This window comes from Falco biarmicus, chromosome 14, assembly GCF_023638135.1.
Source record: "Falco biarmicus isolate bFalBia1 chromosome 14, bFalBia1.pri, whole genome shotgun sequence".
Lineage (NCBI taxonomy): Eukaryota > Metazoa > Chordata > Aves > Falconiformes > Falconidae > Falco > Falco biarmicus.
In genome coordinates this window covers 11,541,794-11,667,004 of record NC_079301.1, presented here as the reverse complement: position 1 = coordinate 11,667,004, position 125,211 = coordinate 11,541,794, and the positions used below count along the sequence as shown (strand labels likewise).

Here is a 125,211-nt window from a genome sequence, read left to right as displayed (position 1 = left end):
CTACTCAAGTTGCATTCAGCCCATCACACTGGTTATTTGAATTTCCCAGGCTGTTTTCTGTGTTAATTTCCATATTCTCCAGTATTTCACTTATGGGTTCTCTCAATCATCTTCCTCTATGTGCCCATGTGTACGTGTGAGTGCCTTTCTGTATCTCTAACCTGCAGCGTCATACCTGTTTGAGAGATGTTACCCTATCAGCATTATCTTCAAAGCCCTGCCTTTTTCCAATTTAACAAGGAATTGGATTTCCATGCCTCGTATCTCGGCATCTCTCCCCTCTGTACCTGCTCTGTTTTCCTGCCTGCTCTCCAGGATGTCTCTACCATTCTGGCAGAGCCTCCTTATTTCATTTCTGGCAGATCAGGTCTGCGAAGTTCAATCTTGCAAAGCTGCTTTGGTGCCAGTGACATGCTTTGGTACCATGGCACTGACCGGGGCTTTTCACAAGCACCTACAGCAGCCTCCTGCCAAAGCTTGCTGGCTGTTCTTGTGGCAAAATGGAATGGACTTATAGGGAAAGCAATAGCCTGGCGCTGGGGATCCTTCATCCATCACCCTTCTCTGCTTCAGGCTCAGTGGAATACGCTAAGCCTTGAAAGCCCCACCTCCTGTTTGAAACAGGAGGGAGCTGGGAGGGCTGTGAGCATCACCAGGGACCTGGCATTAACAAGGGGCAGCACAGCAGCATGCTTAGCATGGGGCTGGAGTTTGTGGACGGCAGGTGTGAGATGCGGGCTCTCAGGGACCGAGTAGGAGCCACCTCCTGTTCCCTGCCAGCGCTGGCGCCCGTGTTGGGGCAGGTTTGCTATAAATCAATACCCGTTTACGTCACAGGCAGTCAGAGCCAAATCCTGAGGGTATTGGAAAGCAGCCTTCAGATGTGTAATTGTGTTCTTTTGACTCTAACGCCTCATTTAATCCTTCACAATCTTGGCAATGCATTACTGTGCCAGAGACGCCCACAAAGGCCAGCTGGAGGTTCAGCAACTGACATTTGCGTTATTAGGCTGGGGCTCCAGAGCTTGTGCTTGGTGAGGTGAATAGGGCTCTTCCTTCATTCCTAGCTGGAAACAGAGGGTTTGCAAAAGCTTTCAGCGCTGACTTTTAGTGCTGATCCAGCTGATGGTTATGGATGGCACAGAGAGATTTCAGGACGACACTGCTTTTGGAACCCTTGCCTGAGGTTTTCTTTAAATGGAAAGTCTGGAGTAGGGTGAAACCATCAAGAAACATGTTGGGCCCCCTATAAACAGGATTCTGAGTCAGAAGCTGTTCCCCAGTGCTATTGTTCTGAACCACTTCCAGATCCTCTAAAGACACTGATTTAAATAATTGCCCTTCGGTTCGGAAGTATTGGCTCTTCTCTTTTATCAAATAACATCTAATGTCACTGTTGCTGAAAGCGAGTAGGACAAAATTGCCTGCCTTTATTTTCCCATGTGTTGGCTTTATGCTTTTGGCAGCATTTGGAGTCAAAATCAATCTTACTTTATTCTCCTGGACAAGTACTTAGTTTTGCTGATGTCAGGGTACAGATTTCATGCAAGGAGGGGAGAGGTGGCAAACCATGTCTGAGAAGATGGGGGTTGCAAAGTCCACAGGCTGAGAGGGAAGCTTGAGGCTATTACATGCATCTGGGATTTGCTATATCTGCCTCCAGCTCCTGCCTTGGCTGCAAGCTTCATCTGGGCCAAGCTGCTCTGTTGTACGCCCTAAGACCCCAATCCCACTCACAAGCCAGTTTCAAATTTTCAAGGGAATCTAGATGCCTACGGAGGTATCTACCTCCTTTCCAGGCTTCATGGTATCTGCCCTGGCTTTTGAATTGTTTCAGCCTCTTTATGTACCTTGGGATAGGAGGGACAGAAGTGACACTTGTGCTTGAAAATCCCTGTGGGCCAGCGGTAGTAACCCAGCGCCCTGTGTGAGCAGCGCACCAAGGCAATGCCCCCTGCCCTGGAGAGCCCAGGGAGGGGAGCAGGGCTGGGGCGAGAGGATGCTGGTTGCTTCTTCCCTGTGGCAGGTGGGGTTGGAGCTAGGCATGCCACAGCAGCCCCAGCGCTGTTTCCACTGGCTCCTTCTCCCCAGGTTCTGCTCATCAGCAGGTTGCAGCGGCTGCTGGACGCATGACGCAGAACGAAGCTGTGAGACTCCGCTGCTGCCAGCACCGCTGACACGTCAAGCACGTGCGCAGTGCTGTGGGTGTCTAACTAGCGCTGCAGCTCGCTGCTTGTCAGAGCTTTGCTTTCCTCACCCGTTCAGGCTCTGTCTCTTCTCTCCATTGCTGTAGATGATTCCTTTCATTCTCTTCAAGAGGCCTCCTGCTGCCTCTTAAATCTTTTCCCTTCACCTCATTTAAATACAGCAGTCCACTCCAAAACTTGATAAGGTTGAGTGAGTGCAGTAAAGATTATGTCTTCAAGAAACACTTTCCCTCTGGGCCAGGAGGCTGCGGATTGCTCTCCTTGTGGGGGTGCCAGGACTGGTGAAGGGCAGGCAGATGGCAATGGGACAGTGCTGCTCCCCTTTGGCCAGAGCCCTGCCATGGACATTTGGGATGCCTGGGGAATGACCTCCCAGGGCACACAGATCCTTAGCGGGGCCTTGTGTTGTTCAGCTGGTGCTGATGTGAGCCTTTTTCACCCTTTCGGGCAAAAATGGCTTTCTTTGTGTGCCACTGGAGGGGGTGAAAAGCCTGTGGGCGAAGCTGCCAGCACTTGGATTTCTGGTCTCCTGCCAGCTGCAGCATCTGCATTTCTCCCTTCCTCCTGCACAGCTGCTCCTCAGGCTGGCTCACTGTCCTGTAAGCGATGATGGAGAGAAATCTTCCTCTGCAGTTAGCACTTTTGGTGCAGTTGCAGCCGGGTGCCTAGCCGCTGGAGAGTGCTGGTTTCACAATCGCAGCAGGGGCAGCTGTGTTGGGTCTGGCTGAGATGGAGTTAATTTCCCCCCTACCATCCCTCACAGTGCTGAGCTTGTGCTGGTGGCTGGAGCGGTGCTGATAACACAGGGTGCTTTGGCTGGTGCTGAGCAGCGCTCCCACAGCATCACGGCTGTCTCTCCAGCACTGCCCCCATCACCGCTAGGCTGGGGGTGGGCAAGGTCTTGGGAGGGGACACAGCCAGGACAGCTGACCCAAACTGACCAAAGGGATAGTCCATACCGTATGACTTCTGCTCAGCAACAAAAGCTAAGAGAAAGTGTGTGTGTGTGTGCATTAATTATTATGACGTTTGTCTTCCAGAGCAGCTACTACAGGTACTGAAGCCCTGCTTCCCAGGAGGTGGCTGGACATCACCTGCTGATGGGAGGTAGAGAATAAATCTTTTGTTTGTCTTTGATTCTGCACACAGCCTTTTGCTTTCTTGAACTGACTTTATCTTGACCCACGACTTTTTCCATCTTATTTTCTCCTCCCCTGTCCTGCTGAGGAGGGGAGTGATAGAGTGGCTTGGTGGGCACCTGGCATCCAGCCAAGGTCAACCCACCACAGGAGTGTAATCTCCATTCATTGCTTTATTAGTGCTGTAACTGCTTTGGGCTACAATTACCTTTAATTACTGGTTCTGCTGGGCTGGTTGTACTTCTTCCAGTGAACTTGGGTCCTTGCTCCCAAATAATGAAACCACTTACCATCACTTATCTTTGAAATCGGAGCTTTTATTTAGCTGGTACCTTCTGTTCAGCCTGCTTCTCAACACCTGCATGGAGAAAAGCCACACAATCATGCTGTTCACAGAAGGACTTGAAAGCTATCCTCTAGCCCTGCTGCTGCAGCTGAGCTGGGACACGGTGTCAAGAACATAATGTCCCATAGTATTTGCCTTGCTGTTGAGCTTGGTTGTGACAGTTCCTTTGCTCTGTGTGTAGTTATAGAGCGAAAAAAGCCTTCAAGCTCATACAAAGTCATTAAGGTGCACATAACCACCAAGCAGAGGAGGGAGCAGCAGAGAGTCCCCCTTAATACGTGAATGTGAGAAGAGCTCTTGACCTCTCTTTCATGGGGGGTGAAAGGCAGAGTACAGCGAGGGGAGAAAGCGTGTGGTCAGGGTCCCAAAGAGCTGGAGACTTCTTCTGGAAATGAGTGCTGTAAACCAGAAAATGGAGTTGTTTACCCTGAAATCATTATTGCTTGGATGTAACACCAGCTGAAGGGAACTGGGAGCAGCCCTGGCCTGTCCCAGCCTGTTGTTCCTCTGTACACACAGCCTCAGGAACAGAAACTGCTGCAGCAAGTTATTTTCAGTGAACAGCAGCTCCATCACCAAGAGCTGTGCTCTCCCCAGCACTGCAGAAATGGAGACAGCAGGCGGGGAAATTGTCTTTCCCACTCATCCCCTCCCAATGATTATGGCTGTGGGACAGCTGTCTAGAGCGACAGTGTCTGGAGGACACTGTGCCTTAAAATGAGACACGGCACCATCTCCCCCAGTTGCTCTTTTGACCCTGAGTGACACGCATCTAGCAGAGAGGATGCCTTCCCCCTTGGCAAGCCCAGCCATGCTGCATCATGTTGGAGCTGGTGAGTGACTGAAGCCATTTCACACCATTTCCCACGTGGGAGGAGTGTTTCGGGCTGCAGCAGGAGAGCATGTGTCCAGAAGATGCTCTACAGCTGGCTGGCTGGCTCTGCAGAGGACCACATACCATGCTGTCTGCCTAAGCATGCTGCATGCAGAATGAGATGCCAGTGAGAAGGCAAAGAGCCCTCTCATCTAATTATCACTGCTATATTTATACATGAGATAGAGGAGGCAAGCAAGAGACACGCGCTGGTGCTGGGAATTCAGTGGCCTTAGGTGGGCTAACTGAGAGACAGGGCACTCAGTTTGAGGTTGGTTTTATTTTTCCTTCTGCACGTAGCTACTATCCTTTCCCTTGTCTGCCTTCGGGGCTGGAGTACCTGCAGTGCTGGTAGGAAGCTATCAGGGAACCGGGGCGTGTGTCCCTGGGCAGGGGCCAGGAAGGACCTGGTGCGATACAGGAGGGATGCAGGGACCAGCAGGCAGGGCCAGACAGCAGAGGGGGACAGCCTGTCTTACCGTCAGGGTTTATAATAACACCCTTTTGGTGCTTGCCATGCATGGAGTTAAATGAAATGCACCATTCTCTTGACCAGTGTTTCAAAATGCCAATAAGGGATTAGAGTGTGCTCCAGCCCTGCGTACCTGGGTGCTGGCAGCAGGCAGGGGAATGAAATAATTGATTGCTTTCTTCCTGTGATCCAAAATGGTTTCGATGTCAGGCCATTCATTGCGGTAGCTGGAATACTAACACAATTCATTTGAGCTGCAGCCCCGCAGATCGGTGGCTTTACTAATGGCTAATCCGGGATGATGGATGAGCTGGGGGGGGATGCTACTGCTGAGTAAGGAGAAGGCAGTGAGAGGGAGGCAGCAACAGGATGGGACCCAGCAGGCAGTGTCCCAGCTGTGTCCCAGCCAGTATGGGAGCTTGAGGCAGAGGCAGTGGGCAGGCAGGTTGGGCGAGCATCCCAGTCCCCTCTGCTCAGGGCGGTTGTGAGACGGGTAACATCAGAATTTAACTGCCTGATATTTGCCAGGTCTGGACTAGAGATTAACAAAGAGATGTCAAGTCTTCTCTCCATCCTTCCTGCAGCTCTTCTTAAAAATTAGATTTGTTTATTTCTTTCTAATTAAAACCCCGGGGTTGCCACCATCCTCAGGTAAACAAAAGGCAAAGCTGAATGCAAAAGAGAGGGCAGCAAGAAACAATAAGATTAGTGATCCCAGGGGATAGAAGTCATGCTAATTAGCAGCAGACAGAGCCTGGAGTGCTTCCCAGCACAACAGCTCAAGTTTCCCATGGATCTGGTGACTTGTCCCACTTCCCCAAGCAGAAGCACGTCACTGTGTTTTGGGAGTGTTGGTCCTGATTTGCACCGGGCTGAGTGGGAGGAGAGGTGCTGACTGTGGTGCCCCTTCCCTGATGCAAGGCAGGGGGAAGAGGATGCCCACAGGGAAGGTTTGACTGCATCCCACCCCCAAACCATGGCTTGTGCTCAGGATTACAGTTCGTGGCAAGGCTGGTGGCTCAGGGAAAAGGACTCCTGGGAGGAGGACTGGGGCTTGTCAGACCCCTGGTTTGATCTGCATGGAGGGGACCTTGCTGAGCTCTCACAACAGCACTGTTCCACCCAAAAAGCAGCTTCCACATCTGCATACACGTGAACAGATCGACTTTAAATGGTTGCAGATCAAGAAGGAGCTTCTCTCAGTTATTGATCGCCTACTGATTACTCCAGCACTTGGTATTCAGCTTGTAAATAAGATTACAGGGTAAATGTAAAAAAGAAGCAGACATTATAAGATTCTGCTCATTTACAATAAGCTCAAAGAACTTTTTACCCCTCCCCCCCGCCTCCAGCTTTATTACGAAGTCCAATAAAATACCCTGGGGACAAGAAGGAAGAGAAAGGAGTGATTCAAAGGGAACATCAAAAGGCACCTCTATCTATTTTAGCGTGTCAAATAACAGGCACAGAGAGATGCTCCCAGCCAAATACAGCAGCTGAAGAGAGTGCAGCAGCCTGGTACCCTCCCTGCTGTCCCTGGGTTGGCTCTGCTCAGCCCAGGGCATCACCTCCTCCATGCTGGACAGACAGACCTAACCCTGTGCATTTTTGTGAGATCTCAGATAAGTTTCTATTTTGATGGCAAAGATATGAAGTGTTAGATGTGGATTTCAATGCAATAGGCTGCTCTCATGGTTTTCAGCCCATCTCTGCAAAAGAGGAAAAAACCAAATGCTTTGCAGCTAAAAATAATGTATTCCTCTTCTTTCTCCATGCTGCTGCAGTGCTCTACCTTGGGCTCCTAGCAGTGCCAACTGCCCTGGATCTACCAAGACAAGCTGAAGGAGACTGTGATTTAATGGCAGGACATTTAAGAGCTGTGCACATCTTTGCCAGCCCTGGAAGCATCAGTCTTGTGATATGAAGTGGCTGAAGTAAGCCCCAGCTCCTGGAGTCATGGGAATTATTAATGATTTTTAAATCTGAAAGAAATGTAGCCTTTTCCACTGGATGGCCACAGGAGGTTTCTCCCAGCTCCATCCTCTGAGGACAGGGAAAACATTTCCCTCCTCTGAGCAGCAGCCAGGACATTGCCACAGGGAGCTGTGCAGGCACTGTCCAAAAAGCAAGGATTCTCTGGACTTCCTTTATGGCTGCTGCTGCTTTAAGGAAGGGAACAATCTCCTTGTCTTGAGTTAATTTAGGACCTCCAGGTGCTCCAGCAGCATGGTTCAGGAGTGGACTTTCCCCTTTGCCAAAGGATGGGTTGCTCTGGCTTTCCTGTGTGGGGACTCAAGGAGACCTGAGAAAATTTGATCTAAATTTTGCTTTTCCTTGTGAACCTTTACAGAGATCTGTCCTTGGCAGGAATTATGCCAAGTTATTATCCTTCAGTGTCATGTCAGGGAAAGCTGTAACCCACAGCGTGTCCCTGTCCCCGGAAAGATTTGGACCCCTCCAGCACTTGGAGCAGCTCATGCCTTTGCTGCTGGCAGTGGGTCGTCTGCGCTGTGCCCCTGCCGCGGTTTCACACCATGTCTTAGCACCAACGCTGAGCACAGAGTGCTTTTGCAGTGAGCGGTGGTCCTTCAAGAATGTAGCTTTTAAATGTAGCAGGATTGACTTGAAAACCCCAATTCATTCATTTTTAAATATCAGCTCTTGGATTCTTATCCTCTGCTTCTAGGTGTGTATTCCTAAGCCTCCCTGGGTGTTTATGAGATCCTGAAATTTAATCCTTAAATAATACATTAAAAATTCAGTTCCTAGTGCAGGCCTGTGATTTTGGAAGCTGAGGTCTAAAGGAAAAAAAAACAAAACAAAACAAAACCAAAACCATCATGAGACGTGTGGTAAGACAATGAGAAGCAGCAGCATTTTGAGGCAGTGAGATTGGGACATCAGAAGCTCCATGATGATCCCAGTATGGCAGTGCCAGCCTGGAGCATTTATAATGTTGATTGAAAGAGCATGATGCTGAGTGATTTTGCTGCAGGAGGAGCCAGGGCTGCAGCACTGGGGTATGCACAGAGTCACTGCTGCGAAGGACTGGGCTGGGATGGCAGTGTTGACACCCGGCTGTCTGACCTGGCTGGGCAAAGCCAGCCTCAGCAGCCTCTGTGCTCCAGCAGCCTGTGCTCTAGTCTTGACCTCTATGCATTAGAGACTGCCACAAGCCCTGAAACACAAGGTGTGAGGTCTCCTTGACTTTTGGAACCCATTATCGGTGACATTAGTGCATATGTACGCCTCTGCTTGGGACCTGCAGTAGTGCCAGCCACGTGCTTCCTGCGGACTCCACACTTTCCACTGCATGGACTGATGTTCCCCTTTTAAACATCTTAAGGGGAGGCAAAATCCTCCACTTTCTTCAGGGGCAAGGACTTCTGTTTCTGATCCACAGACCCAGGGCATCCATGGATTTCTGCTTGGGGTAAGGGAAAAGGTAGTGTCTGAAGTCTGTACATGTGTGGGGTGAATTTCCAGAGGGGATTGTGCCTCCTGGGGAAAATTCAAAGGCATCTACAAGCTTCTCACATGCTTTCTGGCTGCCAAGGAATGGGGCAGTCCCTGAGTCATGGAACCATTGGCATGAAGCTTCCAGATATTTGCAAGCCCAGCCCTTCTGCCTTCATGTGTTTTCAAGCCCATGGTCTCATCCAGCTGCTGGGCAATCTGTGTGCTTTTCAGCAGACCACCCAAAAGCCCACCCACTACCCAAGGACTTCACGGTCCTGTTGCTGCTGGACTGGAATGGTTGGGGAGGAAAGCCTGCGGTCACATTTCCCCAGCGAGAGAAGTTCTCTCCAGCCTTCAAAAAGCATAAACCACCTGCAAGAATTCACATCCATCTGATGAAAAAAATGTCACCTCCTATCCAAAAAGGTAAAAAGACAATAAAAAGTTATAAGCAACTCTGAAAATGACTACTGAGAATAGAAATATGTGTGTAACCATGGCTTCCTCTCTGGAGTGCATGCCTGAAATACAGATGCCTACTGCTGCCCCTGCTGTGCAGGTGCCTGGGAAGTAGCCCAGGAAGATGCTCAGTGCCTGGGACTGGATATGATGCTGGGGGTGGTGGCACCCTCATCCCAGGGTGGGAGTCCCTGTGCCAAAAGTGGGGAGCGCTTGAGCAAGGCACAGAGGCATGAAAGCCCAGGAACGCTTGTGAACCCCTGTCCTAATGCTGCTTGCGTGAGCCCAAGCCTCTCCTGGGGTGTGCCAGAGCCAGCCCCCTTCCCGGTCCTCAGTGAAGGGGCCTTCCTGGTTGATATTGTTCCCACCAGTCCCCTGGGAATACAGCTGTAGTCCTCCTGGGACAGGCAAAGGTTACTTCTGACCCCAGATGCATCTTTCCTTTCAGCCCACTGCCTACCTGGTGCCCTTTGGTTCATGTTGGCAGAGAGAACCCGGGACCAGGGGCTCGTTGCACACAGCAGACCCACACATCCTGCTGCCCCTGAAGGGTCCCCACCGTGGAGGCAGGGAACTGGGGCACAAACACGTGGCAAGACTGAGAATGCCAATATCTGAGCGCCTTCAGTTCCTTCCTACAAATAAATCACTGCATGACTCTAATTATCGTGCTTGCCCTGGGTACACACCGGCTTAATATGGAAAATGAGTGTGGAGGATTTATTACTGCTGATCCTTGATCTTTCATTTTTGATATTAAAACATGTTTAATTCATTGCAACACAGATTAAAATAAGGCAGGCCACAGGCAGCCTCTGCTTTCTCTTTGGGAGAATTTGGTGGCCGGGGCTCCAGCAGCACTGCCTGTGTTGCGAGCTGGACCGTGCTGGCTCCTGCGCCCTTCCATGCTGACTGCAAGTCCGGGTCTGGCTGGATCATGTTTGATTTCACCACCACGCTTTCTCTGACTGTAGATCTGTGGTCGTTCAGACACCAACACTAGAGAGACGGTGTTGTAAATGTGTTATTTTCCCTGGACAGGCAGGTTATAGCAGAGCCTATAACCCCGTTAGATGCAACAGGAGTGAGAGGTTTCTGAGATTTTAAGTTTTCATAAAGAAATGTCCACCTCTGCCAGTATGAAGCAGCTCTCACTTTCAGAAAATGTCTTTTTTATGCTACAAGAGCCTTTGGCCTTCAGTGCCCAGTTTGCATTGAATCTTCAACTATCTTGAAAGCATTTCTTACACAGCCTGAGGGCATGCTGCAGAGCTGAAACCTTTTTTGCTTGTTTCGCTCTTAAAGACAGCAGCACGGTACAGCTTCTGCAGGGCAACAGCATCCCAGCCATGTACACAGGGCCTTGGCAGCTGCTCTTGGGCAAGCAGGATGCTCAGCAGCCACAGGAGCCAAGCTAACGGCCCCTGCTGCCCACAGCTGTCAGAGGCACACAGGAGCATCAGTATCCACCATCAGGGCAAAGTCATACCCAAAGAGGGGAGCACGTACACACACCCAAACACCTGGACTGGCAATGCATGTGCATTCTGGCAGAGCATCTCCTGGGACCACTCAGCTCTCAGCCACCAGGTCCTGAAGGGTTGTGTGAGGCAAGGGAGGGAACAGACATGGCCCAGGGGTGAGAAGACGTGGAGTAGGCATGTGTCCTCTGGGTCCCCGTAGCCAGGGTAGCACAGGCCAGATGGGGAAAAAGCCGAGGACAGGGGGAGGCAAAACCAAGGCCAGGAAGCCCTGGGCAGGAAGGCTCCCTGGCTGCACCGGTGCTGCACCGGTGCTGCCCCATGCAGCACTGCCCTGGGCCGGGCAGCCCAGCTTCTCGCACACACACCTTCCATGACCACACTGAGATCAGCACCAGGAGTGAACCAGGCATATGCTGGCAGCATCTGCTCCTCTGGTGTTACAGGAACGATCCACATCGGCTCCATTCATCCAACAAGGTGCTTTTCCCATTTCCCCTGATGTAAAGCTGCCGAGTACATATCTGGCTGCAGCTCAGGCGTATGTAAAGTGCAGCTCATACAAAGCAAAGCAACGGGGAAGCAGCAGCTACACTGAATAATTCATCACCCCCGGAGACCAGGTCCCCTCCCATGAGCAGGTAGTGCACCTTGTCACTACAGCCCAGGGTGGAGGAGGGGGATGTCACCTCCAGCTGGGTGCTGCCTCTGGCTGGGGGAGGAAGGAGGGCCTGCACTCCCCGCTTTGCCAGAGCATGTCCAGCTCTGTGGCATTGGGCCACCCCTCCCGGCGTAGCTGTGTACAGCTCCACAGGTTGGACAGCCTCTAAACCACCCATGAAATACAGAGTATGGGATCCATTCCTCTGATTGCATCCGGCCAGCACATGTCTGCATTTTGGGGTGCATGGGGAGGGGGGACTCCTGGAGGAAACCCTCCTTGTTAACCAGCCGGAAGAAGAAAGCATGGGCAGGCTGGCAGCAGCCCAGCTGCTTACTCTTCCAGTTGATGGCTCACCTCTTGCTTCCTCCCGTCTCAGCTCAAACAGAAATTGCTCTCTGGTGCATGAGAGCATTTTGTCTGCCCAGGCCTGTCCACAGCTCTGCAAAGCCCACTCTTCTCCTGGTGATGCTGATGCACATCTGATGGGAGTGGAGCTGGTCCAGCCACAGGGCTGGGAAGGCTAAGAAAGGGGAAGAGAAAAGCGCAGAAAGTAAAGAGAAACAGAGAGAAACAGCTTGGCTCACACCAGCACCTCCTTCCTGCACCTCTCTGGCTCCAGTGGCTCCCTGAACTGGGAGAGAGGCCAGCCAGCACTGCGCCCTTGCTTGCAGATGTGCTGGCGGGACAGAGGCCACAGGATGCACCCCAGAGGTGTGTGACAGGAGGCACACTGAGCCCCAGACCTGCCCCAAGGGAAACCTGCTGCCTGGGCACCGTGCTGTCCCACGGCAGGGACAGGGATGAGGAGGTGGCAGTGCTTTGCATCACCATGGCAACCCGCAGAGGATGGGTCCACCATGCATATCCTGCATCTCAAGGATGAGCCTTAGCAAATCAATAATGCCGGCAGGGACAGTGACGGGCTGAGACAGGGTTGGGCTGGAGGTCCCCTGCTGTGGGGCTGGGGACAGGAGTGTCTCTGCCCTCTGAGCGCCTATTTGCTAATCAACTCGGGAGCAATTTTGCCCCGTACCAAAACGGCTAAGCCAGAGGTGCTGTTTCTGTGGCTGCAGCAGCCCAGCCCTGATGGGGGCACTGGTGTTTCTCTGCACCCATATTTCTTCCCCGACTCCTGGGAAGTTTCTCTCCTGATGAGGCTCTCGGTGGAGCCTCGTTTAGCACACTAATTGAGAGACTGCGTCATACTGAACTGATGGGAAGCTGGCGTGCCCCACGCTGATGGAGCTGGCTGATTAGAAAAATGTTCTTGCATTTCTAACGCAGCAGAGGTTTGGGCCAAGAGCTCCTCAGAGGAAATCAGCAGCTTTGAGATGCTCCTGCAAAATGCAGCGTTTCTTCCCTGCCAGGCAGCTCCAATGGGATCCCCAGCTCCCATCCTCACGCTGTGGTGTGACACATGTGTGCCCCTATCACGGTGCCTGCCAGTGATTCATGGCCCCTTTGCACCTCCACTCTCCCATCCCATCATCATGGCTCTAACGGGACCAGAGGATGGGTGGGACAGTGGGGCTGCCCAGCTTTACCCCTGCCTTTTCTGAAGCCACAGGTCCATTTGCACCTGCTGGAAAAGGAGGCTTCAATGAGCCCCATTTTGGGAGAAAGCCATGGGGGCTGGGTACAGGCAGTGCTGCCTGTTGGGTTTCCCACCACACTCCTGGCATCTGCCTGGAGCTGAGGCCCTGCCTGGTCAGCCCTGCCTGGCCCCAGGGAGCCACTCTGCCCTGACATGTCCCTGGGATACAGTGCACATCCCAGGGCTTCCCAGATAGCTGGCATGGACACAGTGCTGTGCCTGAGGCTTCCCCAAAGCAAAGACCAGTGGTGAGCCCACATGTGATGAGTCTGTGCATACTCAGCATGAGGCAGTGCTCCCCACACCTGCTGGTGTCTGCCAGTGGTTGCCCTTCAGTCCCAGCTGAACCACGGGACCATTTAAAACATGGGCGAATGTGCCATCACTCCCTAGCAGCAGCTGGAGCCTGTGGACAGCCCGCTGTGCTCACTTGCCCTTGCTCAGGGACCTTTGACTGCAGATGCCAGCCAGACACCTGGCCATACCTCCCCTCGCCGGCTCTGCCCCGGCCACCACTCACAGCCTTCCCCAGTGCCCACATTTATTTGGGGTTGATATGTGCTGTGGCAGAAAAGCCATTAAGGTGCTCTTGTTAGTACAGAAGGAAAGAGGTCTGCTGTGCGCCCATGGCCACTTTAGGAAGCCAGGATAAGGGCAGTAAATAAGGTTTCACTCTATTACAATGATTGGAAAGTCTTGAACGAGAGCAGCAGGCTGGCAGGGCTGCAGAGAAGGTAGCCTCCAAGGGGCAATTGCTGAGCAGCAATCTGCCAGCACGGCGCTTTGCTCTGCATTTATCTTTCTGCTGAGCCAGAGATGGTTTCAAGCTCCTTGTGCTGCCCAGGGTGTCTGGGGTGGCCACGGGTGCCTCTGGGGTCCTCCTGTGGGACAGAGCAGGGTGGAGGTCTCCCCCAGCAGCAGAGGTCTGGCATTTGGCTGGGTTATGAGCAGAAAATCTCTTCTCAGGGATCATGAGGCAATGTAAAACACAAGAAGGGTCTATCCTGCCACAGGTGGTGTGGAGCCAGAGCAGCAGCTGTCCCCAGCCGGGATGCAGAGGATGGTAGAGGTCTTCTCTCCCACTGCCTCCCTTCCTGACCTCAGTACCTCCATGTGCCAGCTTCATCCTGTGCGCAAGAGCAGCGCAGCTTTCCTCTCCTGGCTGGGTGTTGGGAGACTTAAGTCATTACCATTAATGAAGCGTGCCTGGCTCTGCTGCAGAGGCACGGCTCAGCTGAAGGTGCCTGCAGCCCCAGGGAGCTGTTTGACAGAGGAGTCGTGCTGTCTGCACCAGACGGTTATAGCCCTCTGTTTCCCCTTTTGTTGAGCCACAGCCAGGCTCACTCACAAATCAGGCTGTAAGGTCTCTGGTTAGGGTTTTTGGGGTCCCCAGTCTCTTACAGCATGTCTGAGAGCTCCAGTACCCCTGCAACGGGCCAGGCTGGCAGCAAGTACTGATCTTAGAGGGTTGCTGCCCCAGAGACACGGGCTTTCTCCCACACCATCAGGAAAGGAGCAATGCACACCCAAGCCCTTGCAGTGGTTAATTCATCACTCTGAAGGGCAATGCCAGGTGTCTAATATTAGACTCCCACCTCCTTATTTAGGTATTTCAATAAATACACTAATTTGCCTCTTCCTTTCTCCTCCCCGGTACTGCTCAGCACCCAGAAGCTTCTAGGGAGGTGCTCTGTTCTTGGGCATGTTGGCGTGATCCAGCAGCACCAGGTGTAAGCAGCTCAGATCCTCCTGTATTCCTGATTTACCCTGAGTAGAAGTCAGGGTCTGGAAAAGGAGGAGCTGCAGCAGTTCCCCAACCCCTGCAGGGGAGAGCCTTCTTGGTGCTTGAAGGAGCCTGGTGGCTGGCAAGTGTCTGTTTCAGCAGCTATTAATTAGCATTATAAATAAGCAGCCTGGTACCCAGCCTCAGCATCACCAGGGTGGGCTTGAGGATGCGCCTCTGCCTGGTTATGTCCCAGTGGGGTTCTGATACACCAACGTGGAGCCCCTGTAGCACCTCCCTGCTGCACGTGGCCTCCCCAGCCCCCAGGAAGGACTGAAGTGTTTTGACCCCTCTCAGTTCGATGAGAGGTAACTGGTGCAGCAGGAACATGGACACAGCCAGCAGCATGGAGACCTAGCTGGGGCTATAGCCCGGTGTAAAGGGAGAAACAGAGGTGAAGTGATGCCATGCTGGTCCCTGCCCAGGGATGCTCGCTGTGGAGGGACCTGCTGCTCCCTCCCTGTGCCTGGGGAGATGGGTGACTGCCTGGCAGATCTTTGTGTGATGCTGTGGCTGGAGTGATCTGCCTGCGCACATTTCATTGTACACGTGTCCCATTAAGAAAAAGATCAGAGTTCCCGGGAGCTAAAAATAACAACAGGCAGCAGTGTTTGGCCAGGAGATGGTAAGGGAATGCGGGGGTGTGGAGCAGAGGGTGTAATTCCACTGCCGGCTACTCCAGTAACAGGGCATGGGGAGAAGGGTAATGAATCAAGCCTGCCATCGCAGAGGTAAATCGCTGCTGAATGAGCAGCACGCATGCCGCAGTAATTCAGCTCTGTGCTGCATTGCTCCTTCTCTGATCCGCGGGGGGTACAGGGTGCTGGGGGGGAGCGCAGCCGTGCCCCAGGGGTGCCCTGGGGCTGTGCCGGGGTGCAGGGGGAAGGGGCAGAGCTGCCTGGCTGCTGGAGGCTGCGTGCTGCCAGGATGCCTCCCAGCAGACAGCAGCGTTGAGATGCTGGGGCAGCAGCATCGCAGTGAGACAGGCTGTGAGCTGTAGGGCCCTGTAATCTAGTAGTGACAGGGCTGCTTTCAAGTATGGCAACCTCTGGTGCTAAATGAAAGAGTGCAAACACAGACTCTAATTACCACAGCTCCTCCAAAGCCAGCTCTGCCTGCTCTCCCCAGGCTAGCAAATGTCTCCATCTCCTTTCCATGGTCAAATCAAAGCTATTTATTGTCTCCTGAAGATCCAACCGCTTCTGTCTTACCACTAGTTGAATGGCAGGGAGAAAGAGCAGGAGGAGCAAGGAGAGGAGAAGCCCCTGTAGCTCCTTGTTGTGGGATCAGTAGCACCATGAGGTCCAAGCTCCATGTGGCACAGAGGGGACAGAGACTGCTGACCTTCCCTGCCGAGGGAGCACCTGGCCTGCAGCAAGCATTGCCGGGGGAGTGATCTTAATTCCCTGTCAGTGGCGTGGGGAAAGGGATGGTCAAAAGAATTTGCTCTTCAAGATAATTTAACACCTTGCCTTCCAGGTCCTGCATCCCAGCATGGGTGAGAGCACCTGGTGGGTCCCCGATAACCCCAGCAGGCTCCTACCACAGCCTGGAACAAAAACAACCGAAAAAAGGCATGGTAACAGGTCCAATTAGCAAAGGCATTTAGCTTCCCAGCACCGCTCCCCATAGCTGCTGGCTTTTGGAAGGGCCTGGGTGAGGTGACTGCCAGCCCCAACAGCTTTGTGCAGATGGACCAATCTAGTCAGGTGAGGAGCTGGAGAGCTGCCATCTCCCCGGCCGGCTCTGGTGTTTCTCTTCTCTTTAACTGCTGCTGCAGGTGGGAGCAGATGGCTAGTATCCATCACCTCTCCTGCACACAGCCTGATCCTGCTGGGGCCTCCCGGTGGGTCAGCACCCATGGCAGCACCACAGACGTGCAGTTCCCTGGGTGCTGCATCCCTGCAGAGGCTGGGCTGGGAGCCCCAGCTGAGCAGCTTGCTCTGCCCCAGGGCTTTGGGATCTGGGTGCTTCTGGCTTTAGTGGTTCATGGTCTCTCAGTCTGGCTTCCTTGGGGGGCTGTGCTGCCTGTGCGTGCTTGGCCCCCTGGCCTACCCTCAGCTTTGGGGTGAAACCAGTTGTCAGGTTAAATCTGAGATCCCAAAGATGGTATCTGACAGGTTTCTTGAAAATCAGCAGCTGAATGGAAGACAGAAACCCTTTTCCTGCCCTCCATGGTGGGGAAAAAACCTGCTGTGTAGGATTAATGATTCCTTAATAACACCAGATGGGAGACATTGAGTGTCCCCTTCCAAATAAGTTTCACTTCAGGCTGACATCTCCAATGGAGGCTGATTTCAGGTCTGAGAGACAAATCCACGGGGGAATGACCTTCCCTGGTACCTGTCAAACCTCTGTCTTTCTACTCTGTTCATTTGGCCCAGACACGAGCAACTGTATCATCCCTAGTACAGAGCATCTGTGTCCTGGAAGGAGTGTGAGATGTGAACCCGGGGCTGTCCCAGTCCATCTGGACCAGAAAGGCTCCCTAGCACACCCATAGCAATAGCACTGAGCTGACAGCTACTGTAAAGACCCAGCCAAAAACCTCCACCTTGCTGTGATAGCCAAAAGTGAGTGTCCATTGCCTTGCACCCAAAGCTGTGCCATGGTCACATGCAAAGGCAGCCTTGTGGCGCCGCTGTGGCAGTGCCTGGGCTGCTGTAGATGCTTCCTCACAAGGAAAGAAGTGAACCAGGTACAGCTCCTGGGGCAGGAGTCAGCCCCCAGCTGGACTGCAGTCCTGCCAAACAGGAAAACAACTCTTTACAGCCAAAATCACCCATCTTCTACTGAAAACATTGGGCTTTGCCTCCAGTAAGGTCCTGTGAGCACGCAAACTTGCATTCATTTAGCTAAATTACTGTGTGAAGAACACTCTTTTTTTCCAGTTTGAAGGGTTGTTTTACTGTAATTGGAATGCATTTCTAATTGCATGTTTAATTGAGGCCTTTGGGGACTGAAGAGGAAGAGGCTGGGCTGAGGACCGTGTTATGGAAGATGAGCTTTGGGCAGAGGGAAAAACAAATCTGGGAGAGGAAGGAAAGCGATGACGTGGAGGCTGCTGGTCCCTGTGCCATGGGCCGTGTTGTGCTTTCCCGCCACCCCCACCCCCCCCCAGGCCTGGACTGGGCACCTCACTCCTGTAAGAAGGGCAGATGCTGCTACCAAATATCCTCGTGACTCTTCAGTAGTCACCATGTCACCCCAGGGACTCCCAGTTCCCAGCCTGTGCAGAGTGCCTGTGTCTGCCTTGTGGGTCCCTCCAGCCAGACTCTGTGCATGCCCCAGATTCCCTGGCGGTGAAAGCTATGGAGTGAGAGGCTGGAAAGCTTCATGCCCTCACTGCCTGTCAGTGACCCTGGGAAGAGGGAAGGAGAAGGAAGAAACCTTATCATACCTGTAGCTTTGAAATTGCCAGTTCTAGACTGCCTGGAACTTGTTGCTTTCCTCAGCATCCCATGCAAAGGAGCATGTCCATAGTCCCCTGAAATAATTGCAGGTGCTAGTGTGTCCTGCCCGCTGGTGCCAAACCCTTTGAAACAGGCAAGGGTCTCCCCCTGCTCCTAGCTCTGTTCCCTTGTGCTGCTGCTCTCCTCTCAGTTGGTGAGCCTGTTGCTTATATAAACTGCTCGCTCTCAAGTGCTGATAGAGCTGTTTGCTTCCCACCCCACTGGGCTCTGCAAGCTCATTTTATTTTTTCTTGGCTTAATGGGATGTTTACTCCACAACAGCCTTCCCTCAACACCCAGCAGGAGGGACTCCAAACCATCACTCCAGCAACACTGACTTTCCCAGAGCAGACACAAGCTCCCTCCCTGCTGCAGCTCCTGGTGCTGCTGGGGTTGAATGCTGATCCCCAGATCCCACTGAGGGGGCTTGTTCCCAGCTGAGCTCATTTCTGCCTGGGGAAGAAGCTCCTTGTTTGGTTTAGAGTCTGAGGACTCTTCAGCCTTGAGCAGGTAGGGCTGAAGCTGGGACGTGCACCAGAGTCCTGCCATGTCATGATAGTGCAGCTATAACCAGGCGACAAGGATCTGGCTTGACAACTGTCAGGCTTGTTTCACAACAACTGTCAAACAGCCGTCAGGTAGTCGTGATTTCTCCTACTCGCTCTGGCTTGGAATGAGGGACAGAGTAGGAGGGGTCTGCTCTGCTTTTCTTGTAAAAGACAGAAAACCCAGGTATGCACAGATCCATTTTTCATCTGTCCCCCTGATACGAGTGTGACGCTGTGCTCCCCACCTTCCATCCTCATCTGATCCCCACTGTGTGCTGCTCCTGGAGCAGCAAGGGTTGTAACAAGACAGGTGTTCTTACAACAGCAATTGGTACCACCAGCATCACCAGTTTGATCAGTGGCCGTTCACATTGTCTCTGTAATACCTCTGCCACATCCCGGTGTCATCCTCCTCTACCCAAGCCTCCACCACTGGGGTAGCTGTGCCTGCCGGTATGCAGTTTCTCTGGAGAACAAGAGCTCCCCTGAAATTTGCTTCTTGCTTTCCACGAGCTCTGTGGTGCATGCTTGTCATCTTGGTCTCACCTCCATTCTGCTGTTCTTTTTGACCATCAAAAGCCCCAGCAGAGTCTCAACTGAGGTTCTTCCGGTATTGCACTTGGCGGTGAAACCCCCATCTTGTCACCACGGACAGTGAGAGTTCCTGTGGGGAGGGCAATAAAGCAGCTAATTAACGAGAAGCTAACCCAGCACCAAGCAGAAGTGTGGAAGAGTAGTAAGCGTTGCAGTGCAAACCCAGCAGTCTTTGTCTCATCCTGCAGCAAGGAGCTGGGGACATGTGGCACAGGGTGCTGTACCGGCACTGCTGGCAAGCCCACAGCATCCATGGAAAGCACAGGCTAAGAAATGGATAATGTGTGTGGTGGTCACATTGTGAGATTAGGAGATGCCAGAGGAAGGTCTCTGAATTAAATGTACCTGGCAATGAGCCTTAAAACATTTGAAAAGGGCAGAGAATACCCCCAGAGCAACTACCCAGGCACCCAAAGAAGAGAAATCACCCTGTGTGTCACTCCCAGGCAGTGCACAGGACAGGGAGCAAGTTGCACATGTTACAGTTTCCCACTGCTTCCCAACTCCCACCTAACACCAACTGCAGAACAGCCTTCTGGAAAATAAGCTGTGGAAAAAACAAAGAAACTTGGCCAAAGAAGCAGCTGACAGAATAAAATTCTCACAGATGATACTGCTGCTCTGAGGCACTTCGCTACTGCTTTTTAAGCAGGCTCTCTACCAGTATCCAAACTGAAAGAAGTTGTTACAGGTGTGTATAAGCAGGTGGGTGCAAAACCCCAAATCCTAATACTCTGCAATGAACAGCTTAATTTTTGTGAGGGATGTCTTCAGGTACAGACAGGCAGAGAGGGGCACTTTTTTATGGAACAAAATCTAGGAAAACATTTGAGCTTTGCTATATCTTCTTCTCAATCACCATTCTGGAAATATTGTTTTAAAGTTCCTTTCATAGATGCATCTGTAAAGGGCCAAAAAATTGCAAACAGCTATAAAATAGCCATGTAAAGGAGACAATTAAATGTCAACAGACAGCCTTCAGAAGGTGCATGTTGTGTTCAAACACATAAAAAAGGAGAGGACATAAACTGGACGAGGTAAATGCAAACATCTAGGATGAGACAAGTTTTAGGTAGGACACGCTGAAAGCATAAAAGCGTGTAATGAAGACTGTCCCAATGTCTTTAGAAGGAAGGCAGTGTGCTGCTGGCTTGTTGGGTTTCTGTGGCTGCAAAAAGCTCTCAGAGCATCACATAAACCCCAAATTAATTCATTTACCTCAGTATCTGCCATCGAGGATGTTGGAAAATTCAGATACTTTGCCCTTTCCTGTGCAGATAAATCTGAAGGACTCTCTCAAACTGAAATGTCAAATGAGGTTTTTGGAAAATACCAATGAAACAGAGAGCAAGGGACTGCCAGGATCCGGCAGGATTTCCCTAAGGGCTCTGGATGAAGAGCAGCATGGAGCTACTGAGCTACCAAGGGGCCGGGTACCCTGCCGCTGGGATGAGCACTGATACCATACAAATGGGAAGCAGCAAGTGTGACTGGAATTTTTTAAAAAGCTTAGAGCCAGGAAACTATAGACAAGTCTAACTTCTGTACAGAGCAAATGAGTTGCTTGAAGCAGTGATAAAGAATGGAGCAGGGAGATTTGGGAAATTATATAATGCAAGTCAGTCAAATTTTCAAAGGTGGAATTTGTGGCTTGCAGATCTAGCAATGTTCTTTCTAGAAGATGTTACCCAGCTAATAGTGTCCTTGAATTCCCTGAATTAATGGTAACCTCCCTCCCAGCCCTCGTTTCCCAAGATTTTCGTAAGAAATGCACACAAACCTCCTTTTATGCATGGATAACATAGTTTCCTTAAGAGCTTTTGTTGATTCCCCCCCCTCTTCCCCCAGATTGGGAGGGAGGTTACCATGGAGTTACCTATGGATGTGCGAGCCGACAACACGATGCATTTGGAAAAGAGGACGGAGAGTAAGGTGTGAATGTTTGCACATCATACATCATGTCTAAAGGTAATTGAAAAAAGCACGCAATGGAGTACTGCGGACGGGTCTCAGGACGCTGAGTGAGCGGGTGACAAAACGGCAAGTGGCCTTCGAGGGTAAGTGGCAGAGGGGCTTGCGGCGACGCCCCCGGAACGGGCTGGTGCGGGGGACAGCAGCCGCGGGGCGCGGGCGCGCGGACGGGCTGGCCCCGCACCGGGCAGCGCCGGGCAGGGGGTGCGGGCGGCTCGGCCGGCCAAGGGGACCCGGCGGCGGCCTGCGGTGCCTGTCCCGGCCGTCCCCAGCGGCGCGGCGCTGGAGCGGGGACCCCCAGCAGCGGGGACCCCCAGCAGCGGGGACCGGCGAGGCGCCTCGGCCGGGGCCGGGGCCGGCGGCGGGCAGCAGCGCACTGCGCGGAGGACGGGAGCAGGCGGCGAAGGGCTTCCCCGGTGCCCGCTGACGGCGGCGCGGCGCGCCGCTACCCACCGAAGGCGGGCGCCCGGGGGGCCAAAGGGAGGCGAGGCCCGCCGGGTCCCCGGGCGGGGCGGGCAGACCCCTCCGGGAGCCACGGGGCCCGCCCGCCCCCGCCCGCCCCGCGCCCCGCCCCGCGCCGCCGCCGCCCGCCCTCGCCCCGCAGAGCCGCGCTCAGCGCCCGCCGCCGCCGGCCGGCCGGGGGGGCACGGGGAGCGCCGGGCCGGGCCGGCATGGCGGGGGCGGGCGCTGCGGGGCGGAGGCAGCAGCGGCGGCAGCAGCGGCGGCGGGCCCCGGCTGAGCGCTGAGGGCGGCGGCGGCAGGCCATGGGGGCGGCGGCGGCGGGGGGCTGCGGGTGCCCTGCCCTGCCCGCCCGCCTCGCCGCGCCGCCCGCCGCGCCGCCCGCCTGAGCCTCGGGGGGGGCCGGAGGGAGCGGCGGCGGCGGAGCCCAGGTGAGCCCTTGTCCCGGGGGCGGGGGGTGCCCGCGGCGGCGCGGAGACCCGGCGCTCCGGCTCCGGCGGGGGTGCCGCCAGCCGGCGGGAGTTAGCCGGCCTCCCCCCGGGGGAGCGCCGGCGGGGCAGGGGGTTGCGGGAGGTGGGAGGCCAGCCGCCTGCTCCGCGGCACCTGCCAGCACCCGCTGCCGGCTGGCTCCCGGTGTCCCACAGCGCGGCGGGAGGGGCGCCCCGGAGCCGCCGGCAGCGCGGAGGTGCCGGAGCAGGGCTCTGCCTCGTCCTCCTGCGGGAGCCCGGGCCGCGGGGCCAGCTGGAGGCGTGTGCGTGGCCTCTGCAGGCGCCAGGGCGGTGATGGGGTGTCCCCTGCCCGGCCATCCCGCTCCCCCTGTCGCAGCCCCGGCGCCCCCCGGACGTGCATCCGCAGGGGGTGCGTGCCGTGCTGCCGGGGAGCAGGAGGCTGGTCGGAGGGGCTGGCGTGGTCTGAGTCGGATCGGTGCTGCTGAGCACCGCTCTCTGAGCTGGCTTTCCCCATGCTGGGGGCCCTGGGCAGGGCAGGGCTGCGCAGAGAAAGTGGGGTGCAGGGCAGTGAGCTCCGCCGCTGCCCCCCAGGTCACCTTGGCATCCTCCTGGGTGGCGACGTTCACAGCGTTAGTCCACTGTTGTGGCAGTTGCTGTCACATATCGTGGCAGATTGAGCTGAAAGAACAGAGATGAATGCACTTGGCACCTGTCTTCAGGCTTGTTTGGGGTTTTCTTTCCTCCTCTCCCTGCTCTAGAGCAGTTTGGATGGGATGAGTTTTCCTCCTTGTCGGCAGCAGGACTGGTAGAGACGTGACTTGCTTTTGGGGAAAAGCAATTTGAAAGCATTTGCATCTTTCTCTTCTCTCGTGACAACCAGTGAGCTGTGTGCCACCTTCTGCATTCCCATGCCTTAATTTCCCCATGACTACAAGGGAAGAGTGAAGGAGAGAAAAGCTGGTTTGCACCGGGGTGGGCTAGGATGTATGTTGTCTTGCAGGAGAACCTCACCTCGAGGCATGAGACTTAGGGCAAGGGCAGCTCCGGATCAGGCCCAAGGGAGGCTGAGCCTGTGGCCTGTCTCTGGGTGGAGGCAGGTGCTAAGGGCAGGCAGGGAAGGGCTGGTGCTGCCACCGTTCTGGGCAGAGACCCCAGCAGGGTGCTTCCCTTTGTTCAGCAGCCCTCTGTACTCACCCATGCTCCTGTGTGAGCTGCTGGCATCCATGTCGTCCTGCAGTGAGGAGTTCCTGCCGCACCTGAGCAGCAAAAAAAAAAAAACCCTTTTTTGAAAGGGCTGCTCCAACGTCCCCAGTTGGTCATTGCCGGCCCAGACCATGCCCTGTCCCTCTGCCTTTCAGCACTGGCGTGTGGCTAAGCCTGCAGCCTCCAGCTCTCCGGCTGCTTGCTGAGGACCTGCTGCCGTGCTCACCCCCCCCGCGGTGATGATGAACTTTCCCTTGCATGCCGTCTGCCTCCTTCCAGCACGGTATGGCCATGCAGCCGCTGGAGCGGCTGCCCGTGTCTGTAAACAGCTGCTGGCTGGAGCTGCGATGTGATGGTGCAGGGCTGCAGTGGGGCGGGGAGCGGGCTCGGGGGCTGCGTGAGGGCATCGGCGAGAGCAGCAAGCTCTCCTTGGGCTGTGTGATGCTGCTGCAGGAACCCAGAGGGAAAGCAGCCCCCGCCAGGGCACCCTGGCATGGGTAAGTCTCCAGTAGCATGACTGCTGTCCTGGTTTGGCAGTTCAGTGTGCCGGCTGCCTGCTTGATTGGCATAGCAACAGCCACTGTTGTGCTGCAGCACTGCCTGGAAGCCCCAACTTCAGCACTGTGGTGGGCAGTTACTGCAGGACCCACCTGTGAAGGGGGTACAGGGTGCTGCTGGCTGGGTGCTCCAGCATGGGTAGCACTAAGCCACTGGTGCCCCACGGTCAGAGCATGTCTTCTGCCTCTTCCCAGGGCCTCAGCACCACTGGCACCAAGGGCTGCCCCTGCAGCAGCCCCGGCTGTTGCAGCTTGTCCCAGTGTGCAGTCCTTGATCCCTTTCTGGGGGCCAATGCTGCTGATTGCCAGCAGCTGACTCAGCTTCCTGGGAGGCTTTCCCAGCACAGGGGAACTGGGATCACTTGTTAAGGAAGGGCCTGTGGAGCAGATGCAGAACCACATCCTCTTTCTACAATGGCAGGTGGGGGGAGCACACTGGGGATGCAGCTGAAATGGGCTCAAGCTTAGTTCCACTCTCTGTAAGCCAAGGAGCCGGGTGCTGGAGATATGGCTGGGGAAGGGAAGAGGTGCTACCCAATGACTTAGCGTGGAAAGGGACCCATTGGCCTCAAGCTTCCTGAGGCAGGAATGTGGCCTGATGCTTGCAGTCAACAATGGTGTGCTTGTAGCAAGCTCTGGAGCTCATTTCTGTCTTGAAGTAAGCCAGTTTGAGTTCTGAACTGAAGCCTAAAAGCATAAAGCACAGGAGAAGTCCCTGAGTAGGAAGCAGCCGGGAGATAAAGCGCTTGTTTGCACCAGCCGCCTTCGTGCTTTGCTTCACCACCTGAGCTGGTGGGAGCTGACCATGCTGAGGGTGAGCGGGACGCAGGGCTCTGGGAGTTGGCCATGGCTCTGCAGAGCTGGGATTTTGCCTCCAGTTGCAGTCCTGAGATACCAGGGAGATGCTTTTATGGTTTCTTGGTGGCTGCTCCCTGGCACTGAAGGAGCAAGTCCTCAGCTCTGCCTTAGCACCAGTCCTTCCCCCCTCCCACTGAAATCAAGCTGCTCTCATGATTTGTACCTGTGAGTTTGGTGTCATTTGCCAGGGCAGCTCCAGCCCACATGTACCATGTTTCTGTAGTGAAAAAAGTGTTTATATAATGATCAAGTTGGCTGCTGCCTTGAGGAGCCACCAGCCTGGCTGGAACAACGCTCGGATTGTCTGGGGGTCTGCTACTGAATGCGCCCACCGCCGTCATGGGGGCCCGTGGCAGCAGGGCTGCCCCCGTCTCGTGCCATGGGGCAGAAAGCAGCCCAAATCTCCCGGGGCTGAGATGGTTTTTGATGCCACCTTCCCCTCCCAGGGCTCAGCCGTGGCATCACTGGGTGATGTCTCGGAGCCTGCAACAGGAGGAGGGAGGTGAGCCTCCCCCACGGGTGGAGAGGGGTGGCTCCGTCGCAGTCTTACCCTGCGAGGCTGGGTGAGCTCTGCTCATCCCCTGCCCTGCCTGTTCTGGTGGGACTTGTCCTTTCCTGAAAATGGAGAGCTGCGTGTGGGCTGGGGGAGACACTACGTGCACCACAGCAGAGACTTCTCCTGCAGCCAGGACAGAGACATGGTGGCCAGGAGCTGCCTCTGAAGGCTTGGCAGCCAGCAAGCCCCTTCGGCCCACTCAACGTGATGATCAAAACACCAAGGCTGGGCGTGGGATGGTAGAGGAGCCTCAAATCTGGCACAGCCACAGCTGGACTCGGGGAACGCGATGTCCAGTTTTAATTTATGCATGGCACAGCAGGTGCTTGCACACATTCACAGATGGGCCTTTTCTTCCCCAAGCATGCACGGATCCTCAGCTGTGTAAAAATCAGTGTCTCTGCCTAGCCATACCTTGTGGTCCCTGCTGGGCTGGAAGAGATCCAGGGCTCTGGTCTCAGGTCATAGAGGGGTTTGGGGGTGGAGTTGCATTCTCAGTAGATGAGTCCCTGTGCAGCCCTGTCCTGTTGTAACCTGGAGACAGACAGCCCAATCCATCCCCAGCCCAACCCATCCCTGCCTGCACAGCCTGAGCACACAGGACTGATGCCCAGTGACGTTGGGAACACTTCTGAGCTCCCTCGCCATTCTCTCTCTCTCTTTTAAATTAATCAGGAGCTGGCCTCAGCAGCCAGTCAATAGTGAGATTTATCTCTTAAATAGCATTATTGATTGCCTAGGAAGCCTGGTTTTGTATTGATAGATACATACACACGCAGACAAGCCTCGTGCCAGGTCCCAGTGGTGAAAGGCACAGTGTAGCGTGCGGGGATGTGCGTGTATGTCCACGAGGGAGATGCAGCTCCCCATAGGAGAGCAAAGTGAGGCACCCCAGGGTCTTTGGGTAAAAACCCTTTCACATCTGTCCAGCATTACTGTGCTGCCTTGGCCACTCTTGAGCTTCTTCCCCTTTCTTCCTAATGTGTGACGCTGCGATGCAAACCCATCTGCCAGCTTGCATTGCCTCTTTGTTCACAGGTAGGATGCTTTACCCTTCTGTAGGAGAAGACATGCAGATGCCTGCCCATAAATTGTGTGGTGGTCTCAAAGGTCGCTGACCTTGCAGGGATTCCTCATGTGGGAGACTTGGGATAGACGTGCAGAACGACATCAGCTGTAGCATTGCCTGGAGGGGCTGGTTGGAGAGGAGGATGGGTGAGACAGGCTGGACCCATCCTGCCAGAGAGGGTTTCACTTTTTGCCGCTCCCCGGGCTGGTGGTGCGGGCTGTGAGCCGACGCATGCGGGAAGCGCGGTGGGACCTGGCTCGGCTCCGAGCAGGTGGAGCCGTGGGAGTGTGCAGGGGAGACGGCTCGCTGCCGTGTCTGCTCGGGGAAAGGCAAAGTGTGCCGCTGCTCTCGAGCCGTCTCCCTCCAGGTAACGGGGAGCGGGTGGAGGAGGGCTCCCGTGGGCTGTGGGGGCTTCGCCAGCATCATCTCCTCGGGGCTCAGAGTGGTTCTTGCCCCTCGGAGGTGGCAGGGTGCTTGCAGCAGCCGGAGTGGTGGCACTCTGCTCAAGGTCCCTGTTGCCTAGCTGCCTGCACTGCGCGCACCTTCGTAGCGCAGGCAGCACGGTGTGGTGGCAGCCCCTAATGCGGGGGGGGGGGCGGGTTTTGGCAGCACTGTAGGAGAGGGGCCGGGGACTGGAGCTGAGTGTAAATCAAACTGGCGTCCTTTCAGTTTTGGGCAGTGCCGCTAGACTCTTTCTGAAGCAGCACTGTGTGCTGGGAGCCTGGCTGCTCTGTCCTCCAGGGTCGTGGAGCACAGCCAAGGTGCAGTGATGCTCGTGAGAGGAATTGTAAAACCTCTTGCCAGGTTTGCTGTAGCAAAGTTCAGACTGTGGCCATTTTGCATTGGTGCTGCAGAGCCCTACTCCCCAGCCTTGCCCGGGGCTGGGAGCCCTGCAGCCGCCACAGCAGCAAGCGTCGCTCACCTTGCCATGTGTGCCAATTCACACTCACTCCATGCAGCACGATAGAGTGTGGCCCCGTGTCCCGTACCTTGCATCCAGCCTTGCTTGAGACCACGCTGCCTGATGCTTTGCTCTCTCCGGGGATTAGCTAAGGCTGAGGAAAGCGTCAGCTGCGTGGCACAGGCAGCTGAAACAGCACAGCTGATCCACAGGGTCAGATTGTCGAAGCACAGTGGATAGGGGCTTGGAAGACCTGAGCGTGTGTATCACTGTTTAGCTAATCAACAGGCATGGAAAGTTCTTGGATGCTGTCAAGCCTATGTGTATGTGCATATATGTGTGTGTGTGTATACATGTATGTAGCACTATACCATCTTGCTACTGTTTGGACCCCATAAATGTTTTTCTAGACAATGCCTGCTCGCAGCGAACGCCGGGTCGTCTGATTTTAGCAAGCCAATCTATGCAGGGATCTCGGGAAAGAACAGTTGGGGTTTTATGAAGCTGGCATAATTTACAGCTAAAATAGCACACCAGAAATATGTCCAATCCAATCTCCTTTGTAATCTTGTTTTCATTTAAGCCTCCAGGGTGGTGATGGGGGGAGTATGGAAAGCAAACTGCAAAGGGAGTTTATTACCCATGCCAGGGAGATTTACGTGATGCTCTGTACTGAATGACCTCAATTTGCAGAGGTTAAAGCTGACTGTGGTGCTCCCTGGCTTGAAGAGGGAGCACCTCACTGCCTGTGCTGGGGTCACTGGCTGCAAATCCTTTTGCAGATGGCTGCATGGTGTGCTCAGGACCATCCATGCCATGGAGCCATCCTAATGCCTGCTCCCGCAACCGGGCAGAAAGAGCAATGGCAATGCATCAGTGACCATCATGTTTGTGTCAGCCTGGCCTGCTCACCGGGAAAAGGAATGAAATTATCTCACTGCCGCTGCCTTTGCAGGCAGCGTTTCTCTTTAGTTTTCAAACCACATATTGTCCCAGATCTCCTGCCAATAGCAGGGAGTGAACTGATAATGTAGCTGCTATTAATAAAGCAGCGTTGTTACATATTCATATCAATCAGACTTCTAATTCCACAATATTTTCGGGAGAAGGAAAAAAAAAAAAGGCAGAGCTTCACTGGGGCAATGGAGGAAGGTGCCAGTGGGATCATGTTGGAGATACATTTCACCAGTGTTGGCAGAACCTGCTCCCCTCACGTTTCTGCAGCTGGGGATTCCCGTGCTGAGCTGGCCCTGGGGTCCTTGCCCACCTCGCCCTTGACCTTCCTTCTCCCTGGCAGTGCCGAGCTAAAACGTAGGATCCCAGAAGTGGTTGTGGGATCCCTGGAGCACTGTCACCACGGGGAAACGGGAGTGGTGTGAGACGGGGAGCGCTGAATTCAGCGGGCGGGTTGGCAGGAACGGCTCTGTGCTCTTCTCCATTTTATATAGAAATTTTCGCATATTATGTAAATTAAAAAGCAAAGTATGGAAAAATCTGGGTATAAATCTGGGATGTATGTGTGTTTATACAGCCATTAGAGAGGGAAGTATACCACAGAATCCTGGCCAATGGATAAATATACTTACACTGCCATTCCTGCAATAAAATATCCTTTTTGTCATTGCTACAGTATAAAAAAAAAAAGTACTGTCTCCAAAACTGTAGCAGCGTTTTATGGTAAGGCATAAATTGGAAGAGATACCTAATTATTCATAGAGTATTACGGAGCTGTTGGTAAACGACTTCACCATTAAGGTGGCACTGAGACTTGCCCATATAGCAAAACCCTCTCTCTCACTTCTTAGTGGTTGAATTCAGTGTCCAGATTTGGCCAAGTATATCTTGCGGGGCCAAGCATGTTTTCCATGAACACTGATCTGGGAGCTCGCCCTCACCCTCTGGCTGGGAGTGTTCTGAAACGCAGCAGTGAGATCTCGGAGTCCTCCAACAAGCCCCATGGTCCCCGAGCCTTTCCTGGCTCTCTCTTCCCTGGTGCATGTCAGAGGTGTTCCCATCTCACCTCCGCTTCCTGCGGCTCCCAGCAGATGCCAGGAAAGGGAGCACGGTTGTTCTGCTGGGTTTCTGGTGCTGGGGGGCCGGGAAGCAGGCTGGCGTCGAGCCCTCTCAACAGCGGCTTTCGGTCGCTGCAGCAAACAGTTTCCAAGCAACTCGGAGGCTGCTGGTCTAAAAGGACTCTTGACAGAGGCATGTAATATTAACTGGAGTTATTAAAAGGAGCGATGCTAAAAAGGATGTGGGAAGGGCAGCCAATGTGGTGTAGCCAGTATCCTTCTGCCATCACTCATATTGTAAGTGCTGTAACAAATCTGGAGGCTCAGCTCAGCTGAGATGCCTATGGAGGGCCAGCAGGACAGCAGGCAGCCCTGCTACCACGGGTGCTGCGGGTGGGCTGGGTACGGGGCAACCACTGTCCTGCCAGCTCTTCAGCTGGGGGCTGGAACAGGTGCAGAGGATGCAGAAGATGTGGTTCCTGCCCCCAGAAAGGTGTGTCTCAGGTGTCCATCCAGCTTAGAGACCTTTCTTGAACAGATCTGTTCCCTGGCATTGCCTGGCTGTGGCGTAGCCTACAGCGAGTGCTCTGCTTGTCTGAGAAAAGGGCACTGAGTGGATCAGGTAGGTCTGTCTCCCTGTGCAGATACCCAGCCTCAGTCCGTGCCCTGCTCTTTCTCCTCTCTGGAGGCTTAGCTGCTGCTTTCAGGTCCTATTTCCTTGCTCTGCTGCAATTTATTTCCACTGTTTCAATGCTCCCTTGCACCCTGTGCCTGCTTCTGTCGCTGTCTGCAACCACCTTTGAGCATCCATCCCCCTCTCTTCATCTTTTTGGTTGCTTGCTGCTGTTGATTTTGGGCTGCAATGGAGTGGCTTGCCCATGTGAGGACCATGGACTGGTCAGTACTGAGAATTACCACGCAGTGTTGCGTTGGGGTGGAGCAAGCAGCGGGAAGGCACTGTTCTGCAGGCATTTGAAGCAATCTGTCCACCCATGGGGAGCAGTTTGGAGGTTGCTCTCTCCATTGCTTTACAAGCACGAGCTGGAAATGTCCCTTCTGCTGCTGCCCGTGGCCCCAGGTGGCTATTGTGGTGCTGGTGGGAGGTGGGCCAGGAGGTCAGCAGGAGCATGCTGCCATCAGCGTGTACAACCAGCCTGCCTTGGCTGTCGCATCCCTCCTCCCCGCTACTGGCATTGGACCCAGGTCTCTCTGGGGAAAACCTGAGATGGTGTCTGGATGGTATCTACCAGGGCTGGCTGCTCTCCAGCCCCATGCAAGCCTCTCCCATCCCAGGGGCAAACAGAGACCCGGCACTGCGCTCTGGCCAGGGACCAGGTGTGATCTAGCAGCTCTTTGTCATATAAGCGATGGGTGTCTTTTAAGTGGGCTGGCAGTAAGAATCCCCAAACATCTCCAGAGGACCCTGATGCTGCCTGGGAAAGTTCAGATACAACCCAGGGGAATCTTACTGCCTGAATGCCTGAGCTGTTTTTCCTGAGGGCAGCGAAAATACAGGCTGTAGCTTGTTGGCCTGGGGAGATGGGTGGTGTGTGGGCAGCTGAGGGATTTGGGTGTCTGCAGAAAGCCCCTGTAGCATTGCTGTGTGTTCATGGGAGGAGGCATAGGAGAAAGATCTCTGCCTTCATCCTCATCAGCAAAAGCATGGGGAGGAGCGCTGGGATACTTCCATGTGGCTGGCTGGCATCAGTGGGAGAGGCCAGCAGCATCAGCAGGGCTCCTTCCAGGTCTTCTGAGCTCCCAGGAACCTGAGCCCGAGGGAGGAGGGACCCCATAGCAGGGCTCATCAGGATGTGAGCTCTGATCCCCAAAACTAAACCCTTTGAGCGTGGCTGGGAGGTGACAGGCAGTCAGGAACAAGTCCGCCTTGTCTGCGCCAGAGGCTGGAGCTCTGATCCCACCAGACAGACCCGCACACTCCTCCATAAGCCATCTCTGGTGTGAAGCCCTGCAGTGCCAGCGTGCTGGAGCAGTGTCCTGCTCTCACAGCACCAGCAGTACTACAGGCGGATCTGCCACCCTTGCTGCCTTCGGTTGCCCATAGCTGGTGTGTTGAGGCTCTATGTTAAGATAAAGGCTCGGCAGCAACTCCTCAAACCCATCCGGTGGTTTGGATGCAGGGATGCCACAGCAACAGGTCTGGGATGCTGGGGGAAAGGAAGGTGGTGGAACAGCCTGCAGGATGCTGAAGCAGGCAGGAGTGGGGTGCTGGCTGGGAGGGATGAGAGACCAGGTGCTGCCACCTGGTCACTTGGTCCCCAGCATTGTGTAGCAGTCGAGGCCAGACTTGTTCCACCTGAAGTGGGTAGAAACAGGTTAGTCCTGCTGGGTAGACAGGCACCTCCAGCAAGCCCCTTGCTCCCCCAGCAGAGCTTGATTTTGGGAAAGAGTAAGACAGAGCTGAGAGAAGTCAGGAGCTGTAACAGTAGCAGGTGTCACCGGGGATCTGCAAAGCACCTGTGACGTTTGCTGTGGTTATATGTAGCAGGAGGCATTTGGCTTTTTTCACCTTGTCCACAAATGTAATTTTCTCTCTGTACCAAGGTGGTGTGAGCTCAGGATGGTGTGGAGATAAGGAGGGGTTTTTTTGCTGATCAAAACCAAATCCAATGCATATGTTATTGTGAGGAAATGCTGGCATTGCAGGAGTGCTAAGAGGCCAAACAGGGCTTTCTGTGATGGGAGGAGACCTGCCCAAGGGCAAGGTGTGGTTGAGAAGGTTCTGGGCAGTAAGGTGGGGGGCTTGCAGAGCAGCTGGGAGTGAGATCCATCTCTCCCTGGGCATGGGAAGAGACTCCTGTATTCTGGAAATATTGTTGGGGCACTCAAAAATCTGGAGACGGATTTGAAAAGGAAGCTGCTGTCGTGGTCCTGATCCTCAGGCAGGTGTTTCACCCTGGAGATGGAAAAGGCTTAGCTGACTTTGCAGCTCTTCCTGATGCCGGTTGGGTTGGGCTCTGTCCTGCTGGCCCCCGGGGCAGCCACCCCCACCATGGCAGCAGCAGCAGGAGCCACATATCTCCTGGGCAAGCAGTGCCACTGGTCTACAGGTGGTACTACCTACACATCCAGTAGCTGCACCAGGCTGTTTGCAAACAGGCTGTGCTGGAAAGGCACCCAAAATAGGGCTGTGACAAGGGGAGGGAAGGCAGGATCTTCCCACAGGACTGGGAATGTGAAGGGCTGCCTTGCAGTGCAGGGTCACATGTGCTGAGACTGCCAGGCCATCAGGAGCGGCTGAACAGGGTCTGGCCGTCTGCTGGGGTCCAGCATCTCCTCCAGTACTCCAGAGTGGGTGGGGACCCAGATTTTGCAAAGTCCATGAAGTCCACAAAGTGGACTGTGCAAAATCTGGGTCCCCACCCGCCCTGGAGCACTGAAGGAGATGCTTCATTATCTCTGGCCAGACAGTGTGGCAGTGGGAGGGGGTCACTGGTGCTGTCCACAGAGACATTCGCACTGGGGACTTCTTCCTGCCTCTGGCTGCAGGAGGGGATGCTGGGCTGCTGGACCATGGCAGTGTCTGTGCTGCTACTGTAAATCTGCCTGGCGTCAGTGCGTGTGAGGACGATGCAGAGAGCATTTCCGCTGACTTATGGCTTCTCTGCTTCACGGGGATAGGAAATAGCATTGCATCGCCAGGATGGCTCTGCTGGCATTTACTGTGTCATGAGTTGTCCTTCCTCCCCGTGCAAAGTCAGTGGGACTTGGCAAGTGACTACTGCCAGGCAGGCGAGTGTATGCAGGGCAGGGAGCAGTGTGCCGGGAGCTCAGTCCCATGTGAGGTTCTGGTGGCTCTAGTGACATTGTGAGAAGCGGTTGTTCCCACTGAGGGATGCTTCGTGGTAATGGCATGGCAGCTGTCCCTGTTAGACCTACCTTGCACCTGGGGAAACATGGTGGCCAGGCATGAAACAGTGCCACCACTGCTGTACTGCCTTATGGCCTTTGTCATGTGTGCGTCCCCCTCCATCCTTCCAAATCAGCACCTGATCCTTCCAAAGCTGCTTTGCTTGCAAGGCTGAAACGACTGTCAGGGTCCTCTGTCACCAAGGATGGCATCACGCCTGTGGCCCAGTCTGCTTCTCAGCAGTGGCATAGCCATGCTCACCCTTGTGGCTCTGACACCGGCTACACAGCCCACTCGAGGGCTTGGGGTTGCAAAACTGACCCGCTGTGGCAGCAAATGAGGCTGGAAAAAACCCAGAGCAGAGGAGCACGGCCTGGCCAGGGCTGTGCAGCAGCGGGTGGCATGCTGAGCCCCGCTCCTCTTGAATCGGTAACGTCACGCCTGGAGAACACCATTGCCTGCGTGCCAGGGAGCGTGTGCTGAGGCAGCGCAGCCCCTGCCTGTTGAATCAAGACTCACAGGACACCCCCTTAGCCCTCCCCTAACCAGGCTCCTCCTTGCTATGGTGGCTGGTTCCATCCCAACCCATCCCAGATAGCCGCCCTCATGGTTTTTTTCTCCAGCCATGTGCTCTTTGTCTCTCTCAACACCTTCACTCCACACAAAGCTGACTCTAGCAAGTCCAACCCATCACACCACAGCAGCGAACACCAGCTGCCCAGGAGCACTGGTGGGGAATGGGAAGCAGCAGGGTGTCCCGCTCCTTGTACTGCTTGGGGCATCCTGGCAGCTGCACCTCAACCTCTTCCCTGTCTCCATATGCTGGGTCTCACTGGCCAGGTGCCGTCTCCTTCTGTGCCTCAGTTTTCTTGTTCTTCCAAGGGAGCGATAGTAACGGCTCTGAAGTGCTTTGGGAGGAAGGGGAAACGCTAAGGGGCATCTGTGCCCCTGGTATGACCACTGACCGTGGCTGCGGTGGTCTCTTAAAGCCCCTCTGCCCACAGAGGTCCCTCTCCGCCTCTTGGCACTTTGAAGAGATGTGATGCAGCTCTTGGCTAAACAAATTTTCGTTCTCTGCTGCTCTTTTCTTTCCTACTCAGCATTCAGGGAGCATCGTTTTGGTAACCAAGGTATTTGCATAATCTGTAGTTTGTGGTAATTGCTCCCTTTCAGCACAGGTGCTTGTCATCCCATCGGTTTTTGGGGAGCTTGTGAGGAGGTTGTCCCCAAGGAGGGGTGTCTGGCCAGCTGCCCTGCTGCTCAGGGGACATCTCATCTGGGGCAGGGAGGCTCAGGGGAGCCTTTTGCCCATGGGCTTCTGCACCATCAGTGACCTCCTGCTGCCAGTCCCCTCCTCACCCCGTGCCTCAGTTTCCCCTTAGCCCCGGAGCCTCTGAGCTGGGGGTGTGTGTGTGTGTGGATTTTCTCACACCACATGCCTCCACGCAGTGGGACACAGTGTCTGTCTCTGCAGGAGCTGCCTTCCCGTGGCTGCTCCCTCTCTCCCTGATGCCATGGCATGGAAAAGCAGCTGCTGGAAAATGCTTTTCAGTGCTTTAGCAGCTACAGGAGCAGCGGAGCAGGACGGGAGGTGTGGAGCTGTCACCCAGCGGGAGATGCTGCTCCATGGGGACACCCTGGCTTTCTGCCCCGTGCCATCATGGCGCAGCACTCAGGGGAGCTGGGGTCTTGGGGGGCAAGCGGTGGCCGGTGCCTGGCATGCCTGCGTGCCGCCCTCGCCCGCCTGGCAGCGTGACTCACTCCCCGAGTGGCGGCTCCCACGCGGCAGCGTTTCCAAGAGACTGAGGAGATGTCTCTGAACGGCAACAGTGGAACAGGGAACCCGGGGGTCCTGGTCCCAGGGCCAGGGCAGGGCATGCACGCTCGCCCTCCTGTCAAGGAGAGCCGGGAAGTGGCTGGCTGGGGGGCAAGACCCCTGTGCCTGGGGTGGCAAACCCAGCAGCCTGTGTTGGAGCAGAAAGCAGTAAAGCCTGGTCTTGCCCAGCATTAGCAAAGGTTGGAAAGGCCGTGAGGAGGTGACTGCTTGCTGGCTGGGATGTGGCGGTGAGCAAGGGAAATGCCCAGCTCCAAGGGCTCAGCCATCCACAGCCCCAGAGAAGAGAGGCTGGCAGCCAGCTCTCTGCAGGCTTGCAAGCTGGCTCTTAGGTTTGCTACCCATTAAGCGTGGGGAAACAGAGCCTGTTCTGGTCTTGAATTATTTCTGTGTCTTGCTGTTGCAAAGCCCATGTGTGCTGTCTGCAGGTCCTGGGATGCCTGTGGGTCTGGGACGAGCGGCCACACAGAAACCAGCCTGGCCTGCAGTGCAGAGGTTAAACCATCCCTGCGCTCTCTGACCGCAAGAGGAAAAACAGCACCTCCTCTTCCAGGCACCCAGGCAGTGTTGGTGCTGCCTGACCTGACTGCTAAGCAGGGGCTGAGGTTTCTCACAGCACCCATCTCAGTGCCTGCTGAGCTGTGCCACCCCCCCACCCCCCCGGGCAGGAGCAGGGTGCTGCGTCTGTCCCTGCTCCCCTGCACCAGCAGCGCTCCCAGTGTGGCTCTGCCGTGCAACCTCAGCTCCTCTTTATCTCCTGCTTTACCCTCCAGGCCTTGCTTCTGTGCTGCTATCAGACAGATAGCAGAGGCTGCTGCTGCCCCAGCACCTCTCCCTGGCTGTAATAACTCTCGGTTTATCTGTATAAAATCTCATGTCATTTATCCTCCTGAAGGCTGGCAGGTAATTCTGTAATTGCTGTCCCTCCTGCGGTGCTGGCCTCTCCTCCCTCCCTGCTAGTTTGATATCCTCTTCAGGTTTAATCCCCCAGGAGTTTACATTGTCTTTGCAGTCTCCAAGGAGCAGTGCTCCTAAATCCGGATGCCAGTGCTGGTCTCTCTGGGAAGCCTTTAATTCCCTTTCCCATTAGCAGGATGCCTGGTTAACAGCCCCTCATGGCCCCTCTCCTGGTCCTTCTCCCTGCAGAAGTGCTCTGGTGGCAGGGGCTGGCTGCGTGGGACACAGGGGCTTGGCTGCGGTGCAATCCATGGCCTCCTCCTGGCAGCTCCCACCTGGCCTCAGCATCCGGCTTTGGCAGAGGTCCCCCCATCCCCAGGCAGCCAAACACGGGGCCAGGTGAGCCTGGGGTGCTGGGACACTGCGGCAGCGTTCCCCCCACACCCTGTAAACCCCCCGCTTTGATTCCTTCCAGGGAGAGGCAGGTGATACCTCCCACGTGAGTTTTTTTTATTGTATTTGCACCCAACACCTTGCCTCAGAGATTCCATGGAGGTTTCTGCAAGCCCCCCTGGGAAGCAGATTGTTACCATCTCAGGAGCAGGGTGGGTGATGGGATGCGGAGTGGAGGGAGGCTGCAGTGGAAGCATCTCCCAGGCTGTGGGCTCTCGCTGGCAGAGCATCCTTTCTTCAGGTTAGACAGAGGATGCTTTGAAGTGGTTAGATGCTCAGTTGGTTTTTTGTGCTTTGCTGTTTTTTCTTTCCTCCCTTTAATGGGAATTGTATTCCGTGCGTGGAGCAGCTGCTAATTCTCCTCCTGGCTGCTGCCGTGTCACCTCCGTGCAGCTCTCGTGAGACTCCTCTTTTCACTGGTTGTACAGAGAACTCAAGCAGAAGAGCCCTGGGTCTGCTCCTGCTGTAACCCTGCTGATTAGAGAGACACTTCTGAGAAGGCATTAGATACCTGGTCCTACCTGGGGTGGGGACACAGAGAAGAGATCTTGCAAGCAGCATCCCCACCTTGCTAGCTGTTGTCATCAACCTGGGGGTCTGTACAATCGCAGCCAACACAGTACAGCATGTGCCTCACTAATGCTTAACAGCAATAAAATCCTGATTTATTTTTTTTTAAGTGCTTTCCTCAGTCAAGATCCTCTAATCCCAGAAGGAACCCAGGCCTGAGCTGGGGAAGGGAAAGGGAGTGTTCCCCAGAGTTGGCCATCCCAGAGCTGTGGGTTCCTCCAGGGAGGGAGAAAGAACTTGTGGCTGTGTGAGGGAAGCTGGATGCTCTGGTGTCAGCTCCCATCCCTTGGCTCTGTAACAGGAGGATGCCGGGGTTTGCTTTGTCTCAGCTCTTCAGAGGAGATCTCTTTATGGCAATGCCTTCCCTTGCTACATGTTCACTCAGGATGAGATCCAAGTTAGATAGTCTCTGCTAACACTGACGCTAATAACTCGCCTGTGTTTACCTGCCCCCAGCAATATTCTTGCAAATGAGGCATCAGCAGGGATGCTGGCATGTGTGAGCCACTGTGTGTGGGTATAAAGGACCAATAAATAAAGCGAGGCTGGGTTGTGTGGTCAGGAGGAATCATGCTGGCATCCAGCTGGAGAGCCCGTGGCACGTGGGGAAGGTCTGTCTCCCAGGCCTGTTTGAGATGACAGCACCTCAACAAATGCTCCTTCACCTGGCACTTCTGTTCAACAGAAGGTCCTTGTGGAAATGGCTTGAACTTCACGTGTGCTAACCAGAGCTCCTGCAGGCTCCTCTGCTGACAAGATGGCAGTTTGTTACCCAAGCTTCAGCACAGGCTGCTTCCCCAGGGATTGCTCTGCTTGATGTGAAGAGCAAAGGCCAAGTATATCACCTGTGAGTCTCCCCCAGCCCCTGTGTGATTTGGCTGCAGAGCCCTGCTCCTGTTTGTCCTTGAAGGAGCTGGTCTAGATAGGTCTCTGATCTCCTAGTCCTGCACAGGGTGTAAGTGATGCCCCCAGCCACAGCTCCGAGGAGACTGGGGAGCATCTCTCAGTCAGTAATGCTGAGTCTGTGCCTCGGGCGTTATTTGGAAACTGCCCCTAGACCCTGAGCCTCTTACTGCCTGTAGCCTCTGGTATACCTTGACCACTACATCTGCAGCAGCAGCACTGGTGGGCCTGTAAGAAGGTGGCCAAGGACTTGGGAGCATCTCTGTCCTGCAAATTTGTGATGCCACCTGTCATTACCAAAAGCACTGCTGCGTAGTCCATCCCCAGTGTGCAACAGGCTGGCAGGGAGCCATGCCTCCAGGAGATCTGCTTCTCCTTCCTCTGTCGTGGGCGCTGGCTCCAGGATTTGCAGATGCTTTCGATCAGAGGGCTTTTTCTCTCCTTGTTAACTGCAACAAGGAATAATGGGTTTTGTGGTTGAGCACAAGCAGGGGAAGCCCATGAGCTCTCCTTGCTCCCCGGCACCTGTGCGGCTCCCTGCACCTCCTGTGGTCAGGCGTGACCGGAGGCTCCCTGCTCCTGTGGCTCGGAGGAGCTGGCTGGCTGAATGCCAAGAGTCCCAGAGCATCCCAGCATGTTCAGCAAGGTGAGGTTTGTGCTAGCCACCTTCCCCTGGAGCCAGGCAAACTGCCTGCTCCCCTCTAACCTCATTGCAACCCCTTCCCATGCTTGCAGAGAGCCTGTTAACAGGCCGGTGGGAGGCTGTTTTGTGTGGATTTAGCACCAAGGTGGTGGGCCTGGAGCCCAGCTCCTCTTTCCTGAGGTCTTGCATGCGCCTCGCTCCCAGGCCACCTCTGCCTGGCAGGTGGCTTTCTGAGTTGGAAGAGTATGGGGAGCTGTGACTGACCTTCTCCCAGGGTGCCCTTTGGGTTGGTGGCCTTCCTTCCACCCATCCTGGTGGCCTTCCATCCTTCATGCTTCACTGAGTAGGGCTATTATGAAAAACATTGCCCTCTGGTGAGAGCTTGGCTACTGCTGCAGTCATTCCTGAACCCTGGGGCTGGAGCTGAACTCCCAACCTGTCTCTTCCCATTCCTTGCCCCGGGAGCCCCCCAGCTTTCCCAGATGGATGTCCATCCTAGCCCCAGTACAGAGCTTGTAGCTCCTGTCTCCCCATGACAATAAGCTGCTGGCAGCCAGGAGGTATTAAGAACCAACCGGCTCATCAGCTGAGAGCGTTTGTTGTTGTTTTTATTTTGATTACCTTTTTTATAGGCTAGCAGGAGGAATTTAATCTGGACAGTGAAGTAGGAAATGGGAGAAGCTGTGCCTGGAGCTCGCTGAGGAGGCAGCAGGGGCTGATGGCTCCTTGTCCACGCCTCTGGGAAGTGATTTTGGTGCTCTCGGCCAAACTAGGAGTGTCAGGGAGAGACGTTCCTGGCCTGGCCTTGTGGGACTGCAGCTGCCCTTTGTGCTGTTCACAGCCCAGCTGGTGCACAAACAGCCAGGGATGCTTAACCCTGGCCTTAGCTGCCCGGAGCTGGTCACTGCCTCAAAGCATCAATCTGGGCAGGCAGAGAAAGGGGCGGTGAGCTCCCAAGGCCAAGCTTCAGCTCTCCTGCTTCTTCTGACTCAGGACAGACGAAGTCATCTGATGTATTCCCGCCAGCAGCTACAAATTGTCATTCACCAAAAGTGCCAAGGTGACAGCTGTGGAGACCACGGGCAGTGGTTTTGCTTGCAGATGAGGAGCAGCTTAGATACTGGCTCTGCAAAGCCCTTCGGATGCTAACTCGGCTGGTGTGAACGGGCCTGGTGGTTTAGGGAGCCACTGTTGCTGTCCTGGGCTGTGCCACCTCCCCCGAGGCTTGGCCACTGCCCGGCAGCCGGTTCCACCAAAATGGGTTTGTTTCAGTTCCCCTTGGTGAAAGTAAAGCAGCGGTGCTGTAGGCAGATCTGTTTACTTCACGCTGTAGCTGCTTGAGGGCGCTGACAGGGGCAGGTAGCGTGTGGCGAGGGAGGGGATGGGGATGGGGAGCCGGGCTGCATCCCAGGGGACTTAGCCTGGGGAGGTATCTTGCCCCATCCTGAGCTGTCTGTGCCACCACCACTTTCTTCACTGGGGATGTGTTCCTGGAGGGCTGTTGCAGTGTGGGTGTGAGGTGGCCCAGGGCCATCACATGGGACGTCCGTCACTCTCCTTGCCGTACACATAAGCCTAGCCCCCTGCCCCCCATGCCAGCCCCAGCTCCAGGTGGCAGCCAGTTGCTTGTTTCAGCCTGATCCCCTCAGCCCATCATGGTCTACAAAGCCTGTGGGCAGCAGACTGTGGGCATACTGCTGCAGGAGAAGTGATGCAAGGGGCCAGGTGGCAAAAGTGGTGGCCAGCACCCCTTGGCTAGGGGGCTGCCCGGAGAGGTAATGGAGGGGAGGCAGCACTCCCCCATGTTGGCGGCTCTGGGTGCTGTGGCACAGCAGGGGTGCACAGCCCCGTGCCAGCGCAGGTTGCAGGGCGCTGTGCGGTAATGTGTTGCAGCTAATGCTGTGTAGCAGTTTGACAGGTCCTCCCGGGACAGCCGGAGCTGACGTGCCATCTTCAGAGCTGTCACTCTTTGGCTTCCGCACTACAGCATTTATCGTGAACAGGCATCATGGGTAACTCTTTCCCCCAGTGTTTAAGGAATGAGAAGGGCTGTGGTTTTATTTTCATGTCTTCAGGAAGATGTTCAGCCCCACATTAATTGGCACTGGGCTTTATCCTCCAGAGAGATGGAGCTGGCTGGGGGGAGGATGGAGAGGAGGTGAGGTTTAACATCCCGCTGGTCCAAGGAGATGCCAAGCACCTCCCTTAGAAGATTCAGGGCTCTGGCAGGAGCCAAGCGTTGCCGTGCCCTGCTCCGGGGCTCACCCCTGCCCAGCCCCAGCAAGGGGTTCTGCATCCCCTGGAGCGAGCCATGGCTGCCACAGCATACAGTGCTCCCGATGCCCTGCCTGGGGAGCAGGTGGGGATGGTATTGGCTCCTTAGGGCTGGGGTAGCCACTCACCCCTGCCAGGCTCAGGGCGCTGCTTTAAGAAGGAAGGGGCTAGAGATGCTCACTTGAGGCTCACTCAGAGAAAACACTTGAGGCAACTCCTGCCCTCCCCCACAGTTAACCCTGGAACTGGATGTAGAGTTTCACCCGTAAAATGCAGGAGCAAAAGGACATATTGCTGTGTTCCCCAGTCTCCTGAACTTGACCCAGGATGTGAGTGGTGTCCTGTACACTGTCCCCCTGGCAAGAGCTCAGGGGCATGAGGTGCCATCATGGACCAGCCTGGAGGGATGCTTGTGGTCCCATTGCCTTCCATTTCTCGGCTCCACAGGGTGCTCTCCAAGAGCAGTGAGGCTGCCGGTGGGTTCAAACCCTTTCACTCTCAGAATCAAACTGGGAACATGCCCGGTAAAGCAGAATTACTGGCATGTCTGGAGAGGCAGGGAGCTGGAACAAGACAGGCTCTGACAGCTGCTTTCAGGAGGTCTGTGAGAGACTGAGCAATGTGTCAGCAACGCACAGCTCGTCCTGCAGACCATCAACCCTTGTTTTGCCCAACTGCCTTTCAGCATGCACAGCCTGTCCACATCTCAGGAGCTGCCTGGCTCTACCTGTCCTGACCATGAAATGCATTTGGGATGGGTGCTGGGGTGACAGCTGTGGGCCATTCTCTTGTGGCCTGGTGGCTGAGTGATGAGGATGCACCAGTCCCTGTGGTGGAGCTGGGAAGCAGCATGTGTTTCCAGGCTGAGTCATGCTGAGGATTGTGTCTTGGTCCTAGTTACAATACTCACTCAGCAGAAATCAGCTCATCCACCTCTCCCCACCTGTCTGTGTGTTCATCCCTCCCTCACAGCTCCTTCACATAACAGCAAAGTAGCATCTGTAGGGGGGAAAAAATCCCTGCCTGGAAGATTTGGGTTGCTCTGCAGGGCTATAAGGTCAGGAAAACAAAAGCTGGTGCTTGCTATGCAAGGCATGGAGCCGGCACGCCGGGCAAGCAGGTACATACTCCGCTGCAGCTGCAAGGGTTGGCTTTGCACTGGGGTGAGGGCTTGCATCCATGGGAGGGGAGAAATGATGCCGCCAGGGCCAGAAGGGGATGGTAGACAAGGAGAGGAGATTGAGACACACTGAGCTCCAAGGTGGTGGGACTTGCTGTCCCCCATGCCAGCCAGCCAGGCTGTCAGAGCTGCGGAGGGGCACAGAGCACCTGCACTGCTCTGTCCCCCCTCGCCGAGTTTTCTTTTCTCAGCTGCTCTGTGCCTAGGTTATTTTAGCTTTGATTCAACTCCAAAATTGCCGTGGCTGAAACTCTTATCTCTATTGTTTTCAGTCTGCAGGAGCATCATTGAATATGTCAGAAAGATAAATTGGAGAAAAGGAGAGGGGGAAACAAAAAAAGAGGAGAGTAGTGCAGCTGGTGGGGAGAGCCGTGCCGGTTGTGGTCTCGGAGGGCGGCTGGCTGCTTCAAACCACTCTCCCTTCCCAGAGGAAGGGTCTTGCCCTGCTGCCCGCCTCCCTCCCTGCTGTCCCCTTCTCTGCAAGGCTGAGGCACTCTTACGGTTATATAAAACCTGCTGAGGTTTTTCCCCTCAGCAAAGCTCATTTAAGCTTAGCATCTGCCCTGCATGAGCCTGGTTTGGGAGCACTGGGAGCACAGCCTCTGATACCCGCTCTCTGTATCTGCCTTGGCTGGGGCTGAGATGTGGAGTCCCGCCTGGTGGACAGTGAGCTAAAGCCTCTGCAGATCAGCTGGGAGCACTGGGTCAGGGCTCTGGAGATGAACAGAAGAGAGGTAGGAGGAAGCAGGACAAGCCCAAGCAGCACAAACAGCAAGAGGGGTCCTGGACCCTGGGCAGGGGCTTGGAGCAGACCTGTGTGTGTCCCCAAGGGGTTTCACTCACTTGTGCGTATCTCGGGGTACAGTGCGCCAAAACCAGGGTCCAGGGCCCATGGGGCTGGGGGAGGTCTGTGCAGCACAAACCCAGTCAGCACGCGTTGGCTTGGGCTCCAGCCCAGGCTCCCTAAAGAGTTCGGGGGACCCCTGCCCCAGCAGCTCAAAGAGGGTTCAGGCTTCTGCATCCCTGGAAGGATCAGGCCTATGGGATGAGGTTTGGGGGTTCTCTGTCCATTTGGAGTTATCAGTCAGTGCTGGAAGATACTGGTGCTGTGTCCAAGGGCTCCTGGAGCCAGCGCCGGGGATGTGGCATTGAGCAGCGCGGGCAGGTTGCTGTAACAGCTTCACCACTGCTAATGGGATCAGCCTCCTCCAGGACACAGCTGCCAGGGGAACCCCTGCCTGGAGGGCTCATTAACTGCCAGGCAGAGAACAAGTGCTTCCAGGGGGATCAGAGGGGTTAAATCCCACCGAGGTGTTGGGACTTCAGAGGTTTAAGAGGTGCTTGTGACTGCTGCTAGGGATGCTGGGGCAAATGAATAGCCTATTAGATAAAATGTCAGACGGAAACGGATGAGAACTGGCATTGCTTTTCCAGCTTGCACTTTACAAAATGAATCTCCTTGTGTGCGGTTGATTTGCATACTCAAAATAGGCCACGGTGGAGGGGCTCTTCTTCTGAACCCACTGACACCAAGGGCTAAATTGTGTAAATTTGGTTATCTGAATGCTCCTCTAAATGACTGGAATGATCTAACAACACAATCCATTGCCAGAGGAGATGGGTTTTCAGAGCCTAAGCTCCTTTGTTTCTGGAAACAACGTCAAGTCACGTGTGAGAAATGAAGACAAGAAATTGCTGGCGAGTGCTGAGCTGGGTGTTGTGCCAGGGCAGGTGAAACCATTCCCTGCCCCAGCTGCTTTTCACACCTGAAATGAGGAAGATTGATCTGTGTGAAAACTTCAGGAGGCAAATACTGAGCAGATCCTATTAAATAAGGCTGGTTTCAAATAGAAACTGATTTGCATGGGCTGATCAAACTAATTACTACAGCAGGAACTCAGAAAATCATCAGATTCTTATGCAGCAGGACTGCTGAGGTCTGCTGCTATGTAGCTTGGTGCATAGATGCCTGCGAGCATTACCATACCTTCAGCAGCAGCCACACTGGCATCTCTTATCGGGAGCCACACGTGGGACATGGCTGGCATGCCGGCTCTGTTTGAGGTCATCGCTGCTCACCTGCCAGCAGCAGCCTGAGCTGTTCTTCCCCTCAACTGGCAGGGGAGGCAAACTCACTACATCGCTGATTTATAAATAGTTTAGTGTGGTTTAGAAACCTGTTGGGGTGGTTTTTTGCCATTACCAATGCTTTCCAAATGCTATTGTGCATGTGGAGCGCAGTGGCCCTGCAGAGCATCACCGACTGGCACGGGAAGAGCCAAGCCGCTGGCAGTGGGGGGCACCCGCTCAGCATGTGGGTAATGAGCATCTCGGCCTTGGTGGTAATTTGGTCCCATCTGGTACACTGGGAACCAAAAGGCTGCACTGGCATCTGTGCTCCTTCTTCCGCAACAGCCAGGTGAGTGTGACCTTGGGTGCTGCCTGGGAGCCCTGGCAGAGCGTGGGGCCTGTGTGCCAGTGGGCAAGCAGCATGGTGGGTGACCAGCAGGGATTTGTGCCATCAGCAGGTGGTAGCTCTTGGGTGGCATTTGGCCTGGTAGAAAGAAGGTCCCTTTGGTGTTCCCAGCACCCCTGTCTGTGTCCTATGGGAAACTGTGCATGCCTGCATCCCACAGGGACCCCAGGTGCTGGCATCCCACTGGGGACCATACATGCATGCATGCATCCTATGAGAACCCCAGGTGCGTTCATCCCACTGGGACTCCAGCTGCCTGCATCTCATGGGGAAGCGTGCTTGCATGCATCCCACAGGGACCCTGGGGCACGCGTGTCAGGTCATGCTGCTGCAGGAGCAGCTTCACATCCCCATGCTCGTGCCATTTCCCCAGGCAAGGGCCTTCAGATGACTTGTGAGCGAGAAGGCGTGCGGCTGGTGAGACGCACGTGCCTCTTGTCAACAAACAGAGACGCCGTCTCCCGAGGCTGCTGGTTTGGTGCAACGTTTGTACACACACGTGTAGAAAAGAGAGTTATGTGTGGGTGGGTGTGCCTCTAAATATAGGCCTGCCTACCTAGAAGTGTGCAGCACTCGGAAGCCCGCTCGCTGCAGCTTGCGGAGTCCCCTCCTCACCCTGCACCCCCGGGAGCATGCTGGCACAGGCAGCAGAGCTCAGAGCAGGTTATAAAGAGATTATAAAGATGTATAAATTAAGCCTCTGTGCTAGAAAGGCGGCAGCCCCAGGCTGAAAGCATTGCATTCAAAGGCTCTCTCTGCTGCTTTGCTGTTTGTTTGTTTGGTTTTTTTAATGGTTTTTGTTGTTATCTGGCATCAGCTCAAGAGCTTTACTGAGCCTTAGAGCTTGGAAAGGGGTCCCAGAAAAGACAGGGGTGGAGGGGGACGCAGTGATGCTGTGTTTGTCATCTCCCATGAGCAGGTTCCTGTGTAGTCTAGTCGAGGCTGGTGACAGTATCAGGGGCTTGGTGAGAGTCCCTGCTGCCACGCAGGCAGGCTTGTGGGCCAGCTCTATTGTGTCCTGGGGGACCTTCTGGCCAACGTTGTGCTGCCAGAAATGCTCCAGGATTTGCCACCTCTATGCCAAGTAGAGCTCTGGCCCTGGACAGGCTGGTAGGGCTGAGCTGTGGGTCACTGGACCACATTGGGAGGTGCTAGATGAGTTCACTGAGTCCAGCTCACGCTCCTTCTGCACACGGGGGCTGTCCCACAGCTGTCTGGGCTGAGGATGTTGCTGTCACTTCTGTGGTCCTGCCTCCTTCATTGGCATCCCTTCCCCCAGGCCCCTTCCCCACTCTGCTTTGCTGTGCGCTGGGTGGAGATAGCAGTCCTGAAAACCTCCAGCAAGTCATCAGCTGAGCAAATTGCTCTCTGTAAATCCAGAGTGAAAGTCCTGGGATTCATGAGGGCCCAAAGGAAAGTGCTTGATTGGATTTTCAAGCCTCTTATTGTGGCTCTGGGGGAGAGGGGCTGACAGCCTCTCTGAATCTTCCTCACCACTGACTGGGAGGGGATGCAGACTGTGCCCTCTCACTAATGGGATGTAAAGGATCTGTTACTCTCCCTCCTTTATTTAACTCTCCTCTGGACTTTGTGTGCAGCAATATATTTCTCCTCCTGAAAGTCCTTCGGAGCAAGGTGGGCAGCTACAGTGTCCCTCACCTGCTGTTCAGGCAGGCATGGAGGGAGCCATGCTCCTGCTGCCTCGCCTCTGGAGAGGAGCTGCCACGCCATGCAGCAGCCAGAGCCTGTCCCCAAAGAGCATGAGGCTCTGGGGACACACTGTGCATTTCAGGTCTCTTGCAGGAAAGGCTTGGGTTGGGTTCAAGCTGCCTGTACCAGCATGAGAGCAGCAGGAGCACCTGGGGCTGGCACCCATCACCTGGTGTAAGCCCCCGCCTCCCTGTGGAGCAAAGAATGTTTTTTTCCAGCACCACCAGAAAACAAAGTTAATACAAGGTCCCTGGATTAAAATCGGGGAACACAGGAGCTGGGTGGTTCGATCAGCAGCAGTAACGGAGCGGCAGAGTGGCCAGGCTGTGGTGGGGAATTGCTGTCACTCCAAGCCCCTGCCACGCAGCTGAAGTGTCACACAAATAAGGGAGAAAAGTGCTGCAAATTTTATTCCATCACTCCTTATCTCTGATTAATCCTCTTATGTGTTCATCTCATTTTAGCCGGCTGTTGACTGTCTGTTTACTGTATTCCTATGGACCTGGCAGAGATAAAAATTCCTCCGAGTCTGTAACGTCTTCCCCAGCCCTGCCCTGGTGGGGTGAGGGGGCTCCTGCCCGCTGACACCAGTGGAGCGCCACAGAGGAGAGGACCAAGGTAACGTGCCTGCGGTTACTGCAGCGGACAGTAGAAGAGCAGGGGCTGGAAAACAGTTTCTCCCAAGCCCTAGATTAATGTCCAGCCACTTGGGCATCACCGAAGGGAAATAAAGATACCCTAAAAATATTGTCCTGTGGTGTGACTTTGCAGCCCATGCTCAGGGCATGTGCTTAACACACTAGAGAGGAGACAGCGTTTCCTCTCGCCATCCCTCTCTCACTGCAGGCAGATTTTTTAGAGCCTTGCAAGGGAAGCCCTGCCTATCCCATGTCCCCCTCCAGCCCAGGGTCTGCAGCCCAGCTCAGTTTTGCCTGCAGCCCCAGGATAGCGGCTCCCCTGCCTGCTGCTGGGTAAGGCAGAAGCGTGAGCCTTCTGGGCCTCATCCTGTTGCTGAAGGATTTTGCTTTGACCTGCGGGGGGGCAGGAGGCCCTGCAGGGGGTCTGGGCAGGCCGGGCGAGGGGCCCAGGCCGGCTGTGTGAGGTTCAACCCGGCTCCGTGCCGGGCCCTGCCCGTGGGGCACAGCAGCCCCAGGCAGCGCTGCAGGCTGGGGCAGGGGGCTGGGAAGGTGCCCGGCGGGAAAGGGGCTGGGGGGGCTGGCTGGGCCGGCTGGGCAGGAGCCAGCCCTGTGCCCAGGTGGCCACGGGGGCCAGCAGCAGCCTGGCTGGTGTCAGGAGCAGTGTGGCCAGCAGGGCCAGGGCAGTGCCCGTCCCCCTGTGCTGGGCCCTGGTGCGGCCGCCCCTCGAATCCTGTGTTCAGCTTTGGGCCCCTCACTGCCAGGGGGACGTGGAGGGGCTGGAGCGTGTCCAGAGCCGGGCAGGGGCTGGGGCAGGGGCTGGGGCACGAGGCTGATGGGGGGCGGCTGAGGGGACTGGGGGGGCTGGTCTGGAGAGGAGGCGGCTCAGGGGGGCCCTGACCGCTCTCTGCAGCTCCCTGGCAGGGGCTGTAGGCAGGGGGGTCGGTCTGTTCCCCCAGGTAACGAGCGACAGGACAAGAGGAAACGACCTCGAGTTGCACCGGGGGGGGGTTAGATTGGGTAGAAGGAAAAATGTCTTCACTGAAAGGGTTGTCAAGCATTGGGACAGGCTGCCCAGGGAGGTGGTGGAGTCACCATCCCTGGAGGTGTTTACAAAATGTGCAGATGCGGTGCTTAGGGTGCTTAGTGATGGACATGGCAATCTGGTGTTAATGGCTGGACTTGATCTTAAAGGTCTTTTCCAACCTAAATGATGCTATGATCTATGATTCTTCTTGACAAGGTAGCTTTTCCAGCTGGGGAGTACAAAAATGCCTTAAACTGCCAAAAATCATCAGGGAAAATTGGAGGAGAAAACAGTGGGAGCCCCCGGCAAAAACCAATTCACATTTATAGGAGAGTGGTGTCTGTAACAGCATGGAAACCCCCACAATTGAGGCAACTGCTGTCTTTTGGGGGCATTCAGACAGGCTGCACAGCACCCAGCCCTTCCCCAGTGTGTGGGGCACAGCTGGGCTGCGTGCGTGAACACCCTGAAGGTCTTCATAACCTCACCCTCAGCACCCTTCACTCCCATAGGTACCCAACACCCCGCAGCATCGCGCCTGCCCTGGAGCTCTTCTGCCTCCTGAAGGCACCCAGCAGCACGTTTGGGCACCTGCAAGCAGGGTCCTACCTCTGCCACGCTCACGTGCACCTCAGGGAGCCTGTGCCAGTGGCCTGACACACGCAGGTGGGTACTCACCCCATCGTCATGCTGGAAAGGTGGGCCTAGGTCCTTAGCCCCACCGCATATTGAGGGAGAGGGCTCATCCCGATCAGACTCTTCTTGGTGTAAATTCTCCCCAAATATGGCATACTATAGCATGGGAGTTTTGGAGGCTTCTGGCTTTAGTAGCTGGAAGTTGCTTTTCGCACCCAGTTGAATTTTCAGCCTCCCCAGCATCCTATGGCGGCAAGCACCAGGGGTGCTTTTGGATGGCAAAGTCCTGCCTTTTCCATGTGCTAAACCTCCTTCCACAGGTGCCCTCCGGTTCTCATGCGGTGCCAGCTCCCTGCCCCATGTCAGGCTGGTTTTAGGGGCCCCATCACAGTCCCTCTTCCTCTTGTTCCTTCCAGGCTGAAGAGCCCATCTTAGATGGGGAAGACAACGTTTGTGAGTGTTTGCCTGTGGAAGGTGTGATCCAGGCTGGGCTTCAGATACTCTGTGGTGCTTTCGGCCGTGCCTCACAGGGCTGGTTTCAGGGCAGTCTTTCACAGCTTCTCTTAACCTGAGCATGTCTGGAGGTTGGGGTGGCAGGTCTTTGTTGACTATGCTCACACTGTATTTTCTGGTAATAAGCAGCATTACTTTGGGAATAGTCCCTCTTGCTCTCCTGTGGCTCTGAGTGCCAGGTCAGGCCGGTCCCACTCCCTGCCAGGGGGTCTGAGTCCCTCCCCATCCCTTTCTGCCATCCCTTTCTGCCATCCCTTTCTGCCATCCCTTTCTGCCATCCCTTTCTGCCATCCCTTTCTGCCATCCCCACAGTATCAGAGGTCCTGAGATTTCCACCTGGGCCCCATCCCTCCCTGCCCTTCTGCCTGTGTTTATCTCTAGCTGAGATGCCAGAACCATTTAAAAAGCTGCAGGCTGAGCAGCAGAGAGCTGCGGCTGCTGCTTCATTATTTACAGCTGCCGTTGGCCACTCGCTGGCTTGCCCAGCAGCTCAGCACCAGCAGTGCCGAGGGACACTGCTTGCTGTTTGCTTGTTCCTGCACTGAAAGCCCAGAGTATTTTTGTGCTCGAGCAGTTGCCGTCTGGCACCTGACCTCTGTACCAGCAGTGTACCTGGCATAGCTGCCGGCTCAGGACAGGCCCAGCGCCAACAGTAAAGCTAACCCTTCTGAGGGCTCTAATGATTTTAAATTGCTTCTGGTATTGACAGCATATCCAAGCTGGAGCACAGGGGGTAAAGTCCTGGGCCGTACGGCAAAGCTGTACATAGGCTGCAGTTCTCCAGGCTGGATCCGTGAAGGACTTCAGTTGTGCCTAGGTCATTCTGCTGCCTTTAATGTCAGCCTCAGCCAGGCTGGCACCCCTCGGTCCAGCCCTCCTCACTTCAGCCAGCCGTTAACTGCTGGCAAAGCAAAGGCAGCCATTACCAGGCCATCTGACGCCACCTCCATGTGTGTCGTGTGTCTGAGCAGTGTCATGGTGGTCTGGAAGTACAGCATCTGTTTGCCCTTGCTGGAGTTGTCTGACATGTTAATGTGGTCCAAATGGCATCTTCCAAGGTGACCAGATGCTGGGCACAGATGTGCAGGACTGATGGAGTAGAGATGCACATTGCAGTGGATCCCTTGCCAGCCAGCTCTGCCTGCTCTGCTCTTGTCCCTGCCGTTGGTCCCTATGCTCCCTGGTAGCCCTGCAGGCTCCATCTGAGATGGAGACCAGCGTGCAAAGCTGGAGCTGCCATATGCTCCCCGTAAAAACAATTCTTGGCCCGTTCCCCGGCATTTCCTGCCACTGCCACACGTGCTCAGGATCCCACATGCCTTGCAAGCCGTTCACTAACTGCAGCCCAGCAGATGGAGAAGCCAGGCACAGTTGTGCAGCAGGAAAGAAGAATCCACAGGCTCTGTTTGTTCTCAGGATGTTCACGCCAGCAGAGGAAGGGGGAGGAGAGCTGGCACCCACCCCTGCAGCACCATCTGTGCAAAGTGCCCCTCTGCAGAAGGCTCAAGACCTTTCTGTACCCGCTCCCCATCCTGGGGCTCAGCTGTAAGCCCTTCTTCATCTGCTGCAGTGTTTCCACCCGGTGCTATCCAGTTTAAAGGCAGCTGGAAATGGTGTGAGTGTCCTAGGTAGATGGAGACTATCACTTCTCCTAGGCAGGTGGTACTGGTTTGTTCTGATGGCTTTTCCTACTAGAAGAGATGGCCAGTCAGCACTAAAAGCAAAGGGAGAAAAGCAGTCCTCAGAGAAAGCAGAGATATATTGCAGTAGGAAATTAAAAAAGTTCATGTCAGCTTTTGGAGGAACTCTTTGCTGTGCCTTTATCTGTCTGGGGGTGGAATGAGGGCTCTGGATTCAGCCCTGCTGTGTAACGTGGAGGTCTGAAGGCACATCCCTTGGTGGCATATTGTGGTGGGGAGTGACCAGACGGAGCTGATGTCTCTCTTACCTTGGGCAGCAGAGCATGACTGGATCAGTGTCTGAGCTCTGAGCACAGAAGATAAACATCCAAGTCACAGGAGAGGGGATATCTTTATGCTGTGTCGGTTGAGACACCATGAAGAACCAGGTGAGGAGCAAACATCCTGCCACAGGGGCATGTTTATGGTGGGCTGCTGCTGGCTACAGTGGGGCTTCTCCTGGCGAGTGCTTTTAGTTTATATTGTGTTTTCCAGTGACCTTGTGTCTTGGTGGCATTGTGCCATGGTGGTCCCCAGGGACGCGAAGTGATGCAGTGCAGCCTCACAGGCTGGGGGTGGGCGGCAGCCAGGCAGGGGGGACCTAGGCAAGGTGGGGACGTGGACATGAACAGCCATCTGCTCCATGCAGTGGGGCAGGGTCAGCACTGGTCGGTGCCCACTGGGCGGGGTGGCGGGTGTTTTCCAAGCAGCATGGCCTGGATCACTGGCTGCTGAGCCCAGGATGGGGCAGGGATTGGGTGCTGCTGATGGGACAGAGCTGCTGAGCTCCAGGGGTTGTTTTATAGCCTCAGTTCCCCGCTGCAGGAGCGAGGCAGAGAGATTTGCAGCTCAGCGCGTTTCTCTGCCCAGCAATTGGAAGAAGAAACACAAAAAACAGGCTTCAGGGAAGTGATGGCTCCTGCAGTTCTGGGGTGCAGCCAGGCTGTAATTACCAGTGTTAGGGAGAGAGTTACCACTGCGGGTGCTGGTTTTCTCGTCTCTTGCTCTGGTCCAGGATGAGCATGTTATGCCCCAAGCCCAGCAGGGGAGGGCTGCTGCAGGAAGGACGTTCAGAGCCGCAGCCCAGAGAAGTCATGTCCTACCTGCTGCTGAGCACATTACTGCTCCTCCAGGAGTGGATAAGTCCTGCTTATGAGGACACTGGTCGTCTTTTATTTAATTTCCTGGTAATGCTTCTGCAGTGTCAAAGCCTTATCAGGAAGGGAGCAGCTTAAGAGCCTGGTAAAGGAGTTTTATTGTCAGTATCCAGTTCTTTATTCCCCTCTTCCCTGTAACTGGATGGCAGACTGGTTGTGTCTGAAACGAGGTGTGATTTCTTTGCCTTTTGTCCATTTAAGCTGCGAAGATTTCCCTGCTAACCTTTCCTGATGGTAATTCAGCTGCATGAGAGGCTGCTGTTCCTGGGCAGTCATGGGAGGGTTGTGACTCAGCTGCGGGCTCCGCGGGGAGGAGCAGGGGTGAGACCATTCCCAAATTACACGCAAAAGGACAGATGTGAGGACACAGCAGCTTTAACGGGGCAGTTGTAGTCCAGGACTTGTCATCTACTTGGCTGTGACTTGGCAAGTAAAGCCCTGCCTCTGTTTCCCAAGAGCAGTCACACTGAGCTCAGCCACGTCTCTGAGGCATCCCAGTGCTTTGAACCCTGCAGTTCATTCTCGTGTTCATGCACTGCAGGGGCTTGTTGGATGGTGGGACTGGAGTTGCTGTGGGCATTTGGGGCTGGGGGGGGCTGAAAGAGGGGTCTCCCCTGGGAAGCCGGCAGCTCTGTGGCTCTGCTGTCTCTTGGCAGCCAGCTCCAGCTCTGCAAACAGCAGACATTCTCCGTGGCCATGCCAGGCGTGCAGAGACACAGAGCTACATTCAGTCCCCTTTTCAGCCACAAACAATAGCTTTGGATAACGTTCATTTGAGAAAATAGGTTGAATCATGTGATTTTTTTTGTTGTTGTTGTCGCTGTTGTTCTTTTAAATGCTCATGGGAGTAGCAGAGCAGCTAATGAGGCGGCACATAGCCAGTTGCAGGGGAGATGGTCTCGCCTGCGCTTCCCCGCAGCTGTGCTCTCTGGTGATGGAGCTGGCCCTGCACCCTGCACCTGTGGGTGCTGCACCCCCACGGGGACTGCTGATGGGTGCAGGACTGGCACTTGCCCTGAGAGGTGCCGGCACCCTTCTGCTCCTCAGCACTTTCCTTCCTTGGATCTCAGGTTTTTTTCTCCAGCCATGTGCTGCTGCATGAAGGAGGGGAAAGCCACGAGTACCCATTCAGCTGGGCACCAGGGGTGGGTCAGTGTGGACCTGGCAGGGTTGGCATCCCACCACCACAGAGCACCACTCATCCACAGCTAGCACTGTATCCCCGGCATTGGGTGGAGGCACCTGGTGCTTGGAGCCCTCCTGGCTGCCATGGGAGAGAAAGCAGCAGAGACAGGTACATAAAAGGATGTTGGGACAGGTCACCTGGGGATCAGGGCTGCCACAGGGCTGTCTTTCCTGGCAGCAATGAGCTCAAGCCTGAAACTGTGCAGGTGCTGGCTTGGAGCTGCAAGAAGCTCCCATCCTCTTTCAGCCTCACGTGCTGTCCCTCTTCACTCTGCAGCGGGTGCCAACATGCGGTGCTGGGAGCAGGCAGGGGGTGTCAGAAATGCAGATAGATTGCATTAGAGGGATGATGCATCAAATCCTAAACCGATAAGAGACAGAACAATTGATACGTTGCCAAAAGGCTGAGAAGGATCTTTTTTAAGCAGGCTAAATAGTCTGGACAGGAACAAGCAATGAGCAGCACAGAAAAAAACAGCACGTTCATCACTTTGTTTTTCTGGCTGTGGCCATGCACATTGCCATCTGTCTGTGCTGTGTTCCGATGCCATCCTGATGGTGCTGGGATTGCTCCCTGATAGCAAGCTCACAGCCCTGCTGAGCAGCCTGGAGCCATGGCTGGCATTGCTCTGGGATGCCAAGGGCAGGTTTGGCATGACCTTGCCCTGGGCTGGGTCTTTCCATCTTCTGGCTGGCAGTGCTTTGAGGAGTCCTGGAGCTGGCAGTGAAGACTCAGCTGTAGTGCCAGCAGCCATGGCTGAGTCTGCCTTAATCCCAGTTTTTAGACCGGCTGAACTTACTTCCACTTATCTCTGATATTGTGCAGCTATGTTACTGGTGTGAAAAAGCCAGCCCTTGAGTTTGCTCTTAAATCTCTGCAGAACAGGCAGAGAGATGGCACTCCAGCCATGCCAGAGCTCCATCTCCTCTGAACCTTGCAGCGGTGGCATCCCTCAGGTAATGGCCAGAGTCACACCGCCAGGAGTTTATCCCACACAGGTCTCCCATCTAACGAAAGGAGATGGCTGGACCGGGATGGGACAGTGAGATGCCAGGAGAGGATGGTATGATTTACCCTTGGGGGATATCTCTGTGAATGTCCCTCTGCCTGAGCTGCTGGTGCTGCGGCAAGGATGGGCCCTGAGCAGCACTGCTCTGCAAGGGAGGACGAGGGCCGTGGATGTCCTGCCAAGCTGCTGGGACCCGCAGTGCCAGCAGCGATGAAGGAGGCAGGTGGAGTAGGGCCACCATCCAGGTGGCAGAGGGCTTGGCGTGAGCAGGGAGGGTTGCTGTGATGGGGGGGGGGGTGCATTACAGCCCGCCCCTCTGCTCTGCAGTGCAGCCATGTGATGCCGGAGGAGTGCGGTGGCGATGATATGGAATGTGGGCAGCTGCCTTCGGACACGCTCCGACAGGTGACAATCCAGCGCCATCCCCACTGCGGATTTGGCTTCGTGGCCGGCAGCGAGAGGCCGGTGGTGGTGCGCTCAGTGGCAGCAGGTAGGGTGTGCGACCCCCCTGTCCCTGGACACAGCTACAGGGTGCCAAGAAGCACGGGGCACTTCCCCTAGTGACCCCCTCCCTGGGCTCCTGTCCTCTCCTGTCCCCTCCAGTGAGCCTGTGGGGTGCCCTCCACAGTTACATACATGGGCAAATGCTTTGGGGGTGCTTGGGACCCTCCTGCTTCCCCCCACCTCGCATCCCCAGGATGCCTGGGCTGGCCCTGACCCTCTCTCCCGGCAGGCGGCCCCTCTGAGGATAAGCTCCTGCCAGGAGACCAGATCTTAGCCATCAATGATGAGGATGTGAGTGAAGCCCCCAGAGAGAGATTCATCGAGCTTGTCAGGTGAGGACAACACACACCTCTTGTCATCTCTGGGGAGGGAGCTTGTGCTGGGCTGCTGTGCCCCAGCTGGAGCCTTGGGGTGTCAGTGCACGTCCCCAAGCTCTGTTGTCAGTGGTCACTGCTGGCATGGGGAAGCCTCAGCCTGAGCAGGGGAAGTGCCCTGGAGCAAGTGCCGTACCCATTCCGAGCTGGCCAAGAGGTGGGCAGCACTGGGAAAGCACCCACAGCTGTATTACCGAGTGCCCCAAGGAGCCCACAAAGGTCCCAGCTGCCACCAGGCTGGGAAGGGTGGGATGTGTTCTCTTGACAGCCAAATTCACATGTTGAGGTCCACTGCTGTGAAGTCCTATCCACCTTAATTTCTCCTTTCTGTCACAGGAAGGCGAAGGACTTCATCGTCCTCACAGTCCTGCATACCCACCAGGTGAGACCAGCGGGAGCCAGGCCCTTTGGAAGACTGAGGTGGGGTCCCTGGAGGCCCCAAGGGACCATTCAGCAGCTCAGCTGAGGTGTTGGACTGGTGTCCCACCACCCCAAAGCTCTTCCAAGCTGTCAGGTCTGAGAGCTGCCACAGCCCTGCAGGATCAGCGTGGGCAAGTGGCCATCTCCCTGTCCTCATCGCTACCTCCTGGTAGTGTCCCTGGAGAGTCCCTGGAGAGCTGGGAGTGCCAGGCTGTGACCCCCAAGCAGTGCAGCTAGCGGTGGTGCTGGCATTGGGCGGTGCTGGAGCAGGTTGAATCGTCATGCCAGCAGCAGTGGTGGCTGGGCATCATTTCTGCTTTACTGAGCCCCTTGATGTTGGTGAAGGAGAGAAGTGCGAGAACTCCCCTGTGTTCTCCTCTGCAGGAAGGAGATGCCACTGCCCAGCGCCGCTCTGTCAGGAGCAGGGCATGTGCCAGGCTCCAAAACCACTTTTTTCTTCCTGGTTCTGGGTGGCTTCCAGCCAGGACAGGCTGCTCGGCTGATGCCAGCACCCTCGGATACACACAGCTCCGTGGCACAACCGTGGAGTGCGTGCAGGCAGAGGCTCCCCAGTGCCTGACACTGCCACCAGAACATCCCACAGGGCTGCCCAGGGTCCTGCCATCTCCCAGCTACCCAGCTCTTTCCCACAGCCGCAGACCCGCATCTGAGGGGCTCATCTCACACACCCAAACCCATACTGGTGCCTCCGAGCAAGCCCTGGCTTATGTCTGCTGGAGCTCAGACTGCACAGGGGGTGGGCACACATGCCTACTGGGAGTGCAGCCTCCCCCATCACGCTGAGGCTGGTGGCCTGTCTTCAGGGGCTGCTGCTCATTCTTCTGGCACTGCCTGCAGCACTGTATAACCACAGCGAAGGGGACTTGCTTTCCACCCCGCCATTTCATGGTTTGCTGCCCGCTCCCCATCGTCATGCTGGCTTCTGACAGACTTTCTCTGAGCCCCATATCTGGCTTTCCCCATGCCACAGCTCCAAGGGCAGGCAGGTGATTTATCCGGTGCTCTCTTTCCAGTCTCCCAAATCTGCTTTCATCAGTGCAGCCAAGAAGGCGAAGCTAAGGTCCAACCCAGCGAAGGTCCGATTTTCAGAGCAGGTGACGGTCGGCGAGACGGACCCAGTAAGTCCTACCCTGCCTTCCTCTGTGATTCACCCACTTGAGGTGTCCCTGGGGCCGTGGGGTGTGAGGTGGCTGGGAGCTGCAGGGCTCCTCTGCCCTGATTTGGGCTCTGCAGGTGAGGGCAGCCCTCTGGCCCAGAGCGCCCTGCAGCACACTCGAGGCATTGGGTTGGTGCTGGGGGACATGCAGTGGTCCTCCCCTGTCCCTCCATCTGGATGGAGCCCCAGAAACTGTCCTTGGAAACCTGGTCCCCCTGGGCACCTGAGGATGACATCCGGGCAGTGCCAGCGCCTGCCCTAAGGAAGGTCTGTGCCTTCCAACCTGGTGCCAAAAGCTTTGCAGGAGTGCCCATGCATGGGGCATGGTGACCAGGGCACTGCTGCTTGGCAATGGAAGCTGTTACGCTGCAGTAGCGTTCCAGCCCAGTGCCATTATCTCTTAAATGCAGAAAGGTTTTATTAAGCAGCCTACAAAAAAAAAAAAACCAAACAAACCAAAAAACACCACCCAAACCCACAACAAAACAAACCAAAAAAACCCAGTGTGAAGCGCTTTTAGCAAATCCTATTTTTAAGCAAAGTCAATTAAGTAATTATCTGATCGAAACACTTCTCCCTACATAAAATCAGCCTTCGTCCCACTTTCTGCACAGGGCGTGCGCAAGGCTCAGGTGGGCTAGGCTTGGGTTAAGGGTCAGGAAAGGGGGATCAGCTCTGAGCCACCCCAGCCATCGCCTTCCCTCTCTGTCACCAGCTGGGAAGCAGGACAGGCTGCCAGGCATGGGCACAGCTCTGGGATGTGCTGGACAGAGTGGGATGCTCCATTGCTGCTGCAGCTGCTGGGAGCTGGGGAGGTTGATCTGTCAGGCAGCTCTGAATTGCTCCAGCTCTGCACGTCTCGATGGCTCAGCAGAGATGCTGGATTTTCAAGGGAAATGTGCCTCTTAGCACATAAGCCCAGAGAAGTGGGGGATGCTGTAACCACTCCATCAATGACACTCATTCTCTCTCCCCTCCTTCTGTCCGTCTCTCTGTGCCCCCATCCTCCTCCACTCCCCCGTTGCTGGCCCCGCGTGCCAGGACATGTTGAAGAAAGAAGCTCTCCTCCTCATTCCCAACGTGCTGAAGGTTTTCCTGGAGAACGGGCAGATCAAATCCTTTACGTTCGATGGCCGAACCACCGTGAAGGTGGGCCCCTCCGCTCCCCCCACAGCATGGTGACGCTTCTCTCCTCCCGCCTGCCCGATCCATTTTTCCTTGTCTCCTGCTTCTTTGCACAAACACTGCAGCGTCGCTTGGCTGGCTGCGAGCTGCCACCGCATGATTGATAGCCTCCCCGGGCAACACGCTTTGCAGCTGGCAGGGATGGGGTTTTGCTCTTTCTCCCACTCCTTTTTCCTTGCTGTAAGCCTGCCCTCAAGCCGGGATGGATGCTCCTGCAAGCCTCCCTCCCAGGGGTCAGCTTGCCGCAGCCCCGCTCCAAAACACCGCAGTGCTGGGGGTCTGGCTGCTGGTCACATCCTGCTGCAAGGTGGCTGGGTACAATCCTGTGACCCCTCCCAGTGCTGCAGGGCCTCATCCTGCGCTGGCGTGGCCCCAGGTGCCGAGGAGGAAAGGGCTTTCAGTAGGGTGCCATCTCCCACCCTGGGAGGGAGCCACTGCCTTGCACCCAAGCCTGTCTGTGGCATTTGCAGGATGTGATGGTGACGTTGCAGGACCGCCTGTCCCTGAGGCACATCGAGCACTTTGCTCTGGTCTTGGAATATTCCAGCCCAGAGTACAGCCACCGGTTCCTGCTGCTCCAGGACAAGCAGCCGCTGGCCCACGTAAGTCGCTGGGTGTGAGCAGGCATGGGATGGCCAGGGCTGGTGGCTGGGGCACAGGGAGGCTCCTCTGCCACCAATGTGGGGCATGGCAGGGTTGTGCCATGGGGTGGTGTAGCCTCTCCTTGCCTCTGGCATGGTCCTGTGGGCTGAGGGGTGCAAAGGGTGTCCAAAGAGGGAGATGATCCCTACCCATCCCACCCTGACAGCACCATGGAGGTGCTCCAGCCTGGGAAGCTGCAGGCAGTATTCATGAACATCCTTGGCCTGCCCAGGAGAGCCAGGAAGCTGTCACTGTACAGGATCAGGGATAAAACGAGGATTGTGGAGGAAGCGTTAGCCCTCGTGGCATAAACCCCTGCCACACCAGGCAAAGATGTCACACCAAGGGAGGCTGGGCTGTTCCAGGGATGAAAGGATCAGGTGGTGCACGGTGTAACCAAATCCCTTCCCAGGGGAGAGGAGAGGGGGTCTTATGCTCTGCAGGCAAATATATGCAGCCTCTGGGCTCACTGCTCCCCTCTGCTCCTGCCACAGGTCGTGCAGAGGACACACTACCATGGCATGAAATGCCTTTTCCGTGTGAGCTTCTTCCCCAAGGACCCAGTGGAGCTGCTGCGCCGGGATCCTGCAGCGTTTGAGTACCTGTACATCCAGGTAGGGGACTCGTCCCTAAGAACTGGGAGCTGATGGTGCCTGTGGGCCACGCGTCTGCCCAGGCCGGGCTTTGTGGAGGCATCCCTCAGGTGGCGGGTGCCCTGTCCCCGTGGCTGGCTGAGGACACCTCTCCTCCCTCCTGCAGAGCCGCAACGATGTGATCAGAGAGCGCTTCGGCGCAGACCCCAAGCCAGAGATGCTGCTGGGCCTGGCCGCCCTCCACATCTACATCACCGTCTCAGCCACCCGCCCCAGCCAGAAGGTCTCCCTCAAGAATGTGGAGTGAGTCCCCCTCCCTCTTCCCACACCACCGCGCAGCCCTCCTCTGAGTGCCTTCCCCATGCTCCTGCTCACAGCCCTGCCATAACTGGGGTGCTACCAGCAAAGTTTTGGAGTGCTGAGCATGAGATGCCCTGAGAGTCCCCCTGGAGCTGGCCGGCTCGCAGGCTTGACAGCAGTGACCTGCAGTCTCTGGTCCCACCACAGGGCCGTGTGAGACCCCCACACTGACATCCAGCCACACATGGCAGCCTGGCCAGGGCTGGCGGTGATATTTGGTGCCAGCCTGGGATTATTTCCATGGGAACCCAGGCTGATTTTCCACCTTGCATCCAAGGTGAAGAGAAGGCACTGTGGCTGTGTAATCTCAGCCCATCACCAAGCTGTGCAGAACTGGCTCAGCCCTCCTGTGGCTCCCGGTGGTCTTAAATCCATATGGAGTCCATCTGTGCAGGCTGGCTTTGCCCAGTGTGCATGGGGAGGAACGGGGGGAGATGGCACCCCAGGGAGGATGCCAAAAGAGGCTTGGGAATTTGCCCTGCATCCCTTAACCTTACATGAAGGTGAGCAGGAGCTGGGCTCAGCTGCAGAGCCTGGCACTGCTGTTTGCCAGCCCAGTGCTAGTGGCTGTGCCACCAACTGGGGGTCCAGTCCCCTTGTGAACCCGGGCTGGGGGCTGCTGCTGCACCGGCTGTGACACCAAGGAAGTGCTGGTGTGGCTCCCGTTCCCACTAATGGCAAGAGGATGCTCTTGGGCAGCATCCCTGGTTTCTGCCCGTCGGCAGGATCTCTGCTCTGGTGGCTCAGGCAGGCTTCCTTCCCCGCAGGAAGGAGTGGGGCCTGGAGCCCTTCCTGCCCCCCTCGCTCCTGCAGCTCATCAAAGAGAAGAGCCTCCGGAAATCTCTCTCGCAGCAGCTTAAAGCCCACCAGAACCAGCCTGGCGGCACCAAGGTGAGCCCAACCTGCGTGGCCCTGGCTCAGGACTGGTAGGGTGGCAGTGTGCCTTCTGCCCCAGCCGTCCTGTTGTCCCCGGCTGCCTGGGGACTCCTGTTATTGCTACCTAAGTCCCATTGGATGGGAGATAAATCCCAGTGTGGCAGCTGTGCTTTCAGCTTGGCCAAAGTGGCACACATCCATTAACCCTGTGTTTATCATTATCTCTGGGCTTGGAAGGCTCTAGAGGAGGCTGCTGAGCAACTGCCTCAGTCCCTGCAACCATCAGAGCTCCCTGGGGGGGCTATGTATCTCCCAGGAGGGTTATACATCTTGGGGGGGAAATATACATCTCCCAGGGGGTTACATATCATATGTCTGGGCTCCTCCCTGGCTGTGCCTCTGCTTTGGGTAACGTCCCAGCATCTGCCCAGACAGCAGGGGAGTGGAGACCCCCTCCACCCCATGTCAAACCCCAGGCTCGTTGCCAGCACAGCCCATGCCCCAGGCTGCCTGCCAACATGCTGCGCACCTCTGCTTGGGAGCTCCCAAGTTTGCACCAGCCTCTTGCATTTATTGCCCCTTATGCTGATGGTGATCACCTGTGTGATGTGTTTTGTCAGGTTTCCACAGCCCAGGCAAAGCTGCAGTACCTGAGGATCCTGAACGAGCTGCCCACCTTTGCTGGGGTCCTCTTCAACACAGTGGGACTGGTACGGTAATTCAGAGTGGGCTGGGAGGTGCTTGGCATTGGTCCTGAGTCTGTGCTGGAGGGGAGAGTCAGGGGAGATGTGACTTCTATAGAAATCACTTCCTCGGGCTCTTGCTCTGCCCCACTAGGGTGCAAGCCCATCCAGAGAAGCCTTCAGAGCCTCTGCTGACAGTAGGTCAGATCTTCAGCTCCACAGGGTCTGGGTCGGCTCTGTTCTTGCCAGCCTTTTGGGCAATGACATAACCTGCTCAATTAAGTTGCCGTAGTTTCGGACACAGTAGCTCAGTCCTGCCCTGGCAGCATCCTGCTCTCCATCTCAGAGGAGGGCCACCCATGGCAAAGGCCACTGTGTTCCCTGCTTGTCCCCACAGGGAATAGCCCAGCTGGCCTTACCATCTCTGACAGCAGTGGTCCAGCCTGACCGCTCTCAGGAAGCTGCCACTGCCCACTCCTCCCTCATCTCCATCAGAGGCACCTCCACCCCTCACCCAAGCCACCTCAGTTTCTCCATGGCAGAATGAAAGCCACCAAGCCAAATAGGAGAACAGTGGACCCACTACGGCTCCCTGCTGCCTGGCTCACCTCTCCATCCCTCATTCCACCTCCCATCCAGGGGTCTCCATGTAAGTGTCACCTCTCTGCCATCCTTCCCTTTACCCACACCCGAGGTTTCAGCACTTCCCTGGCTTCCCTTGCTTTGACTCCTGGGTTCCACCTCTTGCAGCCTTTGACCTGCTCTGCTTCCACCATGCCATGGAGCTGCTCACCTCGCAACTCAGAGGGCTGCCTGTAGGAAATCAGTAAAGGCAGAACCTCGTGGTGTCTGGTCAGTGCCATGGCCGAGCAGGGGGAGCCTGCCTCTGATACTGACTGGGTGTGCAGCATTGGGCAGCTCACCTCTGGTGTGGGTGCCCTGCTTTTTTTTTAATCTCTGACACCAAAGCAATGACTCTGAGCTGACCTAGGAGCTGAACCACTTGTAAGTGGTAAATAGTATTCCTTTATTCTCCTCTGCACTGGTCTGCCCAGCTCCTCTTCACCTCCAGGTCTGGCTTGAAGCATCCTTCCTGGGCAGTCCAGAGCAAGTGATCTCTTTTTTCAGTCAAGGCTTTAGTTCTTTTCTAAAATGCATTCACTCCCTCCTCTGCTTCCTTCTCTCAGAGGCATTGTCAGATCAGGCAGATTTGTAACACGCTCTTACTTTTCTGTAGCAACACCAGCAAACCTGAATATTTCATGTGGACAGTCAGTTCAGTGCTTTATTTTTAAATAGCCTTGGCATCCTTCACACTGTTCCCAGCTCTGCAGAGAGGCTTAGGGAGGGGGGTTCATGGCACCAGCTTCACCTGCTGCTCTGCAAAAGCCCTCTGGGACCTGGCCAAGCTGCTGACATCGAGGGCTGGCTCCACAGAGAAAGCCAGGTGCAGTCTGTGAAGCCCCAGGCTGCATTTATTCACCCATCTGTCTGTCATTCTTTCTCCATGTGCTCCTGCTACCAGGACGAGAAGCAGCCAGCCACCACGCTTCTTGTGGGACCCCGGCATGGCATCAGTCACGTCATTGACCTGAAGACCAACCTCACCACAGTGCTGTCAGAGTTCAGCAAGGTCAGCAAGATCCAGCTGTTCAGGGAGAACCACGGGGTGGCCCGGGTGGAGACGAGCATCCTGGATGCCAAGGTAGGCACAGGTGCCACGGAGGCAGGCACTGGGGAGAGGGGCTAGTACGGAGGCTGTGGTTGGGTGTTTGGTGCTCGTCTTTGAGGGGGTTCAGGACACAAGCGCACGTTGGAGCATCTGCCTTGAGATTTCTAGGGACTCAAAAGCCCCTTTCACATTGTGGTCACAGGGCACATGGTCTGTGACATCTCCTCTGCCTGTCTGTCTCCTTGAGCCATAGAGGCAGGGACTGACTGACACAGAGGGTACACGGTGCAGGCATGGTGGCATTCTGGCCATGACCCAAACACCTACCAAATGGTTCAAGCAGTGCCCGTGGGGCAGACGGGTGACACAGGCCAGGCAGGTAGCAGGGCCCTTTGGAGGCAGGACAGCACCTCGCTTCTGCTCAGGGCTGGAGAGGAGCAGTCCATGGCCATACCTGAGCTGGATGCAGGTACTGGAGGGGACTGGTGGGGTTTCATGCATTAGCAGCGCTTGTGAAACTTGTCAAGCCATACAGGATCATTGAATGAACTGGAAATGATGGGATGGGGCATGTCAGACTCAGAGTGTGGGAAGAGATTGCTGGGCATCCCTGGCTCAAATAAACCTTGGGTATCTTGATAGCTGCCTCCATTATCCTGGCCTTCAGCCCACAGAGCAGACTTTCTACCCCTGGGCGTACATGCCCTCCTGGGCCCTGTGTGTTATCATCCTGCCGTCCCCTGCTAGTTGTTGTGTGGTGCAGTGCTGGTTCTGGTAGTCAGTCCCCATGGTCAGGCCCTGCCACCCCCATCACCCCTCAGAGTCACCTGCCTCTCCCGAGTCCCAAACCCTTCCAAAGGACTGTCAGCAATACAGTAAAAGCTTTACTGACTTCTTTGGTGTCTGGTCCGGCAGCCACAAGATCCTAAGGACATCATCCAGTGGCCTTTGCTTGGGTTTTTAATAAGCTAGGACGCATCTCTGGCAGACTTGCAGGCAGGTAGCCATGTGCCTGCTCCAGGGTATCCTAGGTTTTACTGCCTCCTCGTGCCCAGCTCTTCCCTGCCCCATGGGGAAGGATGGAGCTGAGGTGCAGCAATCTGACAGATAAATGCCAGACCTCATCCTCTGCTCCCACCTTGAATTCAACAGGACAGAGTTAGATTAAGTTTGGGCTAAATTGGACGGAGGCAGTGTTTGGCAGAGGCTGTCTCGTACAGTGACATCTGGCACAGCGGAGCTGTGACCACTGTGGGGCATGGAGATGCTGCTGCACAGCTGACAGGGTGTATCTGCACAAGCCTGCTAAGCCGTAGGCTGTAGGTCAGTTTTACTGCCCCTGCATTCACCCCTTTTCCCCCAGAGGCCGATGAAGCTGAGCTGCTTTGCTGGCTGCCTCTGCATTTCCTCATCTGCTACAAGGTCTCTAAACCTCAGCCCTCTCTGCAGCCCTTTCCTTGCACTCTGTATTTCAGCTGTAGCCTCACAGATGTAATCATGGTGGATTTGTTTAGGATTCTCCTGCTGCCTCCTCTCCTGGTGGATTTTAGCACTTCCTCCCACCAGGCGCATTAATTCCTCCAAGTCTGTTTTCCTGCGGCTGCTGTGTCTGCTCCAGCAGCTCTGCTGAACTGCAGTAATGCCTTGGCAGCCTCCGCCAGCACCATGCTTATCCTCATCCCCTCTGCTTTGTCTGACCACCCCCAGCAGCCTCATCCGTGAAGCCCATTTTTTGCGTTTGTAATTCAGTAGATATTTGGTCAACTGTAACACCTGCAATATTCCATCTGCAACCTACTGAGGTCAGTCATTGCCCAGATGAAGTCCTGGTGTCCTGCTGTGCCTGTCTCTACCCTTGAAAACCCTCAAACCTCCCTCACTGCCACCTGGGCAGGCAGAAGCCCTCCTTGCCTGTCCCCTCCAGCTGCCTGGGCTGTGCAGGAGCCCACCAGATCTCCTCCTTACTGCTTATGGAGCAGGTATAACCAAGGGATACTGTCTGCACCATGAGTAACCCTTCTGGTTCCTCCTGGTGCCCACACCCCTTGGATATGTATGCATAAATTGAAATATTACTGTATTAATAACAGGCTGGTCACAACCCTGTGACTGACTGCTCATGGCTCGCTGTGAGCGCTCGTAGCACAGTGTGTTCCCACTGCCACATAGCTCCATGGCAGTCTCACCTACTGCGAGTACTGCGCGGGGAGGTGTGTGGCGTTAGCTTTGCTCCACGTGGTGCTGCTCAGCCCCGGGAGTGCACCGAGCTCACGGTGGGGTGCGCTGGCCCCTCTGGTGCTGCCATCATCTCGCTGCCGTGGCAGAGTGCAGTTGTCCCCCCAGTGCAGTCCAGCTGAGACTGGCTGCAGGAGCGGCAGACGTGATGCTGACATCCATCTTCTGTAAATTAGGTGGCGATTCTGCACAGATCCAGCGGTGCTGCTCCCCTCAGCCATGCTCTGCAGCAGTAATTAACTCTGCAACACCACCAGCCCTTTCCTACTGTAGAAGCAGACTTTCTTCTGTGTCCCTTCTATGCAGTCTCCCAATTGCTGCAGAAAAGGCAGCTTACATACAACTTCCCACAAGCACATACGCACGTGTGGCAGCTTTATCTCCCTGAGAAGTTCCAGGCAGCTGCCTACAGCCACTGAAAGCCCCTCTGCCTGCCTGGAGCAGGGTGAGCATCCCATTTGTGAATCTCAACAGGCTCAACAGCATCCTGCCAGCACAGAGGCTGCTGTTACCTGTCTTCATTTAGCCGTTATCCAAGGGCTGGGTTTTAAAGTCAGAATGTCTGCTCTGAAATGAGGCATATGCTAATCCTGCGCAGGACAGCGATGAATGAGGAAGGCTAAGAAAAGCAGGCAAAAAGGTTGTTACCTTGCAGTGCTAATCTGCTTTCTGCAATTATTCTGTTGCACCGAATGTGTCACTGGCTAAAGCCCTGGGTTGCAAATAAATCTGTTTCTGCCATGAGTTGTAAACCATTAGAGGGTTGTGTTTGAAGTAGTGTCCTGACTGCTCTGGGGACCTGTGCTCAAATCCGCATCACCCCTGGAAGCCTGTCAGAGCCCTAGGGATTGCAGAGCAGGTGGGAATGTCCCTGGGGCCATTGTACTGTGACGCCTGATGCTGCGTTGAGGGATGCTGGTGCTGGGGCAGCTCCAGGAAGGGCAGGGATGTGAGTGAGCCAGCCTGAGTCAGTAGGGTGGTGGTGGCCCATCACAGCTGCTCACTGGGTTACTGTGGAAACAGCAGATGGTCAGTGTTGGTTAAGGGATTTGTACTGAAAGGCCATTTTGAATTTCTAAGCACCAGGGTTGTTGTTGTTGTTGTGTAGTTGATCCTAAGGGTTAAAAAAAGGGAGTCGGGTCACAGAGTGGCTGTCAGCCAGGAGGTCTGCACACCCTGACCACAGCAGCCAGCACCACCCAAATGTTCTCATCCACTACTTGGCTGCAACCACAGCCCAGACGCACCTGCCGGGAAAGAGCTGGGGAAGATTTTCAGGTAACAAGCAGGCTTGAGGAGATTGTAAGCCATTTGCATTTAGTTCAGAAGGAAAAAAACGATGTTTGTCTTATAAATTATTCACTGGGTAGTTAATTGGTTTGTTTTGGAGCTTTTCCATCCTGGGCTTCAGTTTCTGTTTAAAACAGCCCATTTGTGATACAAACGCAGGTCTGGTGCCTCTGCTTTGCTTTCTTTAGCTTTTTGCCATGGCTACAGTGGCAAGGGGGGAGCAGATGCTGGCCGGACCCCTCGTAGAGGAGCTGCACAGCCACAGAACGGAGGAACCAAAGCCTCCAGGCCACTGCTACTGGGTCCAAGAAGGATTTTTATTTCCTGCAATGTCTAAGGGAGCTGCTGGGAGGAGAGGAGCAGGTTTCACCTCAACATCCCTGGAAGGAGTGGGGCATGTTTGCTTGGAAATGCTGAGAAAGTTCACAGTATGCGGCTGGTGGCAGGATGGTGCTTCGCCAGCTGTGCTGCAGCTTTGTGGGCATTTTGCAGGATTGTGTAGCCATTCCCACCTGGCAAAGTCCCCTCTCTGCTGGGGCTGTCGCTTCTTCGCTCTTCCTCTTGCGCCCTGGACTTGCCAGTGTTCAAACATTGATTCTGGAGCTCATAGATTTGCTGGCGACAGGGTGGTGGCACATGGTCTCTCCTGTGATCTTTATGCATTAAATGTAGCTTGTCTCAGTGGTCTGGGAGCCCTCAGGCCTGCATCTCCCAGGGGCTTTCCCCTCCAGCTCACTGGCAGTGCTGGGACCAACATTTGAGAGCAGCCAATGCTTCTGAGCCAGCTCAGATTTGGGCTTCTAGGCGTGCATCTGCCCTCCTCCCCAGTACAGGACTGCAAAGTCCTCTTCTACCTCCCAGCATCCTGGGAAGGGCAGTGTCAGCAGCTCCTGCCTGGCATGTGGCCAAGCCCAGCAGTACTGATGGGGTGCAGAGGAGGCAGAGGGGCTGCTGCTCACTGTGCTCATCCAAGCTCCCCAGTGCAGAAGGTGTGGGGAGAGTTGCTCAGCTCCGTGGGCAGATTGGAGCCAGCTCCTGATGTCCAGCTGGGTGGCTCCACCAGGTCGCACCCCTTGCTTTGCAGCTCCACAGCTCCTGCAGAAGCAAAGCTTTTGTGCTTACTGAAATGCCTTTTCAAATGGAGCATTTATTCTCCCTTCTGACTTACACAGCTACACGCCACTGGGCTTTTTATTATTAATGGTCTTGACACTGGGAAAAAAAGCTGCCGAAGCCCTCTGAACGGGAATGAAAGAGGAATGCTCTGGGGGCAGCTGGATTGCCTGAGCCCGGACAAGCGTCTGCAATTTAACAGAGGAGCTGTCCCATGCTGTGCCTTGTCCCCATGCTGGGCTCCAGGACAGGAGCCCCGGGTGGCTGGCCATTCGCCAAGTGCAATTCAATCAAAGGCATCAGGGTAATTGACTTTATGTCTCCCAGCAGGGCCTGCAGCCAGCCAGCACTTTAGCTGAGATCAAGACTCAACAGAGGGGAAGAAAAAAAAAAAAAAAAAAAAAAAAAAAAAGAAAAATTAATTCAAAAAGATCCCTGGCTGCTGCTGTGCCTGGAATGTGGCTATTGATGTCATTGTCCCAGGGGCCACGGCATGCTTCCAGCCTGCCATGGAAATAAAAAGCCACCATGCGTGGCCAGGGTGCAGCCGCCTTTGCTCCCCCTGGGAGGCCAGCCCTGCCCCCTGGGCGCCACTCCCTCATGATGCCCATGGGATGGTGACCCCCTGCCTCCAGCCTTCCCTGCCAGCACCAGCAGCAGCGGTTCTCAGCGGGGCTGCAGCCGGCCCCGAGCCCAGTGGTGCTTCCCCCAGCTGAGTGTGGCAGGGACGTGCTATGGGTGCCAAGGCTGGTGCCATATATTTGCCAAATTGTAGTCTGAAAATGGTGGGAAGCCACATCAAGCTGATGAGGGCAGGTAAGGCCAGCATTACTCCTGCTCATGCAAGCAATGAGTGAAGCCGACTGAATTTCTCCTACATGAAGAGTGAGGCTTGGAGCAATGATAGACCTAAACGCTCTGGTTCCCTAACCTGAATTCATCTTTCTTTCCATTAAGGCGTTCTGAAACACTGTCATCTCGTGGGAGAGAGGGAGAGATTGAGATTTCCTTTGGCTCAGTACCTGGGGTGGGAGGGGTGGATGCAGTTTCCCTCTTCGCAGCACCTTTCTAGCAAGGCATAAAGCAAAACACAGCACATACCAGCGTGTGGTGCCAGCCCCAGTGCCACCTATGGTACTGCCCAGGACAGGAGCCAGCCAGAAACACAAGAGTCAGACAACATGTGGACAGGATCAGTTTCCAAGCCTACAAGTATTTGATGTATTTATTTAAAAAAAGAACCAACAAACAAAGAACAACCCCCCCCCAAAAAAAAATAGAAAAAAAAAAAAAAAAGGAAAACCAACCACGCAGACTTCAGGTGTCCTGTGCTGTGGGCGTGAGCGCAGCCCAATGGTATTGCAACCTTGGGAGTCCTGAGAACTTGCTTCAACAAATAGGAAACGTGGAGGATGCCAAAAGTGCTGGCAGGCTCTCGTTATTAGAAATCCCACAGGGAAGAGCATGAACCCTTTGAGCGGCTGGAGAGGGGAGATGAAAGCCAGCCAGGGTGGCAGCTGCAGCATGATGGGGAGACAAGCTGGACCTGTGCCTTCCCTGGGGACAGGGCAGCACCATCAGAGTGGAGAGAAGGAGACACCTACAAGTTTGCAGTCTACAGAGGTACCTCTCGATCTACTGTGATGTTGTGTGGGATCGTGCAGGGAACAAGGAGGGCATTCACCCAGTGGAGGTGGCAGCTGCTCAAACCCTAAGGAAGGAGGCACTGCTGCAGAAACCTGAAGGTCTGCTGCAAACAAAGGCAGGGGGTTTCTGATCAACAAATGGGAAATAATGGTCCTAATGACAAGCAGCACATTAATAGGGCTGATTTAACAATGCTTAAGAGGAGGGAAGGAAAGGTAAATGTACAAGTGAAAAATTGACAGCTGTCTCATTAGGCCCGGCTGCCTAATATTATCGAATATAAACTTGGCACTGCACCTCAAATAAACCAGGGGACATGAGTTATGTAAATTCATCTCCCGTCTTTCTACTGCACTACATTAAAGGAAGCAGGGTGAGATCCGAAGTACATGATAAAGGGGGGAGATTAAAAGGAAGTGCACATAAGCTTAAGGGTTATAGAGTACATAGATCAGGTCATAAATTAATTTAAATATGTGGACTGTTAAGATCCTCTAGCATAACCCTGGCCATAAAATTTCCTACAGACGTTCTTTTATGAAACCTTCACCTTTGTCTGAACAAGGGAATGTTCTCCAGAAGGACATCAAGGTTTGAGTTAAAGCCAGAGCATAATAGAAAAAGCAGTATATCCTTAATAGGCTAATGGAAAACTCATCTCTTGTATCCAGTGTAAATATATTTTATTTTACTTTCCAGAGAAACTGGTTGCCAAGAAAGAAACTTTAAGTGAAAAAAATGTCCTTTTCTGATTAAGACTAGAAAAATCTAGGAAACCAGTTGAGTGAAAGATCAAAACATCAGTCATTTCAGGCTGTTATTATACATTTAGATATTGAAAGAGTGTTCTCTTTAAAATTTGCTTCTTTTCATGTTGGCATATTACAGGTCAGAGATAAACCTTTACCTGTGCATCCCGCTGAGAATCTGATGTTTGGCATTTTTAGAGCAGTAGGATTATCCCAGTAAGTTTGCTTCTGTGTAAAACCAGCTTTCATGCTAAAGGTGCTGCTGCCCTGTCAAAAATCAGACAGGCATTTCTGCTCTGGCATCCCAGGGAAGCAGATCCCTCAGGGCCACCAAGGTATGGGCCACCACCACTGTTGCAGAGAGAATGTGCCAGTGAAGAGGAGGAAGAGAATGGGCTGGTTGGCATGAGACACATCATCAGTGCATGGCTGGAGGATAACCAAAGGGTCATCCTAGTTAATAACTTGTTCCCCATTGGTGATGAACACCATTTCCTGATTAACAGCCAGGAAAGAGGTACTGCACTATGTGTCCACTTCCAAAAAATATCAGTGCTGACAGGGCAAAGAGCAGGTCTTAGAGGAACAACACCGGGTTTGCTCCTGCTGCATCCTTCCCTGCCTTCTGGCTGCTCATAGGTGTGAGCTCTACTGCACCACTGGGTTTAGAAAACTTACGAAGATTCATGCTTTTTCAGGTTGCTGCCTTTTTGTCAAGTCTGGTTGAGCTTGAGCAGTGAGTTAAAAAACTTGCAGGAGGAGGCAGGCATGCTGCGTGAGCCCCAGCCCCCTGGAGACCAGGCCAGTATTGACCACGGGCACAAGCCCTCACTGCTGCTTGCAGGATGTTTCCAAAGGAAAGGTGTTCAATCCCATTTGCCACAAGACATGGGTATTACAAGGAAGCCCAAAGCACAGACTACACCCCTCCATTGCTGGTAATCAGAGAGCTCCTTGCAAAGCTGTCCTGAATTTACCATCTAAAACCCTTAGCAACACTAGTTGGAAATTTTTCATGCAACTGTTCAGAAAGTCAATGTTTGCTCAGCTCGCCTGTGCCTGGCTCTCTCCACAAGATCTCATTTGCCTTGCCTGCATGGAACAGGGTGACCAAGATTGCCAATGTCTAAAAATAACATCTCTGTTAGCCGCCATCCCTGACACCTCCTCTCTGTGGCCTGATTTTCCAAGGAAACAAGGCTGCTGCAGTCATGTTGCCGCTTTGCCTTTTGACCCCACAAATCACTTCCAGATCTGTTGGCCACTTTCAGGGAGATGGGTCAGCAAGGTGCAAGTCTTGAAGGCAGCCGAGCTGCTGCAATGTCGGTAAAATCACCTAGGTGGGTGGAAGAGAGAGGTACAGCCTTGTAACCAGCCAGACCTCTGTTACTGAGCAGCAGAGGAGCCACCAAGGCCAGGAGAGACAAGCAGCCTGACTGCAGCAGCTTTGCTCCCATTCAGTAGCTTTTTAAACAGCCAGTAATCCATCAGCAGGACACAGAGCCCCTGCAGGACAGGCTCCCAGGCCATGGGGAGCTTGCTGGAGCACTGCCATGAGTGCAGGTGGACAGCTTCAAGCTGCTCCTGAAGTGATTTAATCCCTAATAACAATATTTGAATGCTTGACAATTAGAGAACTGTCGCACTGCTTGTTTGCCAGGATGTGAGAGTAATCATTTCTAAGACCCCTCGCTAAGCTGTAATGCTAATCAGTATTAAGATTCCTCTTTTTCAGAGCGGAGTGCTACAATTAACCCCAGCATGCCATGCACCGATTGCTGGAAGCCAGTCTGGAAGCTGGGCTTGCTTGGAGACCTGGCGGGGAGCTCGCGGTGGCATGGTGTGTTGTGTGTGTGTTATTTGTAGGCAAGGAACACCAGTTGGAACAGTTGTGTCTCAGTCCTTTCTCCCTTCAGGAGGAGGGGAGATGCAGGGGCTGCTTCTTGCCAGCACAAACCTACAGTCCCATCTCTGGATGGGTGGGTTCATCCTGAAGCAGAGGTGTCTGAGCGAAGATGGAAATAGGGCTGGGTCTCAGAGGTACTGGTACCCAGCCGGGGTCCCCAGACAGCACCACGGGCTGAACTGCAGGTGCCGACAGGAAGGCAATGAATGGTCACGGCTCTGTGCCACTCAGCCTTTGTGTCCCCAGGAGCTAGCTGTGAATCTCTGGCATGTGACTCATACATGGTAGAAACTACCCCTCTAGTTTTGCTTTTGAAAGGGAATTCTCAGCCTGCCTTGGCCTCCTGATTTAATCTGGCAGTACTGGGTACCCATCAGCCGTTGCCTCTCTACCCTTGCTGTTTGCTTCCTTTCTTGTTGCTAGCACTCAAACCCTTCCTGCTGCATAACACGGGGGAAAATGCACAAATGTCTCTTTATTCAACAGATGGCTTAAAAAAACCAACAAGGCTTAGCCCTGTGTGGAATGCAGTTGTTTTAAGAATGCTTCATATGGCAGAACTGGAACACATGGTTTCCTTTCATCACTTATGTCAAGACTGGAGCTGGGCTAAGAGATGTCACACCCCCCCTCACCACTGCACGCCTGCCTCCTTTGAGCTATGTGTAGAATCTCTTCTCTCCCTTCTCTATCTTGATAATTTCCCTTTGATCTGTGTCATCTCAGATTTATTTTTCATGATGCAGAAGGAGCCTCATCAAGCAGGCAGAGGCAGAGCCTCTCAGTAGAGCGTGTTCACTTGTCAGGTTATTTCTCTTACACGTCAGGTTATTTCTTTTCCTTTCTCTTCCTGCGCAGCAGCCAAGGAGGGAACTTCTTTACCCTGGCCCTAGGAGGAATCAGCCCCTGCCAGAGGCTCATGTGTCTTGGGGATCAGACGTGGTTCTGTCCAGGACTGATGGCTTCACACCTGGGTTTATTGTGTCCAGAGTGTGATGTGCTGTAAGGCCAGGTCTTCCTTTGCCAGAGTTGTCTTGGTGGCTTAAAAAAGCGAGTGGTGAGCAGGGCAGAGAACTGGCCAGTGGGTATCAGAAACCTCCTGTGTTTATAAAACAAGAAGACCAAAATAGCTTCAATGCCTTTCCCACTGCATAGGCTTAAGTCATTTTTAAAATGGGCTTGGTTTGCCATGGATGTTGTAAACAAGTTCTTCTGAGTCTTGGAGGGATGTCAGTGTGCAAGAGACCAAGCACAGCAGGACAGGCAGCCCAAGCCACAGCAGTAGCTAAACATCCCCCAGTTGCCTCATGTAAGCCCTGTACAAAGGCCCTTCAGGTGGGGCTGCTTTGTGCAAGGGGTAGAGGTGCCACGCAATGACTTCATTGAAGGCACTGTCAATTTTTTTTCCATCTCATGGGTCCACCTTGAGTGGTGCTGGGGGCTCAGACCAAGCATGGACTGCTTGACCGAGCAGAGCTGATGCAGGATGCTTTGCCCAGCCAGGTCCCAGCAGTACATGGGACCTCACTGGGTGGGTAAGAGTGGATCCCACTCCAACAACTTCCCTAGGCTAGTTAACCTTCTTGGGACAGGCTGGCAGTCAGGGAGTCACGGCGTCTGCTGCTAGACTGTGCAGTAAGGTTATATGTAGCACACAGATCGTGTCAGATTTTTTCCTTCTCTTTAAAGCAAAGACCCTTTTTAGCATGTAAATAAATGTTCTCCTAAAAGAGAAGACACCATCTGCTCCTAAGCATAAATTTAATTTTCTGAAGGGTTAGACTTAAATAAGATCTACAGGCTCAGAGTGGTGGCTGGGGGAGCCTGTAATGGGGTTTTGCCCCCTCTGCATCTTGCTGGAAGCAGATGTCTCAGTTTATGGGAGGGCGATGTGGTGCCTGCAGCGAAACGGGTTCTGACAGCTGGAGACTCCACAAACTCCCTGAGCTCCCCAGGGCCTGATGGTAAAATTGGTGCTTGCAGGTAGGCTTAGAACGTAGACATGCAGGCAAACGATCAGGAGCCAGCATGGGGACCCTGCCATGCACAGCCTGCGCCCTGTGGGACTCCACCTCTTCCGTCATCCTTAGGGGAGTCAGCAAGCTGGCATTACAGCTACAGTGAGGCGCTTTCTTGTGCACAGCACAGGAGCAAGGACATGCACCTGGTTGTTTTTTCCTGTGTGGGTGCTAAAAGTGCCAGCCAGCTCACCAGTTATACCAATGCAGGGCCCTGGCACAACCTCTTTGGAGCATGGGTCCTGTGTCAGCTGAGCCACACGGTCTTCATGCACTTTGCCTCTCTTGCCTTCCAGCCGCTGGTGTTGCTGATGGAGTGGCCCGATGCCACCAACTTTGCCTGCCTGATCGCAGGCTACTGCCGTCTCCTGGTGGACTCCAAGAAGATGATATTCTCCAGGGCCCCCAGCCAGCCACCCCCACCTCAGATTATCAAGGCAGGTACGTTTCAGCCTCTGCTTTCTGTGCGAGCCCCTTCACCAGCCTCCCCCTCCTCATCTTCCCTCCACCCAGGGCTCTGCAGCATTAGAAAGGAGAAGGGTTTCTCTGGCACCTCCCCTCTGCTCCCATTCCCCTTGCAGAACCAAAAAACAAGGAGCAGGGAGACAAGTCCTCATTTTGGATAAGCTCTGACCTGCAGTGTCAGCTTGGGCCCTAAATACTCCCTGCAAGTGTTGTTCCTGGCTGCTCCTAGAGCAGATCCAGGAGGTGCTGTTTTGAAAAGACCTATAATGCTGCCAGCTAAATGCTGGGTCCTCACAGAACAGCCTGTGCATTGCTACAGGGATGCAGCACATGCTCCTTGGCCAGCATCCTGGCTCCGGAGACCAATGGGAGTGTATGCAGTCAGCCAGGGACTGCGCTCCTGCTGCCTTTGGACACTGCTGCCTTCATCAGTGGGGCTCTGGGCTGCACGGGCAACTCTGCCAGCATGGCTGCTCTGCTGATTTCCTATACCAGGAAGGAAACTTTGGCGTCTCAGTTCTTCAGGTGCTCAGACTGATGCAAGGAGCAGAGGGCTGGTCTGGGCACAGCAAGAGACAAGAAGAAGTAAAGACACATTCTGTCCCACCAGGCGCTGATGCTCTGTTCTTTGAGGATGACTTGCAGGTGTGAGTCACCCTCAAAATGATTCTCAAGAGTGATTTCAAACAAGAGCCACCCATGAGCACCCATAGCCATGCCATTGTTCCATGCAGGTGTTCACATCAAATATGTTCTGTATAGAGAAATATAAAATACAAGATCAGTGGCTGGATGATGGGCAAAAATACTGACCCAGCTGACTCTGGAACATTGTCCCCCAGACCTCCCAAGTGACGCTGCAGATGTAGAGAGCTGTGACAATTCTTCAGTTTAGCTGACAGAGTTTCAAAGCTGCCTTCTCAGGATGGGACTAGCTGGGGAGGTAGGAGGAATGCTGAGAGCTAGCAGAGTCCTTGTCCTTGAGAAAGGACTCAGTGCCTCTGAGGTCTGAGGAAGGCACCTGGACACCGACTTAGCACATGTGGGAGGACACACTCACAAGAGGCATCAGGAAAGCATCTGCAGCAACCTCAGCAAATCCAGGGAAAGACCTGGCAGGTGATGTTGGTGTAAGTATATGTACATGATTTCCTTTCATTTCTTCACCTGCACCTCTTACTGATGGCTGTCACCGTGCTCTCTGCTCTGGGTGCCCCACAGAAACACATTTTGTCACATTTTGCTATGAGTGGAGAGCGTTTCCAACTTAACTGGCTGTCATCAGAGTGGTCCTTCCCTGGGTCATGTCACCCTGAGATGGGCTACAGGGACACATGGGACATACGGCTGTGGGGAGTCAGAGGAATGCAGTGGGAAGCAGAGAGCATCCCAGAACATCCCCAAGGGCTTGGAGGGAGGCTGGCAGCACCCAGTTACTGGACACTCGGGATACCTCAACATGTTCAAGATACTGGTGCTTTTCCACACTAGCAACTGTGGTAGCAGTCAGGATTGTTTCTCGGGGATTTTGCTTCGTGGGCATGGTCGAAACCTGTGCCAAAAGGGGAAGCAGATCTTGCTCTTTTCTTGGCAGTCTCAAGAAACCAATGTCACTGCAGGGAGCCGGAGTGAGTGCAAGGGGAAGTCACGGTGTGGGTCAGACAGCAATGGAGCAATGGATCCATGGTCTTCAAACCAAAAAGCTAGCACCTCTCTAGCTGGCCTAGTATGTCCTCAGGGGTGCAATGAAAACCCCTCTGGCCAGTGGAGTGGCACAGTGTCCCTTCAGACCCAGTATACTCGGCCCGGCCACCCAGGCATCCTTCAGAAGGAGTGAATTCAGTGTGTATCAAGAAAACTAAGTCTGCTCACAGTTCTGGTCTCACCACAGCTGCAGGCTGAGCTGTCAGGAGCTAGGCGGATCACAGGGAGCAGGGACTGCTGATCATTAGCACATTTCTGCAGGAATGATAAGAAAGCCCCACTGGGATGAATCAAGTTAGCCCAGGCTTTGACTTTCCAGGCTGCAGGCAGGCTGTGTCAGAATCTTAAACGTAAAATTGAGCCCTGGCCTGTGCTTTTTGCCTAGAAGAGGAGCACATCCACCTTCCCTGAGGACCATTAAAACCTCCTGCTGAACTGCAGACATTTTTAGAAATGCATGCTTTGTCTGGATGCTATCAGTTAGATCTATCTCTCTGCATTTCCCTGTGAAGCTGTATGCCAGATCCTTGCCCTCCACAGCAAGGGTTGCGCTGGACTGGAGCTGCACCATCGGTTTGCCTCCCTGCCCCTTCCTCTGCCTGCTCCCACCAGCAGCCATGGTCAGCCAAGCAGCTCTGTGGCCTTGGTTGCTCTCTCAGCACATTGTCAGGACCTTCTCCCCCAGAGCATCCAGCAGTTGGATTGTGGATTTGGGGGTTTTGGCCCCATTCAGCAGCAGGCCCTGGCTTGGCATGGGCAGCCAGCAAGGCTGTCCAAGCGGGGCAGGCTGCTAGCATGACCCATCAGAGGTGTCTGACTTTGGGAAAGCCTCTGCTTCAGCTCACACTGTCCCACCACAGCCCAGCACAGAATGCACGTCCCCAGCTGTGGCAGCCCTGTGCTCACTCACACAGCTGTCATTTCTGAGCCCTGGTATGTCCATAAATGGGAGAGAGACTGTTTTGGCTGGGATCTTAGCATGGCAGGTGATGAACAGTATAATGCAAACGTGTGTTTGGGGAGACAAATTGTCCAATTTGTTGAGCTAATGAATTTAATTAGAATGTATTTGATTTAATTTATAGTTGGTAAGATGGAGCCTGCATCCCCCTGGCAGCCATTCTCAGCACAGCTGCACAATTCAGTCTGTAATGCAGACAGATGCCCCTCCTGGGGGCTGGACCACTGGCCAGAAGTTCAAGCAGTATTTCAGCCACTTGCTTCACACAAGGGAGCAAGGAGAGGCTGTCGCAGCAAAACGCTTAACAGCAGGAGCAGAGGGCTATTTCAGAGCAAGCCTGATCCGATAGCTGTCAGCCAGACAGACAGAGAGTGGATCGTGGGCAGCAAGGAGCAAGGGACTGGGAGGGGTGTCTGTCAGAATCAGCCAGGCAACATTGGATGCCTCCCTGAAAGGCAATATCGCACCATGTTTAGCAATTCCCTGAGGAAAACTGCTTGGTCTGGCCAACTGGCAGACTGAGGCTGAAGGTCCCTGTTCATGAGTGCAGCCACGCTGCTCCCACTGCCCTCTGAATATGGCTGGTGGCTCGGTGGTGTAGTACCCGCATCCCTGTGTCTCTGTGCCTGCTGTGTTGGCCAGCCCTCCTCTGGTTCTGCCCAGCTCTGCCTCCCAGCAAGCTACTGGGATCTTGCTTCCTCTGCCTGCTGCTGTCACGCAGCATAGAAACAACACATTTTCCCAGGTAGCTGACGTGGATGGAGTCCAGCCCAGAGCAGTAAGAAAGCTGAGACATTTAGGAAACAGACCCGTTGGGAAAGGTTAAAGGAATTTGCTGTGGTTAGTCTAGAGAAGAGATTGGTGGGGAGCTGGAAAGGGAAGAACAGGACAATATTTCTGATGTCTAAAGGTTGTTTGTAAAAGGACACTGCTCAGTGTGTTGCCGGTCCATGGTGTCATTGATCTAATTCCTCACAAAAAACAGCCTTAGGGTCAATACTTTCTCATCATATATGTCATAATATTTAACTTTATAAAATTTATAGGATTAAACTCTATAGCACGTAATCATTTTGGAGACAGTGGAGCAAACCACACAAGGAGGTGGCCTGCTGCTGCTTCTTTTGATACCATGCAGGCTGCTGGCTGTCTTCCACATCCACCATGTAAATCTCTGTACATCCCTCTCCCTTCTGCCTCCTTATAGCTGGGAGGGGTTGATGTCTCATAGCCAGAAGATCCCTTGTCTTCAGTGTCAGCAGTCCCCTTCTGCTCTTGGTGGCAACACATGTGGTATCCCTCAGAGCTTAACCCTTTCCTCTAGAGAGGCCCACACACTCAGGTGGGGAGGCCAAGGCAAGTGTGGCACATACAAAGCCACCCATAGGAATGTGTTCACCTCCATCACACATGTTTTTATGAAGGTTAGTTACAGTTTTCCTGCCTCAGAGATAGGGTACAGACAAGCTGATCACCCAAAATCCCTTCCAGCCCATGATCTGTTCGAGGAGTTAGTCAACAGGACCCCCTGGGAAACTGCCCTCAGGGACAAGGGAGCAGAACAGAGCTGGCAGATCTCTAAGGGTGCTTTCCATGAGTGCAAGAGCTCTCGATCCCCAAGTGTAAGAAATCAGGAAAGGAAGACAAGAGACCAGCATGGATGAGTCAAGACCTGCCGGTCAAACTAAAGTGCAAGAAGGAAATGCACAGGCAGTGGAAGTGGGGACAGGTATCCTGGGAGGAGTGTAGGGACACTGCCCAGTTGTGTGGAGATGTTAAAGGAAGGCCAAGGCACAGATGGAGCTGAACTTGGTAAGGAACACAAAGAATACTAAGAAAGGCTTCTATAGGTACATCAGCCAGAAAAGGAAGGTCAGAGCAAGCACACCTGCCCTGATGAGCACAGCTGGCAAACTGGTAACAATGGACAAGGAGAAGGCTGAGGTACTCGACAACATTTTTGCCTCAGTCTTCACTGGCAACCTGTCTTCCCACACCTCTCAAGTGGATGGACCTTAGGACAGGGACTGGGGGAGCAAAGTCCCTCCCACTGTAAGAGAAGATCAGGTTCATGACCACCTAGGAACCTGAACAGACGTAAGTCTATGGGACCTGACGAGATGCATCCCAGAGTCCTGAGGGAATTGGCTGATGTAGTTGCCAAGACACTCTCCATGATATTTGAAAGGTCATGGCAGTCAGGTGAAGTCCTGGTGACTGGGAAAAGGGAATATTGCACCCGTTTTTTAAAAGTGTGGAAAGGAGGACCCTGGGAGCTACCGACCTGTCAGCTTCACCTCTGTGCCTGGGAAGATCATGGAACATGGTCTTCCTAGAAGCTGTGCTAAGGCATATGAAGGACAGGGAGATGATTCAAGACAGCCAGCATGGCTGCACCAAGGGAGAATCTTGCCTGGCCAACCTAGTGGCTTTCTGTGATGGTGTGACTACATCTGTGGATGAGGGAAGAGCTATGGATGTCATCTACCTGGATTTCTGTAAGGCCTTTGACACAGCCCCCCACAGCATCCTTCTCTCTAAATTGGAGAGAGAGGGATTTGATGGATGGACTATTTGGTGGATGAGGAAGTGGCTGGATGGTCACATCCAGAGGGTAGCGGTCAAAGGCTCAATGTCCAGATGGAGACTGGTGGTAAGTGTTGTCCCTCAAGAGTCCATATTGGGACTAGTACTGTTTACTACCTTCTTCAACAACACAGACAGTGGGATCAAGGGCACCCTCAGCAAATTTCCAGATAACACCAAGATGAGTGGTGCAGTTGACAGGCCTGAGGGATGAGATGCCATTCTTGTGGCACACAGATGTGGACAAGCTCAAGAAGCAAGAACCTTATGGGGTTCAACAGGGCCAAGTGCAAGGTTCTGCACCTGGGTCAGGACAACCCCTGATACTGATACAGGCTGGAGGATGAAGGGATTGAGAGCAGCCCTGTGGAGAGGGACTTGGGGGCAGTGGTGGCTAGACATGAGCTGCTGATGTGCACTTGCAGCCCAGAAAGCCAACTGTATCCTGGGCTGCATGAAGAGAAGCATGGCCAGCATGTCGAGGGAGGTGATTCTGCCCCTCTATACTCTGCACTGCTGAGACCCCACCTGGAGTACTGTGTCCAGCTCTGAGGTCTTCAGTACAAGAAAGACATAGACCTGTTGGAGTGGGTCCAGAGGAGGGCCATAGAAATTATAAGAGGGCTGGAACACCTTTCCCAGGAGGACAGGCTGAGTGAGTTGGGGTTTTTAGCCTGGAGAAGAGAAGGCTCCAGGGAGACCTTATTGTGGCCTTTCAGTACTTGAAGGGGGCTTATAAGAAAGATGGGGACAGACTTTTTAATAGAGACAATAGTGAAAGAACATGGGGTAAGGCTTTAAAAGTAGAAGAGGGTAGATTCAGACTAGACAAAAGGAAGAAATTTTTTACGATGAGGGGGATGAAGCACTGGAACAGGTTGCCCAGAGAGGTGGTAGGTGCCCCGTCCCTGGAAACATTCAAAATCAAGCTGGATAGAGCTCAGAGCAAGTTGAAGATGTCCCTGCTCATTACAGGAGAGTTGGACTAGATGACCTTTAAAGGTCCCTTCCAACCCAAACCATTCTATGATTCTGTGATCTGCATTTGCAGGACAATTCTTCTGCTCTCATTACTGGCAGATAGGCCCAGCTGGTTGCAGATGTTTTTTCAAGAGACCAGCCAGGTGGCCTGGCTGTGCTGCAGGGAACATGCATGTCCCACTGCAGTCCAGCACACCGAGCGCTGGAGGACAGAGAGCACATGGATGCGTTGCCAGGGTGAGCAGGAGCTTCCCCATGCTGTTTTTCCTTCTCCTGGGTGCTGCTGCTAACGTGCCTGCTGTGGTTTTGGTTTAGATTACATCAACGCACACAATCTCCACCGGCCTGCCACAGCGGGACACACGGGAAAGAAAGAGAGCGGGTTGGTGGGTGGCTCTGCCACCAGCACCGGAGCAGCTGGAACTCCAGCTGCCAGGGCTTCGGACTCGGAGCTCATCAGCTTTTGCTATCTGCACATGCGAGAGCAGAGGAAGGAAAGAGAGAGCAGGACGGATATCAATGAAAACCTGATTTTTTTTGAAGAAACTCGTCCCAGGACCAAATCTGACCCCACTTCCAAAAGCTCTGGCCAAGGCTACAACGGGGCAGGTAACGAGTATGACCCAAATGGCCTTGACCAAGACAGGCACACAAGCAGGGCCAGGGCGCACACCATAGACACCCACCTGCGGGGTGACACCTCGCACTTTTGCGAGTCCTGCCAAGCCAAAATCAAGAGCCGTCTGGCCTCATCCAAGGGGGGCAAGCCCAGCAGTGCCCGGGACAATATGGTGGACTTGATGTCACTTCCCCCTCCTGGGAGTGATGAGGAAGAAGATGAGACAACATCTCTGCTCCCCGCCATCGCTGCGCCTCCTCCTGGCTTCCGAGACAACAGCTCAGACGAGGATGATCCCAAGCGCCGGGCAGCTGCCCAGAGCCAGGAGCAGGGCCGGCATCTGTGTGGCATCCTCTACGACAAGATCCCTGTCACGCTGATAGACAACGTGCAACCGCGGACGGTCCGAGACCATGCACAAGAGCTGGACGATGCCCTGGTGTCCACCCTGCAGGCACTGGAAGCCCTGGCTGCTTCAGAGGATTGCCCGCATCCCCCACCACAGCAGACAGCAGGTATTTCAGTGGCTGTGACTTTCTTTTTTCCCTGTAGCCTTTCTTTCCTATGGTACATCCTTCCCTTTGGTCTCCTCCTCCCATCCTGTATGTGGTTGTGGAGCAGCTTCTAGTAAAAACTAAGTTGTGGCAACAGGCTCTAACAGGAGCAGCCAAGCTGCTGCTCAGATTTCCAAGAAGCTGAGGTGGGAATCTTCTCCTTGACAGTGGCTGAAGGAGTCTCATGGTTATCCCGTATCTGCCATGGTCCACATGCCACAATGTTGGGGTGAGGCACTAACAAACCAGTACTGTGAGCATGAGTTCCTCCCTGCTGTGACCCCACTCAGCTGGTACCTTTGGCCCTCAGTCTTCACAGGTTCCCACCCAGGTTTTGCAGTATGTGAGCCCTTCACAGAGCAAACCTGCTGTCAGATGGGTGTTATCTGGGACCAGCCTTCTGGCAGCATTAGTCCTTTGTCCCTCTGCCCACCTTGGGTGCCCTACTCGGTATGGCACAGTAGCTGTTGCCCTATTTTCCTTCTTGTGCCAGACAAGTCCCTGTAGCTCAGGGACTATCACTAACACTGGAAAGCTTCCCAGGACCTTTTCCTGGGCCAAGAGCTCTTGCCAAATTGAGCTAGCAAGCCAGCTTGGTGCTGACAAGTGATATCTCTTAAAAGCATTAACTCTTTAGTTGTGAGAAATCACTAAAATTTCTCTGATGGGATGCTGCATCCTGCCTTCCAGGGACCCTCCTGCCACATGGAGTTCCCCCCTCCTGTGTGTAGCAGTGTGGTGTGAGTGTTGTCGTGGGGTTTTCTTTGTGTCCCTCCTCAGGTCTTATTGTCCTGGCTGCCATCACTCCTGAGTCATCCTTGGATTCAGGCCATGAAACCAACTCTTCAGAGCTAACCGACGTCTCGGAGATGGTCTCTGCTATGAAGCAGCATCAGAACGCAGCCTACTTCCTCGCTCAACACATCAACAAAGAAAACCTCCTGGCCAGAAAGGACTTGCCTTTCCGAATCCAGAGCTGTGCTGCCCAGGCTGTTCTCACTTCACCCTACCCCCTCAGCCACCAAGAGCCGAGCCCTTCATTGAAGCCAGCTTTCTCTCACCAAAGCCCCAACCTTAGCAACTGCAAGAGCCAACAGGAGCAGGAGCATGCTGAGCGGAGTTACAGCTTGGCTGTCCAGCCGGTGCTGACCCCCCAGGTTAATGAGCAGGACAGGGGGGCTCCAGTGCCAGGGTCTGAATGCAAAGGTGCAGGCCATACAAAAGCTGGCTTTGAGGCTTCTCTGCATGCCACAGCAGCCCCAAGCAGGGAGCAGGCACAGGATCTGCAAGAGAAGGTGCCCAAAGAAGTCCAGCCAAGCTCCAGGCTCATCCTGGATCAGAAGAGCGGTGCACCTCCAGCGGTCATTTCAGCTGCTCTGCAGCAAGTGGCAAATGCAAAAGGCTCAGCTCCCCAAGTGGTAGCAGCCTTGAAAGAAGACAAGAACATGAACGGTACCAGCAGCTGTGCCTCAGCCAGCAGCAAGCCTTTGAAACATAAAGGAGGTCCACAAACTGCAGAGACATTGTGCAGCTGTCAGCAGCAGCAGCAGCAACTCTCTCCACAGCAGCACTGTGAAGTTTCTCCAAGTCCTAAAGAAGCTCATGGCAGTAAGGCTGAAGCTTTCCACCTCACCTCAGCAGGTGAGGAAATGATGCCTGGTAAGACTTTTGCCTCTAAAAGCTACCAGCAAAAAGTGACTAGAGATGCTCCAGGAAAAGCTGCAAGTGGAGAGCCAGGTCAGAAGGCAGGTGGGGAAGCCACGAGCCTTGTCTTTCAGAAACACACAGCTCCTTCAAACCAAGGACAGAAAATGCAACAGGAAAGTTCAGCCAAAAGCTTAAAAGCTGAAAGTAGCAATCTGCACTCTCCATCACCTGGTAGCACTTTCAGGAGCACCAGTGAGGAACCCAAAGGGCCAATCCAGCTGGTGCCCAGATCTGAGAGCCTGCAGATCAGCACTGTGCCTTCCAAAAAAGTAGAAAAACTCCTGGAGGTGACCCAACAAGATGCTGATGTTCCAGCTAAACCCAAAGCTCCAAAAGCTCCCTTCAGGTTAAGGAACCTGTTCTCTGCAACATTTCCGACCCGGATGAAGAAGGAGACAGATGAGCGGCAGGCCCAGCTGCAGAAGGTGAAGCAGTATGAGCTGGAATTCCTTGAAGAGCTGCTCAAACCAAAGAGCAAAGGCGACCTCCCACCACAGGAGTATCTGCACCCTCCTGCCCCTGGGCGCTGCAGCTGCCAGCTAAGGAGCAGTCCTGTGCAAAAAGTCCCAGGAATGTCCAGAGAACAAAGGCGCAGCTGTGACTGCAAGCGGATTTGCAGGGGGGTGAGGCCACCCCCTAACCAGTTGGTGATGCCAGAACTGGAGAAGCGAGGGAGGGATATACTTACCAATGACCAGAAGCAGGCTGAAGCCATTAGGTTGACAAGCGTGAGCAGCCCTTCCAAAGGAAAGCGGATACGATCCACAAGTTTAGAGTCCAGAGACTACCGGTCAGATCCAGAGAACAGCATGTCCTGTTTGGCAACGTGCACTTCCCGGGGGGAGTGCATGGGTGCTCCACACTACAGGAAACTCTTGCGTCGTTACAGTGTCAGTGAAATAGATAAGACTGACAGGACATCCCTGTCCTCTGACATCTACCAGAACATCTATACAACCAAGCAGAAAGGCCCCCAGAAAGAGCTTGAGCCTAGCATCCTTTGTCCTGTTCTGAAGAGCAAAATCCAGGAAGCCTCTGGAGCAGCTGACCCCTCCTATGTCCAGATAGCACAAGAGAAAAAGAACCAGAAGGGTTCGGCAGTGTTCTCTGTCCAGGAGGAGATGTATCCAAGTCCTGCTGAGCTGCGGGATGAAGACATGGAGGATGAGAAGTGCTGCTCCATCCGGTACTGCTTCTACTACAGGAAATGTGATGTTGCAGATGATGGGAGTGAGAAGGATGAGCTGTCCTATTCCATCCCCATGCAGATACTCCCAGGAATGAAGCTGGACAATCAGATGGTCCCAGTCATGAGCAGGACTCTTCAGGTCCTAGATGCAACAGCCTGCAGCAGTCCCAATGACAGCCAGACCCAGGAAATAGATTTAAGGACCTCCAGTTTTGAGGGGAGCTTGGCAAAAATCAGCACCCTTCGAGGCCATGCCTACAGCTTTCCCAATGGGTTTCTGCAAGTGCAGCTGGACACAAATGAGCTGCTGACTATCCTGAGGCAGTGTGTGGTGAGCCCCGACGTGCGGGACTGCAAGTCCTACATCTCCCAGCTGGCTGAGTACAAGCAAGAGCTCGCCCTCAAGTTCAAGGAGTTTCGGGCATCCTGCCGCCGCGTGGCAGCCGTCGACAAGAGCCCTACCCACATGCTCTCCGCCATCACGAGCAGTTTCCAGGTGCTAAGCAGCCTCATTGAGACATTTGTGAGGCTGGCGTACATCGTGCGCTCAGAGTCCCAGCGCCAAGAGCTGCTGACAAAGGTGGAGGAAGTGGTGAGGAACTACACCTTCCTGTTGAAGGCTGCAGAGGAGTCCACGGCCAGAACGCTGACCCACCAGCAGACGGTGGAGCAGCTTGCCCGCCAGTCAGCCACGGTTGCCACTGTCATGAGCACGCTCACACGCTCCCTGAAGACACTGATCAATAAGTAAGCCAGCTACGAAAACCAACAAGCCAGTGTGCAGTGTGTGCCGGGCCATGTGCTAGTGGTTCTCAAATAGCATAGGTCTGCTGAGGATGCGTGTCTACAGGCCCACATCTGCTGGGGTTTGCGGTAGCCCAGACGCTCTTTTATCTCTACAGAATGGTTGGTTGTGCTGGTGGTTTTGAAGGGTAAATTCATGCCTTGTTGCAAGCTGTGCAACCAGCTCATCAGGGATCTCAAGCAGATGCTCTGCTTGCTGTCCCATGCTGGCTTGTTGGTGACAGCATGCCAGTCTCCATGCCGGTTTGATTTTATGTGGTTCTGGGCCTCATTTGTGCAGAGACCTTTGTCACGGTGTGTGGTGTGCCAGTGAGTCAGCAGGACTGAGCTGAGATCTCCTGGCTTCACTTGGGGCATTTTGGAGCCAAACCAGTGTCTTGCCACGTAAACAGCTGTTCTGCCTCCAGGGTCTTCCTGGCCCACAAATGCAACATAATTAGCAGCAGAAGGGATTTCCGGGGTACAAGTCGCTGCTGCTATGCAAGGGCTTGGAAAGTAGTCCTAGAATGGACAGGACGCCATAATCCTGGGGCAGAGCTAGGTCGCCCTAGCAGGCTCTACTCACAGCTTAGGCACCACTGCCCTAGTCCTGAGCACAGACACTGACTGTGCAAAAGGCGAGGGCTTAATGCATGAAAGCAGGGAGGATCCAGGGACCCACAGGCCTATCAGTCTGGCCTCAGAGCCGGAGAAAGTTACTGAGCAGATCATTTTGAGTGCCATCATGCAGCACATGCAGGACAACTAGGTGATGAGGCCCAGCCAGCATGGGGTTATGAAAGGTAGATCCTGCTTGACAAACCTGATGTCTTTCTACAAGGTAGCCTGCCTAGTGGATGAGGAAAAGGCTGTGGATGTTGTCTACCTAGACTTCAGTCAAGCCTTTGACACTGTCTCCCACAGCATCTCCTGGAGAAATTGCTCATGGCTTGGACAAGAGTACTCTTTGCTGAGTAAAAAGCTGGCTGGGCAGCCAAGCAGAGAGTGTGGTGGGGGATGGAGTGACTTCCCACTGGCGGCCAGGCACACGGGGTGTCCCTGGGGCTCAGTACTGGGGCCGGTCCTGTTTAGTTGTTTATCAGCGATCTGTATGGGGGGATGGAGCGCACCCCCAGCTGGTCTGCGGAGGACACCAGGCTGGGGCAGTGCTGCCCTGCGGGGGGGCAGGAGGCCCTGCCGGGGGTCTGGGCAGGCCGGGCGAGGGGCCCAGGCCGGCTGTGTGAGGTTCAACCCGGCTCCGTGCCGGGCCCTGCCCGTGGGGCACAGCAGCCCCAGGCAGCGCTGCAGGCTGGGGCAGGGGGCTGGGAAGGTGCCCGGCGGGAAAGGGGCTGGGGGGGCTGGCTGGGCCGGCTGGGCAGGAGCCAGCCCTGTGCCCAGGTGGCCACGGGGGCCAGCAGCAGCCTGGCTGGTGTCAGGAGCAGTGTGGCCAGCAGGGCCAGGGCAGTGCCCGTCCCCCTGTGCTGGGCCCTGGTGAGGCCGCCCCTCGAATCCTGTGTTCAGCTTTGGGCCCCTCACTGCCAGGGGGACGTGGAGGGGCTGGAGCGTGTCCAGAGCCGGGCAGGGGCTGGGGCAGGGGCTGGGGCACGAGGCTGACGGGGGACGGCTGAGGGGACTGGGGGGGCTGGTCTGGAGAGGAGGAGGCTCAGGGAGGATCTTATTGTTCTCTACAGCTACCTGAAAAGAAGTACTTCTCCCAGATAACAAGTGATAGGACAAGAGGAAACAGCCACAAGTTGCACCAGGGGAGGTTTAGATTGGATATTAGGAAAAATTTCTTCACCAAAAGGGTGTCAAGCATTGGAACAGGCTTCCCAGGGAAGTGGTTGAGTCACCATCCCTGGAGGTGTTTAAAAGACATGTAGATGTGGCACTTAGGGACATGGTTTAGTGGTTGACTTGGCAGTGCTGGATTAACAGTTGGACTCAACGATCTCAAAGGTCTTTTCCAACCTCAATGATTCTTTAATTCTATGATTCTGTGTTTCCCTTCCTCTGCTTGATGCCTGTGTCCATGCTGGAGAGCCTGCAAGGAACGCAGATTGATATTTGACCATTGCAAGCCAGAAGCTGGGCTAGCAGCTGAGAGGAGACCTCTTTCAGACCTTTCTGCAGTGGTCAGGTCTTTGCCTCCAAGAGTCAGTCCAAACTCTCTCCTATTTCCTTTCACTATGCCCATTAGAGAGAAACCCCTGATCAGCGTTGTCTGTGAGCCACAGCGTGCCCCTGAGCCCGGCAATCCTACTGCCATCGGCCAAAGGAGCTGCCATCCTTGCCAGGGCGCTGGGATCATTTTCCTGTCTCTACCGAACTGACTGCTGTAAGAAGCATTATTTAGTACTGTGTGATGGTTATTTATTTGGAGTTGGGGGTTTCGGATTGTTTGGTTTTTTTACTTCCAGATGAATGGTAAAATGATTCCTCATTGCTTTCCTTCACACTCTGAGGTTTCCCTCCTCCTCCCAGTCTAGCTTCTAGACCTAATGAATCAGATCGCCTTAACTGGTGCTTCACTGCAGTCACCCAGTCTCCAAAACAAAGCAAGGAGAAAAATGCAAGGTTACACATTGCATTGCCCTTACCCTGCTACCCACTGCACTTCATGAATGCATGGGGAGAGTGGGTCCTGATAGGGTCCCTGTGCCTCTCCCCATCGTACCCACCTCCAGCTGGAAAGGGAAATTGTGGCATTGGCCTCACAGTGCCAGGAGCGAGACAGGTTGTCAAACCCAGCCAGCTTGCCTCAGTGCTTGGGGATGATCACGTATGATCAATCGCTTCCCATCTCTATTATTTTTTATAAATATGCACATTCGAAATCTCTCGTTCTTCCATAGGAGTTACAGAAATGCACAATGTGCTTTTAACACACGCATCCTCTACCGAGTGCAATAACTTCCCTGGCCCATGGCTGTCCCGGACTTTGGCCGTTGTTGTCAGCAAGGCAGAGAGGATCCTGCTGTGGGGACAGCCTCCTGCTTTCAAGAACCATGTAGCAAATATACAGTGGAAGAGCCAGTTCAGATTTCAGTCTGTGGTGGGCGAAGCCTGTTACAATGCTGAAGGCCAACAGGGAGCCGTGTTTTTCTCTTCCCCATGAATTATCTATTATGAAACTCTGAGTTTCTTCAAGCTCCCTGTTACACCTATATCATTCCTCCATAAACCTATCAGTCTAATACAGAGGAAAATTTTTTTATTGTCTGTATATAGTATGTATAAATAAAAAATATATAAATTATATATATACACAAATTTATGTCTTGTTTTACAAACAAGAAAGATTAAATATATTAATCTTAATATCAAAACTAGCATTTGTGTCTCTTTTTAAGAACTGTCAAAAAGTGGCTATTCTTAGCTGTACAAAATGCTGTCCGTAAGCAAAACCCCTTATTTTTTTCTGCTATAGAAATGCATGTATCTCTATCCTGGAAGGGCATAAGGACTCCACAACATCACTGGACTCCACAGCAATTAAGTACCAGGCTATGAAGAAAGCCATGAAGCAGCAAAACAGCACTGTTGAAATGAACTGTTTGACTTGGCACGGGTTTACTTTATGTTAATGGCTATTTTGGCTTATTCCCCTCCGGGAGGGGAACACCTCCAGCAGCACTCACCCCTTCACTGCTGATGCTGGCGCTGCAGTCACCCTAGGGAAAGTGTGGTCCTCCTGGTGCCCACAGGACACCCTCCTGCCCCTAAAAAAGCAGGGGAGAGCCAGGACATGCTTTAACTCCCCTCTGTTAGGAAACTCCTGCCTAATCCCTTTTCCATAAACCAAGCTGAGCACTGCTGACCAGCTCCAGTGCATGCTTTCAGCCAAGTTGCTGCCCCTGCCTGGTATCTGCTCTTCTGCCTGGGAAGAGGTGACAGTGTGCGACCTGCCATCAGTGGCCTGATGGTTCTGCTGCCCTGTGGAACTGCTCAGGTGTGTCTGCAGAGGAAAGCCCAGCAAAAGCGTAATGCCAGACGGGGGAGAAATCTGAGCAAAGCAAACAGTTTCCTAGCTACAGATGGCTGTTCTCTCTGGGGACACGTTTTTCTTGGCACAATGAACTCTCTATTTATCAGGAAGGCATTGATGTGTGCCCTCTATGTGCCCCAAAGCCTACAGGAACTATAAAAGCCAAGTCTGATAAAGATCCAACACAAAAAAACCTTAGCAACTGGGTCATTCTCTGTATGGGGATTGAAGGTGTTGTCTAAAGCAAAGGCGGCAGCAGTCAAGACTCACACGCATTCTCTGTGCCTCCAGGTCGTTATTTTAATCTGCATCACACCATTTTGCATGCTGAACTAACTAATGATGACACTGAATGGGACAAAGCACACCTATTTATAAAGCTGGGTATGGATCAAAAAAAATGGAAAAACCGAGAGGTTTTCTAAAAACCCCCAGAGCCTGAAAATACTATTGACAGTAGCCAGTTCAATCAGCATTTCAGAGTCGATGGTTAGTACCATCTAGTGGAGAATCGGCACCCCATCAGAAAGAAATTGTTCCTTCACAGCACACTGTTACCTGTACACATACACTGTTACGTGTATGTGCTCCAGGATCAGTCAAATGTCCCTTTGTGAAGCGAGGAGCTATACTGGTACAAGCCTGAGAAGGATGGAGAAACCCTGCCTCTACTGTTGTACTCTTCTTTTAGGTGCTGTCCCTGCCGCCTCACTCTGTTGGGCACTTTTAAGTACTCCTAAAGGAAATAATTCAGGTAAAATGTTAATGGTTTTGAATCCTAGATTTTTCAAAAAACTCCATCTCAGTTACACAGCACAGGGAATTAAAAGTAATTTTTTCCCCCAATCTAGCTCCCATTTCATTGTCCATCTAATTTATCTTCCTGCAGACTGCTTTGTTCTCAGCATCAGCATTTCTTCAGTTTGAAGCCACCGTCCCCCAGCAAGTTAAAGCAAAGCATATGGTTCTCAGAAAAGGACAACATTGTTTTGCAGGTGTGTGTGCATAAAGATAAATCAATTTTTCTCCATCCCCTCCCGTCAGAGCAATCTGCCTGAGTGTGGCAGGTTGTGTTCGCCTGCCATTTAGCACCCCCTCAGAGCAGCATCGGCAGTAACTGCCCTTCTCACACGGCCTTTGCCCTGAGTTTTTGGCTGTAGCGTTACAGCTGGTGCAGATATCCTCCAGGGCCTTCAAAGCCCCCATGAGCATTGCTCAGCCACAACATGCATTCATGACGGTCTGATGTCATTGCACTCCCCTAGTCTGCTCCCTTCCTTAATCTTCTCTAAATTATGTCCACTCTCAAGGAGTCCTCACCAGGGCTCTATCAGTGACAACGGATAGAAAAGGAAGACAAACTGGGCTAGTGCTGGTCCCTCTGCTATACATGAGAAAAACAGAAGACTTGGCTTTCAGGAGTTAAAGCATCAAAAACAGGAGCTGGAAAATGAGCAGACCTCAAGCAGTAGTCCCAAGATAGGTTTGGATAAAATTGCTTGTGTCTCTGTGGACTTTGCTGGTCATTGTCAGCTGGAGACAACCGGGCACCGCGATTTAAAGCACTTTGAACTCTAATCCCCACGGCGTAGTGGCCGCATTCTCCTGTCGGGATTTCCATCCTCTCCAAGGTCCTGGCAACACTACACAGGAATCACAGCAGCCCCAGATACAACAGCAGGGCAAGCTGAATAGCTGGGACCCACTGCTGCTTTCATCATGCCCAAGGGAGCTGACAGTCAAATAGAAATGAGTAATGTCTAAATTTTATCCTCATTTAAAGCACAACGTCTGGTTTCCTGTGTAAAACATCCTAACAAATTCCACACATAGGCAGACACAGTGGAGCTGGCCGGGACACCCATGGCTTTAAATGGACACAGGAGAAATCTGCCAGGGAAGACAGGTATTTCAATTTATTTACATCACCTAACCTTATTTAGTGTCTGTGAAAACAGTCCATACACATGATAGGAAGCTTTCCCAGAAGTTTTTTGTGTCAGGCTATGTGATTCCATGTCAAGGTATGGGCAGATGAGGACCCTATCCATGCCTTATTCCACAGCAGTGACTGCACAGCCTTCCAGCCAAGCTGAGACCGTGCCCCTTGCAGTGTCACCCAGACACAGAGTGAACAGGGAGGGCGTTTTCTGCAGCTGGATTATAAAGTGATTAAAAAGCAAACACACTGTGTCCAAAGTGGCAGAAATCCCAGTGCTGTTCCTCTGAGGTTTGTGGCACATGCCAAGGGCTGGGGAGAGAGACAAAAGGGCTGGGGACATGCACCGGCTCTTCGCACACGGTCCAGGGCACTTCATAACGCTCCACTAAATCCCACTTTTGAAAAGTACCTTGGAAATACTCCTGAATCTAATGAATATGCACCTCTTGCTACAGCAACAGGACTCCATCCTCATACTTTTAACTGGGCTCCTTACAGAGGCATAGCAAAAAATGCTGAGTAGAAAGATCAGAAACACAAAGAGACTGGTCAGGATCCTTTAGAGATTTTTATCCCTAAGTCTCTATTGTTTCTACTGGAAACTTTTAAAAATACCATTTATTTCCCAAAGTTTTCTCCTTTTCCTGACAAATGGTGTGCTTTTCCCTGGTGGATGCCATGCCCTGCCCTCCTCTGACGCCTCTTCTCCTCAGCCTCAGTTCCCGCCTCACCCACCGCGCCGCAGCCTCCCCCTCCTCCCGCCTTTTCTTCTGGCCGCGGCCGCCCTGACCAATCACTGGTCAAACGTCCAGACGACGACCAATCGCAGGCCTCCGCCTGCCCTATGCCTCATGCCCCGGAGTTCGGGCCGCCAAGCCACACCCGCTGCCCTTTCACACCACTGCCGGGTCGCACGCAGGCGGCGGGAAGGGGTAAGATGACGGAGTAGGCGTGGCGTGGCCTGGCCCGTGCTCACTGTGCTGCATCCCCACGCGGCAGCGCGCAGGAGGAGGGCACCGCCGCTGCCACCACCACCACCGCCATGCCCAACAGTGAGATCTTCAGCGGGAGCTCGCCTCAGGGTCTGGGCCTGGAGCTGGGCAAGGTTGTCAGGAAGAAGTTCAGCAACCAGAAGACGTAGTGAGGCGAGGCTGTGCTGCAGCTCCCTGCACGGCAGCTTACAGCAGTCCCAATGACAGCCAGACCCAGGAAATAGATTTAAGGACCTCCAGTTTTGAGGGCAGCTTGGCAAAAATCAGCACCCTTCGAGGCCATGCCTACAGCTTTCCCAATGGGTTTCTGCAAGTGCAGCTGGACACAAACGAGCTGCTGACTATCCTGAGGCAGTGTGTGGTGAGCCCCGACGTGCGGGACTGCAAGTCCTACATCTCCCAGCTGGCTGAGTACAAGCAAGAGCTCGCCCTCAAGTTCAAGGAGTTTCGGGCATCCTGCCGCCGCGTGGCAGCCGTCGACAAGAGCCCTACCCACATGCTCTCCGCCATCACGAGCAGTTTCCAGGTGCTAAGCAGCCTCATTGAGACATTTGTGAGGCCGGCGTACATCGTGCGCTCATAGAGTCCCAATGCCAAGAGCTGCCACCTCCTCTTTGGCCTCCTCCCGCTTTTTCACCCCAAACTTCTCAACCTCTACATCCCTTTTCAGTCTTCCACCACTTTTTGGCCTCACACCTCTCTGACTTCCCACTCCCTTTTGCTGTCGCACCCCTTGGAGGCTTCCTATACCTTTTTGGCATCCATATTTCTTTGAGCCTTCGCTTTCCTATTCATCCACCCACCCCTTCTTTGCCTGTTTTTATTTCTGCCTCCCTCTTTTTGGCCTCTGCTTTTTTCTAGCTTCTACCCTTCTTTCAGCCACCAAGGGGAAGGGCAGAGCCTTGTGTTACTCAAGTGCTATTCATTAACAGAACCAGCTGTGAGGCTGTGCTATCACGAGGCAACAGAAAGAAAAAAAACAATCCTCAGCCATAGGCTTTCTGCATGAAAATATGTCCTTGATTAAGTGGCTGGTGGTAATTGAGTGGCAATTGTATGCAGGAATGTGCCAAGAGACGGACAAGGGCTACTTGTTTTGATCAACATCACCATGAAGTTTGCTGGTATTAATGGGCTGCTTAAAACTTCCTGGAAAATATATTTTCAGGGCATGAAACACAAAAGGTATTTCTGATAAAATGCACCTCCATAGAATTGGGTAAATAAAAAGGGGCATTTCGCCATTTGTGTGCTTCCAGGTTCTCCTTAGTGGGGACAGTAATTTACTTCACAAGTCCCAAAACATGTGGGAATGCAGCAGCTCAGGCTATAAGCTTTTTCTTTCCACTACCAAAACTGGCTTGTGCTTGTCTCCATTATAAACCACAGGGAAAATTAAATAAACCTATTTAGATTGGAAGTGGATAATTCTATTTATTATACTTTGCTTTCTGAATGAAGCAAGCCAATTAGAATTAGCACTTTAATTCTGAATAAGGGTGTCAACACAAGAGTTGAAATACTCCAATGCACTTTCACATCCAGCCTCCACTTAGGCTGTGATCGTTTCCCTAACTGTCCTTTGACAGACAACCTGACCCTCAGACCAGTGGTTTTCAACCACACAGTCTCTCCCTTCATACCATTTAGGCCAAGAACCAGATAAATAACTCCCTCTTCAAAGCTGGTTCTCCTTGTCCCTTCTTGAAGTGATGGCAATGCAAGCGGCTAGTAGATGAGCTATGGCTGAGGATCCCTACGAGGAAGCTTTTTGGCTTTGTTTAACTAGGACTTTGGTGCATGAACAGCTTTTCCTCAGTCAAATCTCTGAGATCATCCTGTTCCAAGAGCTTTGCTAGTGATACTGATAAATCGCTAAGGTAGGTGGACTTTTGTCCTCTCAACCAAAGTGCTGTCTAACCTACAAAGATACTGTGGTAGCTGAAACACTGAAGGGCAGCAGGGACTTTTCCTAGATGGCACTCGCGGCCATTTAACGCTGCTGTGAGCTTTGCAAGGCAGCAAGATGATGCAGAGCTGGAGAAGAGACAATGAGCAACCACAGCACCCAGCCCCTGGCTTTTGGTCTTGGAGGAGAAGGTGGTGCCATCCATTTGAAGCTTTGCAAAATCCTCCCTCCCGAGAGGCAGCTTCCCCCAGCTCACTGGGGCTCCCAAAAGCATGCTTGGCCTCTAGATCAGAATGGAGAGGAAAACCAAAAAAAGGCTTTGATTTTACATCTGAAAGCTTGCCAGTCCCTGGTTTACAGGATTAAGGATCTAATGGCATTTTTTGTCAGATTTTTCACTCCTGCAAATCCCATCTCAGTGATCCCAGGAGGAAACTGATAGACATGCTACAAAGCCGTGTATAGGGGAAACTCAGAGTTCGTCAGAGGGGCATAATTTGCATGTTTTAGTCTACCTCCTGCTTGCCTTCAGCCTCAGGTTCCCAGTGGTGGTTCACCAATAAACTGGGAGGGGACAGGGATGCTGGGGCACAGCAGACACTCATTCTGTGTTCAAGAGCTGGGGCGGGGGCGGGGGGCAGAATGGAATTTAAACCAAGACAAGCAAATGGTTCAAATCCAGAAACAAAACAAATACTTCAGGAACTGGAAAGAAGTTATCCATCTTCTAAATTCTGCAATAGCAGCAACAAACCTTTTGTAGTCTGTTTTGCAAGGAAGAGAGTCCTTGAAAGCTATTTTTAGACTGTGTAGCTTTATCACTGAAAAATATGTACAGAACAGCCATTGAAAACTTGCAATTATCCCAAACTATCATTTGAAAAAAATGCTGTGAACTGTGAAAGGCCCATATAAGAATGCCAACAAAATTGCTGGATTTTTGTAGGTGTCCTCCAGCCAAAAGTACCAGAGTCATTAGTAGAGAATGGCTACACTGATGTGGATTTACTGCAAGCTAGAAATTTGGGAGGTGTCCACATACACCATCACTTGAACCACCGGGCTGCCATCTGACAGTGAAGTTTTCTTCTGTGTTACTAAGATTTGTTAGCAACAAATCAGAAGCAAAGCACTGTATTCTTCCTTCTCCATTCCTTGGATTTGCTGTGTATCATGGCATTTCACAAGCTGCTACACCAAAAGTTACACCCAAAAAATCAAAATTATCATATGTTGATATCCCAGTTTCCATCAGTGCTAAGTATGACAATTAATATATATTTTAATCCAGATGAATTCCAAGTTTAATGACACCCTACAAAAGGTTACAGAAAACTTCCTCAAAAGTAGGATTTTGTAATCATTAGTTTACTGGCCTTTGGGGTCAGTGACAGCAGCGTTTTGGGCCAGTATAGTTGCAAGAGGAAATAAAAGAAAATGTGGCCAGCCTCTGTAAATTGCTGACTGTTTCTTCTGGGTCAATTCTCAAGAATTCAAAGCAATAACTTCCCAATGCCAATTTCATTGCAGAAGTTTGTTCTCTGCAAGACAGTCAAGTAAAACAAGTAGGAATTACACAACTGCATACAAATTTTGAAGAAGCTGTTTGTGGCTTTGTTTTGTGTATTTTAAAAACCTTTAAACAATGTTTATTTTTGAAAAAGCTAAATTAATCAATTGATTTAGCTTTTTAATTTAATTGTAATGTAATGACACACAAGCTGAAAGTTGACAGGGGACTACAGAATTAGGTACAAACCCCTGATTATAAATGTGAAAAAACCCTCAGAAATTAAATTAGCCTGTTAAAAGTAGCACTCACATGGGCTTCAACAATGATGCAGAAGACAGGGGGGAAAGGGGTGCCTGCGATCCAGTGTATCCACTGCAATTATGATTGTTTTGATCTCAAAACGTGGCCAAAGGCTATTTCTAACAGAAAAATAAATAGCAGGAAGTATTGCTGCACATTCTGAGGACAAGTGCAGAAAATGTTGATGATGGTGATCATGGTGTTTTTTTCTCATGGAGTTTGCGGGGAGTGCAGCGGGACTGGTTGGACATGCGGGAGGTCAGTGCCCCTGCACATGCAGCCCGATACCATCAATACCATCGTTTTGCTTTTGCAACGAGATCAAGTCACGATTCGGCCAAAGGAAAAGAGACGGAGCACGGCATACTGCGAGGGCAAAGAAAAGTTAATTCTTTGTATTTTGGCAGGTAGAAGCATGTGAGACAAAAAAGCAAAAGCGAAGAAGATAAGCACTATCCTTCAAAAATTAAAAACTTGCTGGAATTTGATAGTGTCGACACACACGGTCCCACCCAGCCTTTGAAGCTAATCGCCGGGGCCTGGCCCGCTCCCGCTGCCCCGCTGCCGGTGCCCCGCCGCCCCTGGCCGCGCAGCCTCCGCCTGAGGCGCCCGGGCTCCTGCGGGAGAAGCTGCAGTTTCTCTGAGGGCGCACCCCCTGTGACAACCGCTGAGGAACGTGAAATGGCGGGCGACGGGCCCGCGCTGCCGGCCGCCGCCGCGCCGGGGGTTTGCCTGGGGGAGCGGCGCGGAGCGGGGCTGCGGGTGCTGCCGCGCACCCCGAGCCGCTGGTCAGAGCGGGGCTGCGGGTGCTGCCGCCCGGTGACGGCCCGGCCCGGGACACGGCGGGGTGAGGCTGCGCAGCGCAGGGTGCAGCAGCCCGGCGAGCTGACGCGGGTGCGGTGTGACACGGCGGAGCAGCATGCCACGGGGCTCCGCATCGCGCCGCGCTGACAGCTGCTGAGCGCCGGGCAGGGCCGGCCGGAGGAGGCGGCGGACGCGGGCCCGGCGGCATGCTGAGGTAACCCCCGCCCCGCCGCGCCGCGCCGCGGGCTGAGGGGCCGCCGGGGGCCGCGGGCACAGCGCCCTGCGCCAGGAGCCGGGCCGCTTCCCCTCCCCTGCCCCGCCGGGCCTCCCCTCAGCGCGGGCGGCCATCATGGCCGCGGGGGGGAGGGGGCTGCCAATCATGCCACCAACGAACCCCGTCCAGTCCCCCCCGCCAGGCCACGTGGGGCAGGGCCTTCGGCCAGCTGCGGCCGCGGCCGACCCGGCCAATCGCAGGCCAAACGGCCAGGCGACGACCAATCACAGGCCTCCTCCCGCCGTACACCCCGCCTCCCTCCCGGGGCGGCCGTTCGGGCCGCCGAGCCGCGCCCGCCGCCCTTTCGCGCCACTGCGGGGGCGGGCGGGCCCTGCCCGTCCCCGCCCGAGGACCAATGGGGAGCGCGCCGGGGCGTGGCCGCGGGGGCGGGAGCCTATAAAGGGCGCGCGCGGGCGGCGGGAAGGGGTAAGATGGCGGAGTAGGCGCCGCCCGGTGTGGCCCGCGCTCACTGTGCCGCGTCCCCGCGCAGGAGGCGGGCGGGTCCCCGCGCGGCAGCCGGGTGCGGTGCGGGCCGCAGCGCGCAGGAGGAGGGCGCCGCCGCCGCCATGCCCAACATTAAGATCTTCAGCGGGAGCTCGCACCAGGACCTGTCCCAGAAGATCGCCGACCGCCTGGGCCTGGAGCTGGGCAAGGTGGTCACGAAGAAGTTCAGCAACCAGGAGACGTGGTGAGGCGGGGCGGGGCCGCACTGCAGCTCCCGGCGGGCCGCGGGGCGCCGCCGCGCTGAGCCCCGCACAGCCGCCGCGCGGGGGCCGCTGGGGTTTGTAGTGCGGGGCCGGGCGGGCCTTGCGGCCGGGCCCAGCCGCGGGGCAGCGGCGGCCGGGCGGGACGGGGCAGCCCTGGGCGCTGCCGGCGGGGCCGGAGACCCCCGGTGCGTCCCGCCCTTGCGCTGCGCGGAGCCGGGTCTCCTGGGGCCTCCCGCGGGGAAGGGGCCGCCGTGCAGCGCCGCCGCAGAGCAGCTGCCGCCCGGCGCCCCTCACCGTGGGGCAGTGCCGCGATCCTGCCGCTGGGTCGGGGCTTGCTGGGCGAGGGGGAACGGGACGAGCCGGGGCGGCGGGCGGCCGGGGCTGCGGTGCTCCTTGGAGAGCTCCCGGCTGGGCGAGCCATGTGCGGGCCGGTGGCGCGGCCCCGGCGGAGCCTCTAGCGGCCTGTGCCGAGAAGGGCCGGTGTGCGGGGCGCGCTGCGCCGCAGCGGGCCCCGCTCCCACGGGCGGTTTCCAGCCTGGGGCCGCAGTGCTCCCGCCGGGCAGGGGCAGTGCCCCCTCCCCGGCTGGCAGAGCTCAGGGCCCACCGCCTCAGAAGCTGGCAGGGAGCTGCTGGAATCCCACCCCCCGGCTTTCCCCCGCGTTGTGGAGCCCCTTCCATCCTTATAGCCTAGCCAGCCGTGGCTGGCAGCTCGGCAGTGGCCGGCTCAGGGTGTTAGCTGGGGCCTTCAAACAGTCCCGGAGAGCAGCAGAGCCTGAAAGGCATCGATAAAACTGCTCAGGAAAGGTAGGGTGGCAGTGCCTTGCAGCCCATGTTGCAGTCATCCATCCAGTCTGTGTCCTGCCCAGGTGCTGAAGCCTCAGATGCGTCTCGTTTCCATCTGTCTGCTTCATGACTCTGGCTGTCTTCCTATGTGAAGAAGCAGCTAAATGTAAAGAGAGGCTAAAAATTATTCAGAGCTCTTAAGCTTGATTTAGAGAAGCATATTAAGCATATACACACCACACAGTGTAATACAAAGAACCTTGAATGAGTGCTCCGACCCACTCCTTCCTTCTGGATACAGGAGGCTTCTCCTGGAGAATCCAGGATATACATGTGATGTAAAATATTTCTATTGCATGGCTGTTGATTTTTAGCTGTGAACTCCAGGGGTAATACAAAGAGTTGTAGAGGAGAGGTGTAAAAGGAGTCTGTCCGATTCACAGCCATCGCACTGTTCTCATTGCCCTTTATTAACTGCACTTACCTGTCCAGTTGGCTAGCCAGCAGATTCTTATGTCAGCAGGTGATGTGACTTTAAGACCTAATAAGCGTCTAGTTACAAAATAAACGCAAGAGGAGATGCTTCCCAGAAAAAGATTGTTTTAGCAGAATAGTTAATTGGTACTTCTGGACAATAAATGTCTTGAATCAGCTTAGTATTAGACTGTTAGTAAGTACAGGTAGAGATGGCACTTGTGTACCCACTACTGTTAATCTAGATCCTAACTTAGCCAAAAGTTCTCATGCTGCTTGAAATTCTTCATGAGAGGTTGGTGTATGTTCTAAGCCAGTGTGCAGTGAAGGTGACAGCAGTTTGCTGATGGATATTGAGCAGTAAGACTACAAATGCCTGGCAATAATCAACAGCACTGAAGAAGAGAGGGTGAAGATCAGAGGATGATATATTAAAATTGGAAATCTACCCTAAATTGCCTATTTATAGGTACCCTACCTATAAATGAAGTCGTTAAGAGCTGGTTAGGCAATTGTCTGCTTGTTCCTAGAGTTTGGTGTGGTAGCCATCTGCAGATGGGGTGAGCATCTCTGAGTGCAGGAAGAAAGAAACAGTGGAAGACACTTGTCCTCAGCAGACTGACTCCTGGTGACTTCCAAATCTGTGGCAGGCTTTTCTAAACTGAAATGTTGGAAGTACTTGGTAGTTAATCTGTTCCTACAAAAGGCCTTAAGCAGCATTGCCCTGTCTGAAACCTCAAGCCAAAGACTACTGCTTTCTTTCCAACTCTGCCTCTGGTGCAGGTGTCTTGATACACGTGCTGAAGCTGGTCCTGTTTGCCATCAGCAAACTGCCTTTGGCTTGTATTCAGTCCCTTCATCAGCAAGGATTAGCGTGCATTACATGCAGGAGGAAATGAACCCCAAGAGCCTTTCCAAAGTGAAATGCTGGAGGGCTTCTCTGTTCAAGCCTGTGAATAGCTGTTATGACTCTAAATCTAATAATCGGTTACAGCATAGCTTCTGGTAGAGGTTTGGCTTGGCTTTATCTGCTATTATCCTTGCTTCCTTTGTATGCTGCTGCTTTTAGCTGAGGTAGTTTACTTCTGATTCAGGGGGAGCAAGGCCTGTTCTAGGGTGTCTGCATGCTCAGCTTGTGTTGAAATTGGGAGTACAGGCTGAGTGCTCCTAGCCTTACTGACTGAACCTTTAAATTTGAGCAGTGAGTGATGTAAAATGGGTACTAAGCAAATAAGCAACAGCGTTCCTGCTCAGCATCCCTGTTTATATCACACTGTCACCCACAGACCCTTGGGAATGCAATCCCTTGGTTACCTTAGAGGCATATGTAATGGCTGTGTTTTGATTTGTATTTGGATACAACTCTCCTCATCTGTTCTCAGTGTGGAAATAGGTGAGAGTGTACGCGGGGAGGATGTCTACATTGTGCAGAGTGGCTGTGGTGAAATCAATGACAATCTGATGGAGCTCCTTATCATGATAAATGCCTGTAAGATTGCCTCAGCCAGCAGAGTCACAGCTGTCATACCCTGCTTCCCGTATGCTCGGCAGGACAAAAAGGACAAGGTAAGGGATGTGGTAAAGGTTTCTGCTGGGAAAAATGAATGCAAATCATCTAAGTCCTGACTGCTGAATGGAAATTAGGTGAAGTTGAATATGTAGAGGAGGAGATAAAACTTATTTTAATTTCTTTAAACCTCAGGGAATTGGACTGCAAATGTCTTTTCATAAAGTAGTAGTTCTTGAAAATACACCAAGCTGTAATCTCCAGCTGATGAAAAGATGCAATGTTAATGAGTACTCCTTTTAGTAACTGCTTGTGAATCATTCCCTAGAAGTGGAAGACTGACATCTTGATGGAGTTAAACTTGTCTTAAATACTGGGTTGTTATTTTCCTCTACTAGAGTCGAGCTCCAATATCTGCCAAGCTGGTTGCAAACATGCTGTCTGTGGCAGGTGCAGATCATATAATCACCATGGACCTGCATGCATCTCAGATTCAGGTAGGAGCTGAAATGGGGAAGTACTTACCTGCTCCAGGCTGAGCCTCTTCACTGCCTTGCAGGCTTTCCAGTGGTCTGCTTTCTTATAGACACGGCAGAAATCAGGACTTGGGAACATGGGACTAGAAGGGACTTGCAGAATCAGAAGAGGATGGGGAGATGGGTAACAGGTTCATCTGTAAATGAAATTATAGATCTTCTTGATCAGACTGAGCATATTGAATCATGTGTAAATGAATATTGGGCTAGTAAATGATCCGTGCAACTCTATTGCCACACAGTGACACTGTGTATTCTTTATTGGTCCTTTGAGGAATTTGAGATTAAGAATGGCTTTATCAAGCGTCCTTGAATATTGAGTAGAGGTTTCTGATATTTACTGAATTCTCAGGGAGAAGCAAGCAGTGCTAGCTCTGCCTCCAGGTGTACTGGCACCAGCTGCTTGTGAGGGTTCAGCTGACAAGATGGGCCATCCCACTTGTATCCATTCAGTGCCACCCTTCCACATAGGGCACTTTGGTTCTCTCCCAAGCTGCTAGTGAACTGAAAGTTATTCATGGGTTTTGCTGGCTTACTGAATAGAATAGTCTCACAGAGCAATTGAAATCTTGACCTGAGCTGTATAAGAACTGACAAGAGCGTGTACCAGGGAGAGGAGGGACAGCAAGCTGTTAAATTATCAGTGTTATTTTCACCTTGAGCAAGTGCTCTGAGACCAAGAAACCAACTCAGTGCAGCCGAGAGGTGTGGCAGTGGGAAAGATATCTTGTATTGCTGCAAACACTGATTCAGAAGGGTAAGATATCTACAGCCTGGTGCAGTAGGTGGGTTGGCTGTTAAAATTAACAGTTGAAAATGCAGCCATTTACACTTCAGTATAATTTTGCCCAGAAATACTTTGTCTCAGATGGGGGGCAGGGGGGGCTGGGGAGGAATCTATGGGAGCACAGCTGAGAAGACTTTCAGGAAGAGCATGAAGTAAAAGAACAGAGCCCAAAGGGCTGTGTCTCTTCCTTAGGAAGTCTGAAGTTGTGACGTGTGCCACAGGGTTGACCTTTCACCAGCACCAATGGTGACACTTGATTGAATAATTGGGTTTGTGTCTGTAAGCTTCCAGCATCTGGCTGGTTTTAGCCTGGTTCTTGTGGTTGCTGGGCTGCTGAGTGCAGGAGGAATGATTGTAGGAAGGACTGTCCCCTATATATACCCTGAAGCATTCCTCTAAAGTCGCTGCCCCCACTCTCTTGCCTGTTACTCCCTGTCCAGGATTAACTTCTGGCTTCTAGTGACCTTTGAGGTTTACCTGGAGGAGTCTGCTGGGTCAGTGTAAAGTTATGGAACTCACTGCATTAGTTTAAAAGCAAATGTTACTCAAGGCTTTTTCATAGGTTTCCTGTAGATGCAAACAGTTTGGGTAATGAGCTTTAAAGCTTGCTTTTCAGAGCAGCTAGCTGCCTGTTTACAAAACGAGTGTGGTTGATGCTGGTTTTCTGCACCCTCTTAGGATAGAAGTAGTTCCATGTTGTAAAGGTGTCTGATGTAAAGAGCTATTTATGCTGCTAAACTATTTTTGGCTCTGAAGACTTCTTACATTACTGTTCTGTGTATCCTAAAGACTACTGCCCTTGCATTAAGGGAAGTAGAAAAAAGCTGAAAGCTGTGGAGAGGCAGTGGCTGCATGCCTGATCATATAGAAGGCTTCTTCCAACTGTTTTTGGAATGTGACCTTCAACTACATCTGTTCCTGTCATCTTCCTTGCAGGGTTTTTTTGATATCCCTGTTGATAACTTGTATGCTGAGCCTGCTGTACTTAAATGGATCAAAGAGAATATTGCAGAGTGGAAGAACTGTACCATTGTTTCACCAGATGCTGGTGGAGCCAAGAGGTAAGCTGTCAGACAGCTAGCTTGAGGTGCTGCTTCTGTGTCTACTTGAAGTCCTGAGAGTGCTCATGACCCTATTCTTAAAACATGATTCCTCTGTCAGCCTGCCTTCTGTAAGGGTCTTTGGCATCTAGTGAAGAGCGGGTGGATACCCTTCCTAGGGAATGTCTAGAAGGTTTCTTGAGCTATGTGGAGAGTTCAATAGCTTCTAGAACCACAGCTGCATAGGTAGGAATTGTGCGATTAGTACATCCCTTGGATAAAGCTGTTTTTTGTGGAAGGGTAGTTATGCAGGCTGAAGGAGTGAATCATGTAGCTCATACCCCTATGCCAAGACAAGGTTATTGCTGCTGGCTAATGATATACTTTTATCCAGGCTGTTTTCTTTGCAGTATTAAGCTTAGTCTATTGAGACATTTTCTTGTTATGCTCTTGATTTTAATATCTAGCTGGATACTTAAGCCTGCTGCTACTCTTCCCTGAGAGCAAGGGAGATAAGAGATGGTTCCTTTCCAAAAAGCAGCAGCATATGTTATAGCACATTCCTACTTGAATAGTCTGACAATCTCCCATCTTTGTGCAGACAAACATGCTGGTTTCTGGGCAGTTCAGAATGTTCTCAGGTGCTTATTAGGGGAAATGAAGCTGTTCCTTGATGCTTCTCTATAGCTGCTACAAGTGAACAGCAAAGGGATGCAGCTGTATTCTTTAATCCAGGACTGCAACACCAAAATGTTGGGGTGTGCTGACCTGATTCACATACTTTATAGTGTTTTAAGCTATCTGTTATAAAAAGCCAAGTGATACTTGCTGTAGGCTGCTGTAGCTCTTCTAGCTCTGTTGTGGCCCATGTATTGGACAAGACCATTTCTATATTCAGCTGCTTCTGTAGCTTGTTGCATAATGCAGTATATGAAGTGCCAAGTCAGCCAGCTATAATCTTACTCCTGAAAATACTCTTCAAAAGCCACTTAAACCGAAATGTGTTGATCTTGGCTGGTGCAGTATTTTATGGAGATACTGCAGAACTAAATACTTCAGTAAACAGTTCATAAATTGTGTAGGATTCCCAAGGTGATGAATCTGATTTACTGAGGCTAGGAGTCTGCTCATGTCAAGTGTAGAATGTTAGGGGCATGTGCATTTTATTCTAGCTCTTAATACATCAAAACTCTTTACTACTCATCAGTATATATAAAGTTTAGGACCCTCTGGTAAGGTTGCTCTGCAGTCACATTAACCAAAGTAAATGTAAGGTGGTAGACTTGGGTTTCTTGGATGTGTGGTCCTGCCACTATCTCTGTGTCAGCACTTGCATGTGTGACAGTTGAATGCTTATATGAGTGGAAGCAGATGCCTGTCATAGTGCAACTTATGTCCTTCCAGTGTAGTGTTATAAAGGTGACAACCTCCCAAGCATATTCTGATCACTTTAGGTTTGCCAGACTTGCTGGTTATGGTTTGTTTTAAGCTTTAAATGCAAAATAATTTACAGTGGTTAGGATAAAAGACTTAATCTAGTTGCTGTCATCAGGAGAGGCGAGATCAGAGATTGCAGTTTAACTGCTTGAAGGGAAACTGAGGTGGCAGAGTGACTTCTATTAATTGCTTGGGAACAGTAACAGGTGTGGTGGCAGTTTGTGCTTAATGGTTTTAAGAGATTCAATTGAAGCTGTTGTGTGGAAATAAGTGGTGTTTGGAAACTGTTCTCCCTTCAGGGTGACCTCCATCGCAGATCGATTGAATGTAGACTTTGCCCTCATTCACAAGGAGCGCAAGAAGGCCAATGAAGTGGATCGCATGGTGTTGGTGGGTGATGTGAAAGACAGAGTAGCCATTCTGGTAGATGATATGGCAGACACATGTGGTACCATCTGTCATGCTGCAGACAAGTGAGTAGGACTGACCATTTCCTAAATCAGAAACCTATTGTTAGTGAAAACTGTGCAATGAGTTAATCAGATTATTTGCACATCAAATTTCAAAGTAACGTACAGTTTCTGGTATTAACTCTAATGTCGTACAAAATAAGTAAAAACCCTAAAGTTCTCACAGAAGGAATAGCTAGAAGACCATAGTGTCTTTTATTTGAAAAATACTTGTGCTGGAAGTGACTTCCACTAGACCATCACTTACTACGCTGGGTAGAACTAAGTGCTGTCTGGTCCATCAACTGAAGGTCATGCATCTGAATTTCTTTTAAAAGAAAGGTATCCAAGCTTGAAAAGCTTACAAGACTTCTACAGTACAAATGCCAGCATATGCAACACTGTATTAAATATCTGTTACCTTGTGTTGCCAAAAATCACAAAAGGTGATTGGTATGATCTAGTACAAATGTCCCATGGCTAAGAACAAATTTTTTAATGCTTACTTTGACTGTTGGGGATTTTATGGTACTTGTTAAACTGTTTTGTTCCCCCAAACCAATAGTGGGCTGGAGGGAGGAAATCAAAGGTAGTCAGTGCCCTAAGCATATGGTATTGTCTCCTTTGATGCTTACCATGTGCCCTGTACTAATGTCAGTTTAATACTTGCTAGGAATTTCTTACCCTTCTCCTTTTTCCGCCCTTGTAGGCTTGTGTCAGCTGGAGCCACCAAAGTTTATGCCATCTTAACTCATGGGATCTTTTCTGGGCCAGCAATTTCTCGGATCAACAATGCCTGTTTTGAGGCAGTTGTAGTCACAAACACAATACCCCAGGAGGACAAGATGAAGCAGTGCCCTAAAATCCAGGTGAGCATCTACTTTTTCTTCTGTCTCTGCTGAAGGGTGGCAGCACTTGCCTGTCCCTCTGAGGGGAAAACCCCATAATACTGTCTAGTGCTTGCAGCAGTTTCATTTGTACTAGAATCAGTGGCAGTGTTGACTAGTTCTCTTGTCCCTCTTGCTGTGGGATAACAGACCTGTTACACTGATAAAATGCAGTTTCTAATCTAGCTCTTAATGTTAACTTAAGTAATTTTTTTCAGGGCTTGTTTTACCTATATCGGATGACTGATCTAATGGGGCTATGATGAAAACAAGCAGTTGTATCTGTACATTTGGGGGGAGTGATACGCTGATGACATACTGAAGCAGAAGTAGATAAGAACTTTTGAAGTTGATAATGTCAGATTCAGTTGTGTAACCTAGTGCCCAGCACTTTAAGCAGAGTGTCCCATCCTTTTGTGAGGCAAAGTAGGCCTGGTCCTAGGAAGGTGAATGTTTCATGTGTGGTCATAATAGTGCAGGTGAGCTGGAGAGAGGGTGCAGTCTTGTCCCATGGACACATCTTGCTGGTTTGACTTCAGAACAGTTGACACAGTTCAATGGTACAATGTTCAGATACTTGCCAAAGATAAACAACAAAGTTCACAATCTGTATGAAAGCTGGTCTTTCGATGGTCACTCTGTGTCTTTGGCTTTCCATTTAGGAAGAACACTGTGACATTCTGTTTCCCAAGCTGAGACTGACTTTTCCTGGAAGGAAAAAAAAAAATGGCTATACAGCTTGAGCTAGGCAGGACTTGAGGATTTCCTGTGTTAATGGACAGCTGGAAGTTGCAGCTTGACCTGAGCATTCAGGCATAATAGGTCCATCAAAAGTTTCAGTTACTGCTGTAGTATACACACAGCTAAGGACATCCTAAATACTAGTGTCACAGCACAGATGTGTAGGAAACAGGTATTTGGAGAAGCTCTGGAAAGTGAATGGCACTGCTAAGACTCAGCTAGTATTGTTCTAAGTGTAACAGGTTCCCCAGTACTAGGGTATTGTTGAAAAAGCTCAACTGATCGAACTCCAGTAAATTTTAAGCTGCTTTTGGAAGTAAGTTATAGGCCCATTGCAGCCTGCTATCATGTTGCAAGTTTTTTAACACTTATTTTCTGGATGATGTTCCTACAACTGAGCACATCTATAAGATGTCTGATGCTTCAACTTCTTTCAGAGCTCCATGTTACTGTTCATGTAGGCAAAATGCTAAACAGGTGATCAGTTTGTAAAAAGTTGTAGCCAAAGACAGCAGTGGAGTTGTTGTTCAGGCTCTCACTTAACACTTCACTCCTTTACACTAACATCTGATGTTCAGTGTTGAGAAATACAGAGCTGAAGAATTTGTTGTAAGTCTCATGCTCTGTCTGCTCTGCAGCTCTTAAGTGTGTTTTCTTTCTTAGGAGGCAAACTATCTGGAAAAAATGTTAAATATGATTTCACTTGGTTTCCTTAATGCACCATGAACTCCATGCTTCTTACTGAGACTGCATATATCATAATACTTTAGCTGCTGGGGTTTAGAGTTTTAGAGACCTGATTTTCCCACCCACCCCCCTCCTGTTGACTGGATTACCCTGCCAGGCAGAGCCAGTGCAATAACTGAGAGCTGAGCTGCAGCATGTAGCTTCATCTGTAGACTGCTGGTGGTGATAGTAAAGCCTTTTGACTCAAGGGAAGTGATCTGATCTTGATTTAGACTCCCCTAACTTCTCTGCAACCTACACAAAGTGATTAAAATAGTCCTAGGGTAAACAGACTGAGCTTAGGGAGTTCAGCGAAGAAAGGTGACAGGCTGTCATCCTGACAAAGGTCAACAGTGAAATAATTCTTGTAGAACTGTATGTAGAATATCTTCAGAACTTCATGTAATGAATTCTACACAGGACTGGGATTTAATTTGTCTGCATGTGGCATATTATAAATCTGGGTGATGAGTTTACTCTTTAAGTTCTTCCTGACTTACCAGCTTTTCTTCCAGGCGTGATGTTCTCAGTGAGCTGATCCATTTCTCTTCCTCTCCAGGTGATTGACATCTCAATGATCCTTGCGGAGGCCATCAGGAGGACTCATAATGGGGAATCTGTCTCCTACCTATTCAGCCATGTCCCTTTATAACAACAGATGTCAGCTGCTGCTTGTGTGGCTTTTTTTAAAACCAAAAGTTGTTCAGCTTGTTGTAAAGTTCAGTAGAAGACCCTGCTTGTTCCAGTGCAGTTCTCCACAGCTCCTCCTGCTTAAGTCAGGCTTACTGGCTCTGATCCCAGCACTGGGAGGCTGGAGGGGGGAAGCTCATCCCTGTAACACTCCAACTCCACCAGCAACCCTGTGCATTGAGGCTCATCAGTAGCACTGACTCTATTCTTTAGATCTGTGGAGAGCAGGACTGACACATGGCTAATTGCCACAATTATTTTGAGATGGGGGAAGGGGGAGGGTTTGTCTGTGGGCAGGGTTAGATGATCTAGCATGTGCACTCCAAATTGTTTGGGAAGTAGAGGTCCCTAGGACATGCTGATATGGATCTACAGCAAGAGCCTGAGAGACTGCTGGCTGTCTTACCACTCTATACCTGACAGAAGCCCTAGAAAAGCCATGGGGAAGGCTTGTATCTTGGCCAAGCTTTGACCCTAGGTGAAGCCCTGGGAGACACCTGGGAGGTGGGTCTTCTGCAGCTTCCTCCCATGAAAGGAGATCAGTGTAGCTTGCAAACTTGACTTCATCTTAATTATTGATGAAATTAAATACCCTTTAGTGTACTACACAGCAAAGTGAAGGTGAGAGCATAGTCTGTGCAGTACTGCCTTGCTGTGTAGCTTGGTGGTGAAGGTGCATCCTGGACAAGCATTCTTCTCCCTCTTATGTAGAGGACTTGTGGTGGTAGTGTGCTTCGGTTTCTAGTGTAGGCTAAAACCAGTTCCTCAGTTTCACAGCTTACTGTTAGCCTTGCTGGTGACTAGAGGACTGCTGTCATACTATAGCTGCACCTTGACTTGCTGTGCAAATCCTTGATCTGTTTTTTTTACCAGTACACTAGTAGACTGAGCCTCTTTATCCCATAGTAGCTTGGTTGTTGCATCTAGCAAATGCCTGCTCAAATGCTGGGGTGATCTAATACACAAGAGCTTTGTGTCCAGCTGTCCTAGCCTCTCATTGCCTGCAGTTCTGTTGTCCTGTAAGTTCCTGATGCATTCTGGTTGCGTGTCCTGGTCACTGTCTGCCTTGCCTTAAAAGTGTTGCTCCTTGCAAAAGATCGTAAGCCAAGGAGCACAGGAGGTTGCAGGACTACAGAACCTGAAGAAGCCCTTGGAGTGGGTCTGATGCTGCTAATGAGTGCTTACAGCAATGGGTTGAAGAGGCTGGTGATACATAGTACTGGGAAAACTGTAGATCTAACACCAACCTGACAGGCAAAGTGCCTGAAGGAAAAATACCAAAACTAGAGCTGGCTGAGGCTCTTCAATCTAATAATTATCATCTGAAACTTGAATACTTGGTAACTACCAGACAATCGTAAGGTAAACTGTTAAGTCTCTCCTGGACTCTTGATGGGGTTATAGACAAAGCTGTTTTATGTTCTGGTTTTTATAAGCACTCATATTTTTTTTTTTGAGCTGGAGGATGGGGGAAAAGAACTTGAAATTACTTGCTAGAGTAACCAGCATGGCTTCAAGAGGCTAGGGGCTGGGGTATAAATGGAACTGAAAGACTTGGTTAAGATCTAGGGAAGTACTACTTTTAGTTGTGCCTTTCACTGAAGACTTCTCTCCCTTCCTAGAACTCCTGTCCGGTGGCAATGTTAACACTTCTATTACATTGTAGGGTTTTTCTTTTTGTATAAGAATTGGTGTTTGTCTGGAAAGTGTATGTGTCTTGCTTCTTTGCTTTGCATCCTGCACTGAGCTCTACAGAGTGTCTGATTCCTGCCTCCTGTATCGGAGCCCCTGCTGCTGCACTGCCAATGCCCTGAGAGCCAAGAGCCAGGACATCGGAGCAGCGGTGTGAGGATTTTCAGCAGCATTTGTGTTTAAACTTAAGACCTGATGAAGGAATTAAACTTTTATTTAAAAAAACATGGCCTCTGCCTATAAATGCATCGCTTCACAAAGGTGATGTGCATCTTCTGAGTTCAGTCACTTGCGAGGTAGGTCATGGAGTAAGGATTTGGAAGGTCATGTGGTTTAACCCTCTTGCAGTGGGGTAACTGAGGCTCAGCTTGGCTGTGCTCACTTTGCTTGGAAGAGAAAGCTTGGGACAAAGCTACTTCTGGTGGGTAGTGGCTTTTGTCTGTATCTGATTTCCTAGACTTAATTGTTAGAGGTGGTAGTACAGCTTTTCTTGTACTCTTCAATGATGCATCTGAGTAGATCTGTTCACATAACGTTTGGGTAGGAGAACTTGAATAGTTTAGCAAGTATCTTGCACAAATCTAATGATCAGAGGCAACAGGATTGTCCTGAGAAGCTCTTGTTCTAACTAAACAATGATCCTTTCTCATTGCGTGTTGTACATCGGGAAAGCAGACACTGAGTAAGAAGGATGAGGTAGCAGGCCTAGAGAAAGGTCTTTGGCCTTACAGTAGGCATCCAGATTGAACATAGTTTCAGGAAACACAAGCGTGGCCTCAGGTAGACTCTTGCTGAGGATCGCTATTGTCATTCCTCTGTTAAAATGAACTTCAGCACTAGTCAATGAATAAGTGAACTGTGTATTTTTTTCCCCCTCAAACAGCAGGGGAGGTGATATGGGTCTTGTCAGGGTGATGTGGCAGACTTCACCTTCCTTGGAGGAGAAACAGAACATGAGCTTTACAGCCAAAAATTTGTACAATGGTGACCATTGCTGTTGGTGCATATATACTGTTTTCTTAGTTACTTTAATAAAAACTTGGGGGTTGGAGTGAGGAAGGGTACAGACTCAAAATGCTGTATGACAGCACTGTAGATTATGAAGTGATGGGTGATACATAGGGTATGAGAGCTGTCCCAAAGATGTAAATATCGTCTGCTCTGGAAGCCTCCTTCAGATCAGAGGGGCTGGGTACTTTACCAAAGTTTCTTCCCTAATTCTTTCTTCCCTAATTCAAAAGTAATTACTGAGCCTGTTCACAGGCAGGTTGTGACTGACCAGAAGTGAAAGCTGTGCTATTAGAGCAAGCATGGCTGCCTTGTAACAGCTTGTAGTAGAATTAAAGCACTCTTCTGTGTCCAGGCAGTCATGGATGTAGTACCAGGCAGCTGTGGGAAGGGTGTTCCTTCACTGCAGTGTGGGCTGGGAGGAAGGTAGCCCCTGAGGTGTGAATGGCAGTGACAAGTTCCTCTAAAGTTTGGGAGTGATGCAGAGATGCTCATTCCTTAGCCCAGGCAAGTTTAGCTCCAGCAGCATCAGCTGTGCTGTGAAGTGCTTGGGCTATCTGGAGCCACCTGCTGTAGCGGAGGTGATTCTCCAGCCTGTCCTGGGCAGCTGGTGGAGTGAGTATGGAGCATGCAGGGTGCTCTGGAGGTGAGTTGTGTGGTGTCTTCTCAGGCTTTCCTTACAGCTGCTGGAGAAATTCCAGAGAAAACAAGTTAATCCACGGCTGGAGTGTGGTGGCATGTGTGCAGATGCTGATATTGGTGCCAGTAGCTGTTTTGTTTGCTGCCTGCTGTAAAAGCAGTAGAAGGGCACTAGTCAGTCAAAAGCCCTGCATCTTAACCTAGCTGACTTGCCTGGGTAGCTGAAGCTGATGTGCAGGGTGGGGATGCCTTTAAGCCACTGGAAGTGGGTCTGGCCATTTGTGCCCTGCAAGTAATGGGCCTTGTCTGCTGTTCAGAGCAAGGCAAGACACCTCAAATAGCTCTCACCAGCAGTTCTCTCCTGCTGCTTCTCCCTGTGCCTTACTAGTGTGCAGATGATTTCTCACCCCCTAGAGTTGGTGTTTCTGTGATCTAGAGAAAGCAACAGGTTGCCCTGCTGCTGTTGGGTGGTGGGGCAGTAGTAAGGGTTAACAGAAAACCCCTCTGTTAACTACAAGGAGCAGCAAAATCCATGGGAGGAATGAGCCTTGGTTTAAGAATGTGCTGGCTGCCTTCCTGGGGCTCTGTGCTCCTGCCCCAGTGGAAGGGAAGGGTTGTGGCAGGAGGCTGGGGTTAAAAATGAGCAGGAAAGAGTAAACTCTGCCCTGTGGAGTAGGGAGAATTGGCTCACAGCTGGGTAGTGGTGGCTGAAGGGGGCTCAGATCCTGGCTGGCTGTGGTGGTGCCCTGGCCTGTCCCTGCAGGCAGGAGGCTGAAAAAAAAAAAAGTCTCTGGTCAGACAGAGAAAACCTCCTTCGTGGAGAAGAGAATAAAGTGTTCCTGGAAATAGCCATCAGCAAGGCTGTGTCTGAGCCCTGACAGCCTTGTTCTGTGGGAGATTTAAAACTGATCTAAAATGGCTGATGGTAGTTCTTTTCTATTTCGGGTCAGGGCTGGTTTTGCTTTTCCCCTATCTGTTGATGTCTCAGTTCTTTTGTTATCAATTATTGAAAGCAGAAATACCAAAATGCCTGAGAAAGAGGCAGGTTGTGCAGTTATGGGAGGCTTTGCAAATTCGTCAGGGGAAAAAGCTTTTGCTGGGATATAAGCTCCTTGTTCTTTGTGAAAGATGGATTTTTAAAAGCTCCCCAGCAGCAGCCCCACACCTTGCCTGCTGGAAATGCAGAGTGTTAGCTTTAAAGCTGCTCCCAACGTGGTTTGTTGGAGCGTGGCGGTGCCTGTGTAGTAGCTGTGGTTGGCTCGGGGAAGGGGGAGCTCCTCTTCCCGGCGGCTTTGTGCCCAGACAAAGACCCCAGGGTTTGCAAATCGCTGCAGAATTGTGAAGATGCAGTGTGTCACACGGGCTGTGCCTTGGCTGGGGTGGGTGCAGCTGATGCCAGTCAGGGGCAGTGCATGGGGAGGATGGGGACCAGGTTCTTTCACACTTGCTGCTAGCCAGGGACAAAAGCTACAGCAGACTTTGCAGTATCTGCAAAGCAGAAGCATGTGGAGAATGGGCAGGGAAAGGAAGAAGTTGGGGCAAAGGTGGGCACAGCTGGAGAGTAAACACATGGTAAACCACTTGTCTGGCTATTTGCATAAAAGCAAAAAGGATTTCCTGATTTAATTTGAAGCTGGGTGGGTTTCTCCTTTCCTTTTTTGCTATGCAGGTAAAACGAGCCCTTTCTCAGTTTGGCGTGTGCTTGTGTGATGCGGGGTCTGCAGGGTGGGTTTGAAGGATGCTCGTGAAGGCAGCCCTGCCTGGGCTTGCTGCTCTTGGCTATGTGACACCCTTTAAACCTGGCCCTGCCAGGAGGCTACAACACCAAAACAAAGGTGCTCTGGGAGCAGCCTGGTCTGGGGCTTTGCCTGCAGCCTCTGCTGGGGGACAGGGACTGCAGCCTGTTTGCCATCCAGACTTTTCTGAGTAGTAACCATATCTTAGGACCTGGCCTTAGATCTCAGCCTTTGCCTTTTCTGTGTACACCAACCACAGGCTTTTCTTTAATTCAGAGCCCACTTGCTGGCTGGAGTGGGAAACTGCCTGTGTCCTCGGGACTTGCTGCAAAGGGTCGCATCTGGCCAAGACCTGCTGTTGCTGGAGAGCACTAAGCCCTCCTCTCAAGATGGCAGTCTTTTAGCTAAAAAACAAAGCACGTGTTTCCTCAGGCTTGCTGGCAATGTTGGCTGCAAAATCTCTGGAAACCCAGGGGCTGGCAGGCTGGGAGGAGATGGAGGCAGGTGTGAGAGTTGCTGCAGTGCAGCTGCTACACCTGGTGTTCTACAGCAGGTTCCCACTTGCTGTGACACTGGGATCTCTGCAGAATGATTTTTGCAAGCCTGTCATGGGGGTCAGGATGCTTTTATTTTAATTTTTTTTTATTTTCCCCCACTCCTCGTTCCCTTCAGCCCCTACAGGACCCTACTGCAAGGCCTCCTAGGCATCCTGGCCCTCCAACAATTCCCCATCCTGGTGGCTAGTGCGTGAGTGCCCCCTGGACTGGCACTACCCTTCCAGCTGCCCAGCTGGGAGCAGATGGGCTGCCTCTGCTTCTCTCAGCTTTTTTCTCCCCGTGAAGGTGGTGGGGTTTTTCCCCATATGCATCCCAGCTCATCTGGTCTGTGCTGACTGCTCCCCAGGCTTTCTCCTACGGAATGCAAGAGCCCCAGCTCAGAAGCAAGGGCTGCCCCTTGCCTGCCCGGGTTGCTGCTGCAGTGACCAGCTCTCCCCAGGAGGCACCGTGGCTGGAGCCAGTGCAGCTGTGGGTTGCGCGTGGTGGCAAAGCATTGCCCACAGCTGTGAAAATACAGTGTTATTTTTATCCCAAGGGCTGGCTTGCTTAAACGAGTTCTGCTTCATCAGCTGGTGGGATGCATCCCTGGGCACATGCACAGGGCACAGCTGTCCCCATGGCTGCTGGGCACCTGCTGCTGGGGAGGATTTGGGGCTGGGACAGTGGCCCTGGGGTCACCTGGTGGTGCCATGAGGACTGCCCTGCTGCCCTTCAGTGCTGGCAGCGAGGTGTGGGGAGCAGCGGTGGCAGCTGGGCTGGGTGTGCTGGGGGTGTGTGCGCTACTGCAGCGTGTGTGCAGGCACAGGGTGTGTATGAGTCCCGAGTGGCTGGGGGGGTGTGTGGAAGGGGGGAGCGTGGAAGGGGGGGTGCAGGGCTGTGTGTGGGCGGGGTGTGAGTAAGGGTGGATGTGTGCAGGAGTGGATGCATGTGGGCTGTGCCTTTGCAGGGCTGTGTGTGCACACAGGGTGTGTGCAGGGCTGTGCGTGTGTGCAACGCTGGGTGTGCGCGGGCTCTGCGTGTGCAGGGCCCGCGGGAGCCGTGCCCGCCCCTCCCCCCCCCCGCCCCGCGCGGGGCACCTCGGGAGCGGCAGTTCCCCCCCCCGGGGTCGCGCGGCCGCGGCAGCCAGCGGGCGGACTGCACTTCCCAGCAGGCCTAGCGGGCGGCGCGCAGCCAATGGGCGCACGGGCTGGGCGGCGGCCGGGGTATATAAAGCGCCGCCCCGCACCGCGCGGTCCAGCCTCACCTGGGAGCGCAGCGGAGCGGGACGTAGCGGGCAGCGGCGGCAGGTACGGCGGCGACGCTCTCGCCGCGGGGCAGCCGGTGCGTGCGGGCTGTGCCGGGGATGGGGGGTGCCGCACGTAGGGCTGCTGCCAGGCGAGGGGCGCCCCGTGTACGGGGGCTGCGGGCGGGGGGGTCGCGGGGTGGGGACGGTCAGCGTGCGGCGGGGAGCGCGGCTGGGGCCGGCTCCCGCGGGGGATGCGGGAGGTGCCCCCGCCGGTGCGGGGCTGCCCGGAGCCGGGGAGCGGCGCGGTGCCCGGGGCGGCGGCGCGCCCCGCCCTGCGCTATTGTCCGCGGCGGAGGCCGGGCGGGGGGGCCGGGCGGGCCGCCCATTGTCTGCTGAGCCCCGTCCCCGGAGACACCCCCGGGCACCTCCGCTGACCTCGGGGGACGGGGCGTGGGGTGTCTCGCAGGCAAAATGTGCGACAAGCCAGACCTCTCGGAGGTGGAGAAATTCGACAAGAAGAAGCTGAAGAAAACCAACACGGAGGAGAAGAACACGCTGCCCTCCAAGGAGAGTAAGTGCGGCCGGGGCCGGGCAGCGCTTGGCTGTGCGGGGGGCACGTGTGGCCCGCGGCGCCCCCGGGTGCGGGTCTCACCGCCCGGGCGGCCGGCAGAGGGAGGTGGGCTGGGGTGGTCAGGCTCTGTCCCAGGGGAGGCCGCTGGCCCCGAGGTGAGCGGTCAGGGTACAGCCCTCTGGGGTGGCGGAGGGGCGGAGGGCTGCTGCCTGAGCTGCTGCCTCGGGCCATGGCTTCCTGAGGAGAGCTGAAGGCAGGTGCCCAATTTGCTGTCACACCCGTGTGTGTCATCACCTTCAGACTTGAGGTGTTTGTCTACCCTGCTTGTGGTCAAATTACAAAACTGGGTGCGAGGGCCTTAGTGATGGCTCTGCAACCTTCTCCAGTAGGTGTTTCCACAAAAAAGCACCGGAGATTAATGGACCTCTCTTCTCTTGCAGCTATTGAGCAGGAGAAGGAATGTGTGAAGTCTTCCTAGAGTGAGATGGCCTGGCAGGAAGAGCTACTACTTGATTTTTTTGCTTTGAATTAATCATGTGTGGGGTTTTTGTTTGGTCTTTTTTTTGTTTTTAATTTACATCATGTGTAGAAAACGGCTCCATCGCCTAATCCACTGTCCCACCTTGCTGGCAGCTTTGGCGGGTGGGTGGAACAAAGCATGGCCCTCTCAGTCCATCAGTAGCCTGGCCCAACTCCATCTCTGCTGCTCAGCCAACTCCTGTTGACAGCACTGATCTTGCTGTAATGCAGTGGGGAGGTGAGCAAGGGCTATAGAGGCTCCTGGGGACGGTCCCCTTCTGCCTTGGGGAGTGGGGATCCTTTCTGGCCTGACCCATGGCCTGGGTCTGTCTCACATAGTCTTCACCAACAGCATTTTGTAGCCTCACTCACAGTTTTTTGTCTTCCTTGGGGGGGGAAAAATGATAAGTTTATTATAAAATAAAAAATGTAATGACCTACCTGTGGCTTGTGGCTTCTTCTCTGTTAAAAGTTCAGGCTGCAGCCTGGCTTGCCCTTGGTGGTGGGAAGGTCTTTGCTTGCTGTTGTTCTTACAGGATGGTTCCTTGCAGAGCGAGTCTGGCTTGGTGTTTGTGTACAGCTCGGTCCCTGTGGCCTGGGGGAGACCAGAGCCATGAGCATTGCTGGTGTGGTGAGGGGGCTGGGGTCTCAGCTGGTTAAGGCCACTGTGTTCTACTAGCAATCCCACCATCATAGCAGTTTGTTGCTGCACCCTCAAGTAGAGGCTAACCTGAGCCTTCCTACCTGAAGGCTGAGCCTCCTGCTTCAAAGAGGTTGGTGTCCCCTGCCTAGAATATAATTTGTGGAGCTGGGCTGGCTCCTCACCTGTGCAGCTGGAGAAATACCTGTGCTGGCAGTGTGGATGCTGGCCTGAGTCCTGCTGGTGCTGCAGCCAGGCTGGCTCAGTCCACACGGTTCTCAGAGCAAATCTCCCCTCGCTGCCTGGCACAGCCCTTTGCTTCACCTTGAGCCAACTTCGGCTCCTGCCCTTGGTTGAAGGAGGTTTTTGCAGCCTTGTAAGGACAGATTAATGCAGTAGATCCCTTGGGTACCCTCTAGGCTGATCCCAACCCTGCCCTGCAGAAGTGGAGATCCCTGTGTCCTGCAGTCAACCTCCAGCACAGTGTGGGCAAGGGGGAGCTGGATGGAGTCTGACACTGCCTCCAGGTCTATGGTGAGGTTTCCTGGGTGCTGCCTGGATTTCCTCACCTCCACCCAGCCTGCAGGGTGACTGAACAGGCTGCTTATGGAGGAGGTGGAGGCAGACTGGCCAACTAGCAGTTTTGGCCAGTGTCCCCAGTGAGCCTTGTTAACTGGAAACAAACAGGGCTGTTGTGCCTGTCTGGACATGGTGCCTATCTGCCTACTACCTCCACCCACATCGCCTGCAAAGGGCTGCAAATAACACTGCTTGTGTGGCTGCAACTGCCTTCACCCTTAAAAAGCGGAATTGAAAGAGCTGAAGGTAAGAGGCTGGTGTTGCTGCGCTGTCAGGACAGCATGTGGGGTTTTCTGTGGGAAGAGGGCGGTGGGGAGCGATGCTGAGGCCAGCTGGGGCTGCTGCTACACTGGGCTGAGCACTAGGTAGCCCAGCACATGCCAGGGTGTCCATGCCCCTTCAGCATCCTAATGTTCCCAGGACAGCACCCTATCCTGGATGTGGGAAACCTTTTCCCGGTGCCAACTGCTGGTGCAGGCTGTCAGGGTGGCAGCAGCCGCTCATTGCCCCGACGGAGCTTGCCCCTTCCTGGTAGTGGTCGTTCTTGCCAGGCAGGGCAAGCTCAGCTCTGTGCTGGGGAGCAGGCAGCAGGCCTCTTTGGACCCTTCTGTGAAAGCAGAAGGTAGAAAAGTCATGTCAGCAAGAGTTGGGCTTTGGAGCGGCAGACAGGGCTCACAGACCATTAAAGGTTAAGGAACTGCTTCAGCATTTCCACCTCCTGCAGAGATGCTTTGCAATCCCTTGGCCACTTGATGCACCCAGGCTGGGAATTGGGTCAAACCCGGAGGTAAAGCCATCCTGAGCCCTTTCCCCATCCCCGAAAGCCAGAGCATGAGCTGAACCAGTTGAAGCTTTTGGCATGGAAACTCAAAGTGGCAGAGCTGACCCCCTCTCCTCGGTGGGACTTCTGGGGATAGTGAGGTCTTGGCGGCTGCTCACGGTACCGTGGCTGCTCCCAACACTGCCCCAGTGCCTCTCCCTCCTGCACACTCTTAGCCACACTGCAATGGGGCACACTGCACACACAGAAAACCATTGGTCAAGTTAACTCCCCCTGAGTCATTTGGACCCCTGCAAGGTCACAGCATGAGTGTCCCATCCCTGGCACTGTCATGCTCACAAAAACCTCCTCACCCCGTGCTGCACACATGGACAGCAGAGACTTTGCCCAGCGGGGTGCCAGGTGCCCCAGGCACCTGCTGATAGTAGTTGCCTCAGGTGATAGGGTTGATGGCTCCAGGAGCCAGCAATGCTCCAGCACTGGCCCTGAGCCTGCGGCACTGGTCCGTGGGACCACCTTGCTGCATCCTGGGGACCCATGGGGTGAGAACAGGGGTGCTGATGCACCTAGGTTTAGGTTGCTTTTTTACTGTGGCCACCCCAGGGATGCAGTGATGCAAGTTTAGATAGACATGGGATTAATGCCCTAAGGAAACCACTCCAGGGCCTGGCAGCCTCAGCACAGGCCCAGGAACAACGGTTGGAGTTGGGGGCAGCTCCCCAGCCCCAGCAAACCCATCTCGGTGGGTCATATGGCTGATGTGGCTGTGCCCACCTAAAATGAGGGCAGCCCCAAGCACTTCTCCCATCTCCACCCCTACCAGAATGGTACATGGAGAAGTAGCAGATACATTGCCCAAACCCTGTATCCTCAGGTCTGAGGATGAAGAGAAAGTTGTTTTGCAACTCCGTACCCAAAATGTCCTTGTTGTAAGCAGAGGATCAGCTAGTAAGGTGAGAAACATTACAGAAAAGCCCTTTATATCAACACTTTCCCTCCTTCCCTGCCCCAGACCCCCCTTTTTCACCCTGGCACGTATGGGCACACAGCTGCCAGTGGTGTGGGAGGCCAGGACACTTGCCAGGCTGATGTCCCCTAGAAATGTGGTGGCTCCAGCAGGATGGGCAGCTCGGGCAGCATGGGCTGCCTCAGCAGCCACCCATGCACAAAGGATGCCATCCCAGGAGGTCTTCCTGGCAGGGCTTGATGCCGCCCTCCCTTGCTGGGCACCAGGTAAGTTTTATGTGTAAGCTCCTCCTGGCAATATCTATGCCTCTCCCCAGCTGAGGCCTATCCCGCTGCTCCCAGGGCAGGTTCCTTCCACCTCGATCAGGTGGTGAGCTGTGGCCAGCACTGCAGAGGAGGGAGGAGGAGGAAGCTGAGTCACCAGCAGGAGGAATTTGGGCAAATACCTGGTGATCAGCAGCACAGGGTGAATTCAGTTCAGAGCTTGTGGCTGCGATGGGCTCCTGCCCTGCTGCTGCTCCATCCCCTCTGACTCAGCCAGGAGAGGATGTGGCCCCATAGATGCTTGTGTGAAGGATCACAACCCCATCTCTCAGGAGGTGCCTTAGTCAGCTTGTGCATGGCCCCACACCAGGCAACCCGGTGTCCCCCTCCTCCCAGCCGTGCACCCACCCTGCCAGGCTGTGGCACCCTCTGTGCATCCTGCAGCACCACTGGTGCTGGTTTGTTGTGCAGGTGGCCCAGTGCGAGGGAGGCTGTTGCATGCTGGCAGCCGGGGTTTTCCCTTGGCCACTCTCCATCTGGCAGCCCCCAGAGCTGCAGCAGAAAGTGGTGAGAGCCAAGAGGTGGTGGTGACCAGGGTCTGGGGCAGCTCCTGGGTTTGGACAGCAGGGAATTGCCAGCTCCAGCCCACACTGCCCACACTTGGACAGTCGGTCCAAGCAAACGTCCCCTTGGAAGGTGTGGGTTTATCACCAGAGCAAACAGGATAAGGCAAAGCCAGCCCATGCGGCTGGACAGATGCTGCAGCTCTCCCATGTCCTGGTCACACACACCCCCCCTTCACGACTCCCTGCATCCCCAGGGAAAATGTGTCACTGCCTCTGAGTCACTCGGGTCAGCCCTTCCCCATCAGGTGTCCCCTGCCCGGGTGGATGCACTGCCAAGGGCAGAGCTCAAACACTGTGGTGGCAGTGGTGGAGAGAGGGGGCGAGGGGGCAGCAAGCACAAGCTGCCAGGGAAAACCTCTGCTGGGAGTTGTTAGGGAGAATATATGCCTGAATGTGTGCATGCATGGGGGTAGGTATATGTTTGGCTTTCAAAGGGGAAAGCAGAAGAGACTGAGCAGTAACAGGGAAATGAAAGTGTTGTGCGAGCTGGTGACTGTGGTCCTTTGGGAATGGAGCTGATGGGAGGCCACCACAGGGTGGGAGAGCACGTATGACATGGCACTGTAGGTCAGACAGTCCCCTCGGGACACTCAGTGACACAGGGAGAGGATTAACAGACAAGTTGTCCCCATCCTGTGGCAGGGAGCGATGCCATGCTGGGGAGCCCCCATGGCCCTGAGGCAGGAAAGCCACCATCCCTGACCAGTGGCTGCAAAGGCACCAGCACAGCGAGCCAGGAACCTTCAGACAGCCACACTGGTAAACTCACCTGTAGGCTGTGTGGTGGCTGGCAGAGCTGAGCCGCCACACTCAGCACACGCCAACACCACCCCTAGAAGCAGAGAAGTTATTGCTGCTCTCGAAATAATGCCCAGGAGGTCAGGTTTACCGGCAGGAGCTTACTTATCTCCTGCCAGAGAGGACTCAGCCTGACTAATGATGAACCAGGAGTGCTCAGAGCTTCCTGCCCTCTCCTCCGGAGCCCCAGCAAGGACCAGGCTCCTGCCAGCATTCAGGTCTAAATAAAGCTGGGAGTTATGCACTGAGCCACCCCACACCCTCCCAGGCTCCCCGCATTTGCTCAGGTTGTTGCCGGTGCAGGGTGCAGGTGGGAGCAGCTTTGCTGCGTGCCTTTGCCAAGTGGCGTGTGTGTTGTTGGCGCCTGGGGCTGCTGAGCCCTTCGGTGGCTCACAGCCTGCTCCCAAGCAGCAGCCAGAATTAATTGCTCATTTCTGTCCCCCCCCAGTTGCATTCTGCAGATTCCCGTGGGCCCATGGGGCTGTGCTGGGAGCTGCAGGAGCACATGCTCCTGCGGGGGGATACAGCTGTGGTGTCATGCAGCAGTGCCCGCATTTGTGCCCGAGCCGGGGCAGCTGATGGAGGAGTGCTTTATTTTAGGAAGCAGCTGGCTCACACAGGAGACATTGTTTATCGTCTTTCTTCCCCCTGGTGCTTTATTACAAAGGATTATGGCATGAAAAGCCATTTTGTTTCCCTGCTCCCAATGCATAGCCCCCACTTTGTGATTTATTCCTCTCTACAGGCAGCAGCTGCAGTACGGCACCCCAGGGCGCTGGGAGGAGACAAGATGGGGGCTCAAACCCATGGCAGTGATGGCAGCAGGGATGCATCCAGCACCCAGGCTGTGGCACGGCTGGCTGGGGTTTGCCAGGAGTGCCTGAGACTGCTATCGACTGCGCAAGTGCCTGCATGATGTGAGGAAACCTCAAGGGGTAGAAAAACAAAATCAAAGCCTTTCCATGGTGGGTGTCAACTGTGAGGTGGCATCGCCTTGCTTTGTCTGGACAAAGGCAGTGGTTGGTGTCCTCTCTCCAGTGACATTGCTGTCCCCAAGCTGGGTGTGCCACTGCTGGTGCTCGTGGCACCATGTGGTGTCACAGCTCCAAGCCTGCCTGGATGAGCCTGTGGGGGAATGTCCCGCTGCCCATGGGGACCCGGGGACAGCCTGGGTGTGGAGAGCATGGTGCAGGGTACAAGCTGGGCACAGAGGGTGCAGTGCAGGACAGAAGCAGGGGGTCAGCGTGGGAACAGGGCCGTTTGTTGCTTCCCCCAAAATCACCTGCGGACAGGGCAGAGGCACCTCCGAAGCAGCAGCAGGAGTGGCTTCCCTCTGGCCCTCTGCCCAAGCGCTTTCCTTGCCAAGAGGCAGCAGCCGGGATGCCATGTGCTTCTCTGTCCGCCTCCTCTGTCCCTGCTGCCACAAAGCCCACTCTGCCGTTGAGTGCCTTTGCTGCAAACCCTGGAGCAGAGCCCGTGCAGCAGGGGCCAGGCTCCCCCCTGCAAGGCCACAAGCTGGTGCCTGCCAGCCGCCTCTGCAGCTTTCCAGGAGCCAGTGCAGGAGCGATGGGCAGCAGATAAGCCTGTTGCAACAGATGCCTTGTGCTGCTTCCCAAAGCCCCAGCCTGCCTGTTCACCTACATCAGGGTAAAATTATGGCTGGTGCTTCCTTCTGTGGTGCTGCCTGCTCTGCTACCCTGTCACCCCACACATCCCTCACAACCAGCCAAGGGGCTCTGGGGGTGAGCTGGGAAGGGCTGAAGAGGTCATGACAAAGGCTGTGGCAGTGGCACGCAGCTCATGGTGACACTGCTAGCCGCAGGGCTGCGGTCGAGCTGGGGCAAGACCCTGCTTGCAGTGTTGTGTCTCAGGGAGGTGGCTCAGCAGCCCAGGCACATTCCTCTCCCTGCTCCCTCAGCCCAGCTCCCGAAAACAGCACAGGGCACTTCTTTAGGGCAGCTTGAGCTGTGTGGGGTACAGGGGGATGCCTTGGCGGGGGGGGGGGGAGAGGCTTCCCCGGCTTTGCTCTGGCTATGTTGGTCCTGGGGTGGAAACTGGTGTTGGGGTGCCTGGAAGCCTGTGCTCAGAGCCATGGGCTCCGGGGAGATGGGGGTGGCCAAGGCTAGGGGTGGCAGGGCTGTTTGGGGGGGAAGTGCTGGGGGTGTTTCAGAGTGGGTGCCATGGGCTGGAGCTGCTACCAGGTACTGGCCTTGGAGAAGCAGCTGCAGAGCTGGGCTCTGGAACAAAGGAAGAGGCCCAAGCCCCAGCTGCAGCACAGGATGGGGGATGAGTTCATCAGGGCATGAGCTGGCAGTGCTTTGTGTGGCCATGGGCTGGCAGCAGGGACAAGGCTGTATCAGGGCTCCTCACCTTGGCACCAGCTTCCCCGTGTTTGTCGTAACACTCAGAGCTGGGAGTGAGAGCCAGGTGGCAGGCACATGTGTCGCAGCCTATCTGGACAGGGACGCAGCCAAGCTCAGGGGAGCAAAGCCTCTCTTGCTCCAGGAGCCCGGCGCCTTGCAGAGTCCTTGCTACACTGCCCTGGTGCTGCCCGCACTGCTCTGGCAGTCTGTGCCAGGCACACGGCTCCTGGGCAACGTCCCCATCTCCAGACAAATCCCCTGGTGGTGGTGTCCAGGGCCCGCAGGCAGGATTCTGGCCCTGCAGTGCTGGGGTGATGCCGGCTCTCGGCAGGCTTCCCATGAGTGCAAGGTCATGCCCAGACAAACCTATTCCTGCTTCATCCTTGAGACCAGGGCTCAGGCTCCCAGGCACCATGGGAAGCATCAGCCCTCCCAGCAGCTTCCCACTACCTCCACCCCGCTACTCTCTGCCAGGGAGCTCAGCAGGGAGCCCCACTTCTGCAATTCACCTCCTATTCAATTCTCTCCTTGTCCTGCCAGACTTCCACAGGAGAGGGTCCAGGCTCCCCTCCCCACTGCGTGGCCAAGCAAGCCACACTGCGTTGCGCCACCAGACTGTGCCACCACACTAGGATGGCGGAGCCATGAGACAGTGGCTGTGACACCGTTGGCAACCCATCAAGCCATGGTTAGCCTCCTTGGAGGTCTCCTTTCACTTGTAAAATATATTTATTCCCAAGATGCTGTGCTGGGTCTGGCTGAGATGGAGTTAATTTCCCCCCTACCATCCCTCACAGTGCTGAGCTTGTGCTGGTGGCTGGAGCGGTGCTGATAACACAGGGTGCTTTGGCTGGTGCTGAGCAGCGCTCCCACAGCATCACGGCTGTCTCTCCAGCACTGCCCCCATCACCGCTAGGCTGGGGGTGGGCAAGGTCTTGGGAGGGGACACAAACTGATCAAAGGGATATTCCATACTATATGACCTCTGCTCAGATATAAAAGGTAAGAGAAAGGAGGAGGAGGTGGAAGGCATTCCTTATCAAAATGTTTGTCTTCTGGAACAACCACTATGCATACTGAAGCCCTGCTTCCCGGGAAGTGGCTGGACATCTTTTGTTTGTCTTTGATTCTGCACACAGCCTTTTGCTTTCTTGAACTGACTTTATCTTGACCCACGACTTTTTCCATCTTATTTTCTCCTCCCCTGTCCTGCTGAGGAGGGGAGTGATAGAGTGGCTTGGTGGGCACCTGGCATCCAGCCAAGGTCAACCCACTTACAGTCCTTTTTGGTGCCCAGTGTAAGGCAGGAGACAACAGCAGTTTTGTAGTAAGTGTGCTATAGCTATAGTAGTCGTTAAGTAGTAAGCTTCTGCATGGGTCATGGAGTTTTTTTGGCTGCGCTGCTTGTTTTGCTGAGCTTGGGAACGTGTTAGTACAAACAATGGCTGTGTGCTTTGCCCTGGCATTGGTGGCCTTGCTGTGCTGGGGGAGCTGTCTTGTGGAAAGGGTGAGGGAATGCATCTCCCTCTTCCTGCCTGGGATTGATGTGGGTGGTTTTATGGTGCAGGCTCCTGAGGTCCTTGCTCACCCTTATGTGAGCTGTTTAACATTACTAACACTTAACATATTATGGGGGTTGTGGAATGTGGTGTCATCCTGCTGTAGGAGAAGACAACTTTTGGGTGAGGTGATGCTGAAGCATGCCCTGAGGCGGCTGGTCCCTGGGTGGCAGGGGTCCCTGGGTGGCAGGGGTCCCTGGGTGGCAGGGTGCATGGAAAGATTTGGGTAGGTGCCTGGCGTGGTTATCACCTCCCGTAGCCTGGGACTTTACACCCGAGCAGGCAAACTGATGTGCCACTGGATAGAAGGGTGCCTTGCCTACCAGTAAAAACCAGCAGCTTCTAGCACTGCTGGGGCTTGGCCTGTGCCTGCCGAGCTGCAGTTCGGTACTGTCAGAGGACTGTGATTAAGGCAGGGACCCACACCACCTCTGAGAACACCTTGACTAAGGCTGGGATGCAAACTACACCTGAGGGCATGATGGTAGAGATAGGGATCCAGACCACATCTGAGGACACCATGGTTGAGGTGGGGACCCAAACAACAACAACTACAGTAATTGTCCCCGTAGTGAAAAAGAAACGGACAAGGAGGTCAGTGGGTCCATATCACCAATGAGTAAGAGAGGAGGAGGAAGAGGAAGGGTTTAATCAAGAAGCTGGTCCTTTGGCAAGGAAATTGAACGAAGGAGTGAGGGAATTCAGGTAAGAAATAGGAACCTACCTGGTCTCTGTCTCTGACCTCATCAGAACTTTGAGACATGTGGAAGGAGTACAGCCGCCAGCTGGGTGAGTGGATTGCTGCCTGGCGGCTCCGATGCTGGGGCAATGGGGCTGACGGTCAGCAAATGGAATGCAGGGAAGCCCAGCAGCTGGGATCCCTTGCTAGGAACCAGGGAATTGAGAGAGGAATTGGAAAAGAAGCAGCAATTTGCAGTTTCTGGAGGCAACTCCTCTTGAGTTTGAGTGCAAGATACCCATTCAAGCAAAGTCTTGTGAACTCCTCAGGAAAGTGGACTACCACAGCCAAAGACATCCAGTAGCTGAGAGAATTAGCAGTGCTGGAAGTCATCTACAGTGACCTAGACAGTGATGAGGTCTCCAAAGATCCAGAGGATGGCCTGTGCACACAGGCCATGAATCAAAGTGATACTCTTAACAGCTTGGCAGCGATGTATTGTCCAGATATGGATACACCAGCTGTGGAGAGAGTGTCTTCTGGGCTCCAAAACTTTGAAGAAAGTTTCTGTCCCTCTTGACCCCTACAGGCCAGCACCTTGGCTGTCAGGGGCACCCCAAGAGGTCAGTCCCCTCCTGCCCGGGTCAGGGGAAAGGGAGCCCCAGGCACATGCCATGAGCTGCACTCTGGTTCTTCCTGTGTGACAAGGGGGAGGACAATGGGGAGTGGGATGGTGAACCCACCTTCAAGCTGGAAGCCCGTGTATGCAAACT

General features: G+C 53.5%; 3 protein-coding genes and 2 long non-coding RNA genes across 7 annotated transcripts; all 5 read left to right on the top strand.

Annotated features, from left to right (window-relative positions):
* Positions 1 to 2,934: 2,934 nt before the first annotated feature.
* On the top strand, positions 2,935 to 7,354 carry LOC130158969 (uncharacterized). The gene is made up of 2 exons (XR_008825568.1): positions 2,935 to 3,314; positions 6,823 to 7,354. It is a non-coding gene; the product is annotated as an uncharacterized LOC130158969 (long non-coding RNA).
* A 14,288-nt stretch (positions 7,355 to 21,642) lies between these two features.
* FRMPD3 (FERM and PDZ domain containing 3) lies at positions 21,643 to 86,351 on the top strand. 3 transcript variants are annotated; one of them, XM_056360082.1, is made up of 17 exons: positions 21,643 to 21,933; positions 46,380 to 46,533; positions 48,090 to 48,243; positions 54,085 to 54,247; positions 54,491 to 54,593; positions 54,972 to 55,017; positions 56,090 to 56,194; positions 57,274 to 57,381; positions 57,888 to 58,019; positions 58,554 to 58,673; positions 58,819 to 58,955; positions 59,780 to 59,903; positions 60,509 to 60,598; positions 62,097 to 62,276; positions 73,498 to 73,642; positions 80,214 to 81,032; positions 81,852 to 86,351. In XM_056360082.1, exons 4-17 carry the CDS (start codon positions 54,097 to 54,099, stop codon positions 84,716 to 84,718), a joined length of 5,127 nt encoding a protein of 1,708 aa, XP_056216057.1. In that variant the 5' UTR covers positions 21,643 to 21,933; positions 46,380 to 46,533; positions 48,090 to 48,243; positions 54,085 to 54,096; the 3' UTR covers positions 84,719 to 86,351. The 3 variants fall into 3 exon arrangements, with proteins under 3 accessions (XP_056216057.1, XP_056216056.1, XP_056216059.1); XM_056360081.1 differs by lacking the exons at positions 21,643 to 21,933; positions 46,380 to 46,533; positions 48,090 to 48,243 and adding an exon at positions 49,035 to 50,794; XM_056360084.1 differs by lacking the exons at positions 21,643 to 21,933; positions 46,380 to 46,533; positions 48,090 to 48,243; positions 54,085 to 54,247; positions 54,491 to 54,593 and having other exon boundaries at positions 54,975 to 55,017; positions 56,113 to 56,194.
* Positions 86,352 to 86,358: 7 nt separating this feature from the next.
* Positions 86,359 to 88,079, top strand: LOC130158971 (uncharacterized). Its single transcript, XR_008825571.1, has 2 exons — positions 86,359 to 86,890; positions 87,606 to 88,079. It is a non-coding gene; the product is annotated as an uncharacterized LOC130158971 (long non-coding RNA).
* Positions 88,080 to 96,884: 8,805 nt separating this feature from the next.
* Positions 96,885 to 108,942, top strand: PRPS1 (phosphoribosyl pyrophosphate synthetase 1). Its single transcript, XM_056360092.1, has 7 exons — positions 96,885 to 97,160; positions 99,819 to 100,002; positions 100,342 to 100,440; positions 102,203 to 102,327; positions 104,043 to 104,216; positions 104,902 to 105,061; positions 107,106 to 108,942. Exons 1-7 carry the CDS (start codon positions 97,039 to 97,041, stop codon positions 107,196 to 107,198), a joined length of 957 nt encoding a protein of 318 aa, XP_056216067.1. The 5' UTR covers positions 96,885 to 97,038; the 3' UTR covers positions 107,199 to 108,942.
* Positions 108,943 to 114,012: 5,070 nt separating this feature from the next.
* On the top strand, positions 114,013 to 115,623 carry LOC130158966 (thymosin beta-15A homolog). The gene is made up of 3 exons (XM_056360113.1): positions 114,013 to 114,154; positions 114,560 to 114,664; positions 115,105 to 115,623. Exons 2-3 carry the CDS (start codon positions 114,565 to 114,567, stop codon positions 115,140 to 115,142), a joined length of 138 nt encoding a protein of 45 aa, XP_056216088.1. The 5' UTR covers positions 114,013 to 114,154; positions 114,560 to 114,564; the 3' UTR covers positions 115,143 to 115,623.
* The last annotated feature ends 9,588 nt before the right edge of the window (positions 115,624 to 125,211 follow it).

What these genes read in the sequence shown, in the direction of transcription:
- FRMPD3 (XM_056360081.1), top strand. An exon ending in CGGTCGGCGAGACGGACCCA is followed by an intron (nt 56,195 to 57,273) that starts GTAAGTCCTACC and finishes CCCGCGTGCCAG; the next exon opens with GACATGTTGAAGAAAGAAGC. An exon ending in ACCAGCCTGGCGGCACCAAG is followed by an intron (nt 59,904 to 60,508) that starts GTGAGCCCAACC and finishes GTGTTTTGTCAG; the next exon opens with GTTTCCACAGCCCAGGCAAA.
- PRPS1 (XM_056360092.1), top strand. Translation starts at nt 97,039, where the DNA reads ATGCCCAACATTAAGATCTTCAGCGGGAGCTCGCACCAGGACCTGTCC. An exon ending in TGCATGCATCTCAGATTCAG is followed by an intron (nt 100,441 to 102,202) that starts GTAGGAGCTGAA and finishes TCTTCCTTGCAG; the next exon opens with GGTTTTTTTGATATCCCTGT. An exon ending in AGCAGTGCCCTAAAATCCAG is followed by an intron (nt 105,062 to 107,105) that starts GTGAGCATCTAC and finishes CTTCCTCTCCAG; the next exon opens with GTGATTGACATCTCAATGAT.
- LOC130158966 (XM_056360113.1), top strand. Translation starts at nt 114,565, where the DNA reads ATGTGCGACAAGCCAGACCTCTCGGAGGTGGAGAAATTCGACAAGAAG. An exon ending in CACGCTGCCCTCCAAGGAGA is followed by an intron (nt 114,665 to 115,104) that starts GTAAGTGCGGCC and finishes CTTCTCTTGCAG; the next exon opens with CTATTGAGCAGGAGAAGGAA.